The sequence below is a fragment of the Phoxinus phoxinus genome (assembly GCF_949152265.1).
Source record: "Phoxinus phoxinus genome assembly, chromosome: 9".
NCBI classification, from domain to species: Eukaryota; Metazoa; Chordata; class Actinopteri; order Cypriniformes; family Leuciscidae; genus Phoxinus; species Phoxinus phoxinus.
In genome coordinates this window covers 21284865-21406595 of record NC_136884.1, presented here as the reverse complement: position 1 = coordinate 21406595, position 121731 = coordinate 21284865, and the positions used below count along the sequence as shown (strand labels likewise).

At 39.8% G+C, this 121731-nt stretch overlaps 6 protein-coding genes across 6 annotated transcripts; 3 read left to right on the top strand and 3 right to left on the bottom strand.

Moving 5' to 3' along the window:
• Positions 1-20521: 20521 nt before the first annotated feature.
• On the top strand, positions 20522-22358 carry LOC307004499 (uncharacterized protein; the record flags this gene model as incomplete). Its single annotated transcript, XM_079623819.1, has 3 exons — positions 20522-21802; positions 21883-22079; positions 22167-22358. The coding sequence occupies exons 1-3, from the start codon at positions 21442-21444 to the stop codon at positions 22356-22358; spliced, it is 750 nt and encodes a 249-aa protein (XP_079479945.1). The 5' UTR covers positions 20522-21441.
• Positions 22359-30219: 7861 nt separating this feature from the next.
• On the bottom strand, positions 30220-41847 carry LOC307003817 (uncharacterized protein). Its single transcript, XM_079622636.1, has 3 exons — positions 41798-41847; positions 41080-41228; positions 30220-32622 (listed from the first exon to the last, which is right to left on the bottom strand). The coding sequence occupies exons 2-3, from the start codon at positions 41162-41164 to the stop codon at positions 31103-31105; spliced, it is 1605 nt and encodes a 534-aa protein (XP_079478762.1). The 5' UTR covers positions 41165-41228; positions 41798-41847; the 3' UTR covers positions 30220-31102.
• Positions 41848-59135: 17288 nt separating this feature from the next.
• Positions 59136-76714, bottom strand: LOC307003813 (uncharacterized protein). The gene is made up of 3 exons (XM_079622630.1): positions 76648-76714; positions 75543-75689; positions 59136-61590 (listed from the first exon to the last, which is right to left on the bottom strand). The coding sequence occupies exons 2-3, from the start codon at positions 75625-75627 to the stop codon at positions 59903-59905; spliced, it is 1773 nt and encodes a 590-aa protein (XP_079478756.1). The 5' UTR covers positions 75628-75689; positions 76648-76714; the 3' UTR covers positions 59136-59902.
• LOC307003819 (uncharacterized protein) lies at positions 65092-65894 on the top strand. Its single transcript, XM_079622638.1, has 2 exons — positions 65092-65423; positions 65562-65894. The coding sequence occupies exons 1-2, from the start codon at positions 65111-65113 to the stop codon at positions 65858-65860; spliced, it is 612 nt and encodes a 203-aa protein (XP_079478764.1). The 5' UTR covers positions 65092-65110; the 3' UTR covers positions 65861-65894.
• An 852-nt stretch (positions 76715-77566) lies between the features above and the next one.
• On the top strand, positions 77567-108921 carry LOC307003814 (uncharacterized protein). The gene is made up of 3 exons (XM_079622631.1): positions 77567-77643; positions 79964-80100; positions 106344-108921. The coding sequence occupies exons 2-3, from the start codon at positions 80016-80018 to the stop codon at positions 108002-108004; spliced, it is 1746 nt and encodes a 581-aa protein (XP_079478757.1). The 5' UTR covers positions 77567-77643; positions 79964-80015; the 3' UTR covers positions 108005-108921.
• On the bottom strand, positions 108249-119264 carry LOC307004498 (uncharacterized protein; the record flags this gene model as incomplete). Its single annotated transcript, XM_079623818.1, has 4 exons — positions 118627-119264; positions 118121-118298; positions 114898-115023; positions 108249-108511 (listed from the first exon to the last, which is right to left on the bottom strand). The coding sequence occupies exons 1-4, from the start codon at positions 118684-118686 to the stop codon at positions 108249-108251; spliced, it is 627 nt and encodes a 208-aa protein (XP_079479944.1). The 5' UTR covers positions 118687-119264.
• Between the last annotated feature and the right edge of the window lie 2467 nt (positions 119265-121731).

Here is a 121731-nt window from a genome sequence, read left to right as displayed (position 1 = left end):
TGTGTGTGTTCATTTCTGAATGTGAATCGCTTCAAGCTGTCATACACCAGAAGTCTTTGTTTAGCCTGTGTAAAAGCCGGCTATTCGGCCCAACTTCCGGTTTCCAAATAGCCGGTAAAGGACGCGCGTGTTCTAGTCTTTCCAGCGTTTTAAAGGAATTTTGGTTAAATAAGACATGTTCTCATATGCAATTATCTCGTTTTTATCTTATCTCGTTTTTATCTGGTTATGTTTACACTTAAATAGTTACAACATGGATGTAATGAGAATTTAAACCATTTGTACCCAGCATAAATGTAAAATGTTACCAGAGAGAGAGAGAGAGAGAGAGAGAGAGAGAGAGAGAGAGAGAGAGAGAGAGAGAGAGAGAGAGAGAGAGAGAGAGAGAGAGAGAGAGAGAGAGGCAGAGAGCCTCTCTCAAGACCAGCTCAGCATCCCCAGCAAAAGAGACCGAAGAACAGTTACAATCTTGTTTTGTCATTTCCCCCGGCCATGTGACTAACGTGAGATATTCAAAACTGACCAATCAGACCATCGCAATTTCCCCCATTGTCCAAAAGCTTTGGCCTACAGGCCCACATCAGTCTTAGCACTGCTGTGCTGGAAATGTCTGAGAGAAAAGCAAGTGTCTTTGTTGGTTGGAAACAATCTTGGATTATTTCCAACCTTACACCTGAGAAGCAGTTCTTGGAATGCACATGTTACGGTGGCCGAGAGAGCTCAACGCGCTGCAACTGAAGAAAACACATGCAAATAGAAAAAAACACATGCAAATAGAAAAAAACACCAGAAAATTAAGAAAACATCTTCATCAGTTTCACAACACATGTGTGCTCCAAATACTCAACACAACCAAATACAGAAACGCGCTGCAAAAGTTCACAACACAACGAAATACAGAAATGCGCTGCAAATAACACAGACCACAACGGAATTGTTTCCAGGGGAACCAAATAAGTGACGAACCCGGCTGGGGCGCGCTAATTGCTCGTGAGCATCCCTATGCCCTACTCCCTTCGAAGGGCAGACGGTAGAGCCCTAGAAGTGGGACTTTGGAGTGAGCACGGCACTAGTGTGCCATTATGTAGCTGTTTGGAACGCACTTGATGAAGGGAGCAGCGATAGACAACGCAATTTCCTCATTATTTTCACCTGGGATGTTCCCATGACAATTGTGTGTCTATCAGATTAAATAGCTGTTCTTACGACAGAAATGTAATGCTGTGTTAACATAACGGTTGCAAATTATTTATTTTTACAAAAAAACTTGTGTGCGTTATATATCTGTGTGTGAATGTCATAACTTTAAAACTTTAGACCCTACATTACCTTACATTTCTAATGAAAATTGTCTTTATGAAAATTTAAACATAACATGAAAAAATTATACAGTGTTATTCATATCTTTCCCTCGTTAACTTTTTTTTTTTTTTCAGCTCATGGTTCGTTTCTCATGTATTTGATGACATTAAACATATTGTATATTGTATAGTTGTATGTCATAAAAATATAATCTCATTTTAATCTTGCAACAACAACAAAATAAAAATAAAAAATAAAATAAAATAAAGAAGACTTTTGAGCTGTAAGCAGGTAAGCACGTCCCAGCCGGGTTCGTCACTTATTTGGTTCCCCTGGAAGCATTTCCGTTGTGGTCTGTGTTATTTGCAGCCCGTTTCTGTATTTGGTTGCAGCGCGTTTCTGTATTTGGTTGTGTTGTGAGTATTTGGAGCACACGTGTTGTGAAACTGATGAAGATGTTTTCTTAATTTGCGGGTGTTTTTTTCTATTTGTATGTGTTTTTTTCTATTTGCATGTGTTTTCTTTAGTTGCAGCGCGTTGAGCTCTCTCGGCCACCGTAACATGTGCCCTTTTTGGCGTAAACATCAGTCATGCGGTGCTGAACAGTCTCTAACTATGAAAACAAAATGCCCATGAAAAGGTTAAGTGCAGGTTTTCTCTCTTTATTCGAGTCCAAGCTGTTAAAAAACAGCACAAAATGTAACCTTTTATTTACAGACTATAAAACTTTTAAAGTAAATTAAACATTTAATGCATATATTTTTTAAACTTTTCTTTTTGTATAAACTGACACTTATGCCTGCTCATCAACTCATCAATAATTTTATATTATATTTATATTTATTTAAACCTGAGAATATCTGTTTAAACCAGCTTTCTCAAAATAAACTTGGAATAGTGTCGATACCAGCATTTCCCCTTAGCATTTTGAGCGCTGTTGAGTGGATTCTTTACCCTCTGGGGTCTGAGGTGTTTTCTGGGTCCTGGAGGTGTTCTGACACATTTGTGCTTATTTCTGTTACTTGTGACATTTTCATTGCTAAAGTCTGATTACACTGTATTCAGCACAAACTCTGCTACAATAAAATATGAGCAGGATGTACATACAAGTTTGTAGTTTTGAGAAAATGAAATTTATGCGTGGTTTGTGAAAAAACAAAAAAACATTTTAGTCAATGAAATAAGGCCATAAAACCTATACTATTATATTTGTTCTCAAGACTTTTGAAAACTGAATCACGTAGCCTACAATTTTTGCTATGTGAAAATCATCCTGCCCACTCATTCACATAAATTAAAAAATGTATTTACAATTTGTAAGACATGTTTTGTGTAGGAAAGCTGTATGTGGGGAGGGTGTGAATCATCATGAATATTGGTGTTTTTCCCACCTGGGAAAACAAATACCGTCCCCTAATGGTTCTTTCAGGTGGGACTGTGAGGGAACTTGAACAAAGATTGTGGAGAGATTAAAATAATGTCTTTTTGATTGTTAGGATTTATTTACAACACAACATAATCCAAAGACACATATAACAGGACAAAAAGGCACATTATTGAACACACTGATCTAAACAGAGACGTGAACAGTGACACATTTGTACCATTCCTGAAACAGTTCCTGTTCAACATACCTGTCATTTCTAAGGTGTTTTCTTTTTCATATTACCAAATTACCAGTGTGAATGTTTAAGTCAGCAGGACTCAACAACAAAACAACTGTGAACATGCTGATACAAGGAGAAACTAGGACTGCACGATTTGGGGGAAAAAATCGAATTGTGATTTTTTTTCTGGTTAAAATTGTACCACCTCGTGGAGCCATGACGTAGCGTTGCTGGGAGCAGGGAAATATATTTATAATACCTTATATTATTCATTGAAATATCGATATTTGGCGCCAGTGTATGGATTCTCGTATCGCATGGAGAAGGACAATGATATATCGCCCTATTGATATTTTGTCCCACCCCTAGTGTTAATCCTTAATGACAAGTGGCCTACTGCAGAGAAGGACTTTAGTGCCTCCACTGTGTCAGCGGCGCAGTTAAGGTAGGACTCTAGCTGACTGGTGTCATCTTGGGAACAGAACTTTTTTATTGCTGAAAAAGTCTTCATCTTCTGAGGGATGTGAGGCCTCACCTTTATACACTTACATTTGTCGTTCCAGATGGCTTTTGATACAGTCAAGACCAGTGAAAAACAAAAACAAATGGTGAATGTTTTTTTTTTGGGTGAATTTCCCACTCCTGCATTTAAAACAATTGCACAATATGTTATCAAAAATTATTTTAAAATGCAAAAATGTCCTCTATTATCTAAAGTAGTAAAGCATAAAGCAAACTGCAAAACTTACCAAGTTTTAGGACACATTCGTCACTTGTCCAACTTGATCAACGAGCATCTGACCAAAACTAAGTTCAATTCCTGCTAGAAGAGCATCCACCAAAGACCCACAGTACCTGGAGGAAATGTGAATGTGGTGAAGCTTTCCCTTTTAGAAGTGTTACTGTAGGTACTGTCACTCCTATTTGCATAGTGGTCTCTTCCTAAAGAACATCAAGTGCTTTTTGCAAATGGGCTCATTGTCTTTGCATATTCTTCCAGAAATGGAAGCTCAGCGGGAGTCAAACATGTCAAAACACAAAAAAACAAAAACAAAACAAAAAGACTGTCATGTGTTGTTGCAAGTAAAGTGAAACCAAAGGACAGATTTTGTTTTGTAATATTAATGAGTAGTACTACATTATTTATACTGTCTGTATGTGTGAGAGGTTAATGTGTATTTCATATGTAGTGTGTGGGTGACGTAGATGTCACCCATTGGTTATGTCAACTTAGGAAGCGTGTATTTAATTGGGATGCGCTGGTTGTGTGACGCGATCGGTTGTAACACCCGCCCTATTCTGTGTCGTCATTCTGGCTCGACGTGCTGCAGGGGAAAAAGGTATGTGCAAGTGTTTGCGTTTGATCTGCTTTCTTATGATCTGACTATTAAATATTCTCTGTTGGCGCTGGTATAGACTGGGAGATAGCATACAAATCAGTTGGACCACTTGATACAGGAGCGGATAGATTGAGATTGCTGGTTGTTTTTCCAGGTGAGTGGCGTTCACGTGGGTTCAGGGTTGTTGTGCGTGCGCTTATAGTGTGTATCATTGCAGCGTTCTGTGGCGTTGGCCGTTTAGTGGCGTCTGTGCACCAGCTGCATTTCACCCATGTAAACCAAGTCGTCATCCTTGGTATGTATTGAGCCTTTCTTCCACTAGGATGGATTTTACCATATTCTGACTCTTGATATCTTTGTGTTGGATAGGTTGGGCATGACGTGTTGCAATATTTGGCAGTAGCGTGAGCGGCCTGGTCAGCGCTGTTGTCTCGCTCAGATTTTATGATTTTGTTTTCTTTTTTTCTTTTGTTTCCAGTTAACCTGGTTTGTGTTTGTCTGTCTAAAAGTAAAAGTGCAATGGTGAATTTAATTGGTGCGTAGTTACTTGTTTTATTGTCTCACTATAGTCGCCGCGGCCCGAGCACTCACAGAGGACAACAGACAAACCTTGACAATCACGAGCGAAGAGCACGAGTGGGGTACAAACCTTGACAATCACGCGCTGTTACTTCCAACGCACAGTTGCACCGTGTCGATTATCCGCTCTCAGACGAAGACGATTGCGACAAATACAGGATTACTGAACTCAAAGGACTGGATGGTTTTTGAAAGATAATTCAAAATAATTGATGGATCTTTACCAGCCTTGATCTGCCTCCTATTGAGTGACTTTGCCTGAGTGGATCATCAGGCCAGGCCTTTGGCCTCCTAACAACCCACAATAATCCAACAAAAACAGGTAATCATGTCACGAAGTAGCAGTAAGAAAGCACTTCATAATGAAGAAGATTATGTCACTATGGACATTTTGAAAGACATGTTGGAAGAACAAAGGAGGTTTTACACTGATATACTCGATAGACAAGAATCAAGCTTCTTATCTTTTACAAAAACAATGCTGGATTCTGTAAGCACTAGAATTGATGGGATCATTAAAGACGTGCAGGAGGTGAAGACCAGCCTTCAGTTCTCCCAAGCTCAAATTGACCATCTTAGGGCAATGGAGAAGAAGGTGGATTCATTTGAATCTCAACTACAGCAGTTGTCCTCACTGTGCACTAACTCTGAAGTGAATGATCTTGCCTTAAAAATTGAATCCCTTGATAATCAGAGTCGCAGAAATAATCTGATAATTGATGGCTTAACCAGGATAATGTATTTGAATCTTGGCCAGACTCTGATAAGAAGGTGAAGGAATTTTTTTAAGATAAGCTTAAAATTGATCCGAAATCTATTGAAATTGAAAGAGCTTATCGTATTGGAAACTTGAAACAGCAAATAACAACAAAACCAAGACCAATTGTTGTAAAAATTTCTACGCTACGAGGACAAAGACCTTATTCTCACAAAGGCGAAAGCTCATCTCAAAAACACTGGAGTCTATGTTAATGAAGATTTCTCAGATAGTATTAGGAAGAAGAGGGCGAACTGTTTCCAGCTATGAAGGAGGCCAGAGAGAGGGGAAACTTTGCTGTTATTAGCTATGATCGGCTCATAGTTAAACCCCGTCAATAACATCAGATGGCAACTACCAGTGAAGTTTTAAATAATTCCTCTCATTGTACATGCATTATGATTTTTTTTTATCCAGTTCACATGCATGACGATTTCTTCTGATCTAGACCAAAACAATATTCTCCAACTACAACAGAATTATTTTGAATCCTCTGAATATTACTGTGAAAGTACTTTTAAAACTTTGATAAATTCTCTTAGTACTGGAAATAATTTTTCTTTAATATTAATGTTCGTAGTTTATCTATAAACTTTGAGGGTTTATCCACTTGCCTTGAAAATCTAAATTATACCTTTAATGTGATAGGGCTTACTGAAACATGGTTGACTGATAACACAGGTGGGAATTTTAACTTAGAAGACTACAAACATATTTTCAGATGTAGAGATGGAAGGGGGGGTGGAGGGGTTTCTCTGTTCATCAATTCCAGTCTACATTAGAAAGAAAGATGTGATTTTGAAAAGTTGTTTGATTCTTCTTCAGAAGTAGTAGCATTAGAAACTAAAATAGCAATAATTGTATGTATCTAAAGACCACCTAATTGTGACCTCTCTGCATTTATTACTAACATCTCAAATGCACTGGATATCATTTCTACTGAAAGGAAAAACTGTTACATAATGGGTGACTTTAACATCAATATTGAAAATAGTCAGGGAAATAGGTTAATTAAAGAATTTACTGACACCATGTATTCCTATAGCTTTAATCCTATGATTTCAGTCCCCACCAGAGTGACTAATACCTCAGCAACTCATTTAGATAATATTTTTACTAATGTGTATAACAAAACTATGAAATCCGGTGTCCTACGCATTGATGTGGCTGATCACTGTCCCATATTTTTGATCACTGTCAACGAGAGGGGAAATTGCCCCCCTTTACAAAACATTAAATATAGACGAACTTTCAGTGAAAGAAATTTGATAAATTTCAGACACGCTATAAGGCAAATATCATGGAGTGAAATCTATCAAAAAGTAGATACTCAGAAGGCCTTTTCACTGTTTATAAAAAATGTTACTCAGGTTTACAACTCATGTTTTCCTCTTCAATTAGTGCCTTTGAAATGCAAATTGTCCAAACCGTGGATAACTCGTTATCATAAAGTCCCTGAAAATCAAAAATAGATTATATAAAAAATATCTTCTTTGTCCTACTCTGTTTAATCTGTTGTAATTTAAAAAATAAAGAAACAGATTAAATCATGTTATAAGAGGAGCTAAAACCCACTATTACAATAAGATATTAGTCGAACATAAAAACAATGCATCTTCCTTGTGGAGAACCATCAACTGTATTCTTAAAGGGTTAGTTCACCCAAAAATTAAAATAATGTCATTAATGACTCACCCTCATGTCGTTCTAAGCCCGTAAGACCTCCGTTCATCTTCGGAACACAGTTTAAGATATTTTAGATTTAGTCTCCCTCAGACTGTAAACGAAGCTCGGGCGCACCAGATAACACGTCATCAGCGTCTTACGCCATCAGCGTAACTGTGAACGATTGACAACAGACCCGGGAGAGAATTTAATGATGAATAAAGTCTTATTTTGTGTTATTTTTGGACCAAAAAGTATTTTCGATGCTTCAAAAACTTCTAACTAACCCACTGATGTCACATGGACTACTTTGATGATGTTTATATTACCTTTATGGACAAGGACAGTATACTGTATATACAGCTTCAATGGAGGGACAGAAATCTCTCGGACTAAATCTAAAATATCTTAAACTGTGTTCCGAAGATGAACGGAGGTCTTACGGGCTTAGAACGACATGAGGGTGAGTCATTAATGACATTATTTTCATTTTTGGGTGAACTAACCCTTTAACAAAAAACATTCTAAAAAGCAGAAATGAACGAAAGAAACCGAAATTTCTCGGGACAGCAGCATGTGTCAAAATTTTAATCTTAACCGTTCTATTTCATCAGAAACGATCTGAAAACAGGGCTTTAAGTGTAAAATACCGAACTTGTCCTTTAGCTGACCTTGATGATGACAGGTGGGTAACTCAGTCTTCTATCAGAGTTCATATATGTTTACGCATCGTAAAGATGGACAGGCTTATGGAGTTATACAATTAGTCCTTTTGCTTGTCCTTGTAAAAACAGAATAGTTGGAGAGAAATTTGCAGTCAGTCTTGCACAAGGGGGCCCTGCTCCTGCATTCCTGAGGGAGTGGTGCTATAACTTTCTCTGTGCAGGAGAAGTTAACTTCCGTTGTCTGAGCAAGGAGGATGTAATGGATCTGGGCTGCGTTTCCCAAAAGCATCGTAAGCCTAAGTTGATCGTAAAAACGATCGTACGACTGATCTTAATATTATGGTCTGTTTCCCAAAAGCATCGTAGCTTAAGTAGCACTTGAAAATCTTCGTAGAACTACGAGTGCTCTGGAGTAATCGTACATCCCCAAGTGCATCGTAAGAAGACAGATTTATGAGGTCACCTGCAGGACAACCGGCAGATTACACTTTTATCTAGATTTAACACACTGCAACGTAAGTAATATAATAATGTTTTGATTGTACTTTATTGTACACTTCATTTTAGTCGTTTTTTGTTTACATGAATTTATAAATGAAATAATTAAAAAGCGAAGAAAAAGATAGAAATACACACCTAAATTAAATGAATTAACAAAAACCTATATAAAAGAAGTAATGTGGAAAATATGCTTCAAAGACTGGGCAAAATAGGGATGAATTCAAAAAAATCTGTCAATGACTTGCACGAAAACCAGCCATATATTGGCGATTTCTTGGTTGGCCATCATGTGGTCCCATGCCATCTTAGTCGTCCTCCTCCTCTTCCACCTCCTCCACCTCTTCATCTTCCTCCCTGTTAAGTAAGGGCACTCTGTAATGTAATCTTTTTGAAAGGTATCTTTTTTTCTTTTTGTTCCTTTTTTTCAGCCATTTTGTCAGTACCTCCGCCTGTAGGTGCTTTATATAGACTTGTCTTGATTGCTAATCCACAACAGATGACGATTATTAGGTTAAACGTTCAGAATAGGAATCTATATAAGGTTATATTTCAGCACTTCGCAAATATACAGCGACTCTTAAGTAGCGCGTTCATGTAAAGTGCATTTTTGGGAAACGCGCATGGAATTGCCGCGAGCGTTCGTAACCTTGCACGTAGAGAGCGCTCTTAAGAGCTAAAATACATCATTATCGGGAAACCCGGCCCTGGAATCTTCTTTTCTCATCTGTAGGGTAATACATTATTTGAACTCAATGTAGAGTGTGTGTCAGGTTCATATATATAAGATGATTCATAACCTTCTCTTCCACTGTTGAATTTTGCAGGTTGAAGATGCTGCAGATACATAATTTTTTTTGTAAAAAATGTTCATAACATTTTTTTTTAATTGTCATTTGTTTGTTGTTTTTAAAACATTGTTTCTGTTTTTCTTTAAAGGGACAGTGTGTAGGAATTTCTCCCATCTAGCGGTGAAATTGTATTTTGCATTCAAACGAATAGTGCTCTCTAGCTCCTCGCTTTTTCAAATGCGTGTTGCAACTACGGTAGCCGTTATGTACCAAGAAGCTATGACAACAATAGCCCTTCGTCGAGTTTAACTATAGGCTACGTTACATGTTCTACTGTTATGCTGCCTATATAATGAATTACACAACCAAGCAATGAAAAAAAAGCTTGTAATTTAGACCGTAACATTGACTTACCCGTCAAGAAGAAAGCAGGCAACTTCAGAGTCCCTTTCAAAGTCTTTCTCCTTTCTCATCTTTTTCATTAGCTCTTTCCAACTGGGTAAAGCTATCCCATTATTTACCCTCGGTTTTTTAATTCGCCGGTCACGTTTCCTTTTAAATTTAATTTTGGCATTTCTCCTGTGGCTCGGCATAAGTATGATCCTGAATTATGAAGTACCGTGCATTGCAACCTTTCAAATTTACCGGGGCTGTGACACGCATTACGCCTCTCTCATTGTCAGCTTCAGCTGGTGTCAGTCACTTTACGCTGGGTCTGGACGAAAACGCGTTGTGGAAACGCGTTGAGGTAGCCTAGTGCTTTTTGTACCTCTCTGCTATTACAGTTTTTCAAGATGGAGGAACGACATGGAAGCCTCTGTGAAGTTGCCTTTCCCATGTAAATAAAGATAAGAAATTATTTGCGTACGAGGATAAGTCGGATCATTGGGAGAGGTAATTGTACACCATTGAGGACATATTTATGAATAAAGACATTGATTTTAGTTAATAAATTACTTAAACTACACGTTGTCCCTTTAAAGGGCTTTTGTCTTGCACAACAAGACTGATTGCAACTTGCAGCAACTTAAAAATGGCATGCAACTGTATGAGCTAGTGGATCAATTGAGTAAAAACTCTGAATTATGCAAACCACTTGTGAAGAAGTGACCTTCACCGCTGCAAGTGGCAGCACTGGCACACATAATCACACACACACACACACACACACACACTTTTCTCACCTGTTGATGCCGCTATTGACCCTTTGCTAAGCCACACCCGAAAACCACCACTAGCCAATCTTGGCTTAGCAACAGGAACTAGGCGCGGGAGGTCTGGCAAGCTTTCGAGCGAGGGAAACATGCCGAAGCGTTGTGCGTATGACTTTTTGTGCATATCTGATACCCGGTATCCGGGCAAAGATGGAGAATTATTAATGAATAATTCCAAACAGGTGCAGGAGAGAGCGAACGCGACAGCGATTGGGACACGTTGCCATTCGGAGAAGGATAAAAGGGTATCACATTTCCAACTATGTTGTTGTTCTTTCTGCGGGTGTTTATAGCACCACTGCCGCGGTGTGTTCTTCCCAGTTACGGTGTTCAGCTGTCTGGTGTTCGGGCAAATCTGGAGGTGTGGAGAGGAGAACCATTGTCGAAGAGAGATAAGTGCTGTTCATGTTTGGATTATGATAGGAGGAATATCTTGGAGAATGTGAGGAGACTTCGTGACATGTAAAAGTGGTCTGTGGGGAGCAGGTTTGAAAATCCCAAACTTCATTGGGGGAAATCCAGGAGACTGTAGCGATGCACAATGGACCGGATCCCATGCCAACGCCCTATTCTGTGAGTGATGAGACTTTGCAGTGTTGTACATTGATATAATCACGTGTGATGATTTTTGTGTGTTACAAGTGAAAGTGTATTGCGTCGGCATTGGGGAATCTGCCCTGGCGGTGGAGACATTGTCTGTATCCTCGTCTGCGCCTTGCGAAGAGAGCCAGCTTCGCTGTTAAGTCCTTACTCCTGTCTGTCCACCTGAGCCCTGTGAAGAGAGCTAGCTTCGCTGTTAAGTCCTTACTCCTGTCTGTCCACCTGAGCCCTGTGAAGAGAGCTAGCTTCGCTGTTAAATCCTTACCTCTCTCTGTCCACCTACACCCTGCGAAGAGAGCCAGCTTTGCTGTTAAGTCCTTACTCCTGTCTGTCCACCTGAGCCCTGTGAAGAGAGCTAGCTTCGCTGTTAAATCCTTACCTCTCTCTGTCCACCTACACCCTGCGAAGAGAGCCAGCTTTGCTGTTAAGTCCTTACTCCTGTCTGTCCAACTGAGCCCTGTGAAGAGAGCTAGCTTCGCTGTTAAATCCTTACCTCTCTCTGTCCACCTACACCCTGTGAAGAGAGCCAGCTTCGCTGTTAAAACCTTACTTCTCTCCGTCCGCTTGAACCTTGTGAAGAGAGCCAGCTTCGCTGTTAAGTCCTTACTCTTCTCTGTCCACCTGAGCCCTGTGAAGAGAGCCAGCCCCGCTGTTAAATCCTTACTTCTCCCTGCCCACCTGAACCCTGTGAAGGAGAGAGGAAGATCTGTGGGCACGACGGCCGCATCCGAGTTAGTTTTAACGTGTTTTAGTCAATAAAGATTTTGTATTGGAATTCTAAATTGTTGTCTGCCTTCTGTGTTCTCTGTGGTGTCGGCTCCTCGCGGTGGCACGTGAGTGAAGCGGCCGGTCATCTGGCGCCTACCCTCGACCGGTGACACATACTTTAAAATATATTTCAGCATTTTGATAATTGACGGCCTACTACCCCTGAGTAACTTTACCCCAGTCCGATCGCGGTTCTCCCGGTGTTAGTGTTATTGTACAAGATTTATGGATAAGCTATTTGATTTATAATTAATAGATTATTTTCACATTTCACTTACCCTGCTGTGCATGAACATAGCTGTTCCTCAATTTGTGTGTTTCCATTTGAATGGTCAGCGTATGAGGCGGCTGCTGCTTGCGCTGGGACCTATAGGCTTTAGTAGGGATGGGCGATATGGCCTAAAATCCATTTTGCGATATACATTGCAGCCTCTTGCGATAACGATATATATCACGATATATAAATTATAATAAAACCATTTCAGAACAGGTTACACAGACCCTAAGGAAAGCCAAACAACTGCTAAATGTTTTTTTTTTTTTAAAAGAGAGAAACAAACAGTGTATGTAGTTTTGAGAACATTTATTGTGCAAAACTGTAATTATACAACATAATGTTGCAGATAAATAAAATTCAAGTACACTAGCTGCAGAGACTTTAAGTAGCCCTAATGTTTATATTATGGCTAGCAGCTTATGGAACCCCAAATTCAAAATTAGAATATTGTGAAAAGGTTTTCATAAAGCTGTAAGCCATAATCATCTAAATTATAACAAATAAAGCCTTGTAATATCTCACTTTGCATGTAATGAGTCAATATATTAGTATAATATATTAGTTACACCTGTTACTTTTGCATGATATTCAAATTTTTCGAGTTTCACCTGTATACGTCAACTAAAGAAAATGCTTCAAGTATAAACGTTTATTTACAGTAGTGCCATGCCATAGACAGTAAAAAGTGCAGAACAGTGCAGAAGGCACTCGAAATCAAATGTAGTTTTAGTTTGGCTATTTTTTTTAAAGGACACAAAAGATGCAAAGAGCAAAAAAACTGATTTCTTCTCAGTTAAAAAGCAACACAACAACGAATCTTAAAATTGGGCACACAGAGATTTTGCGTTTACACCATTATTTTGTGAATACGCGCTGGTATTCAGTGACATGTTTCGTTTTGAGGTGGTAGAACAGATTAGTCATGTATGTTACCGAACTGTTGCCCCACGCACTCTGTATACAGAGGTGGAAAGTCCAGGTTCAGAAAGTAAAAGTCCTCCTCAGTATTTTGTTCCAATCACCTGGATTTGCTAATTAGCACATTTTTTCAGCCAGGAGATAGAACTAATTAGTGAAATCAGCTGACTGAGTTCATGGGTGGAATAAACATATGGCAGGACTTTTACTTTCTGACCCCTGGACTTTCCACCTCTGTCTGTATAGTCTGTATAGTTTGCTGCTGCTCGTCAGACGGCTTAAATCCGAACCAAGTCCAAATCATGGATGTTGCACCGATCTTTTTCACCAGCTCCTCCGTTTCGCTTTCAGCCATGTTTACTCAAGATGACGACGAATATGATGCGTTTCAGCCGGTTGCAGCTCGTGGCTCTGAATTTTGCGGGTAGATTGCGTCATCAACATGCATTATCGCGATAGTGCAATAGAATTAAAATCTCTATCGTAGGCCAATTTTGTATCCTTTATATCGCATATCGTTTCTATCACCCATTACTAGGCTTTAGCTTAAATTTTATTGAAATTATTCTCTAATCGGTTGCATATTATGTCGTGGATATATCCCTCGAATGCATATTCCAGTCCCTTTTGTCTTGGTCTCTCAGATATTTCACCAGTTCGCCAAAAATTACTAATTATCTCATTGGGAATGTCTGACACTGGTGCATACTGTAAGACGTGACAGACGCAAAACCTTGTCAGGTATAGCAACAGTAACTAAGGAGCTTAGCGAAGGGTCAATTCGCCTTTGGCTACGCCACACCCTAGAATGTAGATTGACCAATCACAGCGCAGCCAAGAACGAGCTCCCACAGAGGTCCGACACTTTTTCAAAGTGCTCCATTGACTTCAACACAGGCATCTCATATTTTTGGTCTCGGCAGGCTATTACCGTCGTAGTTTTATCAAAAATATGGTTAAACGTTGTGCCTGGGGCATTTGTAACACAAATACGCGTTTTTTGATGACTCCAAAAAAACAGGACTTGTTTACCAAGTCGAGCCAACGTGCTACTGAGGAGTCGTGAGCTATAATTATTTTGTATATTGGGAATACATGTGAGTTTGTGTACATATTCGTCTAATTTAATCTCTTTGATTTATTTTGTTGTTTTGTTACTTTGTTTTACAGGACTGTACTCTTGTGTATATATATATATATATATATATATATATATATATATATATATATATATATATATTTACTGCTGGATTATTGGACTTTCGTAGCCTGGCAAGCCAGACCCACATCAATATGTTAAGTCTGGGGACTCGCCATTGGCATGGCTCAATCTGAGGGGCGGGATAAACGCTTGTCTTTCAAATTCCCTCTGCACGCAATAGGATAGCGCTACAACCAACCAGAGCAACGAACGGTTGTGGCTGAGTGAATCCCATGCGTTTTACCACCAGCGGAGCTATTTGATATAAACTTTTGCCGTATCCGGTCGGCAAAACTCCGAACACATCTTCTTTTTTTTAGAATGATTTAAGTGCCGTTCTTTGTTCTTTTCTCAAAGAAAAGCTTAACTCCAAGTCCTCCAGAGTCGCGGCCAAAGCCGTTTCGAAAGACTGCTGTTCGCCAGCAGCAGCCATTCTTTGTTTTCAAGTAGCAGGAAATTCACACGTAACCGTCACAACTCTGCCATCATTATATTAAGCCGCCTACCGACTCTATATACGATGTGATTGGCCTGACTAGAGTTTGGTTTTTCCAGCTCGCAAGCCAATGGAGAGTTGCTTGACTACCCTGGCTGCAAAATAAATTTTGCTGCCGCTAGGGTGCGTCTAGATTTCTAGGCTAGGACTTTCGGGCACTTGTAAATAAATACCACCATACTCTGAAGAGTGCTACGGGTTGAGCCATCTTCTTCTTTTTTCCGGACTGTAACACGTCCGCAGTCACCCAGTTGGGCCTGGCAAAGGTCTACTGCATCACACCACTGTTTGTTCCAGGAAAAATTACAAAAGTATTTAAAATATGTAAGTTTCAATTTCAATTGTTCAACATCGTGATGAACTGTCAGCCAGTGAAAAGGGTTCATCAAAAGAAAGAATTGAGAGAAAGGTGACTAACTTCCTGCAAGAGCTTGAAGTGGCAGGTGTTACTGTCTGTTTTGCTGTACTTTTATAACAGAATGATCTTATGAACCGGTTTCTTTAAACCAAGGTTAGACACTACTTTTATTGAAGCTTCTTTGATCGAAGACCTAAAACAAGAACTTTGTTGTTTCTTCTCATTTTTATTTATTTATTGAAGTTGATGCATCCATTGCTGATGAGGAAGAAGATACAGTTCTGGGTGACGCACAACCCCTCTCTGTCCAAAAGGTGCTCCATTGGGTGCTCCACATTCCCATCCTCCCAGATGTAAAGAGACACTTCAAAATTACATGTAATTTTGATCGCGATTGCATGGAACGACTTGTAACTCATTCTGTATGTTATCCAGTTGTTAGTGCCGGCACTTGTACTGTAACATTTCCTGTTAAACACGTGAACACATTCCAGGAGTTTAAAATAAATATGAGTGATGCTGTGAGATATGGAGGAGGATCCTTTAGAGTTTAAAGCATGATAATCAGACAGGTCTATCAACACAGGATATTGTTCACAGCAGTTTATTTTTGTTAAACGACAGCACTTTAGAAAATGTTGCACTTTAACTGTTTCTGTGGTTAATAATACAATAAAAGTACAATAATCATACAATAATCTTTGAACAGCATTAGTTACTGTTGTTTTATGTTCATTAATGACTACAAATGAGACCTGCCCTATAAAGATATACATTCGTGTGCCTGAAATACCATTCAGAAAGGTATGTAAACCTGTAACATTTTTTCACAGCTGTTTTCAAATGGCAGCTATTGAGAAGTATTATTTCACTTGGGGCATGTGTTTAAACAAAGTAACAAATAAAATGTTTGTGTAAAAGTGTATAGTTGTTCCTTATTGAGCTATTGAGAAACTGGATGAACAAGTCATGACCACGTGAAGGAGAGTAAGAAAGAGGATTTAACTCTCTGCAGCTCGGTCAGTGCTTGTTCCTCAAGTGGGCAAACAATAATTTATTCATAAAAAATAATTTATTGCCATTTTCCATCTTATTAGGATATAATACAATTTCATATTTTTTGTAAAAAAAAAAATGTTTTAAACATGACGTTTATTTTTTATTCTAATGTTTGTATCTCCCAGGTCATGTTGCCCCTTTGGGGGTATTAACTTATTGGAAAAACTTATTGGTTACATTTTAGACAAAATTTTAAAACTAATTCTCTCATAACTTAAACTAAATATTTTTTTGTAAAATTCTGTTGAACAATAATTATAATGCCAACTTATGAATATATTAGCCTGCTGTATAATATTTAATACACAAGTTTCTAGAGCCTATAAATTATCAATTTGACCAAATTTGCTGAAAACCCTTTTGTACATAATCTACCTCATGCCTTCAGTCTTCTGATTGATAGTTTATACTTTTTTTTTTTAACCCTCTGGTCCTCTTCATTTAGGGGTCACAGTTGGCTCCTTCACAGTCAAAAGTGACCGAAGCCTTAAAATGTAACTTTTTTCTTTCTTTCAGAAAAAACAATGTAATATATTTTTGGTCAATAATATTTGTAGAATTTTTCTATTCTATTCAGATTCTATGGTACTATGCAATAATTATAAAAAAAAAATTTGAGCATTTTTTAGAATTAGAATTAATATTTATATATTATTATTATTATTTAATAAATGCAACATTTCACATTAAAATAGTTCTGGCCTTCAAAATAAATTTTTTGATGTGAGAAAAGCGCCATCCAGAGGCGTTAAAAAATAAAAAGCGTGTGTAGTGTCCTGTAACCACCTGTATGCTATACTGTTGCTCCCTATTAAATACATGGAGATGCCTTTTGATTTCCATTGTTTTTTTTTAGACATAGTTAATCCATTTTATTAGTTTTTATTTTATTTAGATATATGTTTAGACATTCTAAAAGACTACTTTTTGTAATGGTTTAGATATTTTTTTTAGATAAGTATCAGGTTTTGCATTACGATTACAATCAAACAATAACATTTGGTTAGAAAGGGAACACAATGCAAGCATTTTTGTTACTCAGTATTTGATAATTAAAAAATCTAACAAAATAAGGGATGGATAGTGATAATTCAAAACACTTTATACAGACATTTTGCAATTAATTGGTATTTTATTCAGTTTAATTCTATAAATAGTAATAGAACTTCAGAAGAGAACAGCAATTATGATCTAACAGCAAAAACATAATTAAATAACATAACAGCAAACAATCATTATCAAACTGTAGGTTAAAAAATAGGAATAAAAATGTAATAATAATAATAAATATTACTTATATACATACAAACTGTAATTATTTTATGTATTGTTGCATATGCAACATATACTGTATCAGGAACACCTATTAGGCTAAAATAAGAGCAAACACAATCATTATTTGTGTGTGTGTGTGTGTGTGTGTGTGTGTGTGTGTGTGTGTGTGTGTGTGTGTGTGTGTGTGTGTGTGGTGTGTGTGTGTGCATTTGAGCGAGAGTCTCACTTTTGTATTTTTTTCATTTATTGATTTTATTTAGCATATTCTCAAACTGCTGTTGCAGTCTTACCAGTTCATTTCTCAGTATGTGTGTTTGTGGGTGTCTTATTTGCACTCTTGATATTTTAGAGTGTCACTGTTTCATTGCTGTGCACTTTTTTCTGCACAGTGGCTGATTTGTAGTTTGTACCACCAAAAGTTTCTTTTTTCGTATTTCCCATTCATTTCCTATGTCGGGTTAAAGGGTTAGTTCACCCAAAAATGAAAATTCTGTCAGTAATTAGTCACCCCCATGTTGTTCCAACCCCGTAATATTTTCGTTCATCTTCGGAACACAAATTACCGTAAGATATTTTTGATGAAATCTGAGAGCTGGCTCACTGCTTCATAGGCTTCTAGGCAATTTTATTCTGCCGGTCCAGAAAAGTTAGTAAAAACATTGTTAAAATAGTCCAAGTGATGTATGTTATATGTGTGCAAAAAAAAAAAAAAAAAAAAAAAACTTTATTCAACTATTTTCTTCTGTGTGGGCCTCTGACGTGAGTTCACGAAAGCGCCACGACTCATGCTCGGAACTGAGAAGATAAGTAGATTGTGTTTTTCAGCAAATTGTTGGTCATATTGATCATTTATAGGCCCTGGAAATTTGCTAATTAAATATGATACAGTAGGTTTATAAATTCATAAATAAGCATTATTCTTACAATTCAACATAATTTTACAAAGAATGTTTAGTTTAAGTTATGAGAGAATAAATGTTTAAAAAATGTGATTAAAATGTTGTAACGCACATTGCCAAACAATTTTTTTTTTTTTTTAATGAATTTATACCCCCAAAGGACCGACGTATCCTGGGAGATACAAATATTTACAGACAAATTATGAAAATTGTAAAAATTAATTTCATTAAATTGTAACATAAACAAGCTAAAGCATGGAACACACCAAGCTGGCTTTTTTTTTTTTTTTTAATCTATGACTTCCTCTCCTCTTTGGAATACAATGAAAAGAAAGAAAGTTAAACGAAAAATACCATTTTGTGGCTCTTTAATGTGTCTGACAGATCGCTGTAGACCATCAGTTAAAGCTGTTCGTGAACCGATCATCTCTTCCTTCTAGTTTATTTATAGCATCAAATAAACATGAATGAACATAAGAAGGAATTTTGTTTTGACCGCGGAAAGGCGTCAGTACACTCAGTTTTTCAAGTTCAAATCCTCCCATGTTAATCTACTAACTCTCCTGACTGCTTTGTCGGACAAAATAGTGGATGGCGAAGTATGATTGGTCAGATCACCTGTCAATGAAGCTCTCTGCGAAGGGTCAATTGAGGTGGATTTTGAGGGCCCTTAAAATGAAGTAATCTCTAAAAACAGTAATTAACTTTAAAATGTAACAATCAAATCAAGAACAGTTACCTTCCTTGAGTAGCCGTCCACTCCACCAAATACAACAATATTCGACCTACATGGGATGAAAAAAGGATAAAATCATTATTAGGCAAAATATTACAGTTCTTGCGGTCCTTTACTTGACTAGTCCATAATTTCCCACCACTAGTTCAATACATATTACACTCAAAGACTTATATTAGGCCAACATCAGATGTATTATGGCCTTGACATCTACTTTATACATTAATTCCAATGTAAACATTATACTTTACCTTATCAGTTTATGATTAGTATCAATATGGGCCAAATAAAGGGGTCCTCGCACAGAATAGCTTCTCCGTACTACACATCCTAGTTGTGTGAGCCGTGAAAAGATACCCAATGCATTGACTCTGCGCATGGATGCCATCATTCTCCACCATTGAACACAGAGTCCCGTTGAAACCAGATGTCCCTGAACCATGCGGTAACCAGCATTTGGCATCTGAGACTTGATAGCTGAAATTACATTTTCCAGCTCAGGGTTAAAAGATCAAAGATCATATTCTTTCATTCTTCTGTGAACTGTCCTTGTAGAAACACAGAGGCATTTGGCAATGCAAGAAACAGGTAGATGTGTATCCAGCAAATCTTTTAGTTTTTCTCTCTCAATTACATTTTTTGGGCATCTAGCACCTGGACAAACGACTCTTTCCACTTCCACACTTGGCACGCATGACATGTGGCTTCAATCTCAGACCATACCAGGTGATAAAGGTTTTGCAGCCTGTGTAAAATCTCTATGGGGAATGCCTATCTATTCTGAAAAGGATTATAGAAGTATAACAAGCTCATGGTTGGCTCATAAACTCCAAGTAATCAAGGTGAAGGGGTTGATGACTTATTGCAGATTGCCATTTGTTCAAACGTCTCTCCAAAAACTGCTCTCTCAGAATATCCTGTGGAATAGAAGTCAAATTAAGTTTATGTCAAATAACATTTGCCTTAAAAAGAATGCATGTGTATGCTTGTCATATCATATGTATACACCCAGAATAACAATAATAATAAAGATGCCGGGGTTAAACCCCTACTCTTTCGAAGGACGAGCATTTTTAATGACCACAGAGAGTCAGGACCTCGGTTTAAAGGACAAGTTCGGTATTTTACACTTAAAGCCCTGTTTTCAGATTGTTTCTGATGAAATAGAACGGTTAAGATTGAAATTTGGACACATGCTGCTGGCCCGAGAATTTTCGGCTTCTGTGGTAGCACCCCCCCACCTCCACAATGGCTGCATAGGTGCACTGGAACAATCCTTCCAAAAACACATTACACTTTCGTTAACAAAGACGTGAAACTCACCGATCGCTGCAAAAGATGCTTTCCAACGGGTTTTATCATAGTTTTTGTAATACCGTACCTCACAGCACATCCAATACAAGTCAATGGAGTTGGACAAAAACTACCAAAAAAATTGTTGGCATATCAATGCGAGCGCGAGTCCGATGATAAAAAATTGTTAGAACTAATCATTCAACCATCGCAAGGACAACTCTAGCAGGACGTTTCTCAATGATACGCTATTTAGTTTGAGGTACATTATGAGATGTTGCAACTGTAATTCCTCACCATCAGCATTAACAAGTGCATGTCCATCAACAAACCGATTATTTTACTTGTACTAATTCATTTACCGAGTGTGTGATGTGAGTGATGTGTAATAATAATAATAATAATAATTCATTACATTTATATAGCGCCTTTCTGGACACTCAAAGCGCTTTACATAGAAGGGGGTAATCTCCTCAACCACCACCAATGTGCAGCATCCACTTGGATGATGCGACGGCAGCCATATTGCGCCAGAACGCCCACCACACACCAGCTTACTGGTGGAGAGGAGACAGTGATAAAGCCAATCAGTATATATAGGAGGATGATTAGGAGTAATGTGAGTGATATTGAAGCACCAAATTTAGTACACAATATAGGCCTACCTTATTAATAAAGCATACTTTATAGAGGCAAACAGATTAAATCAGATTATGAACAACACCCATAGAAAAACATTATAAAACGCTTAACATGCAATAGCGCGTGTACTGGCTACTGAGTTATAATATCACCGTCTTACTGCATTGACGTTAAGCTTTTTCGTAATAAAATGTCTTATTCTGAACACCTTGGAAGTTGGACCCCCACATTGTTCACCAAACGTGGAGATGGGTCGGCGCCCTGCTGGTGGCCCCGGAACTCCTCGAGGAGGACATCTGCGAAAAGAGAAAACACACAAGAACAATGGGGGTCAAAACACAAACAATTATGGTCGGAACAACAGCTGCAGGGTGAGAGGGAGAAGCGACAGGGTACTCACTCAGAGTCGCCACGTGGTCGGGGAACAGATGCTCCTCCCGCTGCTCAGACGGCTGGGGGGCGGGGGGCTGGTCCCAGGAGGCCTGAAATTGTATTTCTTATATGGCGGTGGGGGAATCGGACCTGGCCAGCCTGGGCTTCATCAACGACACGGCGAGGATGCGGTCTTGGCACAACTCCCTCAACCAGGCCAAGATCGTGGAGCCCACGATACAAATGTATCTCAAAAACGTGGCCCAGTTCCTGGCCTATGTGGCAGAGACCCCACCGCCCACCAGCCGGCTCTCCCGCACCGCGATGGTTGGCCTGAACCGAGAGATCAAATTGCTAATTCGCTCGGTGAGGCGGAGAGTGGTGGTCCACGAGGTGGTGGTGAAACAGGCCAAGGAGTGCCATCTCAACGCCAGGGCCACTCTCCGCCAGTGCGTTACTTCCACCAAGGACGCCATTCCTGAAATCCTGGGTAAGTTTTTGCCTCCTCCTACCTCTCAAACCTCAGTGTACCACACGCCCCTTAACGCTTGTAATTTTTCTCCCTCACAGCTAGTCTCAAGCAGGCTGTGGAACAACGCAGCCTGTTTGAGGCAGCCGTGGAGGGTGAGGATGCCCCCCAGGGGACCCCGAAGCGCCCCGCCACCTCCTCCGGGCAAAAGAGGGACGGGAGGACCCGTAAGCGGCCGGCCGGGCCGACCCCCACCGCTATGGCAGAGGAGGAGCCGGAGACGAGGGAGCCTGCTTCAGTAAGTACATCTTTTTGTGGATCTGTTTAACATTTTGTCTGACGAGTGAGTGTGTTCATTGACTCTTTGCCTTTTCGCTCTTTGCAGGAGGTGCTGAGCCCAGCGAAGCGGCGTCCGAGGGTCCTCATCACTTCAAACTTAAGCTTGAAGTACGCGACGGTCCGGCTGTCCCCATTGAAATCACCCAGGAAGGTGGCGCAGAAGCTCCTGAGCGCTGACGACCACCACGGAAATAATTTTTTTGATTTAAAGTGTTTTTATGTGTTTTTTAAAATGTAATGTGTTTTTTTTTTTAAATAAATGTTTTAAAAGTTCCATTTGTCTTGGCTTTTTTACTGAAAAAAAACCCTCCCAACACCTGGAGTAAACAATGTATAAACAGATTTTCAGTCTGCTTTGTACTCAACATTTAAGTCCTGAAATGTGCATACAAATGCAGTCTGGGTTAGGACACTGTGGTGGGGCTAGGCCTTTTTTTTTAAGCACTGAAATTACTGGAAAATTAGTGGATCGTGTCCAGTTGAGTGTGCTTAGTACAGTAGAGGTGGTTTAATACACGTTTTCATTATTTAAAATGAATGAGGCCCCATTCAAAAATGTCATACACTGACAGGGGTCAGAAAGGTAAAAAAAATGTAACACGTGTCCGTAAGGAAACGGAAGGTCGTAGGACCCCTAAACTCGGCAAGTTCCGTCATCTAGTGCCTCTGAGTCGGGCCCCAGAGTTTGAGGGCCCTAGACGCTTTCTAAGCATTTCCAAGAGATTGTGGATGGTGACTGAAAAATGTGGATGGTGACTGGAGATTTTTTTTTATTCTTGTTGATTAAACCACCTCTACTGTACTAATAAGCACACTCAACTAAACACATGATACTAATTTTAAAGCCACACTAGCCGATTTCTAAGCGTTTCGAGTCCGGACGAGTGTTTGGCTGAAAACGGGCCAGTTTCTCAGTGTCTGCTATTGACCTCAATATAAAAATACTTTTTTAGGCCCTAGGCCCGTGCCCTTTCGGTATGTCGATCGGGGTGCCCCGATGCAACAGAGTGAGCGATTTCGGGACCCTGGGGCCATTTCAGTGCTTAATTTGTACAAAAATGCAGTGTCCGCAAAACCACTATAAAAACTCAGGTTGGAACTGGGATATTTTTGTTATATTCATATGTGATGTCAATTCCCTTTAATTAAACCACCTCTGCTGTACTAAGTACATGTACACTCAACTGAACACATTCCACTAATTTTCAAGTCATTTCAGTGTTTAATTTGCATTAAAATGAGTGTCCTCGAAACCACTATTTAGCGGCAAAATAGTGGCTTCGCGGACAGGGTGGTTTTTATGCTTAGCTTTCGAAATATTTTGATAAAATACATTTATCAGCACTCAGTGAGTCCGTAGCACCAAGTGTCATCCCAAAATTCCACTGTCCTCGTAGCCGCTATTTTGTACAATGTAATAAATGCTATGTGGGATCCCCATATCTCAGCCCTGGAAAGCTCTAGAGCCTTCAATTTTGCATTCCTGTGTCCGTCTCATCGCCCTGTATCAGAATACAGAGTTTCAAGAATATCAGAGAAACTTTATTTCTCGACCCAAAAAAAACGACAGGGTACCTTATAGTTTTTTTGGGTCGGAAAATAAAGTTTCTCGGATCTTCTCGAAACCTTGGATTCTGATAGAGGGCGGTGAGACGTAGACATGAGTGCAAGTCCTGGCTCTCTACACCTCTCCTGAGCTGAAATATGGAGATCCCACGTAGCATTTATTCCATTGTACCAAATAGTGGTTTGGTGGACAGTGGAATTTTGTGACGAAACTTGGTGCTACAGACTCTGGGCGGCCTGCTGAGTGTAGTAAAATAGTTTTTATCATGACAGGAACTTTAATTAAAATGTCTACCAACGATACTGTCTGAAAACCCATACAACATATTGCATGTGGGACTGTGTCCAATTGCAGCTTATTGAATGAATGGCAGAATTTTTTTTTCCAGAATATAGTGGTTTATTGGACAAAAAGCGGGTTTGTGGGATCGGGGCGTGGCTTGGGAGTGGCCGGGGGAGGTGTCAACGGGAAATTTGCCCACTATAGTGGTTTATAGGACAAACAGTGGGTTCCTGGGAGTGGGGGTGGGGAGGTCAACGTGACATTTTCCCAATATAGTGGGTTATTGGACAAATAGTGGGTTCGTGGGATGGGGGCGTGGCTTGGAAGTGTTGGGGGGGGGGGGGGGGGAGTCAACGGGACATTTGCCCACTATAGTGGTTTATTGGACAAATAGTGGGTTCGTGGGACGGGGGCGTGGCTAGGGAGTGTGTGTGTGTGGGGGGGGGATCAATGGGACATTTGCCCAATATAGTGGGTTATTCGACAAATAGTGGGTTAGTGGGATGGGGAAGTGGCTTAGAGGTCGGGGGGGTGGGGTCAACTGGACATTTGGCCACTTTAGTGGGTAATTGGACAAATTGTGGGTTAGTGGGACGGGGGCGTGGCTTAGAGGTCAGGGCGGAGTCAACTGGACATTTGGCCAAATAGTGGGTTAGTGGGACGGGGCGCATGTGGCGCCACGCTGAGGATGAAGGCAGAACTGCATTGGGGGGGCTCGGACTTCCGGGGCCTCCCGTCGGGTCAGTAGGTCACTCAGGGAGGGTCGGCTCGCACGTCCGCCAACCATCGTCCACGAACCCACTGCCCAATGGCCGTTTTCTGAAGTTTGGGACCAGCTCTAGTTAGCCAGTTAGCAGGTATTGAAGTATGAAGTATTTTGAACACCATCTTTCAAGAGCAAGCAGTTTGCGAATCCTGCATTGAACCCTGAGATTTGAGAAGCAGTCGTCATTAAAATAAAGGGAACACAGCAAAAGTTTAGGATTATACTGCTGTTGAATCGTGGTAAAGATGAATTTCAACCACTGATTCTTCACATGCTAGTCCTTGGGCAAATTAAAAAAAACTGGCTTTACCTTCACATTGTACAGCACAGCATCTTCTCGACATAATACTGTCCATTGTCCACAGGAATCAGCTGCAGTGTTTGAGATTCCAGTTTACCCTGGTGTCTGTGCGGGCAATATGCTAATGTTTCGTCTTGACGTCACAACAAAACGGCTTATGACTTGTTTGAAAAACTTTATATACGGTGCACTTTCAGATTCAAATTTTTTAGATGGTTTCATTCACTTGGAGCTATGTTACACACTACATGAAAGGTCATTTTCAAAATTCCATAATAGGGGCCCTTTAAAGTAAAATAATTGTTTATTATTTTTTTAATGTCTGTGCATAAATTTCATATTTGAAATACCCTAAATTGTGTTTATTGTTATTTGTTGCTGAAGAAACGTACAATCTGGGTTATTGTGGTAGTTATACAAGGTCTACGAAATGGTTCATGTGATTGGGTTATTTCTATCGATCAAACAACAGATAAAACCAACACATGGTGTAGTACTGATTATTGACGTCCATCTATCCGCTTTCCATGCCATTTATACTATATGGGACGCAGCAGGGTAAATGGTACCTATCAGACTAAAGAGGTAAGGTACTAGGAAAGTGGGAAGGGAATGTTCTCCAAACCAACAGGAAACGTTGTGCAGGACAGTCGCCAGGAGCAGGATTGGGCACCCCTGGTCTGCAGGATACAGGACTAAAAATGAATGCCGCTAAATGTCACTTCAGACAAACCAGCTAACAGTTCCTGGGCCACACAGTCACAGCGCAGGGTATCAAGCCTGACAAGTTACATCTGTCTGCAATTCTACAGGCCCCGGCTGTAACAGATGCTGTAAAGTTGCGCTCTTTCCACGGCTTGCTGTCTTGGTACAGTAAATTCATTCAGAATTTCGCTTCTGTGGTTGAGCTGTTACGCGCCTGTTTGCGGAAGGATGCTGCCGAGTTTTCCTGGTCGGAAGAAGCACAGAACAGCTTTTCTGAAGTTAAACAGTTACTAGTTGACAGTCCTGCTTTCGCCTTTTATAATCCTGATCTACCTACACTCATCTCGACTGACGCATCTGATTATTGCCTCTGGGCCGTTTTCTCACAGATACACCCTGATAACTCTGAGCGCACCATGGCATTTGTGTCAAGAATTCTTAATCCAGCCGAGTAGAAAAGGAAGCACTCGCATGCGTTTGGGCGGTTGAGAAATGGATGACATACTTGTGGGGTCGGACGTTCAAATTGCGTACTGACCATCAGGCATTAACCACTCTACTCACCTCAAAAGCTGGAGTATCGTGCGCACTAAGCAACGACCTATATTGCGATCTATATTGGTGGTCGCGGATGGATGAGTCGGTCACACGCTTTATCTCATTATGTCAACTGTGTCTTGTTTCGGACAAAACCGCTAAAGTACATTCTGCCCCACTTCAGCCTAGGGGTGGGCGATATGGCAAAAATATAATATCACAATTTTTTTCAGGAAAATCACGATTCAATCACGATTTTTTTTCAGGAAAATCACGATTCACAATTTTATCACACAATTTTTATCACAATTCTCTTTCATGTTGGTTTTACTATTTTGCAAGTGACTAAGCATTACAGCCAAACTAATTTCCCTATTTTAAAAACAAAGCCTTACAAGGTAACAAAATATAAAATAAAAAAAGAACGGCAGACAATTAGGCAATTAGACAAATAAACAGTGCTTTATTTTTTAACAGTGGCATTCAAGAAATAAATTAAATGAACAAATATAAAACACTACATAGACATCACTGTATAAATGTATACTTTTAAAGCTACTTTTAAAAGTTCTCAGTCAAGAGCAGTGAGTGATTTTCTTTTTGTGTTTTGTTGTTTTATTAAAATTAAAGGATTAGTTTCCCCCAAAATCAAAATTGTCATCATTTACTCTCTCAAGTTGTTTTAAACCTGAATAAGTTTATTTCTTCTGTTGAAAATAAAAGTTATGTTGAAGAATGTGGGTAACCAAACAGTTGCTGGTCCCCAGTGACTTCTATAGTATATGTTTTCCAATGGAAGTCAATGGGGACCATGCATACCACTCTTTGGATAGCCACATTCTTCAAAATATATTCTTTCTTTTTAGCACAAGAAAGAAATTAATACAGGTTTGGAATTAATACAAACCAACACATGGTGTAGTACTGATTATTGACGTCCATCTATCCGCTTTCCATGCCATTTATACTATATGGGACGCAGCAGGGTAAATGGTACCTATCAGACTAAAGAGGTAAGGTACTAGGAAAGTGGGAAGGGAATGTTCTCCAAACCAACAGGAAACGTTGTGCAGGACAGTCGATCACCAGGAGCAGGATTGGGCACCCCTGGTCTGCAGGATACAGGACTAAAAATGAATGCCGCTAAATGTCACTTCAGACAAACCAGCTAACAGTTCCTGGGCCACACAGTCACAGCGCAGGGTATCAAGCCTGACAAGCTACATCTGTCTGCAATTCTACAGGCCCCGGCTGTAACAGATGCTGTAAAGTTGCGCTCTTTCCACGGCTTGTTGTCTTGGTACAGTAAATTCATTCAGAATTTCGCTTCTGTGGTTGAGCCGTTACGCGCCTGTTTGCGGAAGGATGATGCCGAGTTTTCCTGGTCGGAAGAAGCAAAGAACAGCTTTTCTGAAGTTAAACAGTTACTAGTTGACAGTCCTGCTTTTGCCTTTTATAATCCTGATCTGCCTACACTCAATGGAAGTCAATGGGGACCATGCATACCACTCTTTGGATAGCCACATTCTTCAAAATATATTCTTTCTTTTTAGCACAAGAAAGAAATTAATACAGGTTTGGAACAACATTAGAGTGAGTAAATAATGACAAATTTTTCATTTTTGGGTGAACTATCCCTTTAAAGACAAGTGGCAGCATGTTTAAGACAGACGCATCCAGAGTTTTTCAAGGGCTCTGGGCGCATCTAATGGACACGTACCCTTTTTTCTCTAAATGTGTGCCTTCCCTTGAGACATTACCAACTGTGTTTATGTAAACCTTGTGTGTATTTGACAGTATTAGCATATACGACTTGAAAGATAACTTAGTCCAGTAACCAGGCGCTGTTTGACGTTTTAGGCTACGTCTACATTAATCCAGAGACATTTGAAAACGGCGTTTTCATTTAAAAACGCTCTCCGCCCACACTAGCGTTTTCCGACATTTCAGTGTGGATAAGAAACTTCTAAATTCACCTTACTGCGCATGCGTGAAACCTCACAAAAGCTTACTGAGATGATACAGATGGAAAAATAAATAAAGTTATCGCGCAATTTTCCTAACAGGATCATTTTATTTAGCAAAATATCTCACCATTCACTGCTGCGTCCAGGTCGCACTCAGTCACCATATGTTTGGTCTAAAACGCAACTGCTCTCCTGTATTGCAGCAGGACAGCAAATGTGAGAACATTTTCAGTCATCTTTGCAGTACTCTGATATGAAGAGTGTGCAAAGTAACATATTTTAGCAACAGTGTAAAAGTGAATAGCACATAACAGGCACAATACCATTAAATACCATTAAACATGAATATCTATTGGTACAACATGGATCACATGACTAAACTTAAGTCATCGTTTTCAAATACCTCCGACTTCACAGTCCACACAACAACGCGAAAACGGCGTTTTCAAATTTATCCGCTTTGGAGAGCGTATTCCAAAAGCTACGTTTTCGTTGACTTAAAACGTTGTCTCAGTGTGGACGGAAGGCCAAAACGGAGAGAAAAATATACGTTTTCAAACGAAAAGCCTTAGTGTGTGTGCTTCAGGTGTAAACGCTCAGAAAAGAGCATGTTAGTAAGAACACCGCAACAGCACGCAAATTAAATGTTTAACCGGCAAAGCTTTACTGCAAAAAATAAATAAAGGAAAATAATGAACTTTTATGAACTTCAGTGTCCTGTGAGTGTAACTCTACCGCTGCATTACCATGTGATGTGTGAATGTACGTTACGTTGTACAGTAGGCTATGTTGAGACGGAGTCCCAAAACTGAACTGATAGAATGCACTGCAGCACGATACTGCGATATTTCTTCAAAAGCAGATCGTGGAGGCATTTTAATCGTCCATGATCAAAAACCGTGATATCGCACACCCCTACTTCAGCCTGTGCCCTTTCCTGCTGAGCCATGGAGAAAACTATCAATGGATGTAGTGGGCCCATTCGAGTCGGCTACCTGGGACTGCCACTATGCCCTTACTCTAATGGACTACCATAGTAAATGGCCTGAAGTTGCGTTTGTTTCTTCAGTGAGTTTGAAACGTGACTAATTTCCTCACCTCCGTGATTAGTCATGACGGATAACGGACTTCGATTCCATAGAGTGCTCAAAAGTTGCATTCAGTCTGAAATAATGCAGTCCAAACCATGGAAAAGAACTGTCACAGAATTTCTCCACGTCTATAAAGTGACTCCATGACTGGAGTGACTCGGTTTGAATTGCTGCACGGGAGAAAAACGCGCACTCGCCTCGATGTCTTGCCCTCTCTAACTTCTAGATTCCCTACGGATGTTAAGCGCGAGCGAGTGACACGAAGCGCAGAGCACGCCATACTCTTCTAAAACAAGGGGAAAAAGTGCGTGTTAAGGTTCCTTGGCACATACCAAAAGGACACCCAAGGTTTTCAGAGCCAAAAGAAATCAGAAAGCAAGTAGGGAAGAATACTTTCATTCTTTCGGAGGGTAAGAAATGGCATGCATCAAAACTAGTTTTTTCCTAGTGGATTGACCAGTGCCGATGTGGCTGATTGGCTTAGGCAGCCACCTCAGGAGCAGGTTCATGTTCTCAGAGCTGGGCCGGATGAGCGTGTTTTAACTCGTCCTCAGTATGTGAGGTACTCTCTAAGGTGGTTTAAAGACTTTGTGCACTTAAAGACAAACAGCAACTGTTTTGTATTTAAAGCCTGCTGTTATATTGGATATTTCTTGTATTCTATATTTAGTAGTGCATTCAAAGTAAAGTAAGAAATTGATTTACAAAGAAAATAAACTGAGTTACAGGTATAGGTGTTCTTATGGTAATTCTAGGGGAAAAGTGTTCTTGAGTAAAAGAGGAATATGTTATATTGTTTTGACACTAGGTGTCGCTGGAGGGTTAATGAAGAGATAGAGTGCTGTTGCATGAGTCTATTAAACGAATCCTACTTCCTCGTCATTTTATGTGTCTAATTTCATCTGTACAAGACACAACACGGTTCCAAACAAACTCTGGTACAGTGCGTTTAAGGAGTGAACATGACCCTACCTCAGTCCGACCCAAACAAATCTGGTGAAAAAAAGCACTGTGTGCCTAGGCAGAGTGTGACAGGGTCAGATTTTTACTATGTAATTTGAGGTGATGAAATGCCTATACATTACTTATTGGAGATGGCACTACACATATGCAGAAATAAAAATGTATCCATACCGTTTATGATGCTGCACCGAGTACATAGATGGTCTTATGAAAATTACAAAGTACTTTTTTGCAGTTATATATTTAAAAAAAACTAATGTGTGCATAGTAGTTCTGTATTATATCTTTAGACTTTTTTTTTCAAAGGACACCTAAACGCATGTCGAAAAAGTGTATTGTGTTAATACACTGACTTGACTAACTGAATAAACTAGAAATACCTAGAATCATTAGTGTAACAGTATCAGTAGTGAGACACCCGAAGCTGGAATAAGCTCTCAGATTTAATCAGATGTACCCCAAACAGCAGCCATATTCAAGACCAGATGAACAACATGCCTTTAACTGTGCATTCTTTCAAAAATAAATATATAAATGCAGTAAAATGTTCATAATTCCTTTAATTCCTTAATAATCAATTCCTTTTAATTTCATTTCCATTGTGGCATTTCCCAGCAAGACGGAAATGTTTTTAATATTTTGATTCCAAGGTATTAAACTGAATCAAATACACGAGAGATCATCCAAACAATTTAATTTAGAGTCAGTCTTCCACAATCACTCAATAGTGGAAGATATAGCATAGGAGATGGTCAGGTAAAAAATAAAAAATAAAGCCTCAGAAAATCATATTTGCCGCACATTCATCTGCGACGTGACCGTAGCCTTGATCTCACACAGATACGCATTTTCTGGTGACATTTTAAATTGCCGAGCCATTTAAAACTCTTTCCACACAAGGAACACAAATGGGGTCTCACATGCGCATGGCTTTTTAGGTGTATCTGTAAGTGTGATGGCAAAAGAAAACTTTTATTACACTGATCACAATTAAATGACCTTCCTTCAGAGTGAATACACAGGTGATTTTTTAAATTGCTCCTTTTTCTAAACCTCTTGCCACACTCAGAACACATCAGTTTCTTTCCAGAATGAATTAGTGAATGACGTTTCAGATCTTTTTGATATTTGAAACTCTTCTTGCACTGAAGACAGCTAAAAGGCTTCTCTCCAGTGTGAACTCTCATGTGAACTTCAAGGTTTTTTCTGTCTGGGAAACTCTTTCCACACTGATGAAATTTAAAACAGTTCTCTTTTGAATGAATCTTTAGGTGGTAATCAAGGGAGTTTTTTCGTGTGAAAGATTTTCCACACTGAACGCATTTGAATGGTTTCTCTCCAGTGTGAACTCTCATGTGAATCTTAAGATTTCCTTTTTGTGAGCAGCTCTTCCCACACAGTTTGCAGGTGTATGGGTTCTCTCCAGTGTGACTTCTCATATGGGCTTTAAAGGTTGCTCTATATGTGAAACTCTTTCCGCACTGAGAGCATTTGTAAGGATTCTCTCCAGTGTGAATTCTCATGTGAGTCTTAAAACTTTCGTTAAATCTGAAAGTCTTTCCACAGTGATGACATGTGTAAGGCGTCTCTCCAGTGTGAATTCTCATGTGAACCTTAAGGCCTACTTTAAATCTGAATCTCTTTTCACAAAGTTGGCATTTGTAAATCTTCTCTTTGGAGTGAATTATTACATGCTTGTTAAGGTATGTTATGTCTGAGAATCTCCTTCCACACTCATGACATTTAAAACGGTCCTCTCTTGAGTGAACTCTCATGTGGTAACTAAGGGTTTCCTTACGTCTGAAACTTTTTCCACACTGATCACATGTGAACGGCTTTACTCCAGTGTGAATGTGCATATGACATTTAAGGCTTAAGCTCAACGTAAAGCTATTTCCACACAGTTTGCAGATGTAAGGCTTCTCTTCAGTATGAATTCTCATGTGCCTGGTAAGGTTTGATTTTTGGGCAAAACTTTTTCCACACTGTTGGCAGGTAAAAGGCTTCTCTCCAGTATGAACTCTCATGTGGACTTTAAGGTGTGAGTTATTAGGGAAATATTTTCCACAGTATTTGCAGGTATAAGACTTCTCTCCTTTGTGAATTCTCATGTGGACTTTAAGGTCTTCCTGTTGATTGAAACTCTCATCACACCTAAAGCATGTGAAACAACTGTTAGGGACAGTCTTTGGCTCTCTTTTTTGTGTAGAAGTATTTTCAGTCTGCTTGGAATTTCCGGCAGTCATGGCATCATGTTTCTCACACTGATCTTTCTCTTTCATTTCTTTCAGTACTTCACTCTCCTCTTTCAGTGGCGTCAGGTCTAAGGTGAAAAGAGACAACAACCTCAGTTTAACGGCACAAAGCAACAGAAACAACATGAATAGGTGTTTCCTGTAAATCCAAAACCTCTTTCAATATATTTAACTCAATATTTTCTTAGTTTTCAGGATTTGTTCTTAATAAAGTGTTCAAGCTTGTATAGAAAAAAGTTGTAAGAAAGTGTTTTTCTTCTCGTGTGAATTTGTAACACTTGCAGAGAAGGATATAACTGAAAAAAAATAAAGTTTTTCCCCGAGAAATCATATCACACATAAAACAGCACATGCATAAGTGCCTTAAACATTACACTTATGCATTAGCTTGAAGCTTAAAATAAAGAATTATCATGTTTTGGGCAGCTTGGATCATGAACCCATCTCACAACAGCTCACTCCGTTTCTCCCACTATTTTTAGATGCATTTTGTAAAAGCCGGCTATTCGGCCCAACTTCCGGTTTCCAAATAGCCGGTAAGGAAACGCATGTTTAAGTCTCTCCAGCGTTTTAAAGGAATTTTGGTTAAATAAGACACAGGTTCTCATATGCAATTATCTCGTTTTAATCTGACTCCATGAATTAAATAAAAGTTCAATGTGTAATAAGGTTATGTTTACACTTAAAGAGTTACAACATGATGTAATGAGAATTTAAACCATTTGTACCCAGCATAAATGTTACCTGAGAGAGAGAGAGAGGGAGAGAAAGAGAGAGAGAAAGAGAGAGCGAGAGGGAGAGAGACCCTCTCCCCAGCTTGGCATCCCAACAGAAGAGACAGAACAACCGTTACATCCTGTTTTGTCACTTCCCCGACCGTGTGATTTTAACACCTAGGTGTGAGATATTCAAACTGACCAATCAGAGCATCACAATTTTCCCCATTGTCCCAAACCTCCGGCCCACAGGCCCATATCACCGCTATGCTGGAAATGTCTTAATGAAAAGCAGTGTCTTTGTTGCATTGAAATAATCTTGGATTATTTCCAACCTTACAATTTTGTTCAAAGCTGTAATTTGACGCAATTGGCAGAATTTTTCCGCGACTAATTGATAATGACATTCGTTGTCAATGATTTTCATTATTGATTATTATTGTTTTTAAAGATTAGTTAAAAGAGTAACCCTCGAACTTGACGCACAATGTAATGACGAACATGTACGGCTGGGCAATAAAACGACAACAATAGTTTTTGCTTCTAACGCGCGATCGGCAACTGGCCGTTTTTTTGTATTGTCTCGGACGATTTTTCCAGAAGTGCGCCCGCGTGCACAGACTACATTATCATTCGCGAACATGTCATGCAGAGCTACCTGTCTGAGGCACAGATACCAAGAAGCGAACAGCCACAAATAAGAGCCGCTTTCCTACTCTCGCTGAAGTTGCGCAAGCGTACTGGTCCACGTTTGTTCACCTCAGCTTCTCACGTGTTTGAAGTAGGCTAAACCTCAGTTCTGGATAAGATGAACATTTTTATTTATTTTTTAATTAAAACCTAAAGCTAAATGCTGATGCTAAATGTCAGTATCTATATTGAATGTGCTTAATGCGCAGTTACTGCCGTTAATTCCAGATGGTTACAGTTATTGTTTTTAATAGCCAAAAGTCAGTTTGGCCTGTTAAATACCAAATAAACATCTTGTTTATTGTTTATCTTCCATTCTTTCTTGTTTGTTGCTTAAAGAAAATAAAGCCAGGAATCGGAATCGGCCAGTTTGCTTGTAAAAAAAACGGTATCGGCCATGAAAAATCATGATCGGTGCATCACTAGTGGTGGCGAAATACTATTGGGTAAATTGGCAACGTGCGTTATTGCACAGACCGAAACAAAAACAGACATTCCGACACGAAACGCACATTTCAAAGTTAAAGAACTGGCTGTAGCTTTGTTTTCAGAGAAACAAGTATGAGAACTATTTTTAAGCTTTAGTACAGTCAAAAACTTACATACAGCACCTTTAACCAAGACAAACTGTAGTAATTATATGAATCATATTCAGTGAAGACTACGCAGTGTTATTTTACATTACAGTTTTAATTTTGAGGTGTAAGTGATTTACTATACAGGAAAAAAGAGCCACAGTGGCCGGTCGTAGAAACTTTCCATATTTATTATTAATTATAAAAAAATTATACCCCGGAAGTGATGGTTTTGTCCTTATGTACACATGGGGTGAAATCTGTTTTATTTGCAAATCTTTTAGGCGATATTCCAATTGTTTAATGAGAAATTTCCTTCAATGGAAACATATCTTAATGGTCTGCATTCATAAAATGTTTCTGCACATGCCGCAGCGTGATGTTTTCATTACGGTCTAAGCATGCAATAAAGGCCTACTGAAGCGATGCGTTCGTGTAAGAAAAATATCCATATTTAAAACTTTAACGACTAAAATAACTAGCTTCCAGCAAACGGACTTACGCAAATCGACCTACGCCAAAAGAGTAACACTACTTCACGGTGTGACGTAGGAGTAGCGCAAGTTGACGCCTCTCGCGATTCAAACAGGCAACCGTGTTTGTAGGGCTGGGCGATATGAAAAAAAAAAGGTCACAATCATTTTTTTATATCAGTCGATATCGATAATTATCACGATAAATTTCAAATCTTTATTTTAAGGCTGAACGATTTGGGAAAATAATCTAATTGCGATTTTTCCCCACAATATTGCGATTGCGATTTAATATGAGATTTTTTTATTTACTTTTATTTGATCCTCTTTTTCCCCCAACAAAACAAAGAATGATTTAAATATGACCAACACAATATTAGATACATTTAGTGTGAAATGTTCTTTCCCATAGGCTGGGCCTATTTGTTAGAATTAAATTTTAACTTGAAATAAATGACAATTTAATTGAACTGCTCATTACAGAAACATCTGTGGTTTTGCCACTGTGCATTTAAATAATTTAAACTAAGGCATGCACTTTGTAAACACTGTGTGCAAAATGTACAGTCTTAAGAAAAAATATTTAAAAATTGTAATTATCTTTCTGCTCGAGAGCAAGTCTCTTTGCACTTTTTGTACAGCTCCGGTATGGCAGTCTGACTGAAGTATGTACGGGAGGGTATACTGTACCGTTCATCAAGCGTATTTATCAATGCCACGAACTGTCAGGGGTGTTCACTGATATGCTCACACAAAAATTGCTGCAAAAGATGCTTTCCAACAGGTTTTATCGTAGTTTGTGTAATACCGTACCTCACAGCACATCCAATACAAGTCAATGGAGTTGGACAAAAACTACGATAAAACCTGTTGGAAAGCATCTTTTTCAGCGATTTTTGTGTGAGCATATCAGTGAACACCCCTTACCACTCGGTGAGTTTCACGTCTTTGTAAACGAAAGTTTAATGTGTTTTAGGAAGGACCTATACAGCCATTGTGGAGGTGTGTGTGTGTGTGTGTGTGTGTGTGTGTGTGTGTGTGTGGGGGGGGGGGGGTAGGTGGGGTAGGGGGTGCTACCACAGAAACCGAAAATTCTCGGGCCAGCAGCATGTGTCCAAATTTCAATCTTAACCGTTCTATTTCATCAGAAACGATCTGAAAACAGGGCTTTAAAGGGTTAGTTCACCCAAAAATGAAAATAATGTCATTAATGACTCACCCTCATGTCGTTCTAAGCCCGTAAGACCTCCGTTCATCTTCGGAACACAGTTTAAGATATTTTAGATTTAGTCCGAGAGCTTTCTGTCCCTCCATTGAAAATGTATATACGGTACACTGTCCATGTCCAGAAAGGTAATACAAACATCATCAAAGTAGTCCATGTGACATCAGTGGGTTAGTTAGAAGTTTTTGAAGCATCGAAAATACTTTTTGGTCCAAAAATAACACAAAATAAGACTTTATTCAGCATTGTATTCTCTCCCGGGTCTGTTGTCAATCGTTCACAGTTACGCTGATGGCGTAAGACGCTGATGACGTGTTATCTGGTGCGCCCGAGCTTCATTTATAGACTGAGGGAAACGCACGCTGTAAAAGTGTCTCATCCGCGACATGCACATTTACGCACCATTAAAAAAATGATATCCACGCAAACAATGTAGAATAGCTTGAATATAGCGTGCGTCTCCCTCAGACTGTAAACGAAGCTCGGGCGCACCAGATAACACGTCATCAGCGTCTTACGTCAGCAGCGTCACTGCGGAGTCCTGAACGCAGATTGACAACAGACCCGGGAGAGAATACAATGCGTAATAAAGTCTTATTTTGTGTTATTTTTGGACCAAAAAGTATTTTTGATGCTTCAAAAACTTCTAACTAACCCACTGATGTCACATGGACTACTTTGATGATGTTTGTATTACCTTTCTGGACATGGACAGTATACCGTATATACATTTTCAATGGAGGGACAGAAAGCTCTCGGACTAAATCTAAAATATCTTAAACTGTGTTCCGAAGATGAACGGAGGTCTTACGGGCTTAGAGCGACATGAGGGTGAGTCATTAATGACATTATTTTCATTTTTGGGTGAACTAACTCTTTAAGTGTAAAATACCAAACTTGTCCTTTAAAGGGCACCTATTATGCAAAATTCACTTTTACATGGTGTTTGAACATAAATGTGTGTTGGCAGTGCGTGTACACAACCACCCTATAAAGATTAAAATCCAACCAGTGTTTTTTTAAATCCCCATAAATCATAAGCACTGTCTCAGAACGAGCTGTTCTCAGAATCAATGCAATGTGACGTAGAATTGCACAAGCCCCGCCCACGACTGTTGATTGACACTGCAGTTTGAGCATAGACCCGCCCTGAGTGAGCTGGACACAGTCCGCCATTGTTTCGACGCTGGAGGAGCTGTAGAATGTCTCCGAAAGCGATTGAGGTGTTTTGTTTTTTGATATTAGAATAAAAATAGCAGTCTTCATTTACTCTCGTTGTTACTCGAGGATTGATCAGTACAACTGCTCTCGTGATCCAGCTTACAGTCTCCGGAGCGACAGGACTAACGTTACTGATCACGGCAGAAATGAAAGTGAGAGCGAGCACTTTATGACACTCGAGCTCATCGAGTCGTTTTACAGATATACAGTTTACCAGTTTATAAAGGACCTACTGAAAAGATGTATTTGTTTACTGTTAGTTGTAACGAGTGTTTTGTGTACTTCGCTGTGTAACGTTATGTTACATGATAATGAAAGGGAGAGAGAGAGTTTATGGATAAGACTTAAAGGGATAGTTCACTTTAAAATAAAAATTCTGTCATCATTTACTCACCCTCAAGTTGTTTTAAACCTGTATTAATTTATTTCTTCTGCGGAACACAAAGGAAGATATTTTGAAGAATGTCGGTAACCAAACAGTAGACAGTACCCATTGACTTCCATAGTATTTTTTTTTCCTAATATGGAAGTCAATGGGTACTGTCTACTGTTTGGTTACCGACATTCTTCAAAATATCTTCCTTTGTGTTCCGCAGAAGAAATAAATTAATACAGGTTTAAAACAACTTGAGGGTGAGTAAATGATGACAGAATTTGTATTTTAAAGTGAACTATCCCTTTAATGCGCACTTCTTATACTGTGTTTATTCTTACAGTGATTTTCGGCAGTAAAACTAACGCTTCATCTTTTGTGTGATGTACAATAAACTTGAACTCATCAGTATATTTTGGTCATCATTCAGACGGGGTCTACTACAGCAGGCTTGTATTTATAGTGGAGCAGATGGCATAAGTTATAAACGTAATTAAAATAAATATACCTGTTCTATCTCTATTCAGCATATATTCTCTAGCTCTGTGGGCATTATTGTCCGACTCGAACACCGTTACTGTGAGTTTCTGTTTTGATATCATCGTTCTGTAAGATGAGATTGTCCTGGCTCTGAGGCGAGGAACCCTGTGCGAGGAACCGCATCTCATTCACTTTTAAAGGAGACACACTAAAACGGTGCGTTTTTCTCAGCCCCCCAAAAATGACAATTTAAACATGCTGTAAAAAATTATCTGTGGGGTATTTTGAGCTAAAACTTCACATACACACTCTGGGGACATCAGAGACTTATTTTACATCTTGTGAAAAGGGGCATAATAGGTGCCCTTTAAGTCCACAAATCAGCAACATTCACCATGAATTTAATGTAGTAACACTACTGTAATTATTGTATTGTGACAGAAATAGTCAAACGCTTACGAGTACTACACATCTTTTTCAAGCTTTTTTAAAACTGAAAGTTTCAAGATGTAGGAATATTCACACTCACTCAAAAATAACACTGTTTACCATTGTAAACAGTGAAGCTGCAGAGGACAGCAGCTTATTGGCTATTTTCACTCCCCAATATCTATTTTTTTCACTCGTTTAGCTTTTGAATTGATATTAAGACATTTATGAATGATAATAATTAAAGTAAATTTTATCTACACCAAATTAGGCTCAGTGCTTTGTCGGCCCCTACCAGATACTTTCTGTAGAACTCAGAGGCTCCGGTGCTGCTGCCCCACTTCTATATGTTAGTCTAGACTGGAGCTGTGAACTTAGAATAAAACTGCATATTGTAATTTCTGTACGTTAAGTCTATTTATTACCAAGGCATTTGTCAGTAATAGTCAAAATGGGGGAAAATGTGAATAACTGCGTTGCAGGATGATTTAAGGTGCGCCCCTAAATTTTCTGCTTGCGCTCCTAGCAAAAAAAGTTAGCCTGGAGCTAGGGCTGGGCGATAAATCGATTTTATCGATTAACTCGAATGTGTAGTGTTCATATGTTTGAATGAAAATCGGTTCTCTCTTTAACATCCGCCGATGCTCCCCTCTGGGCTCCCGTAGTTCCGAACGGGCTCAGCATTTGCAATAGAGCTACACAAACAACATGGCAAGTGAACAAGACCGCGGCAGCACAAGCACACCCGCCAAAAACGTTTACAAACTGAATATGCAGGGCTGCCAACTCTCACGAATTCACTATGAGACTCACGCAGTTTTCACTTTTCACTCGCTCTCACGCCACACATCCATTTTCTCACGCAGAGAAAATCCTGAAGCAAAGAGGACACTGACACCGACAGAGAAGGTTACGGTACTATTGATATAAAACAAATTCTCAACTCTGAGATTCTGTCCATTTAATTACAAAATTCCAACAATAAACACCGTTTTGGCGCTTGTAAATGTGACGTGACAGATCGCTGACAGATCTCAGTTCAAGCAGCACGTGAACCGAATCGATCATCTGTTACTACTAACTTAGTTAATAGTAAATAAACACGAATCTTTAACATAAGAAAAATTAACATAACACATTAACGCATCTACTGAACCTAATATTTATCCAAAGGAATCGATATTGAATCAAGATCAGAATCAAATCACAAGAATTGAAATTGTGAAATTTGTGTCAAGCTATAATAAAAACAGTAGCACAGTCAGTGTACCATGTGAACATTGTGTTGTCACTAAACGTAATAAAATTCTGTTTAGTCACCGTTTTGACAATCACAATACACTTATAATTGTGATGCAAGTTTTTTGTTTTTGTTTTTACATCCCCCCAATCCACCCATTTTATGTTGCTACGTTCTGTTATGTTACATTTTCACTGTTTACAAAAGGCAGGGCCTGCCATCTTGTCTTTTTGGCTTGTTGTTTCTGATTGCACTTTGACCCAGGGGGAAATCCAGATCAAATCCCAGAGGGGAAAATCAAAGCAAAATAGTTAAAACTTGTTTTGAACAATTTAGTTGTCATCTGCAGATTGATTTTAAATAGGGGAGAAAAAAAAATCTATTTAAATCGTATATCGGATTTTTTTATTTATCGTATATCGGATTTTTTGTGAAAAAATCTGGGATTCTTTTTTTTAGGCCATATCGCCCAGCCCTACCTGGAGCCCAGAGTTATGTTTATATCATTTATTTTACATGTTGTATTTTAACATTGATGTTAAATAAAACCCATATGATTACTTACTTTTGTTATTTGAACCAATTATTATTGCTTGGTATATTTGGATTTTAAGTCATTTTAAAGGCTGTTGTTCACTTGGATCTATTTTTATTATCCCAATTTTTTATTAGATTAATTGATAGCTGCCTGCCCTACTCAAATTTCATAGTTTGGTTTATGTTAAATATACGGTTGCATAATTTTGTGATAAAAAATAATGGTCAGAGTTGATATTGTGTTTAAATGTTTAATGAGAAGCTTAAATAATTAATGATTATAGCTCTTTGGCTACTTCATATGATTTTTCTGGTTTTCTGAATGACGTGTCATAATAATGATGACCAACTTGGAAGTTTGATCTTCTCAGGTGCACTTGAAGGCATCATTAGTATTTGTCTCATGTGATCTCACATGCCTGTCCACATAAGGCGACTCGCTCCATGTGAAATAAAATCACTTTAATAAGGACACTCATGACACTCTTCAAAAATATGATTAATTTCTGTATAGGCATTTTAATAAGGATCAAATTACTGATTTAAGTTTTGAGAATAAAACCTACCCGTTTGTTCCTCAGTTTCTTCTTGTTTCAAAGTGAATACTTCTTCAATCTTGAAGTCTTCACTCTCCTCTTTAATAAACGCCATCTTTATAACAGCATGTAACGTGGATCTCAGTTGCTTCACCAGGAGTTTTCTGTGCGTTTGGACACTGTTGTGTATAAAATGAGACAAAAGAAGAATAAAAAGTAAAATAACAATTCCAAGCTAAATCTCTTTCAGCACCCTAGTTCAGTAGTAAGAGAGTCAGTCATAGTGATGATGGTAATATATAATCGATTAGCAATGCCCTCCTTAAAACTCGTCAGTAGATTCCTGTTTAACAAAAAAAAATTGCAATTGGTTTGTAAAAGTTGTCATTACACGTATTGTTGCATGTTCACAGTTTTGACCAGTAATTTTAGATAAAGCATGACTATAGGCTACACATTCTTCGCAGTTAGAATAAAACAGTAGGCTAACATTTCTAACGATTTGCATAGACGTAAACACTTAAATGCTTTAAAAGACAAACTTTTCTTCTGCCGAATCAAAACGAATGAGCGGCGCAGCCTTGTGACGTCGTCGTCTTCTTCTTGTTACTGGCCACTCACTCCTTAGGAGTATTACCGCCACTAACTGTACAGCCTACATGGGTGATGCATCTGTATATTCATTTTATTTTATTTTATATACATTCCTTCCCTCTTTTCTTCTTTTATTTGTGGATGCCTCACCCACCTTCTGCTGGCGCTGCGCTTGTGACGTCGTCTTCTTCTTCTTTGAGATTTTATTGGAGGTTGACAAACAACAAAATGGTGTATTAGCGCCACCGACTGGTATGGAATGTGGATCAAAAAGACATTGTTATATTCTCTCCCACAAATTAGTTATTCTAAGATACTGAACAATAAAACTATAACAATCATTTCCCGAGTTCTTTTGTAAAATATCCTAGTATAAATTGCATTTTTTTTTTTTTTTTTTGCATTACATTTACATTTACATTTAGCTGACGCTTTTATCCAAAGCGACTTACAATTGCTATACATGTCAGAGGTCGCACGCCTCTGGAGCAACTAGGGGTTAAGTGTCTTGCTCAGGGACACATTGGTGTCTCACAGTGGATTCGAACCCGGGTCTCTCACACCAAAGGCATGTGTCTTATCCATTGCGCCATCACCACCCCTTTTTTGCATTAGAATCCTTCTTTCAGGCTGGCAGTTCTGACAGTATAGCATAACATGTTCCACAGTTTCATCTTGCCCACAAAATTCAACCCTTCCAGTATCATGTTTACCCATTTTATAAAGTGCACTGTTTAGTCTTGTATGTCCAAATCTCATCATTGATATTATTATCTCATCTCTTCTGATTTTCCTGCACTTCTCATCTCTCCCACTTTCCTTTGAATTCTGTAAAACCATCAACCTTTCTTCTCCATATCCCATTGTTTTTGCCACCTTTCCTTCAACCTTTCCTTAATAATACTCTAATAATGTCGTTGTTTTTTATGGCTTCTTTTGCTGCCTTATCTGCCATTTCATTTCCTTGGATACCAATATGTGCGGATTCTCATACAAATATAACTGTAAGTCCCATCATTTGAATTCTGTAGCCTATAATGTTTACAGTATTTCTATTAAAATGTCTGGTCTACTTTCCATATGACTGTTTGTAAGCTAGCCAATGAGAAAACTGTCTGAACAAACAAATGATTTCAAAGGTCTTATCTCCTCTATCTGTGTTGCTAATAATAGTGCAATCATTTCCCCTGTATAACTCATCACTGATCCTTTTCCTTATTGATAACTGAAACTCTGGAACAGTAAAAGCAACTCCTATCTTGTCTGTACTCTTTGTGTGTCTGTGTAGATCTGAACATAGCTGTGGTACTCATTAATATATTTATGCACATTACATGAATCACATTCCTTATCCTTGTTTTTCTTTTCTAACAATGTAAAATCTACTGTAGGGTCTGAAAGTAACCAATGTTATATTACTGGTAGTTGGACTAACTTTTAACTGATTAACTTTAAGTTATGTTGATTTCTGTATTACTGTCCATCCAAAGCTTTTTGTTTTCCTCCTCTCTTTTTCCCAACAGGGCTTTAAAATGTTTTGTGTTGGATGCTTTTGATTATTGCCTTGTAAATTAGCTCAATAATTCAGTGATAACTGTATCCTTCTCATTTCTAATGACATTTCCCCCATTTCCTGTAGTGCTATAATTGGTGTATTTGTATAGCTCATGTACATTCATAGTCTCAATACCTGATGCACTGTCTAACTAATTTGACAATGAATGATCCACATACAAAATGGAAATGCAAAATGTATATGATTATTGTTCACATGTACATCAAAACATAATCACATATTTCAAACAGCAATGGCTTTAAATGAGAAATGAATCAAGGATTGTTTTGCATAGATGTTAAATTCCAATATTTGAACACATTCGAGGTACACAAATATAGCTTATATTTATACAATAATAATGCCAATATGTTTAATAGGTGCTTGTGTTGTTACATTGAGTTTATATCCACTGTAATTAGCGAAAAAAACATACAGTATATCTGTGTTAAATAGCAATCCATAATGTTAATCCAGATCAGGTTGGTTAATCTCATCCTGGGCACAGTATGCTTCTCTTGACCTGTAGCTATTTCCTTTCCCAAAGCTGAGCTTTGGTTGGTACTTTGCAAACCTATTGTTTCTGTTGTTCGTTTACAATAGTTTAGCTATTTAGGCCTACATCTTATCTCGCACTTTATGACCGTTAACTGAAGCGTTGTGCGGGAATTCGCGCTCGGCTTGCAGCTTAATATGTGAACATATAAGACCGCCTACTTTGAATTAATCTCAGACTCAAACATTTTGACAATGACGAGCTGTTAGTCTGCCTTTATAGTGTACAACAGATAATTAAATCAAGCAGAACTTTTTATAAGCTCGGTTGACTGTATTTTATTTTGATAATGAACAGGCTGCGATGTCAAATTAGCAGTGCTAGAACTGACATATTGTGCGCGCACGCGAGACGCCGGGGCGATTACTTGGATTTTTTCCTCAGCAAGGGAAACAAAGGAATACAAGCTAGATCTGAAGCTAGATCTGTGTCTGTCAAGAAGAGATGCTTAAATGAGAACACTAGTGTACTATTTATGAAGGCTAAATCTTCAACACCAATCATATCTGCTGACTCTGTTGATTTTCTCCTTGATTCTTTTAACTCAAAAGTTAAAAGTGTAATTGATGATATTGCTCCTGTGAAGGTCAGGAAGAGTGGTAGACAAAAGGCACCCTGGAGAAACTCAACAGCAGTGCAAAAATATGAAAAGACAATGCAGAAAAGCAGAGCGCATGTGGCGAAAGACAAAACTTGTAGTCCATTATAACATCTACAAAGACACCATCCATGCTTTCAATATGGAACTAGGCAAAGCTAGACAGACTTTCTTCTCAAATATTATTAACAGCAACTTAAACAACACACGCCCTCTTTTTGCTACTGTAGAGAGACTGACAAACCCCCCAAGCCAGATTCCCAGTGAAATGCTCTCAGACAGCAAGTGCAGTGAGTTCGCTTCTTTCTTCTCTGAGAAAATCAATAATATCAGAAAGGTGATCAGCACATCCTTGAGTTGCACTGGGGTCAGACAGATCAGACCACAACCTGAGAAAGTAGTTACTATGTCTGATTTCAAAGAAATTGATGGCACAATTTTGGAAGAAACCGTACACCACCTTAAAACATCAACCTGCGCCCTTGATGCTCTTCCCACATCTTTCTTTCATCAAACTCCCTGAAAACTGCAGTTGTCAAACCCCTCCTGAAAAAGAGCAATCTGGATAAGACTATATTAAGCAATTATAGACCGATCTCAAATCTTCCTTTCATTGGCAAGATCATTGAAAAAGTTGTTTTCAGTGCTGCATTAATTAAAAAGACTATAATTTCTTACAGTAGCCACATTCAAATTGTTGTGTCAAAAACAATATTTAACAAACACAGCATCACGGCAAAAGAGACGTCAAGATCCAAATTGTATTTAAAAGAAAAAGATACATTTATTCTTGCAAGAATAGTTCCCATTCTAGCCACACAGGCCAGCTGCAGGCTGGGGTGAAACCCCCAGCCTTTACAGACCAGTTTGCAGGGCAGAGTGAGACACAGATAGGTGCTTGGCTGGTAGTTTTATAATGTTCTTATCAAAGCATTCTCTAAACACCCACCCCAGAGGGCAGGAACTGAGGAACCCCCATGGTTGCCTCAACCCCTCCCTAGCCTGAGGATCTTCTCACCTCTGTATCACACACAGCTGTATCAACGTTACAACATAAAGCTCAAAATACAGAAAACATGTCATTCAATTTTATCATTGAGAAAACAAGATAATTAAAAAAATAGTTTATAAAAGATTAAAATCACCACTACAAAATCCAGACTCAAAACACATCTGTTTAGCTTTGCATTTACTGAATGAGCACTGTGCCACTGTTCGTCCGACTGTTTTCACTGTATTTTATTTTATTTTCTAAACTGTTTTAATTATTCTTATTTCTTTTGATTATTTTAATTTCTTATTTTAAGATTATTTTAAAATGTGCTATTATATAGCACATTTCTGTATGAAATGTGCTATATAAATAAACTTGCCTTGCCTTGCCTACAATTATTTAAATTTTCTCTGTTTTTTGTTTGACTTGGTCTGTACAATTAATTACATAAGCACTGAACAAAATCAGTCAGTGCTGTGCTGCTTTCCTCTGCTTGACCAACCTCTTGTCTCGAGATGTTTAATTTTGTCAGTATCGTCACTTTGTTATTATCCTGTGTATTACTTTTATATAAATTTTGAGTGGTTCATTATTTTTTCTATTAAATGTAAAATGGTTTCTGACTTCTCGAGTTAAGATACAGTACACATTAATAAACCACAATAAATAAAACAAATTAACTGATGTCTCAAGTCATGTGATTTACGGGTCATTGGACAGGTGTCTAATCCTTTTATATTCTGTCTATGGTCTAATCACAACTGAATTCCGGAAAAGGGGAAGTAACCAATGACATTTGAGGTTATTAAAACAGTAAGTCCCGCTCCTCGACTGCCACAAATAAAAGTGTTCGATCGAGCAAAAACAGCAGGCGAGAGAAGATCAGGCGTGAGAGTATGGGGAATGATCATGTGTGCGCGAGAGCTTGGGGAATGATAATGCGCGCGTGGGGGGTTTGAATGAGCTTGCGAGTTCCCGTTTCCTCGCGTGTAGATCTGTTATCCTCTTGCGGAAGTTATTTACCGCACGCGTCAGCATCAGTTGTGTGCTCGGTTTTTATGTGTTTAAAGTCTGTGTAGAGAGAACGATGTCGTCTTAGCGGCCTCTAATTTAATAACTAATGATCGTTGCAACGGAACTTTAGCTCGAAAATATCTTTATTCAAGAACCGCTATAAAGCCAAAACAATCTATGTTACCTTAAATTATCCGTTTATCACTGTAAAGCCGCTTTGAAACAATCTACATTGTTAAAAGTGCTATATAAATGATGACGACTTGACTTGACTAGGAACCGTACGACCAAGTCGTTCCTTACAAGTGATTGGCCATCCACCGGAGCATGATAAGGTGCTATGGCTGCCACGTACACTTTGAGCGTGGACGGGGAACGGCCCGCATCCAACAGCTCCTGTAGGAAGTAGAGTATCACTGATACCTCGCATGACTTGGGTTCAAAGTGTCTATCCGAGCACCAGCCGGAGAACACTGACCACTTCAGAGCATAGAGACGCCTGGTAGACGGGGCTCTAGCCTCAGAAATTGTGTTCAGGACCTTCTCTGGAAGGTCCCCGGGTACCTGTTGAGGGGCCACACATGTAGAGCCCATAAGTTGGGACGAGGGTGCCAGATCGTCCCGTTTGCCTGTGTGAGGAGATCTTTCCTCAGTGGGACAAGCCATGGGACTTTGTCCTCCATCTGAACTAGTTCTGGGAACCACGGTCTGGTTTTCTGCTGTGAATACTATGCAGTGAGTGTTGTCTTTCAAGGCAAAAAGGTCGACTTCGGCCTCGCCGAACACACTTGATATCAGACAAACCTTCTGAGGGTATATAGACAACTCGCCTAGGGTAGTGTTGTCTCGAGAAAGCATATCCGCACACACATTCTGAATGCCAGGGATATGTGCTGCTCTCAGAGAGCTCAGGTTGGCTTGAGCCCAAAGAAGGAGGTCTCTCGCCATTGAGTACAGGTTGCCCGACCTGAGACCACTTCTCTTCTCCATCTACATGACATCACTAGGATCTGTGATTCTGAAACATGGCTTCTCCTATCACTGCTATGCTGATGACACACAACTCTACCTCTCATTCCAGCCTGATGATCCGACGGTAGCCGCTCACATCTCAGCATGCCTGACATTTCCGGCTGGATGAAGGACCACCACCTTCAACTAAACTTTGCGAAGACAGAGCTACTTGTAATCCCGGCTAACCCTGCAATTCATCACAACTTCACCATTCAGCTAGGTTCGTCATCCATAACTCCATCAAGATCAGCCAGGAACCTTGGAGTTTTAATTGATGATCAATTGAACTTCACAGACCACATTGCTAGCACTGCCCGGTCATGCAGATTTGCCTTGTACAACATCCGAAAGATCAAGTCCTTCCTATCAAAGCATGCTACACAACTCCTTGTTCAGGCGCTTGTTCTATCCAGACTAGATTATTGTAATGCTCTCCTGGCCGGTCTCCCAGTTTGCACTGTCAAACCTCTGCAACTGATCCAGAATGCTGCAGCTAGAGTGGTCTTCAATGAGCCGAAGAGAGCACACGTCACTCCCCTCCTCAAAGAATTGCACTGGTTGCCAGTTGCCGCTCGCATCAAATTCAAGTCATTGACGTTTGCCTACAGAACAACCACTGGTACTGCTCCCTGTACCTAAACTCATTACTTCAAACTCATGTGCCATCCAGAAACTTGCGCTCTGCAAGCGAACGGCGTCTTGTAGTTCCATCACAAAGAGGCACAAAATCTCTTTCTCGGACCTTTACCATGACTGCTCCCTGCTGGTGGAAGGGTCTGCCCAACTCAATCAGAGCTGCTGAGTCAGTAGCCATTTTTTAAAAACTGCTGAAGACCTATCTTTTTCAACAGCACTTGATCCAGTAACACTAACTCTTTCTCCTCTATTCTATCTTTATAAATAAAAAAACAAAAAAACCTGCGTTAGATTGAACTGCGAAGGGTCATAGCACTTACATACTGTTGTCCTACTGTTAGTTTAATTGCTTCTATTGCTCTCATTTGTAAGTCGCTTTGGATAAAAGCCTCAGCTAAATGAATAAATGTAAATGTAAATGTACCTGAGTCCGCCATGGAATCAGTGTCCATAGACAGCCGCGATTTACTGTAATGCACTGGCTCCCTAACCGTCATGCATGGGCTGGAGCGGACACATACACAGTAATCCCATACGGAGTACTGATGATGCGGCTGCCATGAGACCGACAAGTTTCTGAAACTTCCTCAGGAGTCCGCATGCGTCTGCTTTGAATTAGGCTGTCAGCTGTTGTACAGAGAGCATGCGCTCTGGTGTGAGCCGAGCTCTCATAGTTGTAGAGTCGATAACTGAGCCCAGAAAGATCACACTGGTGGGTTAGTTTGCTCTTGGATAAATTGATTTTGAGCCCCAGGCATTCCGAATGGCCGAGGATCAAATCTCTGTGTTTTAAAAGTTCGGTCCTCCACTGTGCCAACACAAGCCAGTCGTCGAGATAATTCAGCACGCGCACTCCCTTATATCTCAGGGGAGAGAGCTCCGCGTCCATGCACTGTGTATTGATAAGCCTGCCCCTGGAAGGCGTATCTCAAGAATGGCCTGTGATGGGGGGCTATATAGATGTGAAAGTATGCGTCTTAGGTGGTGGGTTGCGCTTAGCTGGCCGCGAGTCATGGTGGCTATCAGCTGCAGGGCAGGGCTGAGGGCCCTGCTTTGCTGGCTTCGATGGCTGAGCAGGCTTTTGGCCTACTCGATGCGGAGCTCGAGCGCTTCTGCAAAAAGTGTCTCATAGCCTGAGGCGATTTCTGTGCTTCGGTGAACCTTTTCCGAAAAACCCTTTTGTCAATTTTGTGATGTCTGATGTCGTGGCCGGCGTGGGCTCGCTCACTTCCATACCCTCGGGCTGCCGCTGGCTGAGACGCTTCTTCTTCCCCGGAAGAAGCAGCGCGGGAAACGGAAGACCGGGAGGTGCGGCGTCACCATCTTTCGAGAGAGCTAGCCGCGTCCGCAGCACCGAAACAGGCCGCCAGCAGAAATCGCGTTTTCAGCATGGGAAGGGCCCAGGCATGAAACGCACTCCGAATGCCCGTCGCCCTCGTGCAGATGGGATCCGCACATGGCGCATTATGAACAAGGCATTTGCAACAACGCTTGTTCAGCTCTTTCAGACTGTATATCGTAACAGTATAGACAGAAAGGATATGTGTAGATCGCCGGATGGGCACTGGAGAACGGCGACAGGAGAAAGCGGCTTCGAAGGTTGAAAAGGCGCAGTCCGCTGTGGGAAGGCTTGTTCTAGCAGAATAAGGCTCATTTCAAAGGCGATAGCTTCAAAGTTTCCGGAGGACACAGAGACGTACGTTGTCAATGAAGTTGAGTAAATCTGCTATAATGGCGAATTCAGGCTTATTTATAGGCTCTGCCATGCCCATTTGGCGGGCTCTGACGTTTGCGCCAATCAGCTAACAGCGCGCCAACACACGCCTTCGCCATTGGATGTGCAGTTGCTGCAACACAGCCAATGAGTGAGCCAGTCACTCTCTGCGCTCGATGTGCAGCTGCAATGCGTTTTACATAAAAGCTTCAATAATCTGAGGAAAGGAGTTTCCCCCACTGTGTATAGCTACGCAATACGAAGTGACCGTTCTCGAAAGGGAACACAATTCACATTCCTTAAATGATGAAATATCCTCTACTTCATCTCAGTGCCAAAATGTTGAAGCAGTATCCTTCAGTATCCACTCATCGGAAAGATATGTGTGCATCCATTGTTGCCAAGCTTTTGGGGAGTGGTGTACCAAATACTGTTCTTTCCACAATTGAGAATTTGGAGGAATTTGTTGAAGATCTGCATCTGTATAATATTAAAGACCATGTTTTAAACTTATTCCCAGGTGACAATCCATCCAGACCAGCCATAGAAGAGTTATTTAAAAGTTTGGACAGCCCTTTCGGCCAATTGAACAATAATTTATTTCAATAATTTATTTAGAAGTATTTCAGAGGCAAATGGGGAGTAGTAGAGACAGTTGAACTGCGCCTTGGTGTTAGGATTGATACCAGAAGAAATACCTTGAATGTGGAGGAAATGGAATAGGCTTAAATGCATCGCAACAACACTGTTTAGCACAAACATACCTTTTGATATTTGGTGACCTGGGACCAGAGAATGATTTGCACTGGCACCTGTTACTCTTGTTGTTGAACATCATAAACATTGTGTTCTCTTACTCAATCACTGAGGGGATGACAGTGTATTTAATGCACCTTATTGTTGAACATCATAAACTCTTCAAAGAACTGTAGGCCTACCCATCAAAAAACTTGCTTCCAAAACATAATTTCATGGTCCACTACCCTAGGTGCATTAGAAAGATTGGACCACTCATTCATATCTGGACCATGAGATTTGAAGCGAAGCACACATTTTTTTGGACTTCAAGAATTTGACTATCGCTTGCAAATAAACACCAGTTTGCAGTAGCTTATCATTGGGAATGCTTGTCTTTAAAAGCAGTTGAGTCTGGTCCAGTAAAAATTTGTTCACCTGAGACACTTTTCAGATTATTCAGATATTTTAAGATTTAACTGCATATCTCTATGTTGGTTCACAAGCCACTGTAAATCTCACAAAGTGGGTAAAACGTTGTTGAGTATTGTGTTGGACTCTTTGTTTGCACAGGTTCTGATGAAAACCTGCCACTTTTCAGCATAACCTCAATCATCTCAAAAATGTTTTGTGTGTGTGTGTTTTTTTTATTGAGCATGAAACGTGTTTCCATGATCACTTCCATGCTTTACAAGTGAGTGAAACCATACCAAGTAAGATACTGGTTATAGAAAGGGAAAGATTAAGGCATTTAAAATCTTTTGATGCCCAAATGTCATACAGGTGTGATTCACAATTTTATGTTGTATTATCTGATTTCTTATTTAAATGAATTCACTGTAAAGTTGTTCCTTGTTACTTCATCTGATGTATAAGTCTCTACCTCAGGTTACACAATCCTACTGCACTACGTAGTTGCCACTCTGTTAGCTGCATAAATGTAATGTTTTACTGTTAGATTTTAACGTATTTTATGACAACAATTATTTTAATGTGTGTCCATACATGGAATTTCTTAACCTAATGTATGAATTTGCTCAGATAAAAGCAAGTTGTTGAGAGTATGCTGTTCAGTGTATAAATTTCACATAAAACATTATATTGTGTTAAATAAATGTTAACTCTAAGAAGCGTTAAATTCACTGTTAAGGAGTTCATATTGTAAATAACTACATTTTAGAGTTTGGCTTGGGGAAATTCTATTCAAAAACACTGAAACAAATTATTTAAAATCATTATTGCCCTACAAATAAAGCTTATCCGTCAGTTTAATTGAATGAGCTGTCAATTTTCCTTCATGTTTTATTTTCTGACTTTATTAGAATAACGTAACACTTTGTATTTTAACGTGACATGTTACATCAATAATATCCAACCCGTTCTCATTCCCAGCGCGTTATTGTCACGTCCGTCGGCGTCTACATCCAACGCACATGGCACCCTTCAGCGTCTTTAGGAAACGCACAGATCTTTCCACTAACTCCAATGTAAACCCATCCGCGCTACTATTGGACGCCCAGGGCAACTTCGTCAGTCACCAACTCATTCCAATATTAACCCGGATGATGGATAATGATATCCTTAATAAAAAAGGTTGATAATTCTACAAAACATTATGATCATGTTATGGACATGACAATTATTATTATTATTATTTACCCTTTGATGCAGAGAAATAAAGGAATTTGTTCACACTTTTTAATTTTAATGTAATTAAATGTTTTAATGTATTTTGTTTTAATATCCTCAACATTTTATAACTTAGTAACACGAAAGTGTGCTTAATAATTCAACAATGCAATAGGATAAATATAACAGTTTTATCGATCACGTAGGCTTTATTCCGTGGCACTGGTCAAATGTAGCCAGGGCGCCACACGTTTCCCGCGTGATCAGAACCGATCGGAGCGCACGGATTTATCTCTGAGTTAGTTATAAACTCTCCAGATGATTTGTATGTCGTTACATTTTTTTTATAAAACATAAAATATTTTCAGAAAGCCGTCTGTTTACCCAGAGAGAACTAATACCGCTGCAACATATTTTTCTTTTGCAACATATTTTGGTGCAAAAAACACTTGCATAGCCAGCTAGCCTGAATTAGCTTTCTTAGAAGATTTTGAAATTAAGTTTGATGGCAATAGTCAGCTAGTCATCTTCTAACTGTTTTCTAAAGCTCATGTTCCCTTAAAGGAATATTAAGATTTACACTAAATAAACTTTCAAAAGCCAGGACTAATTGGATGTGATTGATGATACCAGGGCTAACATTTCCCTTGCCACTAGCATTCCAGTACCCTGTTGGTTATTTACTTACTCCTGTCCCACTATCCTGTGGTGCTATACTTTCATTTTCTACAGTGAATTGAATTTGATATTAGCTTCTGGGGATTTAATTCTGCCTTTGTCTATTGTAGTCAATTCCAGCACTGTGATGTGTAATTTGCTTTAAAAGTAGATTTCCTAATATGTTGAGATTTTAGCAGTTGGTGAAGTGCTGGAAGAGTAAGGGAGTAAAAGTAAATAGTTTACTGACAAAAAAGTGTGAGGTGTTTGATATTTGTTGCACTAAGGAGAAAATCTCAAAATATTGCATGACTGTAATAACACAAGTGCAGTTGTTAAAAGACTTAACATTAGCTCAGATACTATATTTTCTCTAGGGAGCAGGGTGGCTTAAGAAATGTATTAATTAATGAACAACTACTCTAAGTAATGATATTTCCAATTCCTGCCACAGATAAATGACAAATTAATGATCAGGCTTCTCAGTTTATTTAAACATGTTTTATAAGGTTATTCTTATCATCTTATTATACTGTTCAAACTGTATCTTCTTTGCATTTAAATCTACTTTTACTGCGTCTTATGAATAAATGAACATCAGCTGCAGATGTCACTTAGTGTTGCTTGCTATTATTTAATAATACCATGTGCTGTTGTTAACAAGTAATGCATAATTTTAATACGAAATTGATAATCCTGACATGATTAATTTTCATTTGCAGAAATGACAAATCCGAAAACCAGACCATGCCCTTCCTGCCAGACTTCTAACAGGCTGAACAGAAAGACCTGCGTTGCCTGCCTTTGCTGCCTCCAAATCAATCTGGATCTAATAAAAAAACACAAAAAAGTTAAGAACAGCAACTGGGCCTCGTCAGTTAAAAAGAACCGAAATTTTAGCAAAATTGTAAATTCTGCCCAGCTGTCGGTAAGTTTTCATAATTCTGATTTAACAAGAGGTAGGCCTACCAGATAATTAAATAATCATCACAGCTGTAAATACATTTAATATCATTAAGAGTTAGAAGGTTTGTGTTTTGGTTGCCAGAAGGGCAGGACAAATATAGTTGGGGTTTAGGACAATTTTAGCTTCTAAAGCTGAAAGCATCCACACTTATACAGGCTACATTGACCTGTCAGGAAACTTTTGCAAACTGTGATCTATACAACCATTTTTGCTTTCACACAAGTGAATCTGCCCACTTCTTTGCCATCATCAGAGCTCCAATGAACCACGATTCCTTAACAATGTTGCAGCTCTTGAGTTGGTGCTATTTAAACTGGCCTGTACTCACCTACACTGTACCATAATCGTCTGTAATACTAATTTGTCAAACCAGAGGATACAAATATTTGTCTTCATTGTTGTTCTTGCAGGTTTTGAAACTCAACGCACTGGGTTACAAGGCCATCCTTTTTCTGGGCCATCAAGACCGCAATGGCCAGATGATTGGAGATATGATCCACTTTCTTGAGCCAGCAGAAGGGGCTGCTCAAGATATCATCATGAAGATGAGCAAGCTGTATGAGCATCTGCTGAGAAGTAAGTTGTCCTTAGTTTAACATGAAAATATATACTGTTCATATATTTATGAAAATAATTGATATACTTTAATTTCCCCCATATAAAGTATTTAGACTGTATTTAGTAGTATATATTACTATTAATATCTACATACATTCAAGTGCCTTAGTAAAAACGTATCAACATTTCATAGTGCCCCTGTAGCTCACCTGATAGAGCACGAGCATCATGTACACTAAGGTTACCGCAGTTTCCCAGGTTTGATTTGAGCCAATGCCCTTTGCAGCTTGTCATCCCCTGTTCCTGTCATTCTTTGATTGTCCCTATGCCTTTATTCATTAAAACAAAAAGAAAACTATTACACTCTTTCAAAACCACATATTAGACAACCTGTCCATCCTAATAAAGTCCCTTTAGGCCAGGGGTCGGCAAATAAGTCTGGCAATTTTTTTCAAGTCATTAGATGGTGGGCCAGGACATGGTCAATTGACCATGTATATTCTGACATGCTTTTCGGACACTCTGTGGGGAACAGCAGAATGGGAGAACCAACATCCCTGCTGTTCCTCATTCCATGCATTCGAGGAGGAGATGAGACCGGTGTTCGTTCGTGCGGTAGCGGGGCGGTCCGCAAACTCGCTGACCTTCGTCAGGACAACAGACCCGTCCCGACTATTCCATTGAATTCCGGACTCTGGCGGCCGAGTGCAAATGGAACGAGGAGGCGCAGTGGGAATGTTCCTGCATGGGTTGGCTGACCATGTTCAAAGAGAGATCTACACATTGGAGCTACCTAAGAGTCTTGATGGACTTATTGAACTGTCTCTCCGTGTGGATGCGCGTCTTCAGCAACGGGAGAGTCGTTCACACCAGGCTCTGGTTCCAGAATTTCCAGAGAATTCCAGTTTCAGGAGTGGGAACACGGTCAGCCAGCCGATCAATCAAGAACCCATGCAGGTTGGTCGAACTCGGCTTTCCCAGGAGGAGAAAGAACATCAGAAAGCGAGAACACGTTGTCTCCATTGCAGCACGGCTGGACACTTATTAACCCTTTCACACGTAAGTTTAAAATATTCTAACTGACCCCCCAGCGTGAGTTTTTCAAGGTGACCGTTATTTAGAACCTGTCACTTTATAGTTTCCATGGTGACGCGTCATTGCTTGTCATGTGACACAGCGCAAACACAACACAGCGCTGAATGAATGATGATCTGCTTTTATGTCATTTTCTCTTTTTGATTCAAAATATTAAAAAATATGTTAGATATAGCATGAAACACAGATATTCCGATTGTCAAATATGTGCATGTGGATGTGTTTGGTTGTTTAAACACTTTTATAACAATCGCTTTAGTTGAGCTGTATGTGCGATGGGCGGCGCCATGTTAGTTTGTGCCACAGGTCTGTTGGATTTACAACACGTCAATTCATCCACTTCTCACGAAATACATGAAAGTAAGTGGCAGGTTAACTGGGAGAAGAATAGGGTAATGTAAAGCTACTTACACATTGTGTATCTGATATGAATAAAACGTGTCGTCTTATAATGGAAATAATTATTATTGCCGCTTCCATAGACATCTGTGTGTATTTTACAAACTCAAATTCATTGGTTTGCTAGTACTTATGTGATTTTAAATGCCTGAAACCTAAAATAAACATTATGTGGTTGAAAACACTGAAAAGTTGTGATATATGACAAGCACTGAGCACGTCCGTCTCTGGCTCAGCGCCAGCCAACGCGCGAAAGCACATTTGAATTTAGCAGTTGATCACATGATGCGCTGACCGTTCTAATCACACCGGTGTGATCGTACGCTCCAGGGACCAGCCAAGACTGATCACACCGGTGTGATCGTACGTGCGAAAGGGTTAACTAATTGTCTAGTAAAAGACCAAGCACCGACAGTTGGACAGAGGTTACTCTCGGGTGGGTTATCCGTGGCTAAATTCTCATCAGCGACTCTCCTCCCGGTAAGACTGCAATGGGCAGACCAGTCTCACACCTGTCAGGCATTGGTGGACTCTGGAGCGGAGGAAAATCTCATGGACTACTCCTTGGCTCTGCGTCTTTAAGTTCCCATCACATCCCTTGAGCACAGAATTTCAGTTAACGCCCTGAACGAACAGGAACTCTCGGGCATCACAGAGTCTACCAGTCTTCTCACCCTCATAACCTTGGGGAATCATACTGAGAGAACTACCTTTCTCATCACCAAGTCACCATTTGTGCCCATTGTATTGGGGCATCCGTGGCTGGTTAAGCATAAGCCCAAGATTTAATGGGGTCAGAGCTCTGTTTCGGCATGGAGTAATTATTGTTATGCCTCGTGTCTGCTTGTCCGTCTGTCTCTTGTTCTGTGTTGCAGGAGGAGCCAGTGAACCTATCAAACGATCAAACGTGCCGCAGGAGTATCTCGACCTGAAGGAAGTGTTCAGTAAGTCCCGGGCTGCTTCTCTTCCTCTGCATCATCCCTATGACTGTTCTATAGATTTACTGCCATATGCGTCCCCGCCTAAGGGCAAATTATATTCGCTTTCTGTTCCAGAAAGGGAGGTCATGGAGAAATATATTTCTGATTCTGACTCTGGTGGCCGGGATCATTCGTGCTTCGGGGTTCTTTTTCGTGGGGAAGAAGGATGGTTCTCTGCGACCGTGTATTGACTACCCAGGGCTGAACAACATCACGGTAAAGAATACTTATCCTTTGCCGTTGATGTCTTATGCCTTCAAGCGGTTGCAGGGAGCATCTCTTTTCATGAAACTGGACCTACGCAACGCTTACCATTTGGTCTGCATAAGGGAGGGGGATGAGGGGAAAACTGTGCTTAATACCCCCAGGGGGCACTTTGAATATTTGGTTATGCCTTTCGGCCTGTCCAACTCCCCCGCCGTTTTCCAAACACTCGTCAATGACGTGTTGAGAGACATGGTTGATCAGTTCATATATGTCTACCTGTATGACATATTGATATTTTCTTCTTCTCTCCAGGAAAACGTTCAACTCATCAGGCGGGTGCTAAAGGGGGAGCTTGAGAATGGGCTTTTTGTCAAGACGGAGAAGTGCGGGTTTCATGCAGTCAGTCCCTTTTTTTTTAGGGGTAAATCGTCTCGTCCGAGGGAGTGCGCATGGATCCTGACAAGGTTAAGGCTGTGGTAGATTAGCCAATTCCAGATTCCCATAAGTCCCTGCTCAGGTTCCTGGGGTACGCCAGTTTTTACAGGCGGTTTATTCGTAATTTCAGCCAACTCGCCGCTTCTGTGACCGCCTTGACCTCCACCAGAACGGCGTTCAGGTGGTCTAAATAATGCTGCGGAAGCGGCACTTATCAACCTCAAATGCTGCTTCGTTTCTGCTCCCATTTTTGTAGCCCCTGATCCTTCATGTCAGTTTGTGGTGGAGATCGACCCGTCAGAGGTGGGGGTAGGCGCAGTACTTTCACAGCGGTCTTCCGCGGACGACAAGATGCACCCTTGCACGTTTTTTTTCACATCGCTTATCGACTGCCGAATGTAATTATGATATTGGTAACAGAAAGTTGTTGGGAGTCAAGTTAGCATTGGAAGAATGGCGCCACTGGATAGAGGAAACGGGGAATCATTTATTGTCTGGATCGATCATAAGAACCTCGAATACATCAGGTCCACCAAACGTCTGAACTCTAGTCAGGCTCGGTGGGCACTTTTTTTTCGTCGTTTTGACTTTTCGCTTTCGTACCGTCCAGTTTCCAAGAACATCAAACCCGACGCGTTGTTCTCGTATATTTGATCGCTCTGAACGCTCTTCTACTCCCAAGTGCATTCTACCTGAGAGACTTCTTTTCTCTACACTCACATGGGAGGTCAAGTCGAAGGTCCGTACAGCCTTAGAAGGGGTAACACCTCCACCCGATTGCCCACCGGGTCGGTTATTCGTGCCGGAGGGAGTCCGGTCTGACGTTATTCGGTGGGGTCATGGTTCCAATGTGGTGTGTCATCCAGGAGTCGTACCAGGTTTTTGGTCAAGAAACGATTCTGGTGGCCCTCTATGGCTTGTGATATTCGGGATTTTGTTTTGGCTTGCTCTGTTTGTGCCAATGGTAAGACTTCCAATCGACCCCCAGATGGGCTGCTTCAACCACTGTCTGTCCCTTCGAGACCCTGGCCCCATATTGCGCTAGATTTCATCACGTTAGCCACTTATTTTTCCTAGTCTGGAATCCGAAGTCGCGGTTCCCTCTGCTCACGCCTTCGTCCAGAGGTGGAGAACAGCCCATGAGACTCTCATCCAGATGGGAGCGCGCAACAAGGCTCAGGCCGATCGCCACCGGCAGAAGCCTCCCGTATACGTCATTTGTCAAAAAGTTTGGCTTTCTTCTAAGAACATTCCTCTCAATTCCGTTAGTAATAAACTTGCTCCCAAATTTATCGGCCCGTTCACTGTCACTAAGATTCTTGGCCCAGTGGCCGTCCGCCTCAAACTCGCTCCTGCGTACAGGAGAATTAATTCCGTCTTTCATGTCTCCAAATTAATACCTGTGTTTCATTCTCATAATAATCAGCCTGCCCCAGTTCCTCCCCGCCACGTCTCGTAGATGGGGAACCAGCCTATTCGGTTCGATGCTTTTACACTTTTAAATGTAATTTTAATGTTTGATGGTTTAAGGGTGAGTAGAATAATGTCATCTCATTGTACCCAGTTAAAATAAAACGTATTGCGTTCATAGAGCGAGCCTTAATTGATTGTTACAGCTTAACAGAAGTTACACCCATAATTTGCATCATTTAACCAATCATAGCAGTGGGCGTTTACATTGAAGTTTCACAGCAGACACGCCCCATCGTCTTGATTAGAATCAAACAACAATACAAGTCAAATATTTTTGTACAAAAAAGCTCCTTTTATTTACATGAAAATTCCTCAAATCCAGTTGTGGAGAGCCACAGCCAAACTGCAGGGCTAGATTAGAAAAACACAGATTTAAAGTATTTGTATTAAAAAAAGCTAAACAATTGTAAATATTTATCCTAACCGTTCATGATGCTGCACCGTGTACATAGATGGTAAATAAAAAAATAAAAAAAAGGTTCAAAAGCACTTTTTACAGTTATATCTAAAACATTTTCTGGTATGTTTTTTCATGTGAGCTTTGGTGTGCGTAGTAGTTCTGAATTAAATCTTCAGTCCTTTTTTCAAAGGACACCTAAACTTACATTGAAAACATCTATTGTGTAAATACACTGACTTAACTGACTTACAGAATAAAACTAGAAATACCTAGAATCATTAGTGTAACAGTATCAGTAGTGAGACACCCGAAGCTGGAATAAGCTCTCAGATTTAATCAGATGTACCGCAAACAGCAGCCATATTCAAGACCAGATTGACAACATAACCTTTACCTGTGCATTCTTTCAAAATTTAATAAATAAAAATATTCATAATTCCCCTAAGTTTATCCTTTTGTTTTCATTTTCATTTACATTGTGGCATTTCCCAGCAAGACATTCCAAGGTATTAAACTGAATCAAATACATGAGAGATGCATCCAAACAATTGAATTTAGAGTCAGTCTTCCACAATCACTCAATATTGGAAGCTATAGAAAAACATTTTTTTAAAAGCCTCAGAAAATCATATTTGCCGCACATTCATCTGCGTCGTGACCGTAGCCTTAATCTCACACAGATACGCATTTTCTGGTGACATTTTAAATTGCCGAGCCATTTAAAACTCTTTCCACATAAGGAACACAAATGGGGTCTCACATGCGCATGGCTTTTTAGGTGTATCTGTAAGTGTGATGGCAAAATAAACCTTTTATTACACTGTTCACAATTAAATGACCTTCCTTCAGAGTGAATGCACAGGTGATTTTTTAAATTGCTCCTTTTTCTAAACCTCTTGCCACACTCAGAACACATCAGTTTCTTTCCAGAATGAATTAGTGAATGACGTTTCAGATCTTTTTGATATTTGAAACTCTTCTTGCACTGAAGACAGCTAAAAGGCTTCTCTCCAGTGTGAACTCTCATGTGAACTTCAAGGTTTCCTTTAATTGTGAAACTCTTTCCACACTGAGGGCAGATGAAAGGCTTCTCTCCAGTGTGAATTCTCATGTGACTCTTAAGGTTTCCTTTAAATCTGCAACTCTTTCCGCAGTGCTGGCAAGTGAAAGGCTGCTCTTCTGTGTGAATTATTGCATGCCTTTTAAGGTTTTTTCTGTCTGGGAAACTCTTTCCACACTGATGACATTTAAAACAGTTCTCTTTTGAATGAATCTTTAGGTGGTAATCAAGGGATTCTTTGCGTGTGAAAGATTTTCCACACTCAACGCATTTGAATGGTTTCTCTCCAGTGTGAACTCTCATGTGAGTCTTAAGATTTCCTTTTAGTGAGAAGCTCTTCCCACACAGTTTGCAGGTGTATGGGTTCTCTCCAGTGTGACTTCTCATATGGGCTTTAAAGGTTGCTTTATATGTGAAACTCTTTCCGCACTGAGAGCATTTGTAAGGCTTCTCTCCAGTGTGAATTCTCATGTGAGTCTTAAAACTTTCGTTAAATCTGAAAGTCTTTCCACAGTGATGACATGTGTAAGGCGTCTCTCCAGTGTGAATTCTCATGTGAACCTTAAGGCCTACTTTTAATCTAAATCTCTTTTCACAATGTTGGCATTTGAGAATCTTCTCTTTAGAGTGAATTATTACATGCTTGTTAAGGTGTGTTATGTCTGAGAAACTCCTTCCACACTCATGACATATAAAACGGTCCTCTCTTGAGTGAACTCTCATGTGGGAACTAAGGTTTTTCTTGCGTCTGAAACTTTTTCCACACTGATCACATGTGAACGGCTTTACTCCAGTGTGACTGTTTATATGATAGGTAAGGCTTATGCTCCACTTAAAGCTCTTTCCACACAGTTTGCAGATGTAAGGCTTCTCTTCAGTATGAATTCTCATGTGCCTGGTAAGGGTTGATTTTTGAGCAAAACTTTTTCCACACTGTTGGCAGGTAAAAGGCTTCTCTCCAGTATGAACTCTCATGTGGCTTTTAAGGGGTGCGTTTTTAGGGAAAACTTTTCCACAGTATTTGCAGATATAAGGCTTCTCTCCTTTATGAATTCTCATGTGGACTTTAAGGTCTTCCTGTTGATTGAAACTCTCATCACACCTAAAGCATGTGAAACAACTGTTAGGGACAGTCTTTGGCTCTCTTTTTTGTGTAGAAGTATTTTCAGTCTGCTTGGAATTTCCGGCAGTCATGGCATCATGTTTCTCACACTGATCTTTCTCTTTCATTTCTTTCAGTACTTCACTCTCCTCTTTCAGTGGCATCAGGTCTAAGGTGAAAAGAGACAAAAACCTCAGTTTAACGGCACAAAGCAACAGATATTAAAACACCTTTCAAATCTGCCATTTATGCCTAAATATTAGAAGTGTCCTCTCAATTTGTCAAGAATTTCAGTCAGAATGTAAGCCTCCTTACAGCACAGACAATTTGCTTATTAAATTTTAAAGGACCTGCTTTTGGCATTTGTCACATCTACATCATTCTTCTCTTGCTATTAGACCTTTAGACAACATAGACCATGACTTGCACACAGGAATTTCTGTGGTGTTGAATTTTTGCTGTAAGTCCTTATAGGTGTTACAGTGTTAAAATCCTTGTTTAGTGTTAATTATACATACGGGAACTTGAAGTAATTGAATCAATGCGGTCCGCATTTGACGACCAATTCAGTTTGAAAAAATGGCGGCTCTCTCGTTGTAAAGTCAAGATTAAAAGCAAACGAAAGACATGGTAAGAGTCAAATTTTTATATTCTGTATGTAATTTTTTATTAATAACTGGTTTAACATCAAATTTGAGCTCATGTGTCTGTGAACAATACAGAGTATGCAAATTAATCATTCCAGCATTAGTCACATTAACCCTCAGGGGTCGGCAATCATGCTGGCATGATTGGCATGATTTGCGTGATTTTTTTCCACATAGCAGCTGAATAGACTTCAAATACTCCGTCATTTATGGTCATACAGACTTTCCGAGAAATGCTTCAGTCGTTTGATAAACAGTACGAACTTCCGAGCAAAAAATACTTTTCAAACACTGTCATTCCTGAACTATTCAATGAAAGCAAAGAGAAAATCATTGCGGAACTACATGACCTTGATTTCTTTTCTGCCACGACTGACGTGGTCCAGCGTTAATATGACTAATATGACGTTTATCTGTCTGACTGTACATTTCATCAACAAAAATTGGGAGCTGAAGAGTAGGTGCTTGTAGACTGCATTCACATCAGAAAGTCATACAGCGGATAATTTAGCAGAATCTCTGTGCAGCGCATTCAAAGAGTCAGGGTTAAATGAAAAATGGTTGGGGGTAATAGATATTGGAATATATTCGAATACATAGGCTGTTATTTGATATCCGTTCGAATTAGATTTTTCTTAAAAGTGACTGCCCTAATATATATATATATATATATATATATATATATATATATATATATATATATAGGCTATTTAATATATAACAAATAACAATATAATGGATTTTGTTCTTATTTTAAATTATTTTAGATTTTAAATAGTTTATACGAAAAAAACAAAAAAAACCAACATATTCTTTGGTTTTGTTAATATGTCAATTATTAAGTCAAATGTATTTTCTGTCTGCCTATTTATTTTATTCGTTTTATGATAATTAATGTAAAATTAAACCACTGACAAAATATAGAAAACACTTGTGGTATGGCCTATTCTAAGGGGTCACATTCACACACGTATCCAGCGTAATTTAACATTATGATTTTGTCATTAAGGATTAAAAAGCGTTGATTGTCTGTAAGGAAAATTTACCGACATAACATCTATGAACAAATTTATATAATAATTTTGTATTCTTTTTTTCCTTCGCTATGCCAACAGGATTGTCCCACACGATGGGGAAGCAAACAAAAAATGATAGAGAGAGTATTGGAGCAAGTCCACGCAATTAAAAGAGCGCTGGATGACCGAAAGCATCAACACCTGAACCTGACATGGCAGGACATTGCAGTGCTTGAGTCGTTAAACGCAGCACTTAAACCAGTTGCAGAATTTACCGATGTTTTATCTAACGAGAAGGTTGTTACTGCGTCATCGGTTAGACCTGTGCTGAGACTGCTGACCAACGATCTCCTCGACCCTTCGCCAGAAGACAGCGAGTTAACAAAAAACATCAAAGCAAAGATGATCACTGTCTTGGAGGAGAAATACAAAGATTTAGAAGGGCAAAAAATGCTATCAAAAGCAACTACGTTGGATCCTCGATACAGGAATAATTTTGAAGAGGAAGATATTAGAGACAAACTCATCGAAGAAATAATGCACATTACTAAAGATCAACCAGAAAACACTCAAACTGAGGAGTAACTGGATGCAGGGGAAGGAAGCAGCGCAGCACCTGCTTTAAAGAAAATGAATCTCGCACAGCTACTCTGCAAAAGAAAAGCGAATATCACAATTCTTCCAAAGAGAGTGCGTGCCGGTGAGGAGTTAACACGCTATTTGCAAGAAGAGACAATCGATACCAGCGATGACCCACTTGCTTGGTGGTGGAACAATGAGGCAAAATACCCTCTCCCTCTACCCTCAAAAATCTGTGCATTTGCGCTACAAGCACGCCGTCTGAACGCGTGTTCAGTACTGCTGGAAACATTGTAACCCCAATTAGGTCTTCGCTTAAACAGGACAAAGTCAACATGCTAGTTTTTCTGGCAAACAATTTGAAATCAGAATAGAAAATCAAGGTGGTAGATCTGGTGGTAAATCAAGGTGGTAGAAACTGCTGGTGGTAGATCCTTTTCCTACTTAGCACCAACACTTTGGAACAGTCTTCCTACCATTGTCCGAGAAGCAGACACACTCTGTCAGTTCAAAGCTAGATTAAAGACACATCTCTTTGACCTAGCATTCACATAATGCATTATAGACTTCTATAACTCAATGTTAGGCTGCATAGATTAGGTCAGCCGGAACTGGGAACACTTCCCTTAAATCCTGATGTACTCGTTAAATCATAAGAAGAATGGCATCTACGCTAATTTTAGTGTCTTTGTTTATCCCAAGGTTTTTCTGCAGCCTGCCGTATCCAGGCCGTATCCAGAAGAGGCAATCGAACAGCAGGAGAGCACATCAATCTGTGAGTGTTTACTTTTCTCAGTAGATTTTAGCGCGGTTCTTTGTTGCTAGCTAGGAAAGTTTGTATTGTTTACTGTGTTTACTCTGGTAAACGCGAGGCCACGCGGACTTTGTTTGTGTCACGTGACTCGTGGGTTTCGCTTGGCTCAGAGCAGGGCGTGGTCAAAGCCAAAAAGGTATTTAAGCTACCAGTCTGATTGTGTCTGTTAGAAGAGGCAATCGAACAGCAGGAGAGCACATCAATCTGTGAGTGTTTACTTTTCTCAGTAGATTTTAGCACAGTTCTTTGTTGCTAGCTAGGAAAGTTTGTTTTGTTTACTGTGTTTACTCTGGTAAACGTGAGGCCACGCGGACTTTGTTTGTGTCACGTGACTCGTGGGTTTCGCTTGGCTCAGAGCAGGGCGTGGCCTGCTGTATTCAACAACGAGATATTTGGTGCGTATAAATAGGTTAGTGCACCGCGGCAGCGGTCGCGGCAACTGTGGTGTGAAGCCCTCATCGTGTGAAGACCGAAGAGTGTAAAGACCAACGACTCTACCTGTGCGACTCCACCGAGCAAGGACACAGACAAGGCACTTGAGTATTCATTTCTATCTCTGTTTTATCTTATTGTCATTTCCTCTCTTTTCTACTCAACTGTCAACTGATCTTTCTGTTTGTGAACTCTTACACCATGTGTTTTATAATCCCTACTATTACTAACATTCGTAAATCCAATGTCACACGCCGGAGGCGGCACAATCCTAACAACCTGCGTACCCTTCCCATGTCTTCTAGTAATATCTTCTCTTTTCCTATTGGTCTCTGGAATTGCCAGTCCGCAGTTAACAAAGCTGATTTCATTACATCTATTTCTAGTCATTCAGGTCTCAGCCTTCTGGCCCTGACTGAGACCTGGATCAGACCAGAGGACACTGCCACACAGGCTGCGCTCTCCACTAACTTCACTTTCTCACACACCCCTCGTCTGACTGGAAGGGGTGGAGGTACCGGTCTGCTCATCTCAATCGATTGGAAATTTTATAATTTACCACCTCTGTGTAACAACAACTCATTTGAATCACATTCTATTACCATCACTAGTCCTATTAAAATTCATTGTGCAGTTATATATCGTCCCTCAGGTCAGCTTGGCAGTTTCTTAGAGGAGCTTGATGTGCTACTCTCATCCTTCCCAGAGGATGGCACTCCTCTCATAGTTCTTGGAGACTTCAACATCCACCTTGAAAAACCTCAAGCTGCTGATTTCCACACTCTGCTTGCCTCATTCGATCTCAAACGAGTATCGACTGCGGCTACTCACAAATCGGGTAACAAACTGGACCTTATTTACACACGCTACTGCTCCACTGACCATACTCTTGTCACTCCACTGCACACCTCAGATCACTTCCTCCTCACTCTCAACCTCAATCTGCCTTAGAACACAACACGCACTCCTCCACAGGTCACCTTTCGGCGTAACCTACGCTCACTCTCACCCTCTCGTCTATCCTCTTTGGTCTCGTCCACACTTCCACCACCAGACCAGCTCTCAGCACTAGATACTAACAGTGCAACTGATACTCTTTTCTCCACTCTAACATCCTGCTTGGACAACTTCTGCCCCCTTTCCTCCAGGCCAGCCCGCGCCACTCCCTCTGCCCCCTGGTTATCTGATGTTCTCCGTGAACATCATGCTAAACTCAGGGGTGCAGAGAGGAAGTGGCGCAAATCCAAAGATCATACTGACCTTGGTCTTTATCAATCCCTCCTCTCTTCCTTCTCTGCTAACATATCTACTGCTAAAACTACTTACTATCACAACAAAATTAACAATTCTTCTGACTCTCGCATGCTTTTCAAAACCTTCACCTCCCTTCTTAACCCTCCTCCTCCTCCTCCTTCATCAACCCAAACAGCTGATGATTTTGCCACATTCTTCATAAACAAAACTACCACCATCAGCAGCCAATTTACTAATCCACAAATTAACACACACATTTTACCAGCTAACACACACATTCTACCCTCTTTCTCCTTGCTTTCAGAGACCGAAGTCTCCAAACTCCTCCTTTCCAATCGCCCTACTACCTGTCCGCTTGATCCTATTCCCACTAACCTACTTCAAGCTATTTCTTCCTCTGTTATACCCACACTCACACACATCATAAACACATCTCTTCACACTGGTACATTTCCCACAGCATTCAAGCAGGCTCGGGTAACCCCACTCCTTAAGAAACCCACTCTAAATCCAGCACATCTGGAGAATTACAGACCGGTATCCCTTCTTCCATTCGTCGCAAAAACACTTGAACGAGTTGTTTTCAACCAGATCTCCTCCTTTCTTACGCAGAACAACCTCTTGGACAACAATCAGTCTGGCTTCAAAAGCGGACGCTCAACTGAGACTGCTCTGCTCTCAGTAATTGAAGCTCTGAGATTGGCAAGGGCAGCTTCCAAGTCCTCAGTTCTCATCCTGCTGGATCTGTCTGCTGCCTTTGACACAGTTAACCACCAGATCCTCCTGTCAATCCTAAAGATGAAGGGGATCTCGGGAACTGCACTCCAGTGGTTCAAGTCTTATCTCTCGGGTAGGTCCTTTAGGGTGTCGTGGAGGGGTGAGGTGTCTAAGACCCAACATCTAGCCACTGGTGTGCCTCAGTGCTCAGTTCTTGGACCACTTCTCTTCTCAATCTACATGACATCACTAGGATCTGTGATTCAGAAACATGGCTTTTCCTACCACTGCTACGCTGATGACACACAACTCTACCTCTCATTCCAGCCTGATGATCCGACGGTAGCCGCTCGCATCTCAGCCTGCCTGACAGACATTTCTGGCTGGATGAAGGACCACCACCTTCAACTAAACCTTGTGAAGACCGAGCTACTTGTAATCCCGGCTAACCCAGCACTTAATCACAACTTCACCATCCAGCTAGGCTCGTCATCCATAACTCCATCAAGATCAGCCAGGATCCTTGGAGTTGTAATTGATGACCAATTGAACTTCACAGACCACATTGCTAGCACTGCCCGGTCATGCAGATTTGCCTTGTACAACATCAGAAGGATCAGGCCCTTCCTATCAGAGCTACACAACTCCTTGTTCAGGCGCTTGTTCTATCCAGACTGGACTATTGTAATGCTCTCCTGGCTGGTCTCCCAGCTTGCACTGTCAAACCTCTGCAACTGATCCAGAATGCTGCAGCTAGACTGATCTTCAACGAGCCGAAGAGAGCACACGTCACTCCTCTCCTCACGAAACTGCACTGGTTGCCGGTTGCCGCTCGCATCAAATTCAAGTCACTGACGTTTGCCTACAGAACAACCACTGGCACTGCTCCCCTGTACCTGAACTCATTACTTCAGACTCATGTGCCATCCAGAGAGCAAGTTTCAAGTTTCAAGGCAAGTGAGCGGCGTCTGGTGGTGCCATCTCAAAGAGGCACAAAATCTCTCTCTCGGACCTTCACCATGACTGTTCCCTGCTGGTGGATCTGCCTAACTCAGCCAGAGCTGCTGAGTCTGTAGCCATCTTTAAGAAACTGCTGAAGACGTATCTTTTTCGGCAGCACTTGAGCACTTGACCCAGTACTACTAACACTTTCTTATCTATTCTTAAATTAAAAAAATAAAAAATAATAAAAAATGCGTTGGATTTTACTGTGAAGGGTCATAGCACTTACATACTGTTGTCCTACTGCTAGTTTAATTGCTTCTATTGTTTGTCATTTGTAAGTCGCTTTGGATAAAAGCGTCTGCTAAATGAATAAATGTAAATAACAAATTATCCTTTCGACGGAAGTGAATCAATCAAAACTAACTTTAGCTGGAAAGTAACATTATTCAAGAACCGCTATACAGCCAAAACAATCTGTTACCTTAAATTATACGTTTATCTCTGTAAAGCAGCTTTGAAACAATCTACATTGTTAAAAGCGCTATATAAATGGAGATGACTTGACTTGACTTGTATGTTGTAGCCACTGTCACCACCGTCAGTTCTAAAGTCACCACCGTCAGAGGGAGTTTTGTTTGTTTGTTTGTTTTAAATGAATATGCTTACAATATGTTTCTTCAGTGCTGTTGATATATTAAAGTAATAGTCTCTTTTAATACAAAAATATGTTTGTTAAAAAAAACATTTATTTATTTAGATTAAATATATTTAGGCTTAAAGGCCATCTTGCAGGGTTTTTTTCCTTCAAAATTAATATATAACCTTGTATGAAAATACCATATCGTTTTGCAAGACATAAGGGCACAAATTTAGTAGAAAACGTGACCGTTTCCTTGACCGTGTTGAAAAAACGCTTTTTTTCACCATCGCGTCATATTACGTCACATGAGGTAGTCGTTTGCCGCCGGGCTCTGCGTTGTGCGTTCGCTCAGTGCAGAGTAGGTTGGTATTTAGTTGGAGCGGTCGTGATTCAGTGTGTTTTCGGTGGTTATTGTATTTCAATTAATCATCGTCGTGGTCAGAGGTGTAGTGGTAAAAAAAGAGGTGGGTAAACTATAAATTCTGGTGAACCACGACGTGGTCACCCGGTAAGGTGGTCCACTGCCTACCGCTGTATGTGTATCCTGATGACATCGCTATAGGCTATCATTTGATGGTACTACCAAGGGTATCACTGGTTGTTCCCTCATCATAGGTCACACAATCACTATTCAATTCATACATTAATCTAAATTCTTGTTAAAAAGACTCAAGAAGGAATAATATGGTTGAAATCTATAAAGTTTACTAAATTACAAAACAGAGAGAAAAAAATATTTTTAACCCGTAATTACAAAACAAAAACGGTTGTTGTATTTTTAAAAGGCAAAATTTTAATTTGAACTGTAGGCTAGGCTACACCAAATTCTGCGCAAAAAAATTAATATTGACGAATTTTTGTTTATTAGGCTACTTGTTGCCCCTTAATTAAACATTTAAAATATTCACAAATTAATATGGATTTTGTTGTTGTTGATTTATTTTTCTGAGACAAAATTAGAACCTGGAAATTATATTATTCCCGCAGTACTGAATGAGAAGAGCCTTATGTCTCTGGAACCACAGCCTACAGAAAGGTGATTTATAGGCTAATGATAATAAATGTGTCTGAAAAAATAACGAGGCATTTTAATTGTTTATTAATAAACTATTGTTTTCTAAATCATTGTCGGTTAAAAACATATCTCCATCTCCGCTGTTAAGCGGGTGCGCTTTTAGAGAGAACGGATTACATAATCAGAATGTATTAGCTTTCGATTCGAATTTGTTCGTTTTGAAGTGGACATTTCAAGCTTTAGCCTACATATTTAGTTTCGGTTCTCGCGCTCCAGTTCACGGAGATCATGAAAGCGCGCCTGATTGTTTTATTTTATTTGACAAAAGCACAACGCTTTCTTGTTATTGCGAGTTTACACAAATAAAAGTAGTTGTGAATAATGTATTATTATTTTCTGTATGACCAGAAATGATGAGTATTTTAAATTGTTTCACTGTTGATAAGTGTTCGCGCCCGCGCGTCCGTGCCATGCAGTGCGCGCTCACACTCCGCTCCACTCTCGGATACGCGTCAAAATCTTGTGTTTATTTAATCTCGGCGACATGGAGTTATATGATGACGGTGATATGTGCACACTGTTCCGGCTCCTTCATCGGGTCGCCCGGTCCGCCGTCAGATTGTGTTTCGGCCGCGGCCCGTGGGCGGGAAACATGACGGTCACGGATCCGTCAGAGATTATTGTACTTCTGTTTTACAAAATGCATAGGCTACATGTAGCCTACCTGTCTTAATTTGCCTTATCTTAATTTAATTAACATATCCTACATAAACTTGTAATGTAATGCATTTATGTGTTTGTTATTAGTCTGCAGCCGACACTTATTATAGCCTAAATATAATATATTAAGTTCATTTCCAATCTGTACTCCGAATTTTAATGTTTGTGTTGGCTGTTTCTACATATAAAGTTTTTATACAGTAAGACAGTTGTGATTGTGATTATTTTTGTATTCATTGTCACCAAATGGGGCCATTCAAAGCCTTTATAAAGTCCCTCTTCCTCTGGAAACTGTCTCCTAATGGCTGACATACACAACACATGCAGGTAAGGGTCTAAATAATAGCTTTACTTTTGCCTGATACATGATAATAATCTGTACAATATTGTGATCTGAGCATAGTGTTATACATATCGTCAGCTAACGTGAATAAATCTATAAGCTAGTAACACTGTTCTCTCACCGAGACCCCTGCCCTGTTCTCCTCACACCACAGCTCAATGTGTCTTCTCTGACCATTGTTCAGTCTAATCCTGGCCTGTCTACTCTCTTGGCTTCATATTAGGCACATAATTATATGGCTGAGGTCCATCATACGAGTAAACATTTAGGCTAGAATTTCCTCAGCGTCCGATCTGTCATTGCGATCCATTGCTTTCCTATTGTTTACTTTGACCGCTCTGCCTTATGTTACGTCACTTCCGGTTTGGCGGTTTTCAAACGCGGAAGTAAAATTTTCTCATAAAAACGACTCCAGAAGCCTAAATAGCGTTTTATATAAGTATAAGTATATGTTCATATTTAAATATAGTTCCTACATTATTTTTCTATACATTGGCTCACTGGGTACTCTAACCTGCAACATAGCCTTTAAAGTAAATGTTGTATGATGTTAGATCTTTTAAAGGAGTACACGTGAAACGGTATGAAAAATGAACAAAAGTGAATATTCAACTATTAACAGCATATATGTGTACCAAGAATGCCAGATAATAATTTAAAACCTAAAAACTCTAAAATACATGTTAGACCAAATAAATTAAAAAAATTAAATTTTTATTGTGTCTGACGGTGTTGACAAAAACAAAGTAACAACTGGAAAAACGCCTATTTTATGGAGAAAAAACAATATTATGAGGAGGTCGCACCGGTACATTGCTGACCAGCCAAGACCTTGGTCTATAATGATATACCTTCAGATTTTGTCATTTAACTAACCATTAAAAAAAAAATGTAAAACCTGTTTTATCCAAATTCCCAAGAATCAATGACCTGTTCTCACAAGCAATTCTTACCTGGCTCTCAATGAACTAAAACAGGTAAGTCTTCTGAACCTCTGCTTCCCTCACTATGCTGACTAAATAACCAAATCCACTACCAGTTATTGATTAATGAAAAGAAAATGACAACAAAGAACACTAAATATATATAAATATTTAGGGTGAACTAAACATAAAATTACCTTTTTGTATTCAATAGTTGTTTACTGAACAAATTGTGTCTCTGTCTTTAAATGAATTCAGTTATAATTAAAAGTTTATTTTAAAGGGGGGGTAAAATACTTAGTTTCAGTCAATCTCATGTTAATCTTGAGTACCTATAGAGTAATAGTGCGTCCTTAATATCTCCAAAAAGTCTTTAGTTTCATCATATTTATAAAATAAAAATACAGCTTTCCGATTCTAACCGGAAAAAGCCGAGGTCCTTGATTCTGGGCGTGGGCGGAGCTATAGAGTCAAGCGGGAGCGCCCGGGAAGGTTTGCTTATTACCGATCGTGGTGCGGTAGGCCATATTACTATATATATATATATATAGTATTTGGTTTGCAAATCCAGCGACGACCTGGGTCTTGTTAATAAAACATTCGTCACTGAAATGACCAGAACACAAAACCGCACTTGCCACACTCCTTTGCTGTCCCGGAAATACAAACTGCATCCACTGTTCCAGTAACACTGGGTTTTTTGGGAAGCTGAACAAGGTAAACTTTCCCTCACATCCCAAAACACACTTTTTTGGAGACATTCTTGACATCAACCATTCCTATTTAGCGCTGCTGCTGATGATTTCCGGTAGTAGCGCGTCGATGCATAGATATTATATAGAGATATATGATGTCTATGCGTCGATGAGCGCGGTCTTTCTCTCCTCTGGTCGACGTGTGCGTGAACGCGCTTTTCCGAGAGCAATGCTCATATAAGGAGTTCCACTCTGGTCTACGTCATTAGATCTACGATAGAAAAAAACCAGCCGAAACGTGTTGCAACCCGGAAGTATGAATTTTAGCACAGAAATTCTCTGTTATTCGTTCAAAATAACTTTTCAAACTTTGGCCATTATTAGCAAGAGAATCCATCTCTTTAACACTGTAAACAACTCTGAATACATGAAACACCATTGTACCCCCCCTTTAATGCTAATGCTGTTCACTATATAGGGAGCCCTTACTTTTAATAATAATAATAATAATAATATGTTTATTTTATATAGCGCCTACTTGCACATTACTGTGATATTAGGTTAACAACAGAGTCCAAACTATTAGCCTAAATTCAGTTTCTATTTAGTGCCAACTAGCCTCTCCCTATGGCGGATCCCTTTACCACTCTACAGATAAAGCGTTGTGGGAAAATTCAGTGATAAAATAAATTAAAATTCTGTATCAAAATTTATAGGCAAGACAAGTATTTCGTTTAGGCATGGTTTGTAGGGAATTACAAACCTGCGCACATATATTTAAACGCACATAACTATAGAATTAATTCTTGATGTGCAGGTGAGCGCCATCAGCGTTTATCACAGGTTCGCGTTTAAAGTCTGTTTAGAGAGATCGGTGTCAATCTACATTTTAGTATCGGTACGGTACGCTTGGAACCTCAACAGAGGTAGTACCATTCAAGCGAGCCGAAGCATACCGTACCATGCAGTGGAAAAGCGCCACAAAAAGTGAGCCGTACCGAACCATGCCGTGGAAAAGCGCCAAAGCGTGCCATACCGAACCGTACCATGCAGTGGAAAAGCACCAAACGTATCAGCTCCCTCCACAGATTTTCACGCAAGTAACTTTGTGGGTGGATCTCGGCGCAAATAAAAAATGGGTTGGTCTGAATAAGCTTCATTATTCATAGGTGTGGTTTGGGACATGACGTAACGTAACGTGAAATAAACCAATCAGAGTGTCATCTCACATTCCCTTTAAGAGCAGAAACCCACCCAAATTAGCTTCGGTTAAACAGGCGTATAATACTTTGGGTAAATGTGTAAGCTAGATTTATATTTTCACATCTTCATGGACACAACAATGATTTCCCTCGTGTGTTAATATTTTTCCTTGTAATTATGTATAATTTACAAAAATGAAAACTACTGCGTCTGTGTAGATGAGAGAATCAAAGTGTATGCAAGTTGTGCACATGCTACATTATGGCCAAGCACGCCCTTAAAATACCATATGAATAACACGCGCAACGTGTTTTCTGGAACTGCAAAATAGCACCAGGGAACGTTTGCGCCGGAACACGCCTCCTCTTTTCGCTGCACTGCCCCTTTAACGACGTGCTAGCCTAGAAATCTAGACGTACCCTAGCAGCAGCAAAATATATTTTGCAGCCAGGGTAGTCTAGCAACTCTCCGTTGACTTTCGAGCTGGATAAACCTAAATTGGGTCAGGCCAATTACATCGTGTATAGAGTAGGCTAACATAATGACGACAGAGTTGCGACGGTTCCCTGCCACTTGAAAACAAAGAATGGCTGCTGCTGCTGGCGAACAGCGGTCTTTTGAATCGGCTTGGGCCGCGACTCTGGAGGACTAGGAGTTAAGTTTTTCTTTGAGAAAAGAGCAAAGAACGGCACTTGAGTCATTCTTAAAAAAGGAAGAAGTGTTCGGAGTTTTGCCGGACCGGATCTTTGCCGCTCTGACTACGTCACCTTCTTCGTTGCTCTGGTTGGTTTTAGCGCTATCCTATTGTGTGCAGAGGGAATTTGAAAGACAATCATTTATCCCGTCCCTCGGATTGAGCCATCCAAATGGTGAGTTGCCAGACCTAACATCTTGATGTAGGTCTGGCTTGCCAGGCTACCGACGTGCGTCTTTGGAGGGAAAAGTCCGCTGTGCGTCGGGTGCAAAATAGGATTGATACATGCATCGGTGTACAAAGTCAATTGCGCTGGGTGCAAGATAGGGCCCAATGTGTTTTTCTGGCTTTTTTGGTTGATATTCTGTCTATGTCCGTTAAAATAAAACTACCATACAAATTATAGACTCTTCATTCAGGGATCAAATAATTATTTTCCCCACTGTATATAGGCTAATATAGTGCATTTAACAACCTCAACAATGGGCTAGGGCTGGGCACGTTCGGTACGAACCGTGGGTGGTCTATCACATTTTTTGGGGTTCCTTTACACCCCTAAAAAAATATAAAACATGTTTCCAAATAGGCTCCCCCCAGTCAATCTCGGCCATTTCCACAATTGCTTGTATAAAACAAACTGCGTCAACTATCAATAAAATCTCACTGCACTTTTTTTTCCCATTGGTTTGAAAAGTGAAAGTTACAAAGTCATGTGATTTATCATAATTCGCCTTTTTAAGCACTTCAAAGCCCCATGAAAATACTAAAATAAATTACTGTAAATATTTGTATTTGACGTGCTAAAGGATTCTGTCATTATTAAGTTGATGGAAAAAAGTAAGCCTAGATAACTGCTATAGTTAAGATCATTTGGATCTGTGGTTTCTTAACTCTGCGTGTTCTCGCTTGCTTCTCTTCGACGGCAAAGTGACACACACTCGCCTCTTCTCACTGCTTGAATTGCGCATAATAAGAGATGTAAAATAAGTCTCTGGTGTCCCCAGAGTGTGTATGTGAAGTTTTAGCTAAAAAAAAAAACACACACAGATCATTTTTATGGGGATTATAAAAAAGTACTGGGTGGATTTTTATAATTATTGTCTGGTTGTTTACACACACTGTACACACACATCTGTTCAAACACCTTATAAAAATAATATTTGCATAATAGTTCCCCTTTAATATATCTAGTGTGTCTATTGTGTTTAATGAGAAGCTTAAATTATTAATGATTAGCTCTTTGGCTACATCAGTATGATTATTCTTGTTTTCAGAATGACATAATAATGATGACCAACTTGGAAGTTAGATTTTTTTCAGGTGCACTTGAAGGCATCACAAGTATTTGTCTGATCATCTCACATGTCTGTCCACATAAGGCGAGTGACTCGCTCCATGTCAAATAAAACCACTTTAATTAGGACACTAATGACACTCTTCAAAAATATGATTCATTTCTGTAGAGTTTTGAGAATGAAACCAACCTGTTCGTTCCTCAGTATCTTCTTGTTTTACTGTGAATGTTCCTTCAATCTTGAAGTCTTCACTCTCCTCTTTAATGAATGCCATCTTTATAACAGCATGTAACGTGGATCTCAGTTGCTTCACCAGGAGTTTTCTGTGTTTGGACACTGTTGTGTATAAAATGAGACACAAAAAAGTTAGATAATTCCAAGCTAAATCTCATTCAGCTCCCCAGTTAGTGAGATGTGTGTTAGAGTGATGATGGTCATAAATAACCTGATAAAACTCTTCAGTAGATCCTCTTTCATATAAACACTTGCAATTGGTTTGTGAAAGTTGTCATTAAACGTTTGTGTTCTTGTTGCATGTTCACAGTTTTGACCAATAGGTGATCATGCGATTCAAGTGAATCATTCTGCAAAGTGGTTGGTTCAACTGTTCCTAAAAGTTCAGTTTCTCCCATCACTACTTGCCAGTGACCGAATTCGTTTTTATGATTTCCGATATAGGGGACAAACTGAGACTTGACGAGACATTTATACAGTTCATTCATTTTAAATAAAGCATGAAAGTTTACTTTTCTGAAAAATATGTATTTTTTATTTTAATAGACAAATATTACCACCAAATGTGGCCTTCATTGTGGAGAAATGCTAAATATAGCCTACATGAACAAAAATGGGCTAAAGGAAAACCCACTGTTATTTCAGATAGATATGACAAATTATATTATAGAATTACTACTTGGGTTGAAAAACAGTAAAGCAAAACGCACTAGGTCTCTATGTGAAGCTTGTATGCTATTTAAATGATGATCTCATACCTGTTCTTTTTTCCCTGTTTAAATTAGTATTTGTATTATTTATTTCATATATTACACTGTATATTTACTTTTCCTATTTGTTGTAGTTTATATTTGTTCAATATGTGTTGGATTTTTGTCATGTTTATTATTTGTAATGTGACTGGCATTTAATAAAATAAAGCATGACTATGATAGCCATTAATGTAAAATGCAATTCATTCATAGTTACAGATTCTTCGCAGTTAATATAAAAACTGTATAAATAAATAAAAATCTAAAGATTTGGATTGACTTAAACACTTCGAATTTAAAACACAAACCTTTCTTCTGCCGAATCAAGACGAATGAGCGGCGCAGCCTTATGACGTCATATCGCCAAAACCAAAATAAAAGTTCAGTTTTTACACGCTACGATTAATGAGCAAATAAAGGCACAGATACAGTACATTAAACAAGTATCTTGTTACAAATGACAAATACTTGCTTATCAAATAAATCTGACAACACAAAAACACTATTAAATTACAGAATTATAGCATAATATTATGCATAACATAGTGTGCAACATTTATTAATAATTGTAAAAATACACTTTATTATATGTATTTTTTTTACACTTTAAAAGCTTAAAAAACTAACTTTCTTCTGCTGAATCACAGACTAATTTTTATGTATTATATCATTATTATGCTTCAAACAATAAACAGACAGAACAGAACCTCTACACCACAGAAATTACATATCTGCAAGAACAGTTTCACAAACAAACAAAAAAGATAACAGTGTAAACGCATACAGAGTTTTTATTTTTTATTTGTTTTTACATAAAATGTATAATATTTCATAATCTCTCACTTGTTATTGTTGGTATTAGTATTTCAGTTATTTGATTTGTGATCAGTATTTGACTGATATTTGTTATAAATATGTGTTCATTACTACAAATGTTCCACACACACACACACACACACACACAGAGAGAGAGAGAGAGAGAGAGAGAGAGAGAGAGAGAGAGAGAGAGAGAGAGAGAGAGAGAGAGAGAGAGAGAGAGAGAGAGAGAGAGAGAGAGAGAGAGCACTGCAACTCTGGGCATGTGATCAAATGTGTGGATCTTTTTGGTTGGCAGGATCGCGATGGAAATGATATTAGAACACTGACACACTGACATGTGTTTTTATTTTTTTTATAATGTACCATTGTTTGTTAAACTTTTATGAACTGGTTGTAGTGCATGAACAGGACTTTTATTTTGGTCTGGCGACATGACGTCATAAGACTGCGCTGCGCCCCTGCGTCAGTGATTCGGCTGAAGAAAGGTTTGTGTTTTCAAGCATTTAAAGTTTAAACCGACGCGTACCATTTAGAAAAAATATATTTTTTTACAGGAGCTTTTTAATTATTTATTATATTTGATTGTGTAGTGCTTTATCTAACACGAATAAACATTATGTTTGTGAGCAAAGTGTGTGCATCCACACATGTAACTGAAAAACGAGGCAGAATCCAGTAATTCGTTTGTTATGTTTGCTCCGTTTAAATGACACAACGCTTCCCTAAGCCATTGTCTATGGCGCCGCTCGCAATAAACGCTGTTAGAAATAACCGGTCCGGAATTGAAACATTTCTCCGCTAGGGTGCAAAATAAGGTGTGTGTGTGGTTTTTTTTTGACAACTGGTATCAATCTCAGACAGGTTTAATAAATTGTAGGTCTTAGGTAAATGGAAAACCTACTTGATTCACATTATTAAGCAAGTCACAGTTCTCACGCAATATGGGGATGAAGGATCTTTCTGAAGATGAAAAGCATGAAATGGTGCAGTCAGGGCCGTATGCAGGCTTTTATACAGACTCAGAGGTCCCAAATTTGGGGGGCTCATGCTCCCCCGAGAAAGTTTATAGCCTATCTATGTGCATTTTAATGTTTGAAGGCAAACAAATTGGACAACCATGGCTTTGAAACCATGTCAGTGGGCATTAGATTATTTGTCAATAGCTGCTCTCTCATCATTTCCATCTCTCTTTCTTTTTCTCTCAGTTTTCATATCTTGCCCTGTCTCTTCCCCTCCTTTGACTGACTTTTTGTTTTGTTTTTTTCATTTTCATCTGTGTCAGTGAAGAAAGTAAACAGGTAGCCTAGGCCTATTTGTTTTATTAATTATTTTATTAGACAAGTTAATTTACTGAAAGCTACGGACGCTAGGTAAATAAGTTTATTAAAATTCATTCACAATATGAACACATTCATTGTTAATCTTATGTTTAATAAGTTGGAAATGGCTTCGTTAATGTTTCTTGTCCCCTCACATTGATAGTTTACTATAATCATTACATTACATGAATGCTATTTTAGTATTTGAAGCCGCTGGAGTCTCAAGAACCTCTCCATGCAGGCTGGCAGTTGTGCGTAAAGTTGCATTTCAGCGACCTTAGTAAATCCGTAAGAGTAGTATCTCTACTATGGCCCTGTCCCAAATGGCACACTCCGGACTTGTGGACTTCCTCAGAGTCCACACTTTGGTGACGTCATGTAGTGCAGACCTATAGGGCCCTTTGCGCGAGTGCACGAGGGCGCATTGAGAGGTATTTTTGGGACAGACTCGATCGCCACGCCGGAAATAGGAAGATGGTCCGGTTGTTGTTTAAATATTATATTTCTACATTTACATATGATTCAGTAAAGCCCTGACATTCGGTTATATTTATTTAATGAATCATAATGCGATCGTAGCCTATTATTCAGTGCACTATTTATGTTTATATTAAATATAAATATATATTTATGTTTGAGACATCAACCACTGGTTGATGACCATATGTTTGTATAAACTGTAGGTAATAACTGGTAAAATGTACACATAGGTCATAAAAACCATTATGATATTTACACTTAAATATTTTCTTCTCATGTTAACGTGAGCGAAAGCTCCTCCCATTCGTTGTCTGATTGGCCTTTCGCAAATTCGCAAGGATTCCTGGGTAGTTAAAGTGCGTGAAGTCTGCATCTATGCGGGCTTCGCGGAAGACCGCTTCAAGGGTACAAAGGGGCGCTGCTGAGCACACTTCAGAGCGTTACAATGATGAATGGGACGCCCTACGGACTCGTAGACTCAGCGAGCACGCGCAATTTAAGTCCACGAGACCGAAAGTCCACATGAAGTGCGTCATTTGGGACAGGGCCGTTAATGTCCCTATGTCCACTTTAACACGGTCTAGAAACAGCGCCCCAAAATGGGCTGAACGCATGATATGGCTCATTGTGCATTGCTTTAGATGCCAAGTTATGGTTCATAAGAAAAATTAATTGTACAGTAAAAAGTGCTGAATATTTGGATTTCGTTAGAACTAAATATAATATGTCCTTATGTCCCACCTGATGGTGGAATAGAAGCTTGGTATACATTGGTATACAGTAAAATGTGCTAAAAATGTGTATTTGACAAGATCAATACGCCCTTTATTAAATCACTTTGATTGATGTAATGCATCCTTACAGGTGGTAGTCTTCCTGTGCTTATTGCGAGCAGAGCCATAGACAGTGCGCAGGCTACTGAACTAGGGAGCTGATTGAAATGCACACAGATGTAGTTTGGATTTATGTTTCTCTCTGTTAATTATTCTCATCTTAAACATGACAGAGTGAAGTCAACTCCTGGTGAAGCAACTGAGATCCGTGTGACTATTATAAAGATGGCGTTTATTAAAGAGGAGAGTGAAGATATCAAGATTGAAGAAGTATTCAGCTTGAAACAAGAAGATACTGAGGAACAAACAGGTGGGTTTTATTCTCCAAACTGAACTCAGCCATTGGATCCATAGGATGCCTTCAGAAATGTATAATTTTTGAAGGACTTCATATGTGTGTCTTAAAGGGATAGTTCACCCATGAAAATGAAAATTCTGTCATAATTTACTCACCCTCAAGTTGTTTTAAACCTGTATGAGTTTCTTTCTTCTGTTGAACACAAAAGAAGATATTTTGAAGAATGTTGGTGGACAGACAGTTGCTGGACCCCATTGACTTCCATATTAGGAAAAAAAGATACTATGGAAGTCAATGGGGTCCAGCAACTGTCTGGTCACCAACATTCTTCTAAATATCTTCTTTTGTGTTCAACAGAAACTCATACAGGTTTGAAACAACTTGAGGGTGAGTAAATTATGACAGAATTTTCATTTTTGGGTGAACTATCCCTTTAATTAACGTGGTTTTATTTGACATGAAGTGGATCGCCTCATGTGGACAGACATGTTGAGATCACATGAGCAGACAAATATCAATGCTTCCTTCAAGTGCACCTAAGAGGATCCTACTTGCAAGTTGGGCATTCGTTATTTTTTTTTGTAACACAAAACCCAATATCTATTTGTGAACTGAAAACAATTAATTCATAGCACTTTATAATGCAATAGTAAAAAAAACAAAAAAACATTTCATTTACATACTATAGTGTTGTTTATTACATTTTATTTATTAACTTTGTAGTTGTTTGATTTGACGTTTCATCCTTTTTTTTTATATATCCGCGCTATCCTCGGTTTCCCCTTGTAGAAACATAGATTACATAGATTCCTCATTAGCCACAGTTTCAGTGGGCTGCTATAGGTAAGCCACTATTGAGGGAACTGTGTGTGTGTGTATGTGTGTATATATATATATATATATATATATATATATATATATACATATACATATACACAGGGGTTAAAGTGGCATGTCAGATAAATTAATAAATAAATAGATTCATTATATCAATGATAGAGCGATGGTAGGCTATAGTTTAAAAAAAATATTGCGTGTGCACTGTCAAATTGCAGCCAGCTTGGTGCTTCTGATCTGAAGGAGTCTTTACGCATCAAGTAATATCACCCCCTGGCCCCGCCTTCACAAACACGCTTCCCGACGTGCGTTATGTTCTCAGTCACTGTTCTCCTGTCTGATTTGTGGGCATCGCCGGTTCAACGCAAATCGTTGTGTTTACAGTTGCTGTTCTAGCCATAGCTAGTGGATGTTGCAGTGGAGTTAAAAGTCTAAGGTGAAGTAGGCTAATGTCAAATTTCCATAATTTAGACAGGGCAACAAACACAAGTTAAAGGAGAACTCCGGTCAATTTTAACATTGAGCTCAATTTTTAGTCAATTTGGAGTGCTGTCAATACAGAGAACAACGACAAAAATCGGTGTTGCCTACACTGTGTTATCCTCTTTTTAAAATTTGCACCCTGTTGACTTCAATAGGGCAAATTTTAAACCTGCTTTTATTTCTCTTATCATCCTTGATGCGTCATTACAAGTGCCCAGCCATGTTGAGTGATTCCTTCAGAGTGAACACGAGTGAATCTGACTGCTGTAGATGTGAAAAATATGAATAAAAATGATGTTATATCAGCCAGCGCAAATACCTGTATTTAGTTCCTGTTTTCGGTCGAAGTCCAAAGTAGTCGATTGTCGAGTTCACGCGCGTGATCATTTGTAACTAAACCTATGCGCGTGAACTCGACAATCGACTACTTTAGGCAACACCGATTTTTTGTCGTTGTTCTCTGTATTGACGGCACTCCAAATTGACTAAAAATTGAGCTCAATGTTAAAATTGACCGGAGTTCTCCTTTAAAGAAACAGCAAGGCTCCGAGATAGACTATTATTTGCAGGGCGGAATGGCTCTGTTCATCTGCTAGTCAATGAGGAATTCACCAGATCAAGTCAACTGAAACTAAGACTTAGTCTATTGGTCAAACATTTTTTTTTTCGTAAACTGGAATAAAAAAAAAAATTCACAATAAATGAAAAACGAAACTAACAACAGTTACTGAAATAAAATATGAATTAGCAAAAATCAATAAACGTTTTCGTTATTAATAAGCTCTTTACTGCGGTGGAAAATCTAGCCTGTGGCTGTTTGCATTTGCGGAAATGCATGTTCGCGCGTGAAGTTGCTGAGGCGATTAACTGCTCAATGAAGGACCGTAACCTTGAACACATCGCTAACGTTAGTCCTAAGCGGCTGACCATAAAGGATGCGTCTGTGGCAGTGAAATGGGAAATAACACAGGTTATGAGACAGAAGTTGAACTTTAAACTTGAGCGCTGCATTTTTAGTTTCTTGTGCGAGACGCGGGTGCAAAAGCAAAACAAGTCCGTCAAGCACAAAAAAAACTTTATTGTAGCCTACTACTTCTGTATGTTTGAGATGTCATATTTTCACGAAGGTTGACAGGCTGAAATGTGCTGTTATTATCTTTGTCTTTACAAAACATTGCTAATAATATTATCATCCATGTGGAGACATTTCCCCACAATGTAGAGAATACCAGGACAACACACACACGCACGCATACACAAACAGACAGATACACACGACTTCATCTTTAATATGAATTAGTTTGTCTGAATTTTTCATAGTTTTTATTTGTATACTTTTAAGTTGCATTTATTTTTTTTGTTCAATCTCAAACCATTATTTTAATTTTATTATTAAGATGTCTGCACAAGAGTTAACTAATCTGTGCAAAAAATGAAACTTAGATGAATTTAAATGTCTTGCTTTGGTCTTTACTGTAAGTGTTCTGTTTGCTCTGCTAAACTATAATAATAACTAGAATGTACATTTCCAGAGGAAAATGTGAATGGTGCTTGCAGTGGCAAAAAACACGACCCGGTTGCACATTATTGTGTACGGAACAACAACCATGTCTGTACGATGTTCTGGTGCTGAGATATGGCTTATTCATGTGTTTGTATGGTTACTAGGGTACTCTATATGGTTGCTATGATGTGCTTATACAGTTTATGGGATGATATTTAAAGAGTAGTTGACAGTCTGAGTCAAAAAAGCCGAACTCCATGTTTCTCATGCATTCAGCATTGAACTCAGCATTGTTTTGGCATGATTTAGCACTTAGCTAATCAATATTAGCATGTAGCTATTCAATGCTAGCATGTGTAGCATGTAGGAAGTCCTGTTTGCTAGCATGAGTCGAAAGAGCCAACCCCCATCTCTATAAGATGTTCTGATGCAGAGATATACGTCTTGCTAAACGGTTGCTAGGGTACTTTGTTTGGTTGCTATGGAGTGGCTTGGCAGCTGCCAATAATGAGACTCCAAAGGCTGTTTGTCAGTATGAATAATATAAACCAACTCCCACGCCTCTGTGACATTCAGAATGGAAGATATCCTCTGTGGATTTTGGTTTCTAAGGTGCTCGACAATGGTTGCTAGGGAGGGGCTAGGAAGTGTTGAGGTGAACATGATTGGCTGTTTGCTGCCCCGGGTCAAACGAGACCACCCTCATGTTTCTATGACTCTTCTATCCAAAGATATCCATTTGATCTCTTTCAATGGAAGTCTATGTCACTCGTTGCTAAGGTGCTCTAAATGGTTGCTAGGGCGTGGCTTGATAGCTTCACAATGATCCAGAGAGACTGATTGGTCGTCTGAGTAAAATGAGCCCGCCCTCTTGTCTCTATGACACTGTGATCCAGAGTTATGTTCAATACAAAATCCCTATGCAATTTCCCATAGTAGGAAAAACGCATGCATATTTGGAGTTTCTGCGCCAGAGCGCCCTCTGGCTTTCAAACGGAGCATTTACTACTGATCACAGATTCATACTGACAAGCTGCGCATACAATAATTGCAGCCTTTGCCAAATCGCGTGCAGTTTAATTGCGATTTATCGCGATTAATCGTGCAGCCCTATTGGTAATGTTAATTTCTTCATAACTTGATTCTTATAGATGGAGGATGAAAATAAGAGAGGATGCAAACGAAGGATCACTGATTATTTCCAAGGGTAAGGATTGGTCTGGAAATGCGACCTAAACAGAACAGGAAGAAAATTACCCTGAAGGACTAGCTGATAGCCTCATTGTTTTTAGATTTTCTTTTTAAATCAGGCAATGGATAGCCTATGAAGTTTACCAAGCATTGTTGTTTTGTGATGTTTTGATATGGAATTGGACAATAAATATTTTAGTGTTTTAATATAACTTTAGTCTTAAGTGTTATTTAGTGGCCATGCCATGTGAAAGGACAGTTCCAGCCAGTCCAGGCCATGGACCTGGGTAATTTGCGCTGTGATGTACTATAAAAATGACTTACCTGTATTTGCCCTGATACAGAGCAGATTGCGTTCTCCATTTTTACTGTTGCAGTCATCATGATTTAAGCTGAAGTGACTCTTAGTAGGCTACCACTTTTCAAATTCCATATTTTCACCATGATTAGGGGAATGAAAGCTGCCCAGGTCATAGCTCAGGGAAACATCAGTAGTAGCATCGCAGCCCAATTTCAGCACCACTACACAGCTCAGTCCAGCATCAGCACCACTGCACAGCTCAGCAGCAACCCAGCGGCAGCCAAGCCCAGCCCTGCCCAGCCAAGCAGTAGCCGTAGTAGCACAGCACAACCCAGCAGTAGCAGCACAGCACAACAGCACAGGCCCATAACAGCATAGCCCAAAGCAGCATCAACAGCACAGGCCCATAACAGTAGCTTAGAACAGAATTTGCCAGATTGTTGGGAAATTTCTCATTATGAATATTTAAAACAAGCATACCCATTTATCTGTCTCTAACAAGAAGTCAGAGTGTTCTGTATGCAAAAGTGCCACATCACTTGGTGTTTACAGACAAGGATCTCAAAGGTACACTTTTTCCAGTGAATGGCAAAACTGTAAAATTGCCCCATATGGAAGAACAAAAACCAAACAAATGACATCACTACAAAAGAAAATACATGAACACAAGTCATCACAGTCACATACAGGCAGTTGCAATACTGAAAAAGAGACCAGAAAAGCAGTTAGACTCAAGTTTACTTGTGGCACCAGAGGAGATAACCTCCTCTACAATGTCAGTATTCAGAACAGCTTATTACATTGCAAAACGTAATAAACCCTTCACAGAACACCCTGAACTTCTTGACTTGCAAATGGGGTCAACATCGGCAGAGTCCTGCACTCAAATGTGACGTGGCGATATCATACAATTAATTTAAAAAGAAATGAAAGGTGCCTTAATGCCAAGCATTATGTCTACAAGGCCGAAACTCACCATACTTATTGATGAGGGCACTGCTTTAAGCAAAAAATCATGCCTTGTTGTGTACCTGAGGTGCTCCGTTAATAATTCTGAACCAACTACATTTTTCTTAGACTTGGTGGAACTTCAGTCCACTAATGCAGAGGGAATTACTGAGGCTCTTTTGAATTGTTTATTAGGTCATGGCCTTGACAATGCCTTTCTCAATGAGTGTTTGGTTGGATTTTGTTCTGATGGAGCCTCTGTTATGTTAGGGAGAAAAGCTGGAGTCTGTAGCAGGCTAAAAAGCAATTTCCCACATCTGATCGGCTGGCATTGTTTAAACCATAGACTTGAGCTGGCGGTTGGGGATGCTGTTAAGCAGTGCACAGAAATTAATAATTTTTCAAGTTTCATGGACAAATTGTATTGTCTGTACCAGCAATCCCTGCATGAGGCGCTTTATGCTTATTTCTGCAAAGCCAGTCATGATGCTGAACGCAGTGCAAATGAGAGATGCATGTTTCAGGGTCTTGCAACAAAGCTCTCATCTGGGGACTTTATAAAGAACATGGGTCTCATGCTTGATGCTTTGGAGGAGCTTAAAGATTTATCGGAAAGTTTGCAGTCAAGTGACATATCGTTATCTCGAGCTGTGCACCTGGTTGAGAGAGAAGTTGATACTTTTTTTTTAGCCAGACAACACAACCCTCGACCATACTACAGACAGGCAGCTGAAGCAGTGTAGACTGGAACATTTTATGGGGTAACACTGCAAAAGGACCCTAGGGTAAAACCAGTTGATCCTCAAAAATGTTATGAAGCTCTGGCTGAAAGTGTGCACTCAAGAATGGTGACTGAAAGTGAAAAATCACTTTTTGACTAAATTAATGTTCTTGTGCCAGAAGCTTGGCCATCACTGTTGCCAGTGTTTTATGGAGAGGATGAGATAAGAGAGCTATGTGACCTTTTTGACATCTGCTTTTCTGGTGTCAAACAGAGATTCAGAGATTTCAAAGAGCATCCAGAAATTCCTGTAACTGATGGGCTGCTAAAACTGCAGCAGGCAGTGAAATCACTTGCTGTTAGCAGTGCTGACTCGGAAATGAACATCACAATAACACCTCTAAGAGCTCAACTAAAAATCCAAAAGGTGTCAGCACTGATGTTCATTTCTTTGGTTGGGCCTCATGTGAATCAGTGGAATCCACAGAAATATGTAAAGAAATGGGTGCTCACAGCTCTTCTTGTGAGCACCCATTTGACACTGATCACACAGCCTGTCCACAAAGGAAACCAGTGCAAATCAAGTCACAGTACCAGTCAATATGGGAGCAATTTTGAGTGGATGTGAGAATAGCCACAATATTTGGACCATCATACATTGTTGTTTGTTGTTGTTATTGTTTCTTATGTTTTATGATGCAACAGAACTTTTGACTCTGCAATAGGTCTATCTAGGTTGTGATTTATTTCTGTTATAGTTGTCTTCAGCCATTTTGGTGTGTTAAATTTGATTCAGTTTTGGACTTCCCATTTTTATGTTTAAATTTACATTGTGTTAAACAAGGTTGTGTTCCATATCCCACTTTAACCACTGTATATATATTAGGGATGCACCGATCCACATTTTTTCACTTCCGATCCGATCCTGATACCTGAAATTGGAATCCGGCCGATACCGATACTATTCCGATACCAGAGCTGTGTTTGCTTTAATTTTATTTTTTTATTTATTTTTATTTAACCTTTATTTAACCAGGAAAAAAAAAGTCCCATTGAGTTACAATAACTCTTCTCCCAGGGAGTCCTGGCCAAGATAGGCAGCCAAACAAAGTTGCAAAATAAAAAAAGAAACAGGACAAAACATGTCATACTACACAACAAATATCTATATATAGACTATACATATACAAACAAAACATTTTGTTTTACTTAAGTAAATACAAGCATATAATTTACAAAGGGTACCTAGTTTAAAAACAATTACACCGTTCAGTCAAAGTTGACTTTAAAAGGTTTCTAAAAATATGAATAGATGGAAGTGATTCTAAATTTAAGGTGTTTTGGAGTTCATTCCAGAGATTTGGTGCATATGATGAAAAAGCTTTTTTACCAAATTCTGTTTTTGTTGATGGAATAATTAATAATATTTTTTTTGACGACCTTGTTCTGTAAACACTGTTTTGGTAAGTAAGTAAATTTGAAATGTAAATGGGTAATTTCCCCATTAATGCTTTGGCAATAAAAATCAATAGATGGAATTTTCTTCTGAGAGAAAGGGAGGGCCATTTTACAGTTTCATACAGAGTGCAGTGGTGAGTTCTAGCTGTTGCATCGGTAATGAAACGTAAGGCAGAATGATATAATACATCTAGTTTTTTTAATACAACTGAGGTAGAGTGCATATAAATTAAATCACCATAATCCAAAACTGTTAAGAATGAACTCTGCACTAACCTTTTCCTTGCTGAATAAGGAAAACACCTCTTTAATCTAAAATAAAAACCTAACTTAGGTCTGAGTTTTTTTAAAAGGCTCTCAATATGAACCCCAAAAGACAATTTATCATCAATCCAAATACCTAGGTATTTGTAAGAAGTCACTCTCTCTATTGGAGTACCACTTTGTGTTAAAATAGTGAAATCCACAGGAGAATGTGAACGTGTAAAGACCATTAATTTAGTTTTTTTAGCATTTAATACCAACTTTAATCCTATCAGAGATTTTTGTACCTGACTAAAGGCAGACTGTAAATGATAAATTGCTTTCTTCAATGATGTAGCAGAGGTGTACAGAATAGTGTCATCTGCGTAAAAATGAGCCTTTGTTTGATTCAGATCTACACCTAAATTATTTATATAAATAGAAAATAAAATAGGACCCAAAACTGATCCTTGGGGGACACCCATTTTTACTTCTAGCAATGATGAGGTACAGTTATCTAATGTCACACACTGTGTTCTACCACTCAGGTAATCAGAAAACCAGTTTAACACAGTGCTACTAAAACCTATGGTTTGCAATCTTTGCAGAAGAAGATTATGGTCAACAGTGTCAAAAGCTTTAGATAGGTCAATAAATATAGCAGCACAAGACTTTTTGCCATCTAAAGCATTAACAATATCATTTGTAACAGAGGTTACAGCCGTAATTGTACTGTGTCCTTTCCGGAACCCAGACTGAGTGGAACTTAAAATACAGTTATCAGCTAAAAAATGTTTTAGTTGCTCATTTATAAGAGACTCGAATAGTTTAGACAAAACAGATAATCTGGAAATTGGCCGATAATTATCTAAGGCCGACGGGTCTCCACTTTTTAATAGTGGGAGGACAAATGCAGATTTCCATGATTTGGGAATAGAACCACTGTATAAACTAAGATTAAAAATGGAAGAGATGGGTTTAGCAATCAAATTTGCAGCAGTTTTAAGAAAAAATGGCTCAATCTGGTCTGGCCCAGCAGACTTTTTACAGTCCAGGTCCAACAGAGCCTTTTGCACTTCAGAGACAGATATTGAAGTAAAGTTAAAATTATTCACATTTACATTTACATTAGACAAGTCTCTGATAGAAATTACACTATTTGTGGGGTTGGTTGGGAGTGTTGACTGAGTATCTATTCCTGCATTAATAAAATGCTTGTTGAATATATCTACTATATTTTGTTTACCCCTTACTTCACCCTGATTGGCTATCATAACTTCTGGGATAGTTGGAGGGGGTACGTCTCCCGAAGAAGATTTAATTACTTTCCAAAAATGTTTGGGGTCATTAAGGTTTTCATTTAATAAATTCAGATAATATTCACTTTTTGTACTTTTTATTAGTCTTGTGCATTTGTTTCTTAATACCCTATAATTTACCCAGCATTTATCATTATTATTTACTTTTGCTTTAATCCATGCTTTGTTCCGTTCTCTAATAGCTGTTGCAATAGAGTCATTGAACCAAGGATTGTCTCTACCCCTCACTCTGTATCTTCTAATAGGAGCATGTTTTTCAACTATGGCTAAAAAGGTCTTTTTAAAATAATTCCAGGCCAGCTCAACATCATCCATATCACAAACTATGTATAAATCACTCTGATAGATTTCATGAAGAAAAGCTTGCTCATTAAAACATTTATAATTTCGTTTAAAAATGTACCGTGGCTTAGTTTTAGTCAATTTGCAGTTTCTAACACACACAACCATACAGTGATCACTGATATCATTACAGAACACTCCAGTAGCCGAATACTTATGTGGAGCATTAGACAGAATTACGTCAATTAATGTCGATTTGTCCATTCTTTTCTGATTTAGATGTGTAGGTGACTGTACTAGTTGCGTCAAATGTAAAGCATCACATATGTCTCTTAACGTTGATGAAGGTGATAGCCAGTCCCAGTTCAGATCTCCTAGGAGAATATACTCATTGGACAGTTTATGCAAAAAGTCAGACAGTAAAGAAGTTGCTCCAGCTGCAGCCGAAGGTGGGCGGTAACATCCTACCACAGTCAGAAAAGCGCCATTGGGGAGATTTAATTTAATGGCACATAGTTCGAAGAATTTTGGCTTTGTTATTGATTCAATGGAACAACATTCCAACGATGCCTTAACATAGATAGCTACTCCCCCTCCTTTACCCATACGATCCGTCCTAAAGAGATTATACTCTTCAATGTGAATCATATTGTTCGTGATTGATGGTTTGAGCCATGTTTCTGACAAGACGATTATGTCACTTTCTGTCAGTTTAGCCCACAGACGAATAGCATCGATTTTATTAATCAGGCTGCGCACGTTGACATGAATAAAACGCAAGCCACTGCTATCTTTTAAATCGTCAGGGCTCAGAAGCTCAATCAGTTTTGGGCCTGGGTTTGGATGGACATTACCTGAAAGGAACAGGAGTAGAATCATCCAAACTGCTCTTGCCGGGCGGCTGTTGCCGACTCGATGATTGCGCCTGCAGGAGTTAAACTGGAACCGCCGTACTTCTGCCCAATTGAAAAGTCCATACCCATGCAGGGTGCAGACCGATGAAGCCATAAGGACTGATGTAAAGTCATCGGCATCAAACAGCATAGTCACAGAATTTGGGAGAACAATCCGGGAAGAAGCAAACAATCCATCGCCAGATGATCCCAGAGTATTTACAGTCCGTGAGCTCAGCACACAAGCGAGCACTGCGAGCAACAGGTAAACTGGTAGCCTCATATTGTTGTTGCAGCCAGACCAGCTTGTTTTCGTTGGAGAAGTGGGCTATATTATTGTTTACTCTTTACGATAAAGTTTGTAAACACAGTTCTGAGACACGCGATGAAAGTTATTCCAAATCAGGTAACCCCGTTTTAACAAAAAAAACAAAAGAGAACGAAAACAGTGATACAAACACAAGGAAACTACGCAGACAAACGTGTGAACACTGGCGCCGCCATCTTGGATCATGTGATGCAAGTGATTTCATATGATTAATATCATATGAATATCATATTTATATCATATTATTTATATCATATATCACACAATATTAATATCATATTATTATCATTCTTGTTGATTTTATATGATGCTGAAATAAACTCTTCTTAACAATCAAGTATGTACGTATGTATGTCCCAAAAGGCAACTTGAGGTAAGTATAAGGTCAGAAAAACAGGAAATCCTATTAACAGGAAAAATCCCATTCTGAAAACAAATATGCAAATAAGGGTTTCAAATTGATTGTCATGTCAATATTTATTCATAACTTTATAATTCTTGAAAATATAAGAAAAGTGCAAGTGTAAACATCTAACACACACACTATCAATACAACAGTGTGCTTCTGTACAGCACAAATCAAGAACACTGGCTCTTGTAGCATCAACAAATCATGTTTTTAAAATATTTGAAAATAGATAAGAAAAGTGCAATAACTGTTAACATCTTTTACTCACACACGCTATCAATAAAACAGTGTGCATCTGAACAGCACAAATCAGGTAGGAGGTACAGTACAGTAGGAGGTTTGGCACTGAAGATGACCTGAATTAAGCTTAACGCCAGAGTCTAACTATTCTTCAAAAGAAAACAATAAAAAGTAAATGACTCAAAGTTTACACTTGAGGGAGTGATGTAGTGTTCAACAAATCTCACTTAAACATTGGCAGGTTCTTTTTGAGGAATATGAGCATTTCTGCTGTCAGACGATTCCTCTTTTCATCCACAATATTGGATGCCGTGCTAAACAGTCTTTCGCTTTCCACACTGGTTGAAGGGGCACTCAGGAACTTTACTGCAACAGCAGCAAGGAGAGGAAAGCGAGCATGGTTGTTTGCCCAGTACTGGAAAGGGCTGTCTTTCTCGCCCATCGTTGGTTCTTTCAAATACATTTGCATTTGGATTACCACTGCCTGGGTACCTCCAGCAGGTTCATCATGCTCCTCCAGAATTTTGTCGTACAGACTGCTGAAGCTGCTCTTACTTGTGCTTGGGAGAACCAGTATTTGGACCAGCTTCCATGCGAGCGACCTTTTCTGCTGGCTCTGCCTCAGTTGCCCCTGCTTCATCAGCTGATGCCCTGAGCAGTGCTTGTTCCATCTTCTCAAGCTCTTGTGTCAGGAGATCCTTCGCCAACCTGGCAGTTTCTTCACCCATAAAGAATCTGACGACACAAAAATTAAATAGGTTGAGTACAACTTCTGCTGCAAGAACCCAGCCTGCATGCATGTACACAGACACTCACAAACACACAGCCACACAGACACGCACAGAGAGACACAGACACACACGCACATAGAGACACAGACACACACGCACAGAGAGACACAGACACACACGCACAGAGAGACAGACACACACGCACAGAGAGACACAGACTCACACGCACAGAGAGACACAGACACACACGCACAGAGAGACACAGACACACACGCACAGAGAGACACAGACACACACGCACAGAGAGACACAGACACACACGCACATAGAGACAGACACACACGCACAGAGAGACACAGACACACACGCACAGAGACACAGACACACACGCACATAGAGACACAGACACACACGCACAGAGAGACACAGACACACACGCACAGAGAGACAGACACACACGCACAGAGACAGACACACACGCACATAGAGACACAGACACATACGCACAGAGAGACACAGACACACACGCACATAGAGACACAGACACACACGCACATAGAGACACAGACACACACGCACATAGAGACACAGACACACACGCACAGAGAGACACAGACACACACGCACATAGAGACACAGACACACACGCACATAGAGACACAGACACACACGCACAGAGAGACACAGACACACACGCACATAGAGACACAGACACACACGCACAGAGAAACACAGACACACACGCACAGAGAGACACAGACACACACGCACAGAGAGACACAGACACACACGCACAGAGAGACACAGACACACACGCACAGAGAGACAGACACACACGCACATAGAGACAGACACACACGCACAGAGAGACACAGACACACACGCACAGAGAGACACAGACACACACGCACAGAGAGACAGACACACACGCACAGAGAGACAGACACACACGCACAGAGAGACAGACACACACGCACAGAGAGACACAGACACACACGCACATAGAGAGACAGACACAGAGAGACAGACACACACACACAGACACACACAGAGACACAGACACACACACCCCCCTTATCCAATTAATTGTAGGCCACATTAACAATCAATCAACATGTAGTTTTGGTTTAGCAGGATTTAACTTTTTCAGTTTTAAAACTTTAATTAAACTTTAAAATAGACATTAATAAATACGGCATTAATAAAAAGATGACTCACCTATCCTTGTATCGAGCGTCCACTAAAGTGGCAACAGCGTAGAGGGGTTCACTTTCGATGCTGCTGAATCGCCTGCTGACAGCTTGGAGGAGCGTGCTTTTCATTGTTTTGATGCCGATGTCAGTACTGTTTTCCTCGGCGAGCAGGCGTGTTAAAACGGTGACGGCTGGAATACAAATATTTTTTAAAGTATTTGTTCGAAATAAGTATTTGTAAAAAACACGTTATTTGTGTATATATACCCCTCCACCCCTAATATATATATATATATATATATATATATATATATATATATATATATATATATATATATATATATATATATATATATATGATAATATCTTATATATATATGATAATATCTTGCACACCGCTGTTGTGTCGTTCAGTCATTATGGTTCATGATTATTGATTGGCGAGAACAGAAAATCCATAAATAAAAAAGTAAACGTAGATCTCGCGTAGAAACGCTCTCGCATGTGTTTTAATAGACAGGTAGGCAAATATTATTTATTGCATTTTATCAAGTCTGGTGACCAAGTCTATGACAGTCATATAGGCAGTCTTATGTTGTTACAGAAAAAGGGTGAAGCTGATTGATTGGTTCTTGTCACATGACCTGCGTTGCACTTGCGGCATTCTGAAAAGTTGAGGTTTTTTCGCTGCGCCTAAAAAATTATGTTCAATATAGTATGATTGTGTGTAGTGTGGATATAATGTGGACGTACTACATTCACCATGTTGCCCTTATCACGTGACCTACAGCGTCAGTTTTTTAGCATCATTCACAAATCCTCTCCCGTGGCCTCCAGGTACATTTTTGTCTACTGTTTTATTAGTACTGTGAATTCAGACTACAGTTAATTCAGTGAATTTCATTTATTATATAGTAGGGAAGTATGGGATTTTCCGGATGCAGCCTTTGAGCCCGGGCTGTTATGTGGGTGTGGATGTTGGGGGAATATGCATGCACTGGCAGAATGGGGTGACACAACAAAATGTGGAGAAAAAAAAACAAAAGCAATATTATCTGAATGATAGTTAGTTAGTTAGTTAGTGTTGAGGGATCCTTAACTGTCACACCCAAATGTGTGCATAGACATGAAAATGCACTATACAAACTTAAAGAGCTGTAATTCATGAATGCTTTGGAGTACAGACATAATGTTGGTCTTTTCTGAAAGTAGACACATGGGAGATTATTGTTGAAGTGAATAATTAAAAAATATTAATGTTTCTAAAAGTTATTAAAGTTTGAGTTTATTGTTGTGAAAATTTGCTGTAATGTTTTTATTCTATTAAATATATAAATATTAATAAATATATTTTTTAGCCTAAAAATGCTAAAACGTAAAAGCTGCAAGTCTAAATGAGTTGTTTAAATTTGCAGCTTGATATTTTAAAAAATTAGGTTTCTGTGAGACTTTTAGTTGGCACACCACAAATGGCCACTAGGAGACACCTTTGTTCATTGGTGATTCCCAAAGGTCAGCACAAACACACACACAGAGAGAGAGACCAAACTTTACACAAATGTTTTCACTTTACTATACAAATTGCAACTGAAACTTGAATAAGACTTAGTAAATAATAAAAGAAAAGAATAATGAAATAAAAATACTGGAAAAATATTTTTTTAATGAATTTTTTAAAACTATTTACAAACTATTTATACCTTTATTCAAATTTCCACAACTTCTGAAAACTACAATCTATTTACATCATGCCAGTAATTGGAGCAATCCAGTGTTGCTTGGATGATGCACATCCCTGACAGAACACAAGCGTTTTGCGATGGCACACTTGGCATCTTCTCCTGGGGTCATCACTTTTATTAGTGATGTACATTGGCCTGTGGCAGACATGGCCTGAGGGTTCTCCTGTCGTGTGAGGTGCTGGAGGAGCAGGAGGAGCAGGCTCACTTGGAGGCATCCAGTCTGCAAGCTCCATAACCAAATCCTCAGGCAATTCCCGTTGTGTTTTTGCTCTTTGATTATGAGCAGCAGCCAACTGCTTGTTCAGGAGGAAGGCATTTACCACTGCAATGTCAATGAAGTACGGTACCACAATGAGCGGTACCACTTCCTGGTCTTTCTGAGTATTTTGTAATACCCGACAAGGGCATCAGAGAGATCAACTCCTCCCATGTACCTGTGTGGAAGTAATAGAATATATTTCAAATCTAAATGCAAATGTAACCAAGTAAATAAAATTAACTCATTTGTTAAATTTTTGTACACAACACCACTGAATAAATTCAACTCACTTGTTATAGTCATGCACTGCAGTAGGTATAGGTACAGTGAGTTCTGTCCATCCTCCTCCGTACGGTGTGATCTCCTCCTGCTGAATGGAAGGAGGAGCACATGAGCACCTCCCTGGTGTCCTTCCATTCGACAAAGAGGAGCCTGTCGTCACGAATCCACCGCATACTCCCACGGGGAGCATTTCTGGGCAACTTGTTTTCCAGAGTTTTTGGGAAGCCCACCTGGTTGCTTCGAATGTTCCCACAGGCCCAGATGCCCTTCTGGAGGAGGTCTCTGAAAAGTGATGGGCTGGTGTAGAAATTTTCTACAAATAACTTGTAGCCAGTTCCCAGCATCCTCTTATCCACTAGTGCCATCACGGATTCGTAACTGAGCCCCTTACTTTGTCCATTTTGTCCTTCAGGGGATTTGCCTTCATAAATAAAAAAATCCCACTTGGGCTGAATCGGCTAAAACGAAAAGTTTGTACCCACACTTTGTTGGCTTTTCTTTTTGGTACTGTTTCAGCCCAATCCTGGCTTTGGATGCCACCATCCTCTCATCTACTGCGATATGTTGATGAGGGTGAAAATAGGTCTTGCAGGCATCTCTTATCTCCTGGTAAACTGGCTTCAATTTACCCAGGCAATCATAGGCCTGACATTTCCTGCCAGACATGACAGTGACAGGAAAGCGAAATTTGTGAAGCCTGGACTCACTCCAGTAATTTGAACTTTGTGGTACTTTTACCAGACCCATGTAGTACCCATGTTTACCAGACCACTGACAGGTATGAGTATAGATTCTTCAGGGACATGTCCTGCCATGGCTTCCTGGTTGTGTCTTGGTGCTCAGCTGCATAAGCATTTGAGTTGCGAATGATCGTTTGACTCGCTGTTGAAGAAAAGAACTGCCGAAACAGTTCCAGAGCGCTATATGACTCTGTAGTCAGAAGCTGAGGGCCAGGAGTTTCGAGCTGGTCGAAACACAACCTCAGGTGGTGGGCAGGGCTGTCACGATGACTACTTTTTGTTGTGCGATATATTGCACCAAGATTAATTGCGATAAACTATATTATTGTAATTTTCAGACCATTTTATGCCACTGATTACATAATGTCAATATGACAATATAATAGCATAATAATGCAAGTACACTCTTTCAAAGAACGTTTTATTCGTATTCTATTCAATATTTTATAAATGTAGACATTGGAATCTGAATGTGAAAAAATATATCCTAAATAAATAAAACAAATAAATAATAAATACACTTTTGTTAACAAAAAAGTGCAAGGTACAAGAACTAGATCTAAACAAAGTTAACAAAAACAAAGTAACATGTTTAACGAAGTCAGTTTAAAGCGTCTCACACACAGGCACAGATCATCAACAAGCCATTCCTGATGCCAGATCCGTTTTTTAATTGTTAGGCAGATTCTGAGAAAGGAACACCAACATGTTTACCTTGTGGCGCTTAAGGCAGGATCTTTCTTGGGTAACAATGTTACCAGCTGTGGTGGGATGGTTATGTTTTAGGTGAGATTTTAGGTTAGTCGTGTTGCCTCTTTTCGTTGCCGCTTTTTTTAAAAACAAAGTCGACATACTGGCTCGTTCACGTTAATTGGCTCTCCTCTCATTCGGCTTAAAACCAAAATGTTCCCACACCGGAGCGGAAGATTGCGGCTTTGAAACCAAGTCCATGTTGGACTTTTTCTTACTAACTGGCTGTAGATGTCACGAAACAACACTTTATAACACAGTGGGTTCACGCCTTCTCTTCACATGTGTGTGTGTGTGTGTGTGTGTGTGTGGAGAGCCCCGCCTCCGACACATAGAGCAGACAAGATGACCGCGCGATCGACTTTAATTATAAAAAAAATTATCAGTTGCAATATACCGCGGCACCAAAAATTATCGCGCTCATTTCCATATATCGTGCAATAAGTCGATGTATTGAATATCGCAACAGGCCTAGTGGTGGGATGTCGGGTTCATCTGAGCTGTGCCATCTTGCCTCAGTGGTACCCGAAGAAACAGCCCCTCTTGCTCTGTTTCCTCTTCCTCTGCTTGTTCCTATGGTACAAACTGAATATAGTAAAAAAAACTAATATGGTACATGCTATAATATAGTACAAATTGAATAAAGCATTCAACTCATATGGTACATGCAACCAGTGTTGGGGAGTAGTTAACTACAAGTAGCGACGCTACTAACTTAACTACATTTTTCAGTAGCTTGGCAGTAACTCAGTTGCTTTTTAACCCTTTAAGACCGACGCTCCCGTTTGCGTGTGTCTGTTTAAGAGCCTATAGAAACTGAAACCAAATGGCTAGCTCAATCATTCTTTTTGCATTTAAAACCAGAGATGTTAAATGTTCAGATCAAGCATGCAACATGCTCCTGTTGCGTTGTTTTCACCCTCAAATGAGTGTGTACAAATTGCGTTATATTCGTTTACAAAAAAAAACAATAAAATGCATTGCACGTCTTTGCACACATGTTCTATAGATCTGCGATTGATTTACGTCTTCTGATGGCGTAATCACGTTCTGGGCACTATGACCCCAGGATTGGTCGCATGTTATGACGTCACAAGCTGCGTCATTTGACTCGTATTTGCTGTATATGTTTCTCTACTGTGTTTTACTTTCGTTATTGTCTTTTTATCATTGCTTCATTTTATAATTTCTTATTCCTTTACACATACACACACACACAAATACAGTATTACAAATCCAAGCACATTCACACACACACACGATCGCGGGTAACGTTATGTCTGCTGCGCGACTCACGGGCGCGGACGTTTTGGCTATTCTAATCGTGTCCGATGATGATGAACTCTCCGTCTGCTCATCGGCTCCAGATTCAGTTTCTAGTGGGGACGAAGCTGACTTTCTTGAAGGAATAGATCCATCCCAGGACATGTAAGTATATATTCATGAAATATACTTTGCTTTTGAGTTAGAGAATAAACGAAACAAACATAGAATGAACCTGAGGGCATGACGCACCATTTACACATTTAGTCAGTTCTATGTTGCTATATTCTATATTACATTTCTATACAAAAACATCTAACTTTCTTACCGTTTTACTTACCTTTTTTGTTGTAGTGTTGAACATGTTGGAGAGCCATTGGAGCCCTCTGAGCCACCCTTCACCTCAGAGCCACCCTTCACCTCAGAGCCACCCTGCACCTCAGAGCCACCCTTCACCTCAGAGCCACCCTTCACCTCAGAGCCACCCTGCACCTCAGAGCCACCCTGCACCTCAGAGCCATCCGTGCCAGTTTGCAGAGGGAGAGGTTATGGTCGGAGGGCTAAGACAAGAGGCTACAGAAGTCGGAGCCAAAGGTCCCGTGGTAGGGGTTCTACATTAGAGACGGCCCCTAATCAATCTGGTGGGTGGAAAACAGAAAAGGACCCTGACCATTTGCCTAGACCCCCCCATAATTTCCTGCCCAAAAGAAAGCCAGGTGTGCAGCCACCTCTGTCAACTTCTGTGGACAACCCAACACCCACTGAGCTTTTCAAAATGTATTTTGACAAGTCCACTATCAAAACACTGTGTTCCAACACTAATAAAAAAGCAGCAATAAATATTGCTGCAGGGAAAAAATTCAAGTTGACTGAAATCACAGAAGAAGAACTTTGCAAATACATTGGCCTCACACTTTACATGGGCATTCTAAAGCTTCCAAAGCTCAGAGATTTCTGGCGTGTCGAATCCCTCTTCCATGTTCCCTTCCCTCAAAAGGTTATGTCCAGAGACCGGTTCCTCAGCATCACATGGAATATGCACTTGAGTGACCCTGCAGAAGATGCTGCCAATGACAGAAAAAAAGGCACAGCTGAGTATGACTGTCTGCATAGAATACGGCCTCTATATGACAGTTTGCGCGTAGCCTGCAAAGCTGTCTACCACCCTGACAGAAACCTTTCTGTGGATGAGCGTATGGTAGCCACCAAAGCCAGAATCAGCCTGAAGCAGTACATCAAAAATAAGCCAACAAGGTGGGGAATAAAACTTTTTGTGTTGTGTGATTGTAGTGGCTACACAGTGGATTTCAACATTTACACAGGGAAGTCCAATGTTGCAAGTGGGAAGGGACTTTCATTTGATGCTGTGATGTCACTGGTCAGAAAGGAGTTCTTGGGATCTGGATATCACATTTACTGTGATAATTTTTATACCAGCCCAGTACTCTTTCAGCACCTTCATGACCTGGGGTTTGGAGCCTGTGGAACCATCAGGGACACAAGAATTGGTGTCCCAAACACCAAAGTGAATGCGCTGACAAAGAAATCTCCACGGGGATCAATAAGGTGGATCAGACAGGGATCGCTCCTTTTCACAAAGTGGATGGACACACGAGAGGTGAGTGTGTGCACTACTCTGCACACTGCATACTTGGGAGACACAGTGAAAAGAGTGTGCAAATCCAGCAGTGAGTACAAGAAGTTGGATGTTCCAGTTCCTCCGGCTGTGAAAGATTACAATCGCTTCATGGGGGGAGTTGACCTGTCAGATCAGTTGATTGGCTACTATTCCTCGTGGAGAAAAAGCAAGAAGTGGTACATGACTGCACTGCACCATTTCATTGACATTGCTGTCACAAACAGCTACTTGCTGCACAAGCTACTGTGTAGCAGCCAGGGGGAGCAGCCCATGACACACCAGGCCTTCCAAGAACAGTTGTCAGCGGAACTGTGTGGGGTGTCCTTACAACCAGCTTGTGAGAGCTACCAGCACTTACCTGTTGCCATTTCTGGTACAGTTGGCTCAAAAAAAGCCACACAGGGGCGCCGGAAATGCAGGCTTTGTGGGAAATGCACTCCGTTCATGTGTGAGGCATGCCAAGTGCCCCTCTGTGTTATTCTGGACAGGAACTGCCACACAAGTCTTATCACAGCTAGAGTTGCCTGTGTATATGTAGGGGTGCCTATCTGTATGTTGTTTAGGTCTGATAGTGTACAGTTTATTTTTTTTACACAAGAATTGTTCTGACAGGGTCTATTTATTTTATATTTTTACCAATTAAATGTTCAATCAATATTTAAAAGCAAAATGTTATCTGTTTGACCCCACAAATACAAATGCACTCCCAGCACTATATACCAGTATGCACTATTCATACGTTTATAAAAATGAGTGTATCTTCCAAGCTAATTTATGTAAATAGTTCAAATCAATTGTGTATAGTTTGAAAGTGTTTTATGCAAGTTTTTTACATTGACAAGTTTGAGGTTGACATTTATAACATTTCTGTTTTTTAATAAAATATATATAAAAAAAACGATTAAAATAGTTTTTTGTTTTGTTTATTGCACTTTTGAGATATTTATCTAGTTACTATTGATTTATTACAAACATAGCCTTCAAATTGAGGGTGTTAGGATTATTTTGATGTATGGCATATGAAAATGCTCAAAGGAATGACAGCACAGCATGTAAAAATATTAAGATATACTCTGGCGGAATTGTTCTATGGCAGGTCATAAAGGGTTAAACAGTGTAGCTTTTCCAGTAGCTAACTACTTTTTGCAGCAAGTAGCGGTGTAGCGCGAGCAAAAGCTACATTGCGTTTTGTCGAGCCTGCGCGATGTCAGGATATTCTTATTTAGAGTTGTTGTGACGTTCGCGAACGAACCGATTCTTTTGAACGGCTCATAAACATGAACGATGGGAGCCGAGTCGCGGCTGGAGGGGAGCCGTTCTTTCTGTCGTTCTTTTTTTCACACAGATGCACACAAATTCGCTCTGTGCACGAGAAAAATGCTAACTTCCGGCTTGAGGGTGGAAATTGGGTACTTCGTTTCCGGTTGCCGTCTTGTTTACATCATTGGACTGGCGTTAAGTTAGTTTAATCGTTCGCAATGGACCTAAAACATAAAAAAAAACTTGTGAAATTTCAAGTCAATATAAGAAAACAACTCACCAAGGCAAAAAAGTCACATCTTATTCAATAGGAAGATTATCTGCGGTGCTTTGGTGCTCCGTGTATCTACATCGGCTTTTATTCTCGATTCTCTGTCTCGTCGTCTTCTCACTTCGTCGTCAGCTCTTCAAAGTTATCACTTTCACTCATAACTGTAATCGTTTGATTGCATTTATAGTTCTCTTTCTCAACATATATCCTTTGATACGGAGTGTCTGCTTCATCTGACTCGCTCTTTCTCTCAATGTCTCTGACAGCGGCAGTGTCGCCGGCGCAGTCTCAGTGCGCTGCTACCATTGGCTCGTTGGTGTGTCAATCAATGCAGCGCGATCAATGATTGGACGAAACACTTTCTCTTCTAAAGCATTCGTTTTTCTCTCTTATTCTTTTTAATTTCCCCATCTTTTTACACATCTTTCAACTCTTACTCATAGCCTGGATTATCCGGCTTTGGCAGCCGGCTTTGTTTTTGATGTTTATTTGTGAGTAGGTATGAATAACATTTTGGTAAATCCAAAATAGTGATGTCACTGTCTAAGCAGAGGGATGTTGTGCGACCCTATATGGCCACATATGACAAATGAGGTAATAATCAATATTTCAGAATAATTCAAACTCAGATATTGGTGTGTGATATCTGAGTTTTAATTATTTGACTACAAATCTCACCTCATCATTCCTCCCAGTGATTATTTCCAGGCTAAACTGAGATTTCCCCAAGCTGACTTCTTAAAACTGACTACTGGTAAATATTTAAAAAGAGCCAAAAACAGATCGCCAAGATCCGGATCCCCTCAAAGAGCCATTTTTTGCCATTACCGCCACCTGTTGTTTAATCAGTTCACTGACGTACAGAAGTGGGTTGACACACCCATATTATCCATGATGGAGCAAGACGTGGCGGCAGATTTGAAGGATGGAGAAACAACTAATGTTAATTACCCATGGCCTTATTTGTCCAAGTTCATATTTGTTGCAATTTTGCACTTTTGACAAACAGTCTGATATATTTGAGTGTAGTGTGTAATAAAACAATACTCTTTGAAATCATAATTGTATTGCATTGTTTTAAACACTAAATATTTTACTTAAAACATTCCTCAGACACTTATTCAGTTATTTATAATATACGTTGTTCAAAAAAATCTAAAGTAGTTTCAATGTAGCTAGCTACTTTTTGATAGTAACTTGTAGTGTAGCTAACTACTTTTCCAAAAGGGTAGCTTGACTGTAGTTTAACTACTTTAACTTACGAGTAGCTTGTAGCTTGTCAAACTACAGTTTCAGAGTAGCTTCCCCAACACTGCATGCAACTATTGTGCAAACCGAATAAAGCATAAAACTAACATGGTGCATGCATAATTCAATTATATATATATATATATATATATAAATGTATACTTATACAATTATATGTTTTCATCACATGTATACATAACCCAGTAAAATTAGTAAAGATTGTGTAATTGAACATATAGAAACAAATATCACTCACCGTTCTAGGATTGAATCGGACATTTCCTCTGGCAAAAGCACGTCTGGTTCATCATCACTCGAATGAGGATTAGGCTCATCATTGTTGGAAGGATGATTTTGCTCGTCATCACTCGACTTACAAAGCTCTTCAACTACTTCTAGCAGTGTAAAACACTTTTTAGGCCTCTGTGGATCGACTGTGGCAGTAGAGAATGAGAGTGCAGTTTGTGTGCTCCTACTTTCTGCTTGCACGTCTATAAACGTTCAGCAGCATTTACAAACAGGAGGTTGATTGTGATTGGCACGTATTTGCAATTAGACCTAAACTAAGTTTCTATTGGTTAAAGACCCAAGGACGAGATATGATAAATTAAGACCTGGAGTCAGAAGTGCAGTCAATTTAGGACAATAGTCAGAATTAAAATAAATTAAAGAAAAATTCTACTTAAGATAGTTTGCAGTTTCATTAGGCAGAAGTCAGCTTCAAGACTCACAGGGAGTTCGTAGGCCGCCCCACTTACAGTTACAAAGATCACATCAGTTACACCCTACACCAAGATCTAAGCTATGTCCTTGCTTCAGGTTGAATTATTCTGATTGGCTAAGAAATACATAAACATAGTAAATTTCCACACATAGACTGAAGCTTATCTCCATCGATTATGCAGCTGACACTCAGACCCTGAATTTAGGCACGTCGTGACTTTCCAGGTCGCAGATCTGGGTTGCTGGGCTCCAACATTTTTATATTTATTTATTCTTAAATGTTATTATGTGTTTTGTTATATTTGTAAATGTCAGGGGTACAGGAAGTAGGGGTGCTGGGGGTGATGCAGCGCCCCCTGTTTTCACAGGATTGCAAACTTCCTGTCGCTGTGCAGGCTCTTTTATTTTACGACAGTGTAAACAACTCAGTAACGTTATCCAGAATGTTATCCGTTATCCGGAATGACATATGCATAACAATCTAGTTTTTAATTAACATTTGTAAACTTTTAGGCATATTTATTATTGTTATATTATTAACATTAAGATTATTTACATACCCGTAAAACTTCAAATAATAGCCCGGGCTTTTATTTTCCCAAATCGCCGAACTGCACCGGCTTGTATTGGAGACAGGCGTCTATATGAGACAGGCCTTTAATTTAGTGTTGAGACTTCACCCTGCGCTGCAATATACATTTAGCTTTACATTCATTTACAGAAATCAGCTGGTTGAATGAAAATTGCTGATGCTATCGGATTTTCAGATGATATTCTCAATTCAGTTAACGGACGCTCAGAGATAAAGTGAATTGACTGCATTGCAGACTAAGCAACGATTGTATTTAATTGTACAGTACAATCATAACATAGACATGATCTTAATTCCATAATGTCCTTAAAGGAACACTCCGACTTTTTGGGACTTTAGCCTATTCAACTTATCCCCCAGAGTTAGATAAGTCCATACATACCTTTTTCATCTCCGTGCGTGCTATAAGTCTGTTTGACGCACCCACCGCTAGCCTAGCTTAGCACAAAGACTGGATGTAAATGGTTGCAGCTAGCATACTAATCCAAATAAGTGACAAAATAACGCAAACATTTTCCTATTTACATGTTGTGATTTGTATAGTCACAGAGTGTACAAAAAACAAAGTCACATGAGACACAGACATATGTTAACCGTATAAATACTGGGAACTATATTCTCTGAAGGCGGAAGCACTGTTACTTGGGCGCAGCACCTGAGACACGCTCTGAACGAACTCTTTGCTCCTCACCACGGCGCGTCTCAGGTGCTGCGGTTATCACTCCGCCCAAGTAGCAGTGCTTCGCCTTCAGAGAATATAGTTCCCTGTATTTATACCCCCCTTTATAGGGGGGGGGGGGGGGGGGGGGTTCTGATAAAGGGTTTAACATCTGCCAGCTTGAAAGTTTTGGGATGTGTCCTAAAGAACACAAAGAGTTAATAATATTGATAAGAGATTGTGATTTTACAAAAACATCTCTGTTACGCATTTAACCCTCTTTCCCAGAAAGAGGGAACGGAGATGTTACGCCGACGTCTTTGACATATTGGGATCTCGCCTGAGAGCCCAATCACCTTCGAGTGTAAACTAAATGAGCTAATGGAGATTGGCGTGCTCTGCCCTGCAGCGTGGGTATAAATACGAAAGTGGATGCAACACACATTTGCTTTTCGCTGAGGAGCCGAGCCAGTGACCTGGTCAGCCAGCGGGGGATGTAACGTCTCCGTTCCCTACTTCAGGGAACGAGGGTTACATGCGTAACGTTCCCTTTTCAATCGGTCATGTTCGACATTACGTCGACGTCACCGACATATTGGGATCTCTAACAAAGCGCCACTATTGCTGCCATTTCCAGTGCCTTGCATAAGCCTAGTAATCCCTTTAGTGCCTTGGCCTGGTAGACCTGCAGGAGAGCCCTGGTGCAGGGCTTAGGCAGCCTATCCAGTGGCTTTGTAAGAACTTATAAGCCCCTGGATTGATGATGCGGAATACCTCTCCAGGAAGCACTATTAGGACACAACTGCATCGCTACAGCGCTCCTCCACTGTGGATGAGGTACCAGACCGGTTTTGGGCAGAGAATGGTGTCGTCCACCATCTGGTAACCTCACCATGCACCTCCAAGTAGAATGGGACCGGGGCAGGGTGCTGAGAACAAGCATTGGCTGCCCCAAGAAACCAGTCATCCAACCTTGAGGGTTTGGGACACGGTGGAGACCTCGACACTCTCGGTGGCCCGGGAAAGCATAGCCGTCAGCTCTGAGTCAGGCTCGGGCAACGCTTCTCTCCCCGAAGGGTGCAACAGAGCCGTGTCTTCATCCGCGGAGGACATAAGCTCACCCTTCGATGCAGCAATAAACATCCGGCCGTCGGGGGGTGCCCAGAATGAAAACGCCGGCCACCCAGTTAGAAGGACCAGTGCGCTCATCCGGAAGCTCCAAAGGTTGCAGTGTGTCAGAGGAGTGAGGACCACACAGATATTTTCTCAGCGGGGAAGCCCTCACTGTGATCCTCAAGTCAAAGCTTGTCAAAGTATTCTTATCATGAGCTGGCCAAGAAGAGGAATTAGAACGACTATATAGGTGAGGGGACCCAACCTCTCTTGAGGTATTGGAGTCTCAACCATAACACAAAGATGTTCAAGTTCGCAGGCAAATGTACGTTGCATCTGATTCCGTATTTATACCTGTGGGTGGAGATACAAATCTCACACGCCAATCTCCATTGGCTCGTTTAGTTTACACTCAAAGGAGATTAGGCTTTCAGGCGAGATCCCAATACGCCAATGACGTCGACGTAATGTCAAACGTGACCGACTGAAAGAGAACACCTTTTGTCAGTAGCTTTGTCTGTATATGATTTAGCATGTTGTTGGTTTTGATGCTTTAAATGTCTAAATGTTTTGATGTATGTTGCTGTGGGTCATTACACTGAGGATAACTTGTCTCTGTCTCTTTTTTCCTTAGACCTGATGCCACTAAAAGAGGAGAGTGAAGTACTGAAAGAAATTGAAGATAAAGTTCAAATTGAGAAACATCATGATTTCATAAGTGGAGAAAACTCTTTTAGTTGCTCAAAAACTGTAAAGAATTCCTCACAAAACAGAGCTCAGAAGAAATCAACTAAAAGTTATTTCTCCTGCTTTGAGTGTGGGAAGAGTTTCAGTCAACACGGTGACCTTAAAGTCCACATGGGAGTTCACAATGGAGAGCTCCCTTTCACCTGCCAACAATGTGGAAAAGGTTTCACTGAAAAGGGAAGTCTGAAAAGGCACATGAGGATACACACTGGAGAGAAGCCTTACACCTGCCAGCTGTGTGGAAGAAGTTTCACTCAAAAAGGAACTCTTAACAGGCACATGATAATTCACTCTAAAGAGAAGCCTTACACCTGCAAATTGTGTGGAAATGGCTTTAAAACAGAACTAACCCTTAGGTATCACATGAAAATTCATACTGGAGAGAAGCCTTACACATGTGATCAGTGTGGAAAGAGTTTTACATATAAAGTAACCCTTGATTCCCACATGAGAATTCACACTGGAGAGGACTCTTTTATATGTCGGCAGTGTAGAATGAGTTTCCCAAATAAGAAATCTCTTAACAGGCACATCAAAATAATTCATGCTGGAGAGAAGCCTTTCAAATGCGATCAGTGTCAAAGAAGTTTCCAATTGAGTAAATGCCTTAAGACTCACATGAGAATTCACACTGGAGAGAAGCCTTACACATGCTATCAGTGCGGAAAGAGTTTCACATATAAAGTAACCCTTGATTCCCACATGAGAATTCACACTGGAGAGAGCCCTCACACATGCAAACTGTGTGAAAAGAGCTTTTCACACAAAGGTAATCTAAAGGCTCACTTGAAAACTCACGCTGGAGAGAAGTCGTTCATATGTGTTCAGTGTGGAAAATGTTTCACACGTAAAGAATCCCTTGATTACCACATGAGCATTCACTCAAGAGATAACTGTGTAGTGTGTAATCAGTGTGGAAGGAGTTTCCCAAACAGGAACAAACTTAGGAGCCACGTAATTACTCATGTTGGAGAAAACACTTTGATGTGTCATCACTGTGGAAAGAATTTCACACATAAAGGAAACCTCAAGACTCACATGAGAGTTCACACTGGAGAGAAGCCATTTACTTGCCAGCAGTGTGGAAAGAGTTTCAGACATCATGTAAGCCTCCAAACTCATATGAGACTTCACACTGGAGAGAGGCCTTTCATGTGCAATCACTGTGGAAAGAGTTTCAGACATCATGTGAGCCTCAAAACTCACATGAGACTTCACGCTGGAGAGATTTTCCCACATCAAAGAGACCTGAAACGCAATTTGCAAACTCATTCTGTAAAGAAATTACAGTGTTCTGAGTGTGACAAAAGGTTTAGAATAAGGAGCCATTTTAAAAATCACTTGTGCGTTCACTCTGGAGGAAGGCCATTTAATTGTGAACAGTGTAATAAAACATTTATTTTGGCATCACACTTACAGATACACTTGAAAACGCATGCGGATTTGAGACCCCATTTGTGTTCCATGTGTGGAAAGAGTTTTAAATGGCTCAGCCATTTAAAATGGCACCAGAAAACACGTATTTGTGTAAGATTAAGGCTACGTTAACACCGCAGCTGAATGTGGGCCAAATCAGATTTTTGGCTCAAATATGACTTGGTGGGACGGGCAAGACACAAACTTTAGTGAAATCTGACCAAATAAACAGGAAATCTGGTGCCCTCACTGTGCTGGGGAATTGTAAAGGAGGGTTAGTGTTCAGTCAGGATTGGTCCAGGTAAGAGGATGGGGTGCGATGGCCACATGTGCTACCCTCTCTCTGGTCCAGGGTGTGAGGGGGCGGCGGCTTCTTTCAAGCTGCTCTTCCTGGTGGCCACAGCATGTGAGGGGGAAAGGTGGCCCGGCATCTAAGCCCGTCAGCGGCAACACGCATGCTTCCAATCCAGACGTGGGTCTGACTACTCACGACATTCTCTTTCCCTGCTGGTGTCTTCGTGGGTATAGGAAGGTAGTGTGGAGGATTCCTGTGCCTCTGAGTGCTCAAGTCGCTGGATAAGAAGCACACAATTTTCCGCCGACAGACTCGGATGCCAGACTGCCATTCCCCCTCACACGCTTCAGCCCAAAGGATAAATAAATTCCTCTCTGAGATCTGTTCCACACTGTGTTTCTTTTGCTCATCCCCACACTGACCTTAATGTGGCTTGTATTAGATACTTGTCTGAAAAGGTGACACTTCTATAACACTTTTTTCCATGTCTTTTATTTGCATCCTTCACTTTTTACTTTGCCCTGAGGCTGTTTATTTTCTTTTGTCATGTACATATGAACTCATGGCCACACCTGATAATTTCCTTTGCTATAGTTTTAAATACTAAGTAGTTATGGTAGATGCCCTCTAATTGTGATTTATATAGATGCATCCCTTAAATATTTGATTGTTTCAATGTCTTATGGTGAAATTCCACTATGTGAATTATAAATTAAAATGTATAAATTAATAATAAAATGACAAACTGAATGAGACATTGAACATTGCACTGCATTATTCAATTAATGAAGAAAGACCCCCTGGTGTGGCTACCATTTGCCTCACGCAGTGCAACACATCTCCTTCGCATAGAGATGATCAGGTTGTTGATTGTGGCCTGTGGAATGGCACTTTGACATGTGCAGTGAGCACTGTCTCATACTTAAAAAGGCCTTCTATGAATCCCTTTGCCTTGGCGCTCACAGTTGGCTTTTGTGTACTGTCATCTACAAAAGTCATAAGTACTTCAAAAAACAAGCCTGCCTGAGGATTCCCGAAGCACCCAAACATGTTATTTAGTGCCTGTCTGATCCTTAGCCCACCACCTAGTTGGCCCTATTGGGCACAGTCGTCTGTGATGCTTGTCCTGACTATTCTCTTTCCACCTATGCATGTGCTTGTATGACTCTTAAAAAAAACTGCTATATCATTAAGCAGTGAAAACAGAGATGCACTTTTCACGACACTGCCTGTTGTGTCTACCAGTACAAGATTCAAAAGATGTGCACCAAATAGGAACCTGATTGGGGGAATGCTCAGATAGGAAAACCCCTAAACTGTCCTGCATATTAGCTTCACCATCTGTTGAGTTGCCTACACATGTGCCAATGTCAATATTAAGGTTCAGTAGCACTTTTTTCAAAGCTTAACAAAATTCTGGCCAGTAGATGACTCGCAGTCCACCACAGCAATCAGTCTTTCGTGAATGACATCGGTTACATATCTAAGTATGATTGAACACTGGTCTTTGAGGCTGATATCTTGGGTTGTGTCAATTTGGACTGAAAACATTCCAGCTTGTTTCACTCTTCTGCTATATTCACCTTTAGTTCTCCCCCTGTTTGTTGAGGATCTATGCCACTGCCAAGTCAAGTCAGTTGTATTATTGTAGTGCTGAATCATCTGGTATCATTCATCATCTCAGCATTTTTCATTGAGCAGGTGTACACCATGCTCTTTATTAATATTAATTCTTATATTCATTCAAAGACAATCCTACCTGCCCATTCTGGTGTGTTGGGCTCCTGACTGGTGCTTGGTAACGTTACTGGGCCTGGCTCTTCACTGTTAGCAGCAAACTGGACTAGAGGCTGCTGTTGCTTCTGAAGCTTCAAAACATTTTTTTATACATAACAGGGCTCGACATTAAGTATTTCTATTCTTTCCCTGCTGCAGTTCGCAAGTTAATGGATCCAACAGAGAACTTGAACAAAATCCAACAAGACATTCTTGATCTTTCAGCAAAATTACACCAGATGACTGAAGATAATTCTTCATTGTTCGGAAACTTGTTAGGCAACAAATGACAGTTCCAACTAGAAAAGATTACCCGTAAGAACTTCACAGACTGCATGTTTGTTTCTGTGTCAGCATGCAATTACAGAAAATCAACACAGAGCATGTGCTATGTGCCTGTAACGATCACAGGTTACAAGAATGAACTTTTAAGTATTTAACGAGCGCTAAAAGAGTAGGTATAGCCTGATCACGTTAAGTATGACGTGTTGACATTCGCCATGTTGACGTTATCATGTGATCTACAAAATTATTGTAAGCGCAACAACTTAAAGATATGAGCAACAGGTTTTATTAATCTATCTGTAAATATCTTAAAATTTATGAAACTTACTCATTTTGTGGTCTTGTTGAAGAGTGCCCATCAAGTGCCCAATTATTTTGTGATTGTAGTATAACCAATACATATAGGGTTGATTTAAGTTCTTATATTTTTTACCCTACTAATGTGACCCACAGTTTTATCCTTAAAGATATTCTTTTTTATTACGAAAACCCAAAATCTTCATCTCTTGAATATGTTGTTAATTTCGTTATTTTATATGCAAAATGTTTCACCCACAAGCAAAAGTGGTTTAAATCATCTTTATTTTTATTGTTAAAGTTAACTCTCGTTTCATCCCTCTGGCTTAGAAATAACAAGAAATGCATTTCTTGATGTAGTATGATGAATTATTCAAAGGTATTTAACCGTGTCATTGTTATTTTTTTCCTATGCATATAATCTCATATTATAATGTACGCAAACCCCTGATATTTATGTTTTCTATTTTTTTTCTATTGTCATTGTTTATTGTTAAAGATACAACCATGGTATCTTTCACTGATCTTGTATGTAATTATAATTTCTGTAATAACAAAATGATATAAGCAACAGATGCGCTAACACTTCATAAGATTCTCAGAGTTTGTAATGTCTGCACAAAAGCTGCGTGAAGATCTCGCCTTTGGAGAAGACTGTTGATATTATACTATACACACAATGATAATGATAAATGCTGATCAATACTTAATACTTAATTGTATTACTTTTTTTTTTTTTTACTGAAAATTATATTTTTGTAAAACAAGCTATATGTAATTTGTTTTGTCATGACATAGTCATAAAACAATCATCACTGCAAGAAACGAGGTGAATCTGGACCACTATCTCCTGTAAAAATCATAATCACACCGTGTTCGTTTGTTGGCCAGAGGAGAACTGGCCCCCTGACAGAGCCTGGGCACACTTAATATTCAGCAATATTATTGATCTGACTGCACTGATGCTGTTAAATTCACCTTTGGCTAAGCCCCACCCCCTTAGTTACTGTTGCTACGTCCGTCAACTTCATCTGGGCTCTGGTTTGGTATCAACATGGGTGGCTTATGCTGTGACAGCTCTTCCTGCTGAAATTTTATCAAACTTTTATAAAGCAGCAAATAAAGGGTCCGATAGAAGTAGGCAAAAGGGGCTGCAGTATGCGTTTGAAGGCTATATTCAAGACATACCGGTGAAACGCAAGCAACAACAAGGCATCCAAATAGAGGCAAAAGCATAACGGTCACAGTCAAAAAATGAACCACCGCATATCCTAATCGAGACGGAGGCTGGGACTAACAATATCAAGGAGCAACACTGTTCATGCAAAGCTGGGTAGGTCTCTATTCACTTCTGTAATCGTTATTACAAAGCAAACGGACTACGTGAGTAAGTTATAAAGTTGTATTTATTAGCAGCGTCTGCTAGCGTATCAACAATTAGGGTAGAGAACCGAAATCATAACCTAAAACAGCATAAACTGTCTAACTACTATAACTTCACAGTAAGGTTAAAAGCAAAATTTATCTTAGAGCACACAAAAGTGTGCTTGTTGATCCTTGAGGGGTTTAGCTGACTGAGGACATCCACACTGTTTAATCCAAAAACGACACTTGTCAGGATTTGACTTCGGTTTTGGGAAGGGAAGAAAACGGACACCCCCCTCCAACCTCTCTGGGAAACGCGTATCTGTGTTACAAATGCCCCAGTCACAACGGTTAACCATATTTTTGATAAAACTACGACGATAATAGCCTGCCGAGACCAAAAATATGAGACGCCTGTGTTAAAGTCAATGGAGCGCTGTGAAAAAGTGTCGGACCTCTGTGGGAGCGCTCTTGGCTGCGCTGTGATTGGTCAACCTACATTCTAGGGTGTGGCTTAGCCAAAGGCGAATTAGAACTGAACTTAGCTGGATGACATCACTGTTTTCTGCAGAACGGCTTTATAGATGAAATTAACTAAATTAATAATTGATGATCTTTACAACGGAACTTTATCAGCACTGAACTGACTTCAGCTGAACAGCAGCAGAAATGCAGAATTTTCCTGTTGTCACTGTAAAGCTGCTTTGAATCTATCTGTATTGAATAAAGCGCTTTATAAATAAAGGTCACTTGACTTGACACTGAAGTGGCTAACGGACTCCGGCTGTGTGGGAGCTGCAACGAGCATGAACTAACTTGTCTGCATCTTTCGTAATTTAAAAATATTTTTAAGATGGAAAAGAGATAATAGAGGGAGTTTTTTCTTCTTCAGACTCTCTTTTTTTTGTGGTTATCTGGGCAGATATTGTGTAATATTGGCATGACTTGCTTGGTTTATGAACCTTAACCATCCCAGTCCAGGCTGTAAAGTCATTGTTGACAAAAGTTAACAGTTTCATAATTTTTTATTCGGTTGGCTGGCCAGATAGTGTGTGTGTGTGGTTCTGGTATTAGGGGATAGAATATACAGTTTGTACAAAATAAAAATCATTATGTCTATGGAAAGTCCCATAAAACATGAAAACACAACGTGTACATGTACAGGTTTGGCTATGCTTGTGAGGGACAAACGTCAACGGTCGCCATATTGTGCACGGAGCCTATTTACTTTCACACCATACCAAACAGTTCAGCACCCCTTTAAAAGTTAGAAACTACACATGAGTGTATGGGAAAAACTAAAACAGTGGTTGAAAAAGAAAGATCTGTGACCATAAAAACTGTGAACATTTATCATTTTAATTTGAAGAGACATAAGGGGTTACGTTTGTTCAAATATTTTATTGGTGACAAATTAACTTTATATAGATAATATCATGCCAGAAAAGACAGGATTTTTAACATTTTTTTTGTAGATAATCTAAAATAGTGAAGACAATAAATGTCTTCTGTAAAATACTGTTTATATTATTCATTCAGCCACGTTTTTAAAAAATCTTACTTATGAACTAACTGTTACTGTGCGTTCACACCGCAGGCGGCGAGAGCGTCAAATTGTCCGGAAGCCATTCATTTTCAATGAGAGCCGGCGGCGACCTCCGGCGAGGGCGGCGCGGCGCGTCTTGGACGGCAAGAGAAGAGTTCAAATTTGTCAACTTTATGGTAATAAGCTATGACGCGGTTCGGCGGCAACCAATCGGAATGTAGAAGTCCTCCGCCTGAGAGGATACCAGAGAACACAATCCTGTAAACTTTGGTTCCGACCACATTAGTTCCTAAGCAAAATGGAGGAAAAGTTAATTATTTCTGTTGCGGGTTTCCCGTTATTGTAAGAATTGTCCCTGTTTACATACAGGGACATTAATAAAAAGAACGACGAATGGAAAAAGGTGTCTGAAATTGTTGGTGTTTTGATACTTTCACATTTAAAAGATTTTAATAGGTTAACTTATACCCTACGTGTGGCCAGAATGCACAAAATAGGATACTGATTTATGTTCAGTTCTTATTTGCTTTGCGGCTCCTTTAAGTATAGTTTTAAAAAAATCACGCATTCTAAAATCTACGTCAGAGCGCAAGAGAGTCCCCGAATCTCACGGCGTCGATGGCAGGGCGGCGAGAGCGAATTTTGCCGCTCTCGCCGGTGGCGGTGTGAACGTACAGTAACAAGAAAATCAAGCCTTGCCACCATCTGGCCACCTATCCGAACTGCATATAACAAACCGAACAGAATAGAACATGAAGTGGGGTGTAAATATTTCGCGAATTTTAAACAAAGTTCAAATATATTGAACAGCACCCACTTTGACATTAGTTACATCATTTGACAATGCCAAAGATGTACAAGATTGACCTGAGCTCCACATTGTGTTTAGGGGGGAGCGCCAGGACTCTGTGATTTATGTGGAACCAATGGTTGCTGATGAGGATGACAGACAGAATCATCTGACAGAGCGAGCACCTGGAGACAGACAGCAGCGTTCCCAGATAGCAAATAGTAATTGAAACGATGTTAAATCAACATCCCGCTGTCAACGATAAAGTCATTAAATCAACGTCGAACTCTGATGTTGATTCTTCATCATGTTGCACCCTCTATTATCATTGAAACAACGTTTAAATTATACCTAGAGATCAAAAGAATTTCAATGGTATTTTGATTACAATGGATATTGAACCAATGTTGAAATCCCAGCATATCAACAAAACTTCAATGGTGTTTTAGTACACCACAGGTTTAATCTGTAATTTTAATATAATATTAAAAACATTATTATTAGGCTATAATCCTGCTTTATCGACAGCCAGGATGGGCTAGCAAAATATAGAAAATATAAACTGTACATTTAGGCTATAACCTAGACTAGCACAAATGACACCCCACGCATTCTTTAAAAATTAAACAATAATTTTTATTGTATTATTTCATTTTTTATTTTATTTTTACGTGCTAACTCCTGCTGCGTCTGTCTTCCAGCTCCTCCCGCTCGGTCTGGGGCGTAGCGCAGCCACTTCTGTACAGCTTGAGCGAAGTCATAGGTGTTTGTCGTTGTAAGACGTTGAGTCAAGGCATCTAGAATACAAGTAAAAGTATGCTACTGTGATTTAGTCAATGATTTGTTCAATCAAGCTGTCGTCAAGGATTGGGAGCAGAACATGGCACGAACACAGTACACAAAGGAAAGTCAAAGACACACACACGCTACACACACAGGGGTGGACGCAGCCACCCACACACGAAGGGTCACACACGGAGTAGAATTAAAAGGGTAATCACGCTACACTAAAACACGTACATAAACAGTAAATTAGACATAACACACGAAACAACCCCAAAGTTCTCCCAGAATCCCAGCATGCATCAGCGTCAGAGCCGTAGTGCATAGGCACCGACGTTACAGTACATTTCAGTTTAACATTAGCCTATGCCTGTGAATGATATAGGCTAAACTTGATAACCTAGCCATACAGCCTAGAAATGTAGAAAAAAGTGTGTGTGGCATAGCTATCCTTCCCTCAAAACGCCTCACACCCAAGTCTTAATAGCCCAATTGACTTGACTAATTTAATTTGTGCGCGCCCATGTATTTTCCGCTCATGCCCTTCAGCTGGACAAATGATGTCACGCACTGGCCCACGCGCCACTCTCTCTCTGAATCACGTTACAGGTGTGATCATGGATGCTGGTCCGATATTTTTTCACTCTGGTCTGAAGAGTCACTGAGATAATTTGTGGCTGCAGGGACATCACAACAAACTTCACATCTGGAAACATTAACTGGTAAGTCAAAGGCAACGTCTAATAGGCTAGGTGAATGTAGCCGTTTTTAACATCAATTTGGAAAAGTCTGTTAAATAGCCTATTTTAGGATGAAATTATTTGACAAACACGTAGCCTAGGCTACAGTTTTATGACATACAGTAGGTTAAGGCTCAAATTTGTGTGGAGTGCTTTTCCCTTCTCACCAGAGGGAGAAAAATCTTTTAATTTCTTCTGTGGGCCTAATGTGTCTAGTGTTACACAATTTAGAGAAATAGCCTAGCTGAGGTAGACATCCGCCTGCCAGATGTGATTCGGCCTCAGGTTAGCCCTTTCTTCAGACGAACTCTTTTACAGTCTATGGACGAACTACTAGCGAGTTGGCCGAATAGGAGCAAGCTTCACTCATTCCCATTTTCGTTTCAAGGTTCAACGCTGTAACGAATGGGCCAGAATCATGATTCTATTTCTCTTTGCAAAAATCCACATTCCTTCGTGCTGCCACCCTCTGAACTCAGATATGTAAATCAAGACTCACAAGAACCTAAATTACCGCCATGGCTCCGCCGTGGCCGGATTCCGAGTGTCTCTTGACACCTTTACGACTCGTGAATGACCACGCAACACAAGACAGACCCCCAGATCTTGATAACCGAGCTTCAAAGCCCCCAGAACGCTCTCCTCACCCAAGGGGAGGAGGGAACACAGCGCAACAGGAATGTCTGCGCGTACACACACACACACATACCAAGACACACACACACATGAGCTAATTCACGGACTTTTCTCACTGAAAACTAGCTTTTAAATGTATGAAATGTATCGCTTTTGTGGTTAAATGTATGTACATGTAGCTCTGAGGTGTGCAGGATGAAAACCAAACTCTATATGCCCAGAATTACAAACAATCCTATATCTCTGTGTCCGGACTCGCAAAATTGTCGTTTGTGGTGTCTGTAGAATTGTAAAAACCAGACGGCGTCGAATCTCGACGACAAATCACAAAAAGACGCATTATTTCAGAAATACCATCTTTCTGAGAATAAATGCTCAATTTTGACATCGCTCTAAATTATGTAAGGAGGGTTGGACGATTCAAACAAAGAACGTCTTTCCCGCCTCCGTTTCGGAACAACGATTGGCCCAGCCACGAGAAATAGGTGTGACACAGTCGCCTTTAAAGTCAAGCCTCTGCCGTTATTCTTGGCACTCCGCCAAAGAGAAGAATCTACTCATCTTCACGAGAAAACTCCGCCAAGGAGCTTCTTCGTTTTATTTTCTGAAAACTTCGTTTTCATCTTAGGCTTTTCTTTATTTCCGTCTGAGTTCAGTCACCTTTCGGTAAAGTTTTACATTCGTGTGAGCGGCCGAAATTGCGCAACACCTGCGTCAGGAAGGAACTCCGGGAAACTGCAGGACAATTTGAAATCGGCATACACCTCTGAGAGCCAGATTTAAGCAAGTATTTTATCTCACGATTGAAACTGCTGTTTAAAGGTTGTCTAGAATATTCCTGCGAATATTTTAATACATACTTGGGGTCTCTTTTGAAAGGAACTGAATTGAAAATTGTCACTCTATCTCTCTCTCTCTCACTCTCTCTCTCACACTCGCTCCCTGATTCATTCTCTCATTCTTTCTCTCTCTCCCCTCATATTATTCGTTAATTTGATTTATTTCGTTGATACCTTATGTGTTTTGTTTACTCTATATATATATGCATATTTACTCCGTGTGAAATTGTAGTTTTGTATTCTTTAGTCTGTTTTATTAAAATCCAATAATTGCATTGAAGATTGAATCTGTTATTTGCTCACAAACTCAAAAGTCAATGAAGCGCAAGATCTAACGTTACCTAAGCTTTATTGTGTATTATTTAAGTAATACAAACTGTACAAACATAGGAACTATTAATTGTCCTGATCAGATACTTAATTTTCCTAGGAAGTACGTTTATTGATGTAGGATAAGGAAATCTGAGTTTTAGTTTGCAGGACAAACAAAAATGCCAGATAACTGAAACTAAATTGATAAAGGTTACGTGTACATGATTAAATATTCCCTTTATTGGGAAGGTTAATATCTTAAGATAACAAGCAAATCATATTCATAGACTCATGAATATCCAGTCCATTTGAACTAATATTCCCCGAGACTCATTTGAGACTGATTGTTGTTACAACGCACATCGGTGTTCAGTCAAACTAGGCTACTTGTCAAATATAGACAAAATGGAAAAAATAATAAGCTAAATTAATAATAAATTTCATGTTACAGAGTCCAATTGGTAGTAAATTGAATAGGATGGACAGAAGCGTAAAGCTTGAGTTTATTTACTCAGTTGAGGGCATACTGCTTTACTGAAAGCACTGCATTCATACTGCATTCATACTTAAGCAGAATGACTTACCAAACATGCATTTGCAGAGAGCCATTTCTTTAAAGGGACACTTCTGTTTGCCCACATCCTTATTCTTCTTGCCTGCCCAGTTTAGGCCTGAGGCCAGCTTATTGGTCATGCTGTATGCCAGCATGCGCCGGACCCTGATCTCCAGGGTGGTCCCCCCAATAACTGTGAAGCAGGCCACCTATAAAGATAAAAAAGTAACTATTTTCAGTTTAAAAAGTAAACAATTAAAAAAAAGCTCTTTTTCAAAGATGATGTAATGTTGCTCTATGTAGGTTTGTCAATTGTCAAGTCTGAATTTAACTGAGATTGATAAAGATGTGCTAAAATATCAGACATTGTTGACTGGGACATTTTAAAGTGATATTTGTTTCTATCCTCGTCTGGGATGAGCTTAAACACAGATAGTTTAACAGATTTGTTAAACAGTTTAACAAAATTGGGCAGATCAGTGAAGGTCAATCAGAAGAATGATGTGACCACTATTTAATCATTAAATAATTACCAACCATTGCCTTCCTAGCCTCTTGGGACTGGAGTATCACCTCTGCGTTCTCCAGCTCCTCCATGCCTTGCAGAGGTAGTTGCAGTGGCTCTTCAGTCAAGCCCACCACCTCGGAACTCTCGGAAGTCCTGCCGCAGGTCCCTCACCTCCTTCGTCAACTCTGTGACAGGGGTAAGCAGTTTCTGCAAGGTTACATCTATTGACAGGAATAACAAATAGTTTGGGTTGAGTGCAAAACTTTGCATTCCTTTCTTTTGTAATGTAAAAAAGCGTAAAATAAAGAAATTAAGAGTTTGGTTCCAAAACGCTATATCTCCATTTTTAAAAATATTAAAAAGTCATGTTATTTAATTCTGTACGCCACTTCCGACGCATAAGTTGTGATTTATAAAAACAAACTTGACTTGAAAATGTGCGCACCTGCATGCAAACTCTGACCCATGCGCAGAGCCGGACAGTAACGGAGTACATTTACTTGAGTACAATTTTGAGGGATCTGTACTTTACTCGAGTATCATTTTTGGGGAGTACTCATGACTTTACTCAAGTACATTTGAGAGGCAAATATTGTACTCTTTACTCCGCTACATTTCTATCCATAAACGTGAGTACCCGTTACTTCTTTTTCTAAAAAAAAAAAGAAAAAAATCTCGGAAACCCCTTCATTTGCTGTTTCCCTCTGAAATGTGACTGGATTGTGCAGGCGCCACTGATTGGCGCGGCACCTGACTGACAGCCTATCAGCAATCACCTTCAGCTTTTCGCCAAAGTCAACTCCATGGTCAGATTTAGAGAAGAGACGAAACAATGGATGAAGACGCAGCAGGTCCATCCTGGGGGCCCCACCTCGACAGACTATTTGAATTTTCTGAACAAGTTAATGATAGTTTTCGCTTCAAGTGTTTGCTGTGTTTACCAAAACAGAACTTCATCACCGCCTACAAAAATTCATCCTCCAACTTGCGGAAGCATGTCAAGGTACGTACATTGAAATAAACTTCCTTACATTTCTAAGCTAGATTATAGCTACAGAAAAGTAAACTAAATGATTGGCTAGCTGCGATAATGCAGCTTTTTACATTCTCGGTTACGTTTGAGTAACGTTAGTTGAAGCCACATATACCCGCCAATTTGTCAGCTGTAGCTAGCCATTCAGATGGCTAACAATGACAATAGTTAGCATAAGCCGAGGCAAGCTAATCGTGTAACATAGATGCACCTGACAAACAGAGAGAGCATACAATGTATCTTTTCTAGTCTGAGCTCGAGTACGAGACGTCTTTTTACCATACAAAAAATGTAAAAGCCTAATTAGTTCAGTCGTAGTAGGCTATGCTAGTTGCAAGCAGGGCATTTCAGCTCACTTATTTCACAAGAGTAAGATAGATACAATGGATGGACCAAATTCACACATTTGAAAATGGGAATTGCAGCCACAACGTTGTAATGTACACATTCACACATTACACACTCAAAGAGTGTGTTGAGCTGGCCTAGACAGGATTACAATGGTGTTTGTTGAACTGTAAGGCTTAAATGCCTATTCAAGTGGGGGAATGCTCTTGAGTGTACTTATACCTGTCTTGTTATACCATAATAAAATTGCTGTAGACTACAATTGTATTTAAATACATGAGAGATATGCTACCCAAAGTCTTGTATTTGCCTGACCTAATATTGCAGCACTTGTTAGAATGTCAGAAGCACCTAAATACTTTGCTGGTCCACGTAAATTAAAGTTAGTTGCACCAGTAAAACTAATTTAAAAAGTCAGTCTGGAGCCATTGGAAAATTATGAACAACCAGCACTTCATAATTAATAATACTGCTATGTAGACTACATGATGGGTATCTTTTCTAATATTTATTAGTTTATTTTAGTGTAAACTGAAATATTATACTGTGTTTTACAGAGAAGGCATGAGACACATCTGGAGGAATACTGTCAACTGACTTCAACAAGAGGCCATCAGAAGGTGGAACAGGCTTCAAGGCGAAGCAAATGAAGCTGCTGGAGACCAAGCAGGTGTCTCAGAAGACGGTTGATCGGGCTATCCTCCGCTTCATCGTTCAAGGTCTCCAGTCCTTCTCCCTGGTTGAGAAACCATCCTTCCAAGACCTTATTGTAGAATTACAACCAAGTAGTGCCGTCATGTCCCGCACAGTTGATTGAATTGATTCAGCTACATCTAAAATGAAAGAACGTCTCAAGAACGAAATGAAAAAGGTACCATACATTGCCACCACTACTGATTGTTGGACGGCCAGGAGAAGAAGCTTTATAGGTGTAACAGCCCACTGGCTCGATCTTTGCAGTTTTGAACGCCGTTCAGCTGCCCTTGCTTGCCGTCAACTAAGGGGCTCCCACACATTCGATGCCTTGGCAGCTGTTTTGACCGACATTCATGCAGAGAATGAAATAAGTCTAAAGGTTGTTAGAACTACAACAGACAACGGGTCGAATTTCGTCAAAGTGTTCCGTGTCTTTGGTCAGCAGGACGAAAATAAAAATGAAGAGTTAGTTGCAGAAGGCACAATCGAAGAAGAAGTAGGAGAAGATTGTGATGCATCTGATGGTGAAGAGGATGTGGAAGCCATTCTGGAGGAAGATGATGGGCTTCAGTATCAGCTGCCGAAACATCATCGGTGTGCATGCCACTTACTAAATTTAGTTTCCACAGTCGATGTTGATCGGGCTAATAAGCCAGAAGCTTATAAGAAATTGTCCAAATCAGCCTTTTCTAAGTGTCAGGCACTCTGGAATAAAGCATCAAGGTCTCCTCAAAATGCAGAGCTTATAGAGGAACACTGTAAGCTTCACTTGGTACAGCCTAATTCAACTCGATGGAACTCCTCTTTCATGGCCGTGGAACATGTGGTCAGAATCATTAGAAACCAAGGAGAGGGGGTCTGTGCTGCACTCAATGTTCCAATGTAAGTAGCTTATGTTAATGTATAATTGTGTTCTTATTTTGTTAGAGTAATGCTTACCACATTATCTGCTGTAGGTACATAAACAAATAAATAAATGTCCAGCATTGCACAGTGGTTCTGTATACATTTTGTTGAAATATGTGTTTGTTTATTTTCTTCTGTTTCTATTAGGTAC

What these genes read in the sequence shown, in the direction of transcription:
- LOC307003813 (XM_079622630.1), bottom strand. Translation starts at nt 75,627, where the DNA reads ATGGCATTCATTAAAGAGGAGAGTGAAGACTTCAAGATTGAAGGAACA. An exon ending in AGATACTGAGGAACGAACAG is followed by an intron (nt 61,591 to 75,542) that starts GTTGGTTTCATT and finishes TTTTCACCTTAG; the next exon opens with ACCTGATGCCACTGAAAGAG.
- LOC307003817 (XM_079622636.1), bottom strand. Translation starts at nt 41,164, where the DNA reads ATGGCGTTTATTAAAGAGGAGAGTGAAGACTTCAAGATTGAAGAAGTA. An exon ending in AGAAACTGAGGAACAAACGG is followed by an intron (nt 32,623 to 41,079) that starts GTAGGTTTTATT and finishes TTTTCACCTTAG; the next exon opens with ACCTGACGCCACTGAAAGAG.
- LOC307003814 (XM_079622631.1), top strand. Translation starts at nt 80,016, where the DNA reads ATGGCGTTTATTAAAGAGGAGAGTGAAGATATCAAGATTGAAGAAGTA. An exon ending in AGATACTGAGGAACAAACAG is followed by an intron (nt 80,101 to 106,343) that starts GTGGGTTTTATT and finishes TTTTTTCCTTAG; the next exon opens with ACCTGATGCCACTAAAAGAG.
- LOC307003819 (XM_079622638.1), top strand. Translation starts at nt 65,111, where the DNA reads ATGTGTTTTATAATCCCTACTATTACTAACATTCGTAAATCCAATGTC. An exon ending in TCTGACTGGAAGGGGTGGAG is followed by an intron (nt 65,424 to 65,561) that starts GTACCGGTCTGC and finishes ATCGTCCCTCAG; the next exon opens with GTCAGCTTGGCAGTTTCTTA.